General features: G+C 40.0%; 5 protein-coding genes across 7 annotated transcripts; 2 read left to right on the forward strand and 3 right to left on the reverse strand.

Moving 5' to 3' along the window:
- Positions 1–15,818: 15,818 nt before the first annotated feature.
- On the reverse strand, positions 15,819–37,274 carry pax1b (paired box 1b). The gene is made up of 5 exons (XM_028604658.1): positions 37,232–37,274; positions 23,624–24,190; positions 19,533–19,696; positions 17,045–17,530; positions 15,819–15,995 (listed from the first exon to the last, which is right to left on the reverse strand). The coding sequence occupies exons 1-5, from the start codon at positions 37,272–37,274 to the stop codon at positions 15,819–15,821; spliced, it is 1,437 nt and encodes a 478-aa protein (XP_028460459.1).
- Positions 37,275–37,326: 52 nt separating this feature from the next.
- On the forward strand, positions 37,327–39,230 carry nkx2.2b (NK2 homeobox 2b). Its single transcript, XM_028604659.1, has 2 exons — positions 37,327–37,573; positions 38,695–39,230. Exons 1-2 carry the CDS (start codon positions 37,327–37,329, stop codon positions 39,228–39,230), a joined length of 783 nt encoding a protein of 260 aa, XP_028460460.1.
- Positions 39,231–51,676: 12,446 nt separating this feature from the next.
- On the forward strand, positions 51,677–54,440 carry nkx2.4b (NK2 homeobox 4b). Its single transcript, XM_028605847.1, has 2 exons — positions 51,677–52,157; positions 53,779–54,440. The coding sequence occupies exons 1-2, from the start codon at positions 51,677–51,679 to the stop codon at positions 54,438–54,440; spliced, it is 1,143 nt and encodes a 380-aa protein (XP_028461648.1).
- Positions 54,441–55,440: 1,000 nt separating this feature from the next.
- Positions 55,441–105,373, reverse strand: xrn2 (5'-3' exoribonuclease 2). Of its 3 annotated transcripts, XM_028605634.1 has the most exons (32): positions 105,139–105,373; positions 104,392–104,519; positions 102,528–102,639; positions 101,248–101,359; positions 100,678–100,736; positions 100,406–100,495; positions 100,009–100,081; positions 99,556–99,606; positions 99,213–99,370; positions 98,744–98,818; positions 98,427–98,560; positions 97,863–97,920; positions 97,651–97,758; positions 96,006–96,050; positions 95,626–95,757; positions 95,248–95,292; positions 93,880–93,974; positions 91,217–91,352; positions 85,657–85,764; positions 84,326–84,415; positions 84,014–84,086; positions 82,754–82,837; positions 82,053–82,150; positions 79,774–79,853; positions 79,570–79,626; positions 78,110–78,178; positions 76,082–76,210; positions 71,090–71,205; positions 61,133–61,193; positions 58,805–59,015; positions 56,102–56,123; positions 55,762–55,829 (listed from the first exon to the last, which is right to left on the reverse strand). In XM_028605634.1, exons 1-31 carry the CDS (start codon positions 105,211–105,213, stop codon positions 56,118–56,120), a joined length of 2,868 nt encoding a protein of 955 aa, XP_028461435.1. In that variant the 5' UTR covers positions 105,214–105,373; the 3' UTR covers positions 55,762–55,829; positions 56,102–56,117. The 3 variants fall into 3 exon arrangements, with proteins under 3 accessions (XP_028461434.1, XP_028461433.1, XP_028461435.1); XM_028605633.1 differs by lacking the exon at positions 56,102–56,123 and having other exon boundaries at positions 55,441–55,829; positions 58,805–59,003; XM_028605632.1 differs by lacking the exon at positions 56,102–56,123 and having other exon boundaries at positions 55,441–55,829.
- Positions 105,374–122,766: 17,393 nt separating this feature from the next.
- Positions 122,767–127,453, reverse strand: LOC114573560 (bifunctional protein GlmU). Its single transcript, XM_028605826.1, has 3 exons — positions 127,331–127,453; positions 124,198–124,389; positions 122,767–123,332 (listed from the first exon to the last, which is right to left on the reverse strand). The coding sequence occupies exons 1-3, from the start codon at positions 127,331–127,333 to the stop codon at positions 123,081–123,083; spliced, it is 447 nt and encodes a 148-aa protein (XP_028461627.1). The 5' UTR covers positions 127,334–127,453; the 3' UTR covers positions 122,767–123,080.
- Positions 127,454–134,376: the final 6,923 nt, after the last annotated feature.

Raw genomic sequence — 134,376 nt, forward strand, 5'->3', positions numbered from 1 at the left:
TCCGGCTCTTCATGTCACGTGGCTGAGGATGTCAGGAAATCCTCGGTGGGACTATTTCTTTGCGTGGTTGTTAATTTCCCATGAGCGATGGCATGATGGTCTTGGCTATTTCACAATACGGCAGCCCCCTCGACCAAAACACCCGAGGGTCCCTGAGCTCCAGTAACTCATCAGAGCAGATTTATGACCCTGTGTTGTCGGAGAGTTCACGTAACGTGCTGCAACTTCAATTGTTTTAATCGAACATGCAAAAAGATGCTCATTTAGTTCTCCCCCCCCTGTACAGCAAATGTGTTCAAGAAGCTGCTCATAAAAACACACACTGTGCTCATGGTTCACAAATTTAACAACAGACACGAGTGACCTGTGGAAACAGTGTAACTATTCTCTGTGGACTCCGTTTCAGCAGCTGCAGGGTGGGTGGTCCGCCCACATTTCTCCATTACGCAACGACTGCAATGTGTTTGACAAATGAAGACTCAAATTTGCAGATTAATCCATCCCGGTCAGGACCGGTGCCTGCATTTCTGCTGCTCTAGGTGAAACCAAATGTGCCTCCCCTCTAATTGCAACGTAGGCTACAATACACCAACAATAACACACAGCCAGTAAAATCAAAAAACAGCAACAACCCAAAAGCCAATTTATACACATAAATGCAGACAAGAGCAACACACAAAGTGTCAGCAATTATTAAAGTAGGCTGATGCAACACATTCTCACTCCCATCGCTTATTTATTCCAACTTCCGTCAAGCTGCTGAACTCCAATAGTAAATCTTAGCCCGGCAGAGCAGGGGTGCAGTAAATATACCAGCACTTTTTTGCACTTCACACTTTAATTATTACAGTTCATTCTTAGGTTGTTGTGTCGTCTGTGCTGTCACGTGTGTCCTTCTTTTGTGTCTTAGGACACTGTGCTGATCTCAGTTTCATGTTGATTTTATCTTATTGTATTGTATTTGTATTTTATGTTAATCTGATGATTTTTTGTTGTTGCTTATGTTGTGAAGCAACAGATTGTAGCACTATGTCCAAGACAATAAAGTGTATTCTATTCTTAAAATACCGATGCTTGGTCAGGCGTCTTTGGAGTTGTTATTGCCGCTAAAGTCTTCTTTAACGTCCCATCTAAACGCGCTTGGTCGTGAAAGATCGTGGATGGGCTCATAAAAGGTACGGTTCCGTGACACACGGGACAAGAACGGTACAGTTGGGTTTAGGAAAAGTGACACGCGGGACCCCCAGTCTCCTGGGATAAAGTCCTGTGTTGTTTGACCCATCCACCCCTCCCAACCAACCTCCCTACGTGGATTTCGGGCTTTCATACTACTCGCTACCATTGACGTGGCTCTTAATGCTATGTCATCTTCAAGGTCTGCAGCATAATATCTCCAACAGGTTCCAAACCCCTTCGCAGCCCTTCGAGTCATGACAGCACAGCTATTTTCTAAATAATTAAATTTCAACTCTTCTAAATAGCGACTGTAATAATATTGCAATCTTTATATGAACGAAACCTTGTGTGTAAAACACACACACGAAGGCCTACACCCAAGTGAACAGCAATGTGCATATCATCAGCAGGTTCACAACTTAAAACCACTAGGAGGAAGTTAAAAGTAAAAAAATACAAGTACATATTGATAGACTTGCACGAGACCAACTAGAACATTTGGCGAGACCAATGGTCAAGTCTGAGACAAGTCCGAGACAATAAAAAAACCTCTTGACTCAAGACTGGACTCGACAACTACAGCGCTAACTTGTTGATATATTTGTACAATTCTTGCTATCTGATCAAAGCTACATCAGGAAAGCTACAAAAGGAAATTCGTATATTTGTAACATGCAAATGATTCTTTCCAAGTTGTAGCATCATGTTGATGGCAGTCCAACATCACCTAATCGCACTTTTTGGCCTCGTTTTTTTGTCCGAAAATCGTCCGATATGAGACTCGAGGGACATTTAGGGTTACTGCACCACTGCAACACAACTTTTAGCACTTTATAGCTCTTCTGTTGGGACATTTATTCTCAGCCTGGACAGCAGTCAGTGTAAGTATGATTGACTCTTGTTGTACGATCACATTCATGAGACCCAGGTCCAGTGTTTAGTTACTGTCCTGTTGATTTACGAGATCAACGGCGCCATGTTTCTGTGCTTGGCTCACCTTTATAAAACCAGTGACGCGCAACGTCGGATCCGAGTGTCACCGTCCTCATCTGCTGTTGATCAGTCGGACCGGAGGTTTTTGAACTCTCCTCCCTGCGGAGCCTCCAGGGGTCGAGTTCAGCCGCACGCTGGTCGTTAAAAACACAGGTTAAACATGTGTTTACAAAGATATAATGTGGGGGGCAAATCATCACTTACAGACAGGTTTATAAAGACAAATGAACAATGTAAATCCTCAGATCAAGAGGACGATAGAAACTTAATGAAAACAGACCAAAAATGTAGATTTTTTTGAAACTGAGATGACTTTAAAGTGTTGCTGGTGCATGAGTGTGCAGCTATTTAATGACATTTAGGGTTATCTTTAGATTAAATGTGAAGATTTTGAACTTCAAAAACATTTACTGTTCTGGAGTTGATTTTTAGATTACGGTTACAAGTAGCAGATTTTTAAAGGAGTTTTAAATGGAAATACCGTATTTTAATAACATGACATGAGTTATTTTGAGTATTAAACCCTGTGAATCCATAAAAGGATTTCACCATGAGGAGATGTTCTCTAAACAAGCTCTGTTTCCACTTGTTAAAAGGTGATAAAAGGCAGTTTCCTATCAGCAGACATGATGATAGTGTAGAGCAGCGACATACAGTACATTCACGCTCACATTTAATCCGTTTCATTTCTGCTAATGAGTGCCACTGAGCCGCTTTAGTGCAGAGGAGGAATTTTTATTGTTTTTCCAGACTTTAGATCAAGGTGACAATACATTAATGACCAAGCCGAGCCGGAGAAGTTAAAATACAACACGGATTACCTGAGATTTACTGTCCCGTCGTACATCCAAAGGGGACAACTACGGCACGTCAAATCTTCCGTTTCCTCTAAAGCACGTGTTTCAAACTCAAGGCCCGCGGTAGGTTCACAATACATTTAATGTAGTTGTGGGCCAAAGCCAAAAATACAGGAAACTGTTTTTCAAACTGCAATTACTTGCCACTAAGAGCAGAATTTGGCAGATTTGCCGATTATGAGACTCAGAAAACCCCCCAGAAGGAGAGAGTTTTCATGTTCAGGCTGTGAAACAGGTTGCTGAGAGTCTGCTGTGTGGTAGACTGCTTTTAAAAAATGTAATCATTGTTTTGCTTGATTTGCTAAACTAAACTTTTTTGCTGACTTTTGTAGAGCTTTATGTCGACAAAATGCAACAAAAGTCGGAAAAAGTGACAAATTTGTCAAAGATATTTGACTTTTCCCAATAAAAGCATGCCTGGCCCTTGATGTGATAGTCATGTTCCAGGGTGGCCCTTAGTGAAAAGGACACCCCTGCTCTGAAGTATAGGACAAATATTTCCTAACTGTGATAACTGGGGGCAGCTTTTCAAAGTCAAACTCTTTGCGTCTGTTCGTGTCTCAGGACTGTGTGGTCTCGTTATTCTATCCACTGACTGGAAAACACGTCGCATCCACGATGAATTTAACAGATTCATGGCTGAGCTCGCTGCCAAGAAGGCAAGAAAAAGTCAGTTTGAAATGTAATTTGTTCCATTCAGATTCATCTGTCTACACAGCATGACAGAGTTTCTCACAGTTCTGCCATAAATGTGCCAACGTGACTGTCACTCTTTGCTGGGTGCACGTAAAGCTGTTTAAATTGTACATCAGTTTCTCGGTTGAATGTTGTGCTGTTAATGTCATGCTAAATGCTGTCATTTGACAATGCTATTAAATGGTCACTTTACCTTTTTATTCTTACTTACTACCTGTTTACATCTCTCTATCTCTTTCTCTCTGTGTGTGTATATATACATATATTTACAGTATATATATATATATATATGACTTCTCATTACGCATACTACAATGATGTGTATTGATTTGTATGTGCTGATTCATACAGATTCACCTGTCAAAACACTTTGTAAACTATTGGTTTTAAAGGGTGCTATACAAATAAAGTTCAATATTATTATTATTATTATTATATTAATATAATTTAAAAAAGACATGGAAATCTCACTTTTTACAATGTGGGACCTTGAATCACCAGAGTTGAAGGGATTCTGAGATTTTCATCGCCAACGACGATTCAATTGACAATTCAAATTATAACTTAAATGTCTTTAAGGTGAACAAGCCGTAGTTTGAACGGTGCACAACGTTGTACAAAAACAACATTCTTGCACTTTTATACCAGATGTCTTATCTCGATGTAAAACACCCATATGCAACACAAATTAAATGCCCTATATTTTAACTTCTGCACCATTTTATGTGTTAGATTCTTAAATTTTTATTTGCACAATTTTCTCCTTTAAAGAGCATTATTGAAGGAAGCCTGAGATCTTTATCTCCTATGACTGCGTCTCTTTCTAAGTGTTGTGTGCATATGACAATGTATAACTTATGTAATGCTGTTGTTCAAAACAATACACTCTCACACTTTTATACCAGATGTTTTATCTTCATGTGCAACACTCATATGCAACACAAATGAAATGCTTTTCCTTAAACTTCAATTTAACTTGAACGGCTTCGGTATGTTTGCTTAGTTTCGCTATTTGAGTTTCAGATGTTAGCCAGTGTCTGTGCTCCCCAGACTGAAGATGCCTCATGCTGCTGTTTATGAAGATCTCACGTCTGTTTGTCCACTCTGGAAACTGAGGAGTGGAAAGACAAAATCACTCTTTGAGTTCATAACATGACATCAACCCATCCTAATTTACACTTTTTCAATAGCAAGTAGTTGTTGATGTGGTGCTTCAGAGTCCAAACTAATTCTACATTTGGAAGTTCAAAAGTAACTCAATATAATGTGGCTGAAATGCACGAAACATTTCTACTTCTAGTCCACTACTTCTCAGAGCTAAATATTGGACGTTTTTACTCCACTACATTTATTTCAAAGTTTCAGTTACTGCAGATTCAGATTAATACAAAATGTCATTAACTAAGAAATTATTCCGTATTGTACTAATAATAATAATACTGTCTTTTTTTGCACAGTGGTAAACTTTTGGGTGACTGAAAATAGAATAATTATACAAATAGCTTTTGCATAGGTGAAAGGTTACTGGAATCTGCTAATAATCCTCAAACATAAAGGCCGTTTGGATCCCCGTTTGACAAGGTAACAAGAGAAATATTATTTGTCATATTTTTTCTCAGTAACCCAGATTTGTCTCTAACAAACTTCTTCAGCTGCTGTTTTCAACGGCTCTGAAACAGAAAAGCTTCCGAAAACAAACAGCCAATGTTAAACGGTAGCTGAGGGACTTTGTGTACATGAAGATCCTCATAAAGAAGCTGCGTGACATCTGTTTCCTTCCCCTGGTGACCCCTGGGAAGGCACGGCGGGGTCACGGGCACCAGCACGGGGTCACACGGAGGGGAAAACCCCCCTCCCCCAGCAGCCTTTGCCCTCTGTGGTAGGGTTAGTCGGGGCAGTTTGAGCTCCGGTAGCAGAACTAATCTCTGTTCATATTTGGCTCGTTCGAGATGAGCCAGGCCTGCGCAGAATTGGTCACCGGCGATCGCCGCCCAATGCATGCTGGGTAGATTTGTGTCCGAACTTGATTCATTATCAAAATCTGTGTTGCCCGTTCACAAACTTGTCCTTTTTCATGAATATTTACCACCACCATCAATTCCAAGTATTCCTTTTGGCTTGTAATTTTACATTTGCGTTCGCATGAACTGAGTTAGACGCTCCATATTCATGCTCCATCTTGAAATACGTTAGCCGGTAAGGGACATACAGGACGTACTGCTCCACTTTTCTTGTTTTCGCTGTCACACGATAAACTTACAGGTGCTGCTAATTCTGATAATGGGTATCATAGCTTCCCAGCCTTGGCAAGTTTGAAGAAGCAAACATGGAGGACCACACATATTCAAAATCCAAATATCAGGAACAGGAGTCTTTTTCTTCGCCCACAAAAAAAAAGAGTAAGAGACCAGCGTCATCAGAAAAAAGCATGAAGGCTACCGTAGCTGTAATACGTACTTTGAACTGTGTGGCGCGAGAGAGTTGATTGCGTTGTATGATCTCAACGCTAGATGGGAGAAATTCCTACACATTGGAATAATAACTTTAGAGAAAGCATTCAAGACAAAAGACTTTAAAGACTGTTGGCTAATTCTGGCATTTTTAACCCATATATAATCATGTTTTATTAGTTTGCACTGTCCCTTTCTTAAATAAACTGAGTTGAATTGAAGTGTAGACCTGTGAGATGTGCTGAAGGATGGTCAGCAGCGTGATGCCTTCATGTAAAAAGGTCCATCACCACTTTACCTGAGTGAAACCTGAGAGTCTCTCTCAGCCTGAAGAAGCGCCTCCCTCTCTGCTGAAGTATTTTAAAAGCTTTCTATGTTGATCCTCAGGTCAGACGATGTGAGAGTGTCTGTTGATGTGACTAAGCTCAGATCTCCCTTCACATCTGAAGGATTATCAGATCAGCAGCGCAGGTAAAAGATGAGGCGGCAGGCAAAGAGCCACGGCTCAGCGTCTATCGGTTGCTTGCTGCTTTATTATCATTTTTTCAAATACGCCGCACTTTTGCTGCATAAATTGCCGATTTCCGCGCAAAATATGCGGGGCTTGCATGATTTCATAATCCCCGCTTTTTCGTTGCAAAAAAAGTCACATATATCTCAGCAGAAAGTTGAAAAATGTTGCGTTTACTTCATACAAGAGCAGCCATTTTCCCCTGTTGCCATGGGAACATTATGAAGTGACATAATTACGCGACGTCAACATCATCGAAAAGCAGGATGTTGGGGGAATCACTTTTTTTCTCCTTTTCATCAAACCGCAGTTTTTGCAAGTTCGCAATTTCATCAAATAAAATTGCATAAATATCCTGCATATTCCATCGCATTTTTTGAGAAAATTTGCGCATAATCAAGGATTTTTGCCCGCAACAATCACAAAAAAACTTTTTTCTGGAAGGACTGATACATTTTAAGCTATAGTGCGTAGTTTCTGTTGCCCCTATGAGGAATTCTAAGTAATGACAACCAAACTGTCGGCACGTCCACGTGACACAAGCCTTCCGTGATCGCCGTTCTCCTTCTGCTGCACAAATAAAAGTTTCAAACCCAGTGTTGGGAGTAACGGCGTTTAATTATTTTTTCAGTAATGGAGTTATCTAATGAATTACTTTTCTCATCGTTGCAACGCCGTTATCAGCACTGAGAATGTAAAGTGGCGCGTTACTACAGTTTGGTTGAATGAAGCGCGAGGTGGCTTTGGCTAAACTCAAGACAGCGACGAGCCAGGGACATTCAAAGGTAGCGTTCTCGAACTGGAAGTACCGGCACATTGAAATTAAAGGCAAGAATGTTTATGTAACATGCACGTAGTGTTAATTTTGTCACCTATTTTTAATTAAGTCTTAGTCTTAGTCTTGTGCCAAAAAATTTTGTTAGTCAAGTTTTAGTCCACTAAAAGTCTCGTCATTTTAGTCTAGTTTTAGTCAAAAGAGAACTCAAGGTATCTTAGTCAAGTTTTTAGTCGACTAAAAGTCTCGCCATTTTAGTCAAGTTTTAGTCAAAACATTTTAGTCTTTTTTTTAAATAAATTATTTCTGATAACCATTTCAGACAAATAGTTATATAAATAAATTAATGCTATAAAGTTATATAAATATTGAGCCTCTTCCTTATTTCACCAGTAAACGACAAAAACAACCACTGCATGGGGAAAGGATATTTTACAATAAAATAAATGCAGCACGAAACTGGCGAGACGCATTTCAAGTGAACGCAGCATGTGTTGTTTTTCAGACAACGGCAGCTGCAGACTGTCGTACGTCTCGTGTTGGAAATAGAGACAAACCTTTACACCGTTTAGCTGTCAGCAGTTTAACTGGGTTAAATCCAACTGCTAGCTAACAGTAGGCTAACGTTACCTGCTGCCAAGTGCAGTGTTAACTAGCTAACGGTATGCTAACGTTACCTGCTGCCAAGTGTAGTGTTAACTAGCTAACGGTATGCTAACGTTGCCTGCTGCCAAGTGTAGTGTTAACTAGCTAACGGTATGCTAACGTTACCTGCTGCCAAGTGTAGTGTTAACTAGCGCCCCGTGCAGCGATGTTTCGGTTGACTCTAACGTCTGTTTAGGAGCATCAGATAGAAACGCAGGCTATTCGGTCCGGTAGACACCGGTCGTTAGGGCACCTGTCGGGTCTCGGTAACAGCTGAATATTCTATCTCATGATGAAAAAGTAGAGACGATTGTAGACAAAAATGAAGGGAGATTTTATCTTAGTTTTTATTTTATGCAAAACATTTTAGTCTCGTCTTTTTTCGTCAACAATAATGCATGTTAATTTAGTCTTAGTCAACGTTTTGGGACATTGGCGCAGTCTCGTCATCGTCATCGTCTCAGTCATGGAAAAAAAAGTTGTTGACAAACATATTTAGTCTCGTCTTGTCTGACGAAATTAACACTACATGCACGCTATGCCCAGGAAAAAAGACTTCTGCCTCAAGCAATTCAAATCTTATGAAGCTTTGACGTTAAAGATGTTATAGAACGTAATAGCGTTATAGAACATAAAAAATGACGTCACAGTTACTTTGCTGAGTAACTAATTAAATTTACACAGTGGCAACTGAGTTACTAACTCAATTACTTTTTGGGAGAAGTAATTTGTAACTGTAACTAATTACTGTTCAGACCTCTGATGGGGATCTGCAGCGAGCTGCTCCCTATCAGCAGCCGTCATCATCAGCAACAAGACGAAACATTCCCAACAAGCACGAAGACGAGCTGACAGGAGGAGAGTGCCGGCCATCAGGGACACTAAACTATTTCATGGGAATGTTTGAGGTTAAAGATTGCACGTCAGCAACGGGGAAGACAAGTCAAATAGTTAAGATGGCATGCGTGATTGACCGTACAAAAACATGAACCTGTTCCTTCACAGCTTTGTCAGTCCGTCTGTCAGCGCTCGACACAACGAGCTATTCATTATAGATGCTATCAGACGGCAGAAATCAGATCTGTGGGAACTGTCTCTAACCTGACCCTGAGCCTGTTGGGTTCCTGTTTTAACAAACTCATTGTCTTTCATGGGCAGACCACAGCAGTGGCGGAAGAAGTGTTCAGATCCTTTACTTCAGTAAAAGTACTAATCCCACACTGTAAAAATACTCTGTTACTTGAAAATATCACTTAAGTAAAAGTATGTCAGTATCATCAGGAAAATGCACTTAAAGTATTAAAAGTTAAAGTACTCAATGCAGTAAAATTTTAGAAACTGGAAACAATGAAAAAAGGTCTGTGTTTAATGGTCTAATCCAGGGGTCGACATGAAGCCCTAAAAACGTTCCTCAGCCATAATAGAAAAAATGACAAAAATGCAGAACAAGCTAACCTAAATTGATAAGCCAACGCACTCTCCCTTCCATCGCATAAAATACGGACGCTTGGCCAGGTGCCTTTGGTGTTGTTATTGGCGCTAAAAGTCACCTTTAGCGTCAGATCTAAACGTGCTTGATCTGAATATAGTCTCACATTATAACTAACAACAACTTAAAATCAAACACAATCACGAAAAAAAAGAACGTCTCACACTTCAGTAAAAGGTGTTCCCATGTGGAGAAAAAAAAAACCCCACAGAGACAGATGAAGATTCCCTATCTGACAGTTAATCCATCATAATTGACTCCTGATGTTGAGGATTGCAAACACGTTGTTGTTTTGCAGTAATTAGCCGGGGACGTTCACGGTACACTGACAAAGACTGCAGCCGAGCATTCAGATGAAACCAGGCGGTGTCCAGTCACAAACCTGTTCAAGGTGTGACAGTACAAGATCCAACTGTGATTAATATCTACAGACATGACGTCAGTGATCATGAACGATATGTCACACACAGAGGCATACACATCACACACACATCTACTGAAGACTGATTCTGATTGTGAAGAACAGCTAGGCGGAAAGGTGAAAGCATGTCATATTATTACAAAACATCGTTTTAGTTGCTGCCAATACCCGTAAGCACAAGGAAGGTGTTGTGTGGTTAAAAGGCTGTTCTCATGAACCGTTCTACTAGCCTGACAAGCCAGACCCACATCAAGATGTTGGGTCTGGGAACTCACCATTGGCGGGGCTCAATCCGAGGGGCGGGATAAACGGTTGTCTTTCAAATTCCCTCTGCACGCAATAGGATAGCGCTAGCTAAACAACAAGAGCAATAGGGATGGGCGTATCGATCCGGTGGTATCGATATATCGATATACTCACGCTACTCATTTGGCATTGGTTTCCTTAAAAAAGTATCGATATAAAGAAAAAAATAATAATTGGGGGTGTATGCATCACTTTCAGCTGTTTTAGATTACTTACTTAAATTACTATGTGCCGTGACACCCCTGTACTTGGCGGCGTATTGAGCTGGCCGATGTCACGTGACAGGAGACGAGCGAATGAGCGTCAACGTGCGACACAGCCAAGTTCATTTTCTCAGGGAACAACTGTCTTTCTTATGCAGGTTTATAGGATGAGGAAATCCTACTTTATTCTGATCTTTATGACCTCTTGTTTTTGCTTCAGTGAAGTGTTACATGTTTACTTCTACAAAGAGGTTCAAAACATAACATTGTTATGATGTATTAGTTTTTTTTTCTTCCTTTTAGCTTTTTCTACCAAGATTGGTATTTTTTCTTTTTTTGAGAAATAAGAAAAGTGAAAATGTCTATGTTTTTGTTCATATTTAATTTATTTCATTCATATTTATGTTATTTATTTTAATTTTATTATGTATTGACCATAATACATTTTGTATAAATGGTCCGTATTTGTCTTGTGATTTGTCTTAAATGTAATAATATTTTTACTGACAAAAATTGGCAATAAGAAATTAACGGTATCGGTATCGATGAAAATGCAAGAAAAAGTATCGGTATCGTATCGAATCCTAAAAGTGTGGTATCGCCCATCCCTACGGAGCAACGCTAGTTGAGAGATTAAACTTTTGCTGTATCCAGTCGGCAAAACTCCGAACACATCTTTCTTTTTTAAGAAAGACTTTCTTGCCGTTCTTTGTTCTTTTCTCAAAGAAAAGCTGAACTCCAAGTCTTCCAGAGTAGTGGCCAAAGCCGATTCCAAAGACCGCTATTCGCAACCCGGGCTCACGCCAGGTCGTGAAATAGTCACGTTATTTTGATTTATTAATTTGTGTACAGGCCAGGAATTTTTAACGTGTACAGATCACGATTTTCGAACCTGCTCTCATATCACGAACCATGAGACCGGGCTGCTGTTCGCCAGCAGCAGCAGCCATCTTATTTGTTTTCAAGTAGCAGGGAATTCACGCGGAATCGTCACAACTTTGCCGTCATTAAGTTAAGCCCCGCCCATCGACTCTGTACACGATGTGATTGGCCTGACCAGAATTTGGTTTTTCCAGCTCGTAAGTCAACAGAGAGTTGCTAGACTGACCCTGGCTGCAAATTACATTTGCTGCTGCTAGGGTGCGTCTCTAGCCTACCATTCTTACAATTAGCTATGAAAAGTAAAGCGCTGTAATTCGTATGTATTCAATGTCTTTATTTCTGGGGGATTTACATTCACGGGAGAGACAGAAAGAAACATAGTGAGGGCTTTGATGTTGCAGGAAACATTCAGCTATCACACAAACTCCCGGGCAGTTCAGTGCCTGTGTTACATGATTGGCCAAAAGTTGAGTCGGCCTCAACTTTTTGCCGCAGCCTAAACACACTAACCCCATTCAAAATAAACGGAAGGATCGTCGGACGCAGGCTGTCTGAACCGTGCCTAAGAGCGAATGTAAGAATGTAAATGGACTGTATTCATATAGCGCTTTTCTACTCTTAACAACTACTCAAAGCACTTTTACGTAGTACAGAAACTATTCACACACATTCATACACTCTGGCTGAGGCCACTGTACAAGATGCCACCTGCTCATCAGATAAACATTCACACGCATTGCAATGCATGCATCGGGGGGCAACTCTGGGTTCAGTGTCTTGCCCAAGGACACTTCAACATAGATCTGCAGGGCCAGGGATCAAACCACCAACCTTCACCATTGGAAGGGGACCGCTCTACCACTGAGCCACAGCCGCCCCAGATCTAGGATGGATGGATGGGTCATAAAACACAGCGCTTTCAAGACAGGGAGTGGAGTTTGTGTCCTGAGGAAAACACACAAGTTATCTCTTTGAAGGTTTTAACCCAAACCACAATCTTTTCTTCTAACCTTAATTCATCTTTTTGGTGCCTAAACGTAACTGTCAACGCCGCACAACACTCACTTTTTTTGGCTAAACTCAACTGCCGCGGCCCCTGAAAGCACCGTCATCTCACGGTGCTCTGTACCCGGCTTACAGGCACCTTTTGTCGGTTAAACTTAATGTGTCATGTGACTGGCCTAATTTCGCGTATGGGTGTTCATACAGTACGTTCTTGTATAATATCAGATGGACCGGTTTATGAAAAGGCGTTGCACTAGTCTCTGATCCAGCTGTTAAAGGTAGCACAAATCCATGTATCTTCAAATTTGGTGATTTGGAATTTAAATTCTTCTGATGAACTGAAGGCTTTTGTGATTTAATTGTGAGGACTTGTTAGGCTGTAAAAAAGGCTATCACTTATCTAGATAAGCTAAATCATGTTCTTCCTTTTACTTTTATACTACTATATTCTATTTTATTTCCTTTTTTATTGTTTAATTCTATTCTAATTTCAATATTTGATTGTCTCTTTATAAAGGACGAGGCTACAACTGCATTTCATTGTGTAATCCTGTATCATATAATGACAATAATGTGTACATGCATGTGTATATAATTAAGTATGTATGCATGTATGTGTAAGTATGCATATATAAATAAGTGAAGAATTAAATTGTTTGTATATAACTACAGTAGGAAAGGGGGCAGGACCAGAAAAGTGTTTTTTAACTACTTCCTACTCCGTTTTTTACAATAGTTTTTGAAAGATAAGTGAAAGAAAGATAAGTTTTAGTTTTTGTTGGTTTTCTTGCTTGTATTTAAATGTACATGTTGTCATTTATCTTTTATTTTGTTATTGTTTTTAACATGTTCAAAATAAACTTAATCAAGCATGAAGTCCGTCTGTTAACTGTTTGGGTAATATTTGTATTGTTCACCTTCTCTTTCTTTCCCAAAATAATTCTACGGTTAATCTGCTTTGAAAAACAAACTATGCCGTTGTTCCCAAGAATGAATGAATTACACTTTCATTATGACTGATATGAACGACCCGACTTATCCTTTAATGTCCCACAAGTGGCTCCAGAAAGACTCGGTGAGCAACACAGAGCAGATCCCAGAGAAGAGGATCAGGACTTAACTGGCTTCCTAAATGACTCCAACGTTTCCCAAAGAGACCGTTTTAGACAAAGCCCTGATGTTTGCTCTGTCAGCCTCCGATTGTTGGGGCATTAATGGACGGCCCTCTGTTTACTTTGAGCTGATTGCCCACGGATCATCTTACACCTTCTTTGTGTTTACCTGCAGGAAGCTTCTTCTTACCTGCAACAACAGCTAATGAGTCGAAACTAAACCAGAGCTGAACCTTTACAAAATGATATTCAGGTATGGACGCTTACGAAAACTCAATATGACGGGACACCATTTCACGTGTGAAATATAAAACACCAATTTCCAACACACCGACATACCTGAACGACCAACAGCCTGGTCTCACAGAATTCCGTGAAATGATCACAAACTGTTAACAGCGCATTACATTAGAAGTAGGTGGTGGCACCGGATGTGTGAAAATTCCGTGTGGCCACCACGGAAAACAACGCCAATGTAAAGTCAATGAGAAGATGACGTAGCATTAAGAGGTAGCGAGTAGTATGAAAGCCCGAAAATCTGCATAGGGAGGTTGGTTGGGGGTGGGGTGGATGGGACAAACAACACGGGACTTTCACCCAGGAGACCAGGTATTGTGTCCCGTGTGTCACGTTTCCTAAACCCAACTGTCCCGTTCTTCTTTTCCTAAACCCAACTGTCCCGTTCTTCTTTTCCTAAACCCAACTGTCCCGTTCTTCTTTTCCTAAACCCAACTGTCCCGTTCTTCTTTTCCTAAACCCAACTGTCCCGTTCTTCTTTTCCTAAACCCAACTGTCCCGTTCTTCTTTTCCTAAACCCAACTGTCCCGTTCTTCTTTTCCTAAACCCAACTGTCCCGTTCTTCTTTATCTAAACCCAACTGTCCCGTTCTTCTTTTCCTAAACCCAACTGTCCCGTTCTTCTTTTCCTAAACCCAACTGTCCCGTTCTTCTTTTCCTAAACCCAACTGTCCCGTTCTTCTTTTCCTAAACCCAACTGTCCCGTTCTTCTTTATCTAAACCCAACTGTCCCGTTCTTCTTTATCTAAACCCAACTGTCCCGTTCTTCTTTATCTAAACTCAACTGTCCCGTTCTTCTTTATCTAAACCCAACTGTCCTGTTCTTCTTTATCTAAACCCAACTGTCCCGTTCTTCTTTACCTAAACCCAACTATCCCGTTCTTCTTTATCTAAACCCAACTGTCCTGTTCTTCTTTTCCTAAACAAAACTGTCTCGTTCTTCTTTTCCTAAACCCAACTGTCCCGTTCTTCTTTATCTAAACCCAACTGTCCCGTTCTTCTTTATCTAAACCCAACTGTCCCGTTCTTCTTTATCTAAACTCAACTGTCCCGTTCTTCTTTATCTAAACCCAACTGTCCTGTTCTTCTTTATCTAAACCCAACTGTCCCGTTCTTCTTTACCTAAACCCAACTATCCCGTTCTTCTTTATCTAAACCCAACTGTCCTGTTCTTCTTTTCCTAAACAAAACTGTCTCGTTCTTCTTTATCTAACCCCAACTGTCCCGTTCTTCTTTTCCTAAACCCAACCGTCCCGTTGTGGTCCCGCGTGTCATTGAAACGTACAACCTTTTCCCAACTTTTTTAGTCACGTTTTCCTGAAGTTTTTTCCTGCCCTTCATATGCGTTTTTCTAACATTTTTGTCACTTTTTTCAGCGTTCTGTTTTTTTTTTCAAAATGTTATAAAATTAAATAAAACCAAATCCAATGAAAGTTGTGAACTGATTATTTACTTTATTTGTGAAGAGCGTTGTAGGGAAACATCACGTCTAGCCCTTTGGTCTCATATTTAGACGCGTTCAATCGGGACACTTGGTGTCACATTTTGACGCTCTGGGTCAGGACGTACGTTTAACTGACATGTGGCACAAGAACGGGACCGGTAGGTTTAGGAAAAGATGGTGGGTGGGGTTACAAAATGTACGTTTCAGTGACACGTGGAATAAGAACGGGACACGAACTCCGGTATCCTGGGTGAAAGTCCTGTGTTGTTTGACCCATCCACCACCCCAACCAACTTTCTTAAGCAGTGTTTCGGTCATTCATACGACTAGTTACCGCTGTCGGTCTTAAAAATATGTCATCTTACAGCGCTGCGGGGCTGCCACTCTGCCTGGTGCGTTCCATATGGGTTATTAAAGAGTATAAAGGGTGATTTTTGCATCTGTATCTGACACTGAGAGCCACTGACCAAGCATCCGTATTATACGTTTTATTTAACACATCTATCGAAAAATATATTTACAGCTTTACCAAAAATATTTTACGAGATGATACAATTTCAAGAGTCAGAGGAGAGTTTGTCCTTCAGGTCTTCAGCTCCAGCCTGCAGCAGCTTTGCACTCTCTTTTAGTCTTTCACAACACATTGAAACATCTTCTTGTGTTTCCTCGGCGCCGTCACGAGGCTGAAGACAATCTGTGATGTTTGTACAGAGGACTCGGAGGTTTCCTGTCCTCTGCAGAGAAAACAGAAAGAAAATCATTCATCAGGATCGACATTTTCATGTCTGCATTGGTTGATTTGGCCCGCCTATCACCAACATAGGTGATAAGCAGATGGTTCATCCAATCAGCTAACCAGTATTTCCGCCCCTTCCCAAAAGTTCTCCAACGGAAAGTTCCCAGATGGATATGCCGAGCAAATGCGAAGCAATCCATCCATCCAGACAAGGCTAGCAGCAGCAGCGCTGCAGTAGACACGTTTCTGGTGTGCAAAGACGTAGAAAACGCCACGCAGCTGACACGCAGCTGACACGCAACAGAAACGCCACGCTCACGCCACGCTCACGCCACGCAGCCAGTGTGTAACCGGCCTTAGTCTTATTACAGTGTAAATTACGGCTGCTGTTCTGTTGAGTTTTTCTGTCTGTAAACACTGAAATGTAATCCTTTAGATTACTGAAGAAACCTTTAGTTAAAATATTAAAGTTAAAACAGAATAACATTTTAAATATGTGTATGTAGGTGGACTTTCTACACCTGTCATTAACCAGAATTCAGGCTGCAGACACTGTTTATTATATCATCTGCATTTTATACTTGAGCAAAGTAAAACTAGCCCAAGAGCTGTTTCTCCTCTATGCAATTTAGACCATTTTAATCTCAACCCTGTTTCTAAAAACACAAAACATTAGTGGTTGTTGAGCAGAGAAACGCAGCCTTTCAACATAAAATAAACCCGTTTTTATAGCTTATAACACACGAAGGAAGTACTGCGGCTTTTTGGATGAACGTTTCTCAGATTTGTTATTTTCAGACCGACCACAAAGTCAACTTCCCCTACAGTGTTAGAAGACTGAAATACAACTGTGGATATCAACAGAGGGCTGGAAGAAAAATTTGGAATTTGGAGGCGAAGAAATGCCCAGCTTGAGTCCACCATCTGCGTATGTTCTGTGTCAAAAACGTTGTGATTTTGGTTGAGTTCCATCCATAAATCAAGACATCAGGTTTTCATCGTGGAAACAGTCTCACCGTCTCTTTGTAGAAGTTTGAAAGAAGTTGCGGAATGGAAATCTGCGGCGTCCTGTGCTGCTGCAGGATCGCGATGGGCCTGAGTCAGACTGGGAGTTAGACTTGGAGTCAGACTGGGAGTGAGACTGGGAGTGAGACTGGGAGTCAGACTGGGAGTCAGACTGGGAGTCAGACTGGGAGTCAGACTGGGAGTCAAACTGGGAGTGAGACTGGGAGTCAGACTGGGAGTCAGACTGGGAGTGAAATTGGGAGTGAGATTGGGAGTGAAACTGGGAGTGAGACTGGGAGTGAGACTGGGAGTGAAACTGGGAGTGAAACTGGGAGTCAGACTGGGAGTGAGACTGGGAGTGAGACTGGGAGTGAGACTGGGAGTGAGACTGGGAGTGAGACTGGAGGGCTGTGGCTGCCAGTGGTGTCCTGTGCTCATGTAGTTGGCTGCTGGACCTCCGTAGACGCCGTACTGGTTCGGTGGAGAGTACGCACAGGCTGAGACGTAACCATGCAGACTGGGCGAAGACTGAGGGAGGAAGAAAATTAAGAAACACAAGTGAATGGTCTATTGGACTATTTATTGAACAGAACTTCTGATAAACCCAAGGCTGTTCTATTGAACCATTTGTACATATAGCTACAAAACTAAAGCACTGTAATTAGTGTGTATTCCACGTATTTATCGCTGTGAGCACCACTTTGACTGCTGCTGTTTAAGACCGCTCTAGTCCTCATAGGGAGGAGATTGGGGGGGATGTTTTCCTCCTAAGGAGAGCGGAGTTCATGTCCCGGAAGAAGTCAATGTTTCCTCTATGTTGATATTACAGCGGCGGCCCGCCACGGTAAAATTTCTGCCCCCACGGTATCAGAAATAGGGCAGACGCACAACAGGGTTTCTGCTATGTACACCGCGCACCGCCGCTCCTTTACTTGTTTATGAAAAGTCATAAAGTCGTAATTACATGACTCTGCAGAGCCGTGTGCTCTACTGAACTCAAGCGAACTGTCGTGCTCTCTCTCTCTCCCCTTCAGAGTGAGAAACTGGAACAGTGACAGGACGTCATCACTCGCCAAGTCACGGCTACCAAATAAACAACATGGCGAGTAGCTACTGGTCACTCAATCTCAGGCAGAGTGACAAACAGCGACGAAAGCCGCGACATGAAATCTGCAGTCACGCGGGTCCCGTGAAATATGACAGCTACAGTTTATTGTAAAATAGCCTTGTGGACACCGACTTTGATGAATTAACTGTTTACCAGACCCCAGATGAGACAAGAAGCTAACGTTAGCGAACGCTGCGGTCCCTCTCCCGCTGCAGGAGAACGCTGTATTCCTCCGACGGCTGTAGTGACGTTACGGTTTTAAAACCGTCCAGGTTAGTGGGGGTGCATACCGCTCAAAACCAACATGAGAAAAGTAGCTAGTGTTTTGTTGTTAAACTGTGGGTAAAATGAGCGGTGACGTTAAATCACCTTACGGTACCGTCTATTTGCTGGATGGTTTCAAGTTAACGGTCGGTAGCTAACATTAGCAGATAAGCCCCGTACTTTTTGATGTTCAAACCCACCCCCCCTTCCCCCACCGCTGCTGAAAAAAATTCTAGAGGAAACACTGGAAGTTAAAAACTTCATGCACTTTCCAAAACATTTCCACACTTCCAAAATTGTCCAAAAATGTCACTGAATCCAAAAACAGTCCACATTTAAAAAAAATTTCCTCACTTCACAAAAACATGTCTTTAAATCCCAAAACATTCTGCGTTTCAAAAAATATCGACTTGCCAAAATTGTCCAAAACTATTCAGACTAAAAAAAAATGCCTTCACTTTCCATAAATGTCCTTCATTTCCCAAATAATTCCACACTTTTCCAAAACAGTCAAAAAATGTCTTTCCAAAATGCCCTTACTTTCTATAAAATAATCTTCAATAATCATTATTACTTTCAAGCTCCCAAACTCAAATAGTTCTTCACAAACGCAGACACAAGAGCACAAACACTCAGAGTTAAGGCCCTGCTCTGATTGGCTGATTAACAACCGTTAAACCACGTTTTAAAATCAGCAAATCAGAGCTCAAGGTGTATCTACCATAGCCACTATGGGTCAAACTGACAACAAACAGACTTTATTTTACTTATATAAGAAACTTAATTTGTTATTATCATGTATCATCAGTACAGCTGTCTCTCTTTGTAGTTTTTTGTTACTCTTAAACCATCTGGAAAACAGGAAGTGTGCCTCGATGATAGCCAATCAGAGCTCTGGTTACATTAAAGGATGCCAGGATGCCTCATGTGTGCCACAAAATAAAAACAGATTGTAAATAACAGCTGGTGAATCAAGTATTTTCAAGTATGTGTATAAATTCAGCTGTTGTTTTATGCTTTATTGTCGAATCCAATTAAACATTTTCCCACTTCGATAATCTGTTTTTAATTTCTAAGTTCACTGGTGATGGATTCATTTATTTTGCTGTTAGTCCAAAACTGGAAACACAAATGAGAGTTAAAGTCCATTTTATTTACTTGCTGTTGGTATTTGAGTTCCGACTCGTTGCTGGTTTTCTCCACTTCATTGACTCCAGAGGGAAACAGTCTGCTGCCGCTCATACTGCTCGTACTACTGGTCATACTGGTCATACTGGTCCTGTCCTCCATTTTGGCTGAGTGTCCTTCAGATCCACACAGTGCTGGAAAAGATTGAAATGATGACACTGAATTAACACAAATAGTTTCACGTTTTTGGTTGATGTCTGCATTTCAAAGGAATTCAACTGTCTGTCACGTAAAGCCGTAAATACAAATACAAAATCATTAAAATCATGAACTCCAGTGTCATTATGAAACAAAGAAAACAAACACAGAGTCTGGTCTGTACAGTTGTGCTGTTGTAGTTACAGTACAGGCCAAAAGTTTGGACACACCTTCTTATTCAATGCGTTTCCTTTTATTTTCATGACTATTTACATTGTAGATTCTCACTTAAGGCATCAAAACTATGAATGAACACATATGGAATTATGTACTTAACAAAAAAGTGTGAAATAACTGAAAACACGTCTTATATTTTAGATTCTTCAAAGTAGCCACCCTTTGCTTTTTTTATTAATAAGGGAACAAATTCCACTAATTAACCCTGACAAGGCACACCTGTGAAGTGAAAACCATTTCAGGTGACTACCTCATGAAGCTCATTGAGAGAACACCAAGGGTTTGCAGAGTTATCAAAAAAAGCAAAGGGAGGCTACTTTGAGGAATCTAAAATATAAGACATGTTTTCATTCATTCATTTCAACAATGAATGAATGAAAAATAGCGATGTGTGTTAGGGCCTATACGTACTGTTGCAGCCAATGAGCAGCCGACGGGAGCTGGCTGCAGGACGACTCAATCACCATGAACAGTTTTTAATGTTCTATCAGATTACAACTACTCGAGAGTCTGCTCTTGAGACTTTGCTCTAATTTTTGGGACAATTGGGGCAGGATTCGGGATTCCGGCCAACTGCTTGGATTTCACGACTGTCCCGAATTTTTCGGGACGTCTGGTCACCCTAATAAAGATGTTTTGTTGAATGTTATAAACACAATCAATCAATCAATTCCCCAATAATCAAAACTGGCCTTTTATTGACGTTAGCTGTGATGCTAAAGCAGTTTTAGCTTTCCCATGATGCTCTGGAAAGTGTTTGACCAAGCAGAGGAGTTGCTTTCAGGGCCCGCAAAATAAAGTTGCAAAAATACATATTTGACCGACCCACAATCCTGAAATAATTTTTTACAGAATAGTAATGTTTAATAAAAAAGGTTTAATACCAGGGTCTCTCCTAAGTGGAATGCAGCCATCAGTAATGGTTTAATACCAGGACCTCTCCTAAGTGGAATGCAGCCATCATTAATGGTTTAATACCAGGACCTCTCCTAAGTGGAATGCAGCCATCAGTAATGGTTTAATACCAGGGTCTCTCCTAAGTGGAATGCAGCCATCAGTAATGGTTTAATACCAGGGCCTCTCCTAAGTGGAATGCAGCCATCAGTAATGGTTTAATACCAGGGTCTCTCCTAAGTGGAATGCAGCCATCATTAATGGTTTAATACCAGGGTCTCTCCTAAGTGGAATGCAGCCATCAGTAATGGTTTTGAATACACCTGTGCTTTCCCTACTACAACATGTCAACATGTCTGCCGTGAAAAAGGTCTATTCAACTGAACTGGTTGAGATATGTAGAGCATGTTGTTTTGCTACGGCTCTTAAAATGAACGTGAAACAGCCTATTTGGGCATACGTGTCCCCCACAAAGGCCCATTCTGAGCCATGAAAAAATAACGATGTATATATATATTTTTGATTTTTTATTTATTTGGAATGTGTGTGTTAAAACAGAACATTTGAAAAAATTCAAAAATGCCAACAACAATAAAAGCGACAAATGCCAGAAAAGCAAGAAAAACAATCGGAAAAAGCGTCAGAGGTCAAAAAAAGTGACAAAAATGTCAAAAAAGTGTTGGGAAAGTGGGGAGATTAAAGTGACTTTTTTTTCCAACACTGTTGTGGCGAAAAAAAGTTGTCGGAGCACAAAATCATGAATGAAATATATATATATATATATATATATATATATATATATATATATATATATATATATATATATATATATATATATATATATATATATATATATATATATATATATATATATATATATATATATATATATATACATACACACATATATAGGGCAGAATCTTTTTTGGTCTACAAATGCATGTGCACAGAAAATAAATATTTAAAACAAGATCATAAATTATGATATTTATAGCTTAACTGTGTGATTCTTCTCAAAATGTAAAATATGTCCATTATGGTAGCTTTTGTAAAAGATAGGCTACCTTATTCTGTGCAGCATCAACATTTGCACAAGTTTTTAATGGACTTTATAGACTATTTTAACAACCATGATATCATGTTTTATTTGGGAATTTGGGATGATTTCACAACCTGCAATTAAAAACTAACAATTCTTGGATATTTTGTAGTCTAATTTAATATGTTTAAGTTAAAAAAAAAAAAAACTGCTTGTAAATAAATTTATTTTATGGTCGACTATTTGTCTCAAAACTTATAACATTTCTGTGTAATGGAAACATTTTTTTTTTTTTTTTTTTTTAAATCACTTCTGAAGTAGTGTTGGCTTCATGTTCACAAACTAATTTTATGTGGACAAACTTTCATGAAAAACTTAATTTCAAACAATAAGAGAGACCCTAAAGTAAGTATGCAAGTTATCGATTTCTACACTCTAAGAAATAAATCCATAAAAATAACAAGTTAATAATAAGTTCTGGCAGCTCAATCAGGCACGATTCCAGGATTTTTTAAATGGGGTGGCACGGGGGGGGGGGGGGGTGCAATAATCAGTCTTTTTATCATAATACAGCATAGAAAATCTTCTTAGATTAGCCCCGCCCCTGAGCTCATTACCCAGACTTTGCCCCGTAATTAAAAAAACGTGTGTGTTAAAATACAGAACTGAAAAAAATGTCAACAACAGTGGCCGGGTTAGCTCAGTTGGTAGAGCAGGCGCACATATATATATATAGAGCTTTACTCCTCGACGCAGGTTTGACTACCATCTGCGGCCCTTTGCTGCATGTCATTTCCCCTCTCTGTCTGTCTCTCTGTCAGTCTCTCTGTCTGTGTCTCTCTGTCTCTCTGTCTCTCTCTGTCTCTCTCTCTCTCATGTCTTCATCTGTCCTGGGAAAATAAAGGCCTAAAAATGCCCAAAAAAAAAAAATATATATATATATATATATATATATATATATATATAAAAAAGGAATAAAAAAAAAAAAAAAAAAAAACATCGGAAAAAGCGTCAGAGGTCAAAAAAAAGTGTCGGAGCACAAATTATAATGCAATTCCAAATGTAAAAAAGACTAAACTACAACTGTGAATCACATTTTATGGACATTTTCTGTTTTTACGGTCATACAACTGTTAATACACAGAAATAGAGAGTGTACCATGTACCCTAAAGTCTGGGGTTTGAATCGCCTATTTCATTGTTAACATCAATAAAATAATTAGACCTAAGTTATAGAAAAGAAACATGATAGTACGGTGGGAAAAAGGTTAGTAGCCCCCAATATTTAAAAATTTTGAGATTTGAGATTTGAAAATATTAAAGACAACCCACTCCCCAAAAGAGGTCAAAATAACTCAAAACATGTACGGAAAACAAGAACATTTAGGGATTAAAGATCACAACAGGAAGTGAAAAATCCAGATGTGATTTCTTGTGATTTCTTGTCTTTTATGTAGATTTAAACTTTGGAGCTTCTGGCTTCAACAAGGTCTCTTCTCTAGCAGATTTGTTGTTGAGATGTTGATGATTCCTAAAAAGAAAACTATCCTGACACACGTGATGTTTTCTTTTTGAACATTACAGGAGAAAATTCACCAGAATGCAGGAAATGAATTGTTCCACGCCCAAATTTTATTGGCCGACCCCAGCCGTCCCAGCCGTCACCCCCCCAAATGTTGAAACAAAACCTACGCCCTTGAGGTAGCCTATAGCCTATGAGGACTTAAAAACTAAAAAAAGTGTCTCCACCAACCTGCCGGGTCCATGAAGGCTCGGATGCCCAGGATGTTGTGCCAGCTTCGCGGCAGGCCGACGTGCCCGGTCCCGGTGTGGGTCCCTGCGGGCCCGGTGTATGAGTTTGACGGGTACACGTGTCCGTACTGCAGCTGAGCCGGGGCCGGTTTGCCGCTCTCATACGGATGTTTTATATTAGTTTTATTCCTGAGTATCCGGCTGATGGAGCTGACAGACGGCACGTTGTGCTTGTCACACACCCCGTCCGACAGCAGCCGGTCGCGGATCTCCCAGGCGAAGATGCCCGGGTCGCCCTGCTTGTAGTCCCCGATGCTCCGGACCACGACGGGGGTGGTGACCCGCGGCTTGCTGCCGCCGATGGCTCCGGGCAGGATGGAGCCGGTGTCGTTGTAGCGCGCCAGAATCTTGGACACGCAGCCGTGGGAGACGCGCAGCAGGCGGCTAATGTCGCAGGGCCGCATGCCGAGCTGCGCCAGCTCCACGATCCGCAGCCGCACCGGGCCGGGCAGCGGCCGGCCGTTAACAAACATCCCTCCGAGCTGGTTCACCTCCCCGTAGTTCTGCGCTGCGCACACACACACAGGGCGCATACACGGGGATTTTAATATAAAGATTAGGCTCTCTGTCAGTTAGGCTATCTTTGAGGAGAAGGAGGTGAAAGAGGGGAGTAGAGAAGTTTAAGGAAGAAAAGGAGGGAGAGAACCAAATGCTTGCTCTTTGTAGAGCTGTAACAATTCCAAATGTTGCTGTACAATTAATTGTCTCAGAAATAACTGCGATTAGCCTACCAATATAATTGTCTCTTTCTGTGAAATTTAAGAATATTATTTTTAATTATTATTTTTTTTTAAATAAATTAAAGTGATTTGAATGAATCCCAGGATATATATTTTGCTTCACTGTCATGTGACCCAGATAATGCAATAACACAAATACACAGCCTATGGCCTAAACAAAATCTTTATTATCATTATCATATTAAATAATAAATAATAATTGTTGTTGCTATGAATGTGTTGAATCGGGTCAAGTGCCACCAACTAGCATAGCTTTAGCTCAACAGTCCGACCAATAATCCCTTATATTATAACAATCTGGCTTATCTGAACAAAATCAACAATGTTAACTGTAATAGTTGTTACAGGCGTAGCTCTTCGAGAGGAGATTGTTGGGTCTTTGTAAATTATAAAGTGTGGCAGGGCTGCACATTTAATCACAATTTTATCGAAATCGCAATATGGACTATTAGTGCAATATCCAAATCAAAGTATTGCGGTGCTGCAGAGACATTCCAGCCTACAAATGTTATCCTACTGACCAAATCCACCAAAACCCACACTATTGATCATTTTAATTTGAATATGTTTCAATTAAAATGAGAATAACGACACAAAAAAGATCATTCCCTCCAATGCCGTAAATCATATCGCAACCGCAATATCAGTCAAAATAATCGCATTGAGATATTTTCCTCGTATTGTGCAGCCTTAGAGTGTGGTCACTCTATCTGTAAAGTGTCCTGAGGTAACGCGCCTGTTATGATTCCACACTATAAATAAAATTGAATTGAAAAATGGAATTGAATAGAAGAGAGGAGGAAGAAAGAAATAAAGATGAGAGAGAAGAGAGGAGTAAGGAGGCAAGGAAAGCGTAGTGAGATGATGATTGTAGGCCTATATAATGTCTAGTATTAGAAAAGGTACGCTAGCGCAGCCTTCTAATGGTGCAAAAACACAAACTACATGCGTTCCATGAAAAGAAATTGACATTTGCTTTTCAGAAATAGAGGTTTTCTCCAATGTTTTAGTTTGATGAATAAAGGATTTTTTTTAGGAAATGGGCTTCAGCTGTTAGATGAGAGACAGATCAGGGTTTTGTTTAACTTTCATCAAAGAAATGAGCTGCAGTTCTTATATGCATTCAAGAGGTTATGAGTTATAAACAGTGTAGCCTATCGTTTTAATAAAGTAAAAACATCTATACTCTTAGAGCAGTGTTTCTCAAATGCCCTACAGTCAGGACTGTAGGGGGTACGTGAAGTTTTTGTCACTGTTTTAAAAAAAGTTTTTGTCACTATTTTTGACCTCTTCCTTCCTTCCTTCCTTCCTTCCTTCGACTTAGTTTTTGTCGCTTTTTTCAAAAAACAATTCCGCCTTTTTCAAGGTTTTTGTCACTTTTTTTTGTCTTCCTTCTTTCTACTGTTTACAAAGTTTTTGTCGCTGTTTTCCAAGTTTTTGGGACTATTTTCCACCTATTCTTGCCTTACTTCCTTCTTTCTACCGACTTTTTACGTTTTTTTTACAGTTTTTGTTGCCTTTTTTCGTCAGCATTTAAATGTTTTTCAGTGACATGGCTGTTGTTTGGTAAATCTAGCGCTGGTCAGGGGGTATTTGGCTTAAAAACACAATTTAAATGGGGGGTACATTATTGAAAAAAGAACCACTGCCTTAGAGAATAGATAAAGGAACAGCATGTGTAGGTCAAGGATTTTTTTTGTAACTAAACCTCTTTGTTCTGCCCTATAAAGCTATAACAACATTTTAATGAAAACAACATGTAGGCTATATGTTTTCATTTTAAGGAACACTAATTTCTGTAATTATAACCATGCTAAAAAAAAGCATCTGTTGGGTTGATTTGTGACTACAGCAACACGGCTACAAACTACCATTTCACTTTCAGATGAAGGGTTTGATTTAGACGATCATTTGCATTATTGTGTTTTTATGATTTCATATTGAGTAAAACATTGCTACTGTGTTTCCTAACACCATGTAGTCTTGACATTTAACAGCTTTAGAACATGAATGAATCAAATATATCCAATCATCAAGCTTCAAATCTTAAAAAAAACTGTCAATCCAAATAAATGCAGGTTATGGATCTTGAAATCTTGTCCAGACTCCACGTGATCTCTCTTTATTTAGGCATATAAGAAATATAAGCAGAGGGAATTCATTTTTTCCCATTATGAATTTAAATTTCTTGACAAACAACAAACTGCACCCTGAGTCCTGAATCAACTAAAGCGGACACTTCATGTGTTTCCACTTCCGTTTCATTTAATATCTTTCTTATCTTATTTAGAGTGTTAATCATCTGATTGTATTTGTTTTCATACATCTACAGACATCAGATATTCTCAACTTCAATTTTAGCTGCTGAATGTTCCGTGGGAAATAACATTATCTGAATCAAATGCAACTGCATGTACAATTTTCATTTTGTTCTAACTTATTTTCCTGCATTTATGTGACTGTTCATGAATCGTAAAATAAATTAATTCGCAATCAACCATGTCCCCAGATTAAGGAGATTACACTTCATTTCTATATTAAAGCGACACAAATGTCCATAAAATTACATTTCACATAATCTGACTTTATAACAGAAGAATGAACTCACAATCTACCAAGGCTACTGCAGTCTTATTCTCCATGCAGTTGACATTTTGAAAGCATACTTACACGTTAATGAATGCATAAACAAATAAAGTAAAGTTGTAGTAGGGTTTGATAATCTTCTTTTCTCCTGCCGCTTATGTCATAAAGAACTGTAATCTAACAATAAAACTCACATTTCCAAACAATAAAGCACCAAAGCAACTTTACCATAAGAAAACATCTGAAAGGGAGAGTAAACAGATTCTTTTTTTAGCCTGGCATGTATTCACTCTCTCTCCGTTTTGTGTAAGTGTAAATTTTCTTCGCCTCACCCATCAGCTGCCGTCCGAATAGTCTCACTGCTCCACCATCCAACGCTCCAACTGCAGGGATCCTCCTCCTCCTCCTCCTCCTCCTCCTCCTCCTCCTCCTCCTCCTCCTCCTCCTGATGTCATGCCATCGTTTCCTGTTTGCAGGAGGATCATTTTGCGTCAGCACTCAGAAGGCCGAGGGATCCTGAAGGGCTCTTCGGTTCACATGTTCACACTGAACGCGTCATAACAGGCAGAGGAAACCCTCTCCTCATTTGACTTAGAGAACACAACCAATCAAATCAGTGATTCCCAAACAGGGCTAAAGGGTACTTGTCAGTAGGCATGTAACAATTAGTACATCATTGTCTAACCGACTTTTCTTTTTAAACGTAAATGCGGTTTCTTTGTTTAACCGCAATTAATTGCTAACATTAGCCAAGGTCCTAAGTTGTATGACTGTTGATGGTCATTGTTGATATGTTTGGATAAGCCAAATTGTAATTACATAAGTGATTATTGGTCGGACTGTTAACTTAAAGCTAGGCTAGTTGTTGGCACATAACAAAAATGACAAGGGAGGATACAGTTAGAAAAAGATTTTAGTATTTGAGGAGGCGTGGTTTACTTCATAAGCTTTGTATTTGTGTTATTACATTATCTTGGTCCCATGGTATGGAGTTAGATTTGTGTCTTTATTACATGCGAGAAAATAAATTATCTGAGAGAAGAAAAAAATGTTTGAGAGCAAAAGTTATCACACTGATAGCAATTTTATTGTTAATCGCAATTATTTCTGAGACAATTAATTGTACAGAAAAATGTGGAAATGTTACAGCTCTATTTGTCAGGCTGTCTGACCGGCAGGGGAGAAAAAAATTAAAAGGGCACCAGTGCACAGAATGTTTTCTAGCATAAAGGACAGCATATATGGCTCTGCATCACCTCTTCTTAATTTTAGAGGGCACTTCATCACGTTTCCTTTAGGCTTACTGGAAGGACACCCTAGAGCAGTGGTTCCTAGACTTTATGTATTAGATGTTTTATTACAGAAAGTGTATGAAACCCATAACCAAAACATGGCATACATTCTGTCATTGTGATACGTATGGAATTATAATGAACATAAATGATTCCCCTTTGTCCTGGGGACCCCCTGCAACCCCCTCAAGGAACCCCGGACCCCACTTTAGAATACCAAAAGTTAACAAATAGTTAGCTCAAAGTGGCCTCATGCATAAACTGTTAAAATAGTTAGTTAAAATAACAGATTAACTGCTGAAATAGTTAGCTTAAAGTAACGGATAAACAGTTGAAATAGTTAGCTTAAAATAACGGATAAACTGCTAACATAGTTAGCTAAAAGTAACGGTTAAAAAGTTAAAATAGTTATCTAAAAGTGACAAACAATTGAAATAGCTATCCAAAAGAGATGGAAAAACAGTTGAAATAGTTAGCTAAAAGTGACAAATAAACAGTTGAAATAGTTAGCTAAAAGTGACAGATAAACAGTTGAAATAGTAAGGTAAAAGTGACAGATAAACAGTTGAAATAGTTAGCCAATAGAGATGGAAAAACAGTTGAAATAGTTAGCTAAAAGTGAAAGATAAACAGTTGACATAGTTAGCCAAAAAAGATGGAAAAACAGTTGAAAGTTGGCTTTAAGTGACAGATAAACAGTTGAAATAGTTAGCTCAAAGTGACAGATAAACAATTAAAATAGCTAGCCAAAAGTGATGGATAAACAGTTGAAATAGTTAGCTAAAAGTGACGGATAAACAATTGAAATAGTTAGCGTTAAGTGACAGATAAACAGTTGAAATAGTTAGCTCAAAGTGACAAACAGTTAAAACAGCTATCGGAAAGTAATGGATAAACAGTAATATAGCTTAAAGTAGCCTTAAAATTAATGAAAGTGTTGATGAAAGTGTTAATGAAAACATTACTGAAAGTCTTAATGAAAGTCTTAATGAAAGCATAGCCTACAAGTTTATCTGACAGGGATGTGGACACACAACTGAAAAAACTATTGGGAACCACCGGTTAAATGGACCATTCCAATGTAGGCCAGGAGTTGTTTTGGCCAACATTTCTATCAATCATAGCATTGTTGTACTCACCAAGTTATTAATAGTTGATATCTGGGAACACTGTGACGTCAGGGTAAGAAACAAAGCAGTCAGATGATCAGGCAGTTTATCAAAAAACATTATTTGGAGGTGAAACAGCAAGTGAACACAACTGGTGATAATCCCTCAGTGCCCAGGAGCACAGCTTTGGCAAGTAGCCTAACGTTACAGTGGGTCAAAGTAGAAGTGGGCCTATGTTTCTGTTTCATAGATACACTGGGAAAAGTGATGGCCCTATTTTCTTACATTAATGCATTAAGTAGTCTGTATTGATTGTTATTAACGAGTACATGAAGAACAGAACATGATGAAGACGAGTTCAAATGAAACACAAACATAAATACACCACAGATTCTCCCACACTGACTTCTTATTTGAAGGCATCATTTTTGATGCAAGTTTGCCTCCTTTTGGACAATTTTTGCATTACACGTTTCCCCCCTATCAGTGAAGAGAGGATCAGAGAAAGATCAGCTGTAATTTAAACATTTTTTAAATGCGTTGGAATATATTTGTACGTGTTTACAGGTCTGAAAATCACAAATCATTTCCAAGAGAGTTTCCGTGAAAGAAGCAGCTTTGCTACACTTTCGGGAAATTCATTCAAATGAACTGCTCAGTACAGCAAGTCAGACAGGCTGTACAAACATTTATGAAGAATACAGTTTCCAATAATAAATTATTAATGGATAAATATTATTTTGGGGAAAATGGAGCAGTACAACTTTTAAGAAGGGGCGGAGTATGGGTATGCATAATTTAAGTGAAGTGTTTAACAATGAAGCTTTACAATATATGTCAGATATGATTGCATTACATATTCTATAAACAATATTAGTTTGAACTACTTGTACAGATTACATTAACATGACATGTTTTCCCCCAGCAATGAATGTTAAAAGCTCTAGTCACAGAACAAATAGTTAAGTTTGATTTATTGTAATTGTAATTTTGTGGAATATGATGGATCAAGACTTCATTCCCCAGAATGCTTTACTTTTAACCAAGTATTTAAAATTGTTGCCAAACAATGTGAGGTGAACATTTGTTTGAAAGCTTCTTGTCTACATAATTTGATGGTCAACACTGGACATTTTAAGTTTCAGAAGTCCCTTACAACTTCAGATTACAAATGTTTACAGATTTGACGCCTGTAATAACAGCGACATGAAAAATATTAACAGGCCTAAAAGGTCATCTGTACTAGTTCATTTTGAAAAACCAATTCCAACACAAACACCTGGAAACCACAGAGCCGTATGCAAGCCCTGCAGTGCTCCAGTCTGTGGCTCCATCAAGGCTACTTCACATTTCAAAAGGCATCTACATGTAAGTTAACAGACAGACAGTCTTTTATTTTGAAAACCATCTCTTGATGGTATTATGCTACTGATATTTGATATCATCAGTGTTGGGGTCACTTCTCAAGAACATGTAATACACATTATTCACTTAAAAATAAAACATAATGCATTACCTTACTTGTTATTTTCTATGGATAGTAACTCATTACTCTACTCATTACATTACTGTATCGCAACACAGCAAGAGCCTGGCATATAGCTCATGAAGGGCTTAAACACACCAACTCACAAAAACAGTAACAGTAACATTAATGTGTTACATGACTCAGTTATAGCCAAATGTGATTATATTATGGCATTACTTCATAAGCAGTAATGTAAAGTAATCCCCAAACACTGGATATCATATGTGTTTTAAAGCATGCAAGCACACTTTTTTCTTATTACTGATTGTAAATCAAGAAAACAATTCAATTGTGTAATTAATAGAAATATTGGTTCTCTATACTCTAAAACTCTATATTTTGGAACAAAATGTATGCAGGGTTGAGGAGTGACTAGTTAAGTGTAATGAAATTATGTTATTAAATTACAAAATGTATGTAATTGTATTGAGTTGTATTACTGAGGCAAAATGTGTAATTTAAATAATCAAATCAAAAGGAAATTGCTTTGCATTGATAAAGTAATCCAAATTAAGTAATCCAAACCACATTTAATATGGGGAAGCAATTACATTTTCAAAGTAACCTTTCTAACACCAAATGTATGTGAGATTCAACACATTCTTTCTGTTGTGTGATTGTGTGGAATTTCTTTGAATTGCCATGAATTTAATTCCACTTCCTGTCATTCCAGTTCCAATTCCAATTCAACTTCCTGTGGGGCGGAGTCAATTAAATTCAAATTCCAATTCATGAACTGAATGGAGGCCAATTCTGAAATTCTGAATTTTGCACAAGCCTGGTTACCTCCCCTTTCTCTGCTTTGCCCGCCCAGAAATTGGAATTTAGAATTTAGAGTTTCAGGAAAGAGACTTCAGATCCAGTATTAGGGTACCACTAAGGTCTATATAAAAGAGACTTCAGATCCAGTATTAGGGGACCACTAAGGTCTATATAAAAGAGACTTCAGATCCAGTATTAGGGGACCACTAAGGCCTATATAAAAGAGACTTCAGATCCAGTATTAGGGGACCACTAAGGTCTATATAAAAGAGACTTCAGATCCAGTATTAGGGGACCACTAAGGCCTATATAAAAGAGACTTCAGATACAGTATTAGGGGACCACTAAGGTCTATATAAAAGAGACTTCAGATACAGTATTAGGGGACCACTAAGGTCTATATAAAAGAGACTTCAGATCCAGTATTAGGGGACCACTAAGGCCTATATAAAAGAGACTTCAGATCCAGTATTAGGGGACCACTAAGGCCTATATAAAAGAGACTTCAGATCCAGTATTAGGGGACCACTAAGGTCTATATAAAAGAGACTTCAGATACAGTATTAGGGGACCACTAAGGTCTATATAAAAGAGACTTCAGATACAGTATTAGGGGACCACTAAGGTCTATATAAAAGAGACTTCAGATACAGTATTAGGGGACCACTAAGGCCTATATAAAAGAGACTTCAGATACAGTATTAGGGGACCACTAAGGTCTATATAAAAGAGACTTCAGATACAGTATTAGGGGACCACTAAGGTCTATATAAAAGAGACTTCAGATCCAGTATTAGGGGACCACTAAGGTCTATATAAAAGAGACTTCAGATCCAGTATTAGGGGACCACTAAGGTCTATATAAAAGAGACTTCAGATACAGTATTAGGGGACCACTAAGGTCTATATAAAAGAGACTTCAGATACAGTATTAGGGGACCACTAAGGTCTATATAAAAGAGACTTCAGATACAGTATTAGGGGACCACTAAGGTCTATATAAAAGAGACTTCAGATACAGTATTAGGGGACCACTAAGGTCTATATAAAAGAGACTTCAGATACAGTATTAGGGGACCACTAAGGCATATATACAAGCATTCAAAGAGCACCATGTCATGGGACCTTTAAACGTTTGTTGTGTTCTGGTTTCAGAATGACGAAGACAGTTCGAGAGCAATATATAAAACAGGATGCTCTACAGGATGATTGATGACAGGAAGATGTTTTAAATGATATAGAGGCTCAGGCTACATGTTTTACCTGAAAATGTAGCTGAAAGTCTTGCAGTTCCTCAGTCTGACAGCAGGGGGCAGTCTGAGCTCAGGGTTGAACAGAGGGGCAGAGATGTTTACAGTGACAGACCACAACTCCATCTAAAGTTTTAATCTACTGAGCATGCTCAGAAGATTCTATTCCCACCCATTATTTGTTTTTATCTGGTGTCTGAGCTGCTTCTTCTTCATAATACTTGCAGACTGTGAGGAAAAAGGGGATTTTTAAAGGGTTTAAAATGATTTTGGAGGATGAAATTGTGCCCACGGTAGCAATTAAAAATGCTCTTGTGATGTTTTATTTTTTTTATAATTTTGTTTATATGAGGCTATATTTGATTAGTTTCCTTATTTTTATATATTTGTTATGTTTGACCTGCTACTGAATTTCTGATTGAGGATTATTTTATTATTATAGTTTTTACGGGGACTCGATTTTTTATTTCTCAACTCTTCGACTTTTTTTAAATGTGACTAATTTATGGGAAACGTAGCCTAGATTTTTTTATTTTGTACAATTATTTATATATATAATCCCCCAACAGTTTTTTAAATTTAATTAGGCTATATTATTTTGGGGGGATAAATCAACTGTGGGTAAAAACAAAGGTTTTATGTCTATTGATTTCATACATGGCCTATTAAAGTTATTTTTTTTTTTTATGTTTTTATTTTTGGGGGGGATAAATCAACTAGTTGTTGATTGCTGTAAATGGAACTGTGTGTGTGTGTGTGTGTGTGTGTGTGTGTGTGTGTGTGTGTGTGTGTGTGTGTGTGTGTGTGTGTGTGTGTGTGTGTGTGTGTGTGTGTGTGTGTGTGTGTGTGTGTGTGTGTGTGTGTGTGTGTGTGTGGTGTGTGTGTGTGTGTGTGTGTGTGTGTGTGTGTGTGTGTGTGTGTGTGTGTGTGTGTGTGTGTGTGTGGTCATGAATATAGAAGAAGACAGTCTATTGAAGGCAGCAGTCTGAATACCATGACAACTCCCAGCAGCCTCACATGTATTCCAGGCAGTGTGTGTGGGGTGGGGTGTGGGGTGTATGTGTATGTGTGTGTGTGTGTGTGTGGGGTGTGGGGTGTGTGTGTGTGTCAGTCAGGCCATTATAAAGTGTTCAGGGGGAATAAATGGGATAAATGTGAAAGCTGTGCGGTCTTTGTGGCTGTCGGCTCGTCGTGTGTTTGTTTGCAGAGTTCGACCACCCAACTGGAGAGACAGACAGACAGACACACACACACACACACACACACTTTCAATAAAATATAAGACTTGATAAAGGTCCACAGGAGCCGAAACTTTAGTATCTTAACTAAATGGTGATGCTGAGCAAGAGCAGAAGGTGGGACCTTTCTTTTTCAAGTCTGATGTGATATTTTTCAAGGCACCTGCATCTAAGAATTGTTAGATGTGTGAATGTTTTCTTCTTAAAGTTCATAAAAATAAAAGAAATTCTGTAATTCTCAGAGCAGTTTGAGTAGTTCAGTAGCACAAAAAAGACAGAAGAGGGATCAGCACACTAGAATCAAGAAACAATCTGCAATGTTTCAACACAACTTGACTGAAAACAGTTGATTTTTGGTGTGTTTTAAGAAGATGAGGACTCAATAACAGAATACATGTCTTGTAAAAAATGGATTTAGTTTTCGCTAGCAGCGGAGTACAGCACATCTGATGTGTGCAAACCACACAAACTCATAAACATCATCTACAGCTTACAGCTTTACAACAGTTATTGATTCATCATATTTTATTCCAAATATGACCGAATGGAATTCAGCCAATTAATTTATTTATTTCCTTTACTTTTCTACTGTTAACATGTCTTCTAAAAGGCCCATGTTACACTATTGATTAAGTATTCATTAGAGCAAGAGTATACTTTCCTTTACTTTTATTTTATAAATTAAGCTCCTAATGTTTGTTTTTTTCAAGCAGTTCTCATACTGCAAGAATTAAAACAGGCCTAATGTACTGGTGAGAATATCCTAAATGCTCTATACATATTTATTATTTTGTTGGTGTAACATTTGTCAAACTTTACACAAATTGAGTCGAAAAATAAGCAAGTCCACAAGTCCCCTTAAAGGTCCAGTGTGTAGGAATTTCTCCCGTCTAGCATTGAGATCATACATCGCAATCAACTCTCTCGCACCACACAGTTCAAAGTCGGTATTACAGCTACGGTAGCATTCACGCTTCAAAAAGCCGGTCTCTTGCTCTTTTCAATCTCATTTTCCTTTTTCTGGGCGAAGAAGAAGACTCCTGTTGCTGAAATTTGGATTTTGAACATGTGTGGTCCTCCATGTTTCCTTCTTCAAAATTGCCGGGGCCGGGAAGCTACGATACCCATTAGCAGCGTTAGCAGCACTTGGGAGTTCATCATGTGACAGAGAAAAAACGTGAAAGGTGGAGCAGTATGTCCTGTATGTCCCTTACTGGCTAACGTAGTTCAAGATGGAGCATGAATAGTTCATGCAAATGTAACATTTCAAGCCAAAAGGAATACTTGGAATTGATGGTGGTGGTAAATATTCATGAAAAAGGACAAGTTTGTGAACGGGCAACACAGATTTTGATAATCAACAACTAAACACGTTACACACTGGACCTTTAAAACTTTCAAATTCACATTAAGATGAATGAATGATCCTGCTCTGTGTGATAAAGTTTTAACTTTGAAATCAGTGAATGCAATAACAGTAACTGACCTCAGGGTCTTCTATGTGTTTACCTTTAAAAATAAAAAAAGGGTAAAAACGGCCTCCACATTTAAGATGATGACCCCTGAGTGTTTCAGTGTTTGTTGTGAGGATTAACTCGAGCAACAGAGAGAGAGTTTAAATAGCAGTTGATGGACGCGCGCGCACACGCACCCTTGAACAGGGAATGAATTTCGCTACATGTATGTGATAATAAAGTACCTTTACCTTTAGTGTATTTTGATACATTTCCTACACTTACTAAGTCATTCTCTCTCACACACCCACACCCACACACACACACCCCCACACACAGAAGATAAATAATAAGAAGAAAGAAATTGCATTATGTGTGTAATTAAACTTCTTTGACTGCTTTTATTACAAAATGTGTGTAAACTGTATCAATACAGTACAGGCCAAAAGTTTGGACACACCTTCTCATTCAATGCGTTTCCTTTTTATTTTCATGACTATTTACATTGTAGATTCTCACTGAAGACATCAAAACTATGAATGAACACATATGGAATTATGTACTTAACAAAAAAGTGTGAAATAACTGAAAACATGTCTTATATTTTAGATTCTTCAAAGTAGCCACCCTTTGCTTTTTTATTAATAAGGGAGAAAAATCCACTAATTAACCCTGACAAAGCCCACCTGTGAAGGTAAAACCATTTCAGGTGACTACCTCATGAAGCTCATTGAGAGAACACCAAGGGTTTGCAGAGTTATCAAAAAAAGCAAAGGGTGGCTACTTTGAAGAATCTAAAATATAAGACATGTTTTCAGTTATTTCACACTTTTTTGTTAAGTACATAATTCCATATGTGTTCATTCATAGTTTTGATGCCTTCAGTGAGAATCTACAATGTAAATAGTCATGAAAATAAAGGAAACGCATTGAATGAGAAGGTGTGTCCAAACTTTTGGCCTATACTGTACATGTCAATTAATGTTATTATTAGGGCTATTTCTGCTATTTTTCGGCAAATTCTGCATAAACAGGTGTCATCTCACATAAATAGTAACAAAACAACAATAATTTGCTATTCCACTTTACATCTTTAGCATAAATGTGTTTTTTTGAAAGCTTTTTTTCTGGACTTTTAGATCATCTGAGACACCAAATGTAAACAGGAAGCGGAATCAGTGACTCTGGTCTCTTTCTCTCTAATCCTCCATCATTAAACCTTCTCCTCCTCCCAATGCGCTGCCCCCGGCTGGCTTTATTTACACCCTCAACCACTTGACCGCACGCACGCACGCACGCACACACACACACACACACACACACACACACACACACACACACACACACACACACACACACACACACACACACACACACACACACACACACACACACACACACACACACACACACACACACACACACACACACACACACACACACACACACACACACACACACGCCGTGAAAAAGGACGGACGACACACTCTCTTAAAGTCTCCCCCCCCCCCGTATATTTTCCATGCTGTTGAATCAGCTCGTTTCTGCTCCGGGCTCCAGCTCCGTTTAACGGCGTCCATGGACCCGAACCCTGTGCCTGCTCCTCTTTAACGGGCTGCAGAGGCTGAATCATCGCGAGACACGATCCACCCTCCACCCTCCACCCCCCCTCCCCCCACTGCGTAATGTCTTTTGGCACCAACACAAAAACGGGCTTCTCCGTGCGGGACATCCTGGATCTCCCGGAGCCCACAGGGAGATACGGCTCCGGGACCGAGGAGACAGAGGAGGACGACACCGAGGAGGCCTCCGCGGAGATTTCGGGCTCGGAAATCGGGCAGAAATTGGGATTAAGCGGCCGGGGTTTGTGCGGGCGCGACGGTGGAAGCTGCAGCAGGTGGAGACGCGGATCCGGTAACCTTCACTTCTCGTGTGAGGACATTTTTTTTTATAAATATGTGAAAGTTAGTAAATGTATATCAATTTATGCATATGTTTTATAGTTATCTCATTTCTGACTCTTAGCTCTTAAATGTGACTCTGAACTCTTCTGTTCATGCGTAATTATCCAATCAATAGCCTATACTTAGCCTTATTGTAGGCTTTTTAGCTGCTTAAAAATGGATAGGCACGTCTACTTTAAATATTTAGTAAGTCCATTTTCAGACTTGCTTCTAAAATGATAACACGTTACATAAGATTGTCATTTAAATCCTTCTTTCTATCCGGACAGCTCCACACATCTGCGCGTAACATTTACATGGTCTCTTTGTCTCCCTCTTTTACATCTTTCATTATCAGATTCTATTTTTTATTTCATCACTAATTGAATCACTGCCTCGTTATTAATGTTAACTGCTCAGCCATATAGTTCTGATTTGGTTTCTGATGTTTAGTTTTTCTCCTTAGCAATCATTCAGACGCATGTTAAACTTTGATTTTTAATTTTAAATCGTTTTTTTTGTGAATGGAGTTTAACACGGCAGGTGCTGGTTTCCAGAGCAGCTTCAGGACATTTCTGAGAAATATTAAATTATATCAGTGTGAAAAGGAGAAAAAATAAAACCCAAATCTGAACTGGAATGATTTGTCCTAGAAAACAAACGTGTAAACTGTAATTGGTGTATGATGAAACGCTGAGGAATAAGTTCAGTCTTTCTGTTGATTTAAAGAAATAACAATATAGTGTAAAACCTGACAATGAAATATGTAAAAGAGGGAGACAAAGAGACTCTCCGGTTACGCGCGGATGTGTGGAGCTGTCCGGACAGACATGAGGAATTAAATGACGATCTAATGTAATTTGTTATCATTTTATTTTAGTAGTAAAACGGAAGACTTTAACTTTTAACTTACTAAATATTTAAAGTAGGCAGCCATCTTTATCTTTAAGCAGATAAAAAGCCACAATTAGGCTAATTATAGGCTGTTGATTGGGTAATTTACGCACGAGCATGAGTGTCAGATTCACAAGTTTAGAGTGCTTGTGGGAAGTTCTTCTGAGTTCCAGACTGTTTCAGGGTAATCAGATTACTTGTGCTGTCTCCATGCAGTACGCGAGATTTCCATGGAGTCCCGTTCCGATCCTAAATCCCCCAAGCTCTCCACGGACGAGTCCCCGGACGCGGAGCGGGAAGCGGCGGGCGGCGCGGCGCAGAAGAGCCGCGGCAGGAAGCGGCGGGTGCTCTTCTCCAAGGCGCAGACCTTCGAGCTGGAGCGCCGCTTTCGGCAGCAGCGCTACCTGTCCGCCCCGGAGAGAGAGCACCTGGCCGGGTTGATCCGCCTCACCCCGAACCAGGTGAAGATCTGGTTCCAGAACCACCGCTACAAGTTGAAGCGCGCGGAGCACAGTTTGGAGGCGCTGCAAGGGCTGCTGCTGCCGCCGCCGGCGCGCCGCGTCGCCATCCCGCTCTTGGTGCGCGAGGGGAAGCCCTGTGAGCCAATCACAGCGCAGGACCTGGAGGTGACGCTCAGGTCCGGCCTGGGCCTGCCTCTGTGCGCCTACTCCACGCTGCTGCAGCCCGCATACGGCCCTGAGAGGCCCGGGCTGCCGCAGCAGCTGGCGCACATCTATCACTGGAGCTGGTAAAACACCAAGAAGTCCACATAATAAGCTCGAGTTTGGCCTGACAATAATTGCTTAAATTCGCCGCATAATGTCATTTAAACAATAAATGGCTATTGTTAGAAAAGTGACAAAATTCCATCTTTTATGAATGGAGTTCGGTTCATGTCAGGATTTGTTTCCCCGGGAAAAAAGAAGGGTTTTCCAGAAATTCTGAGTGTCTTAAAACAGGGCACAATAAAACATGAGAACGTTTCAATTTTAAAGTTAAGCATTTTTAAAACGTAAGCACCCTGGGGTGTTGCAGGAGCCGCATATGTACCAACTGGAGTTGGCGAAACGTTTAGGGAATCCGTTCCTCAAATACTCAGAAGTCCACATAATAAACTAGGGTTCGGCCTGATCATAATTGCTCAAATTCGCAAAATAACCTCCCTTAAACGATAAATGCCATTTGTTCGAAAAGTGACAAAATTCCATCTTTTCTTTTTTGGAATGACGTTTGGTTTAAGTCAGGATTTGTTTTCCCCGGAAGAAAATAGTCTTTTGCAGAAATGATGATGCTGTCTTGAAACAAGAAAGAATAAAATATAAGAACATTTTAAGTTGAAGCCTTTTTTAAAAAGTAAGCCTTTAACACACCGGGCTGCCGCTTGCAGCAGCTGGCACACATGTAGCCTACCAGTGGAGCTGGTGGAACTGGAAGGGATGGACTCAGTTCCTAAAACACTAAAAAGTGCTCATTATAATCTCGGGTTCGGCCTTAAATCATTACTTAAAGTCGCAAAATAGGCTGTTTTAAACGAGAAATGGCCATTGTTCTAAAAGTGACACAATTCTATAACTTTTGAATGGAGTTTGGTGTTTTGGTGTTGAGTGTTTTGTTTCCCAGAAAGGACAACTGTCTTAAAACAGAATGAATCATGAGAGCATTTCAAGCAGTTAAAGGGGCGCTATGCAGTTTGGGCCATTTCTTCGCTGTTTTCTCTCTTTTTGCTGGAAGGTTTCTCTATAGAGCCCCCCCCCCTCTACAGCTTCAGAATAGATATTTGGCAGCTCCTATTTACTATGTCTGACTCCTCTCTCGGTCAGTCTGCCGTTTCCTGTTTCTCTGTTCCTCCGACAATGCTTTCCTAACCTTCTGCTTCTTTTTTGCCGTCTCAGCCATGACGATGGTGTGAAAAAAAACAGACAGTATATATATAAACTGGACCAACAGACCCCGTGTCTCTGGACGGAGACCAGTGAAGGATATTAGAAGTCACTTTTCCGGCGTGCAGCCTCCAACTGAGCTTGACGACGTAGATGTGACGTGAGCAACGTGTCAGAGTGTGAAGTCTTCTGGTAGCTGTGCCGAGGTGGTTTTTCTGCTCACAGGCGCTAGGGGGGAGCGAGACGACCACTATTCAACCTGAAAAAAAAGTCATATAACCATTCCAATGACTCCCAAGCTGTTCAGTTATTATAAATTAAGCTACAAAAACGACATAGTTCCCCTTTAAAGCATTTTTTTGAAACTAAAGACTCTCTTTCTGGTGGTTTCTGATTCAAATGAGCTGTTTTTAGGGCACTGTAATGGAGAATCTTACCCTGCTCACAGATAACAAACGTCCAAAACTAAACCCCTTCATAATAATAATAATAAAAAAAAGACTGAAGTGGAAGTGATCATAAAACAGATCAAACCAAACGTTTTTTGGGGGCTTTGGGAGTTTGTTTTGTTATTTCCGTTGTGTTTTTCTGCAAAAAGTGTCACTTTTATCACGAGAAAATGTTTCTGTGTGTTTTTATTTATAACGTTGACCGGTGAGTTGTTTGTATTAAACTGGATATTTATGATTGTGAATAAAAATTGGAGGTGTAAAAGTGGTTTTTATTCCAGCCGGTGTTGAGTCTGATCAGGTTGTGGCGTTTCATAATGTTGGTCTTCACACAGATATCGTTTCTTTTAAATCCATATCATGCACAATATTTATTTTATTATTACATATTCCAAGATATAAACTAATGTTTCAATAATCAAACTATAACAACAGGCTTGGATTAGATTAAACAATGCTGTAGTCATAATGTAGAAATCACTTTAAAGTCAAAACTCTTAATTCGTTGGTTGATATTTTGGACAGCTTGGCTCTTAAATGCCAAACTGAAATGTTATTTCCCTATAATATTTCTGTATTATTCCTGCACAAAAAGGTGCATCTCTGTTGTCTAAAAGTCTCTACATTGAGCACTTCTGTGTCTCTTTAATATATCTGTTTCCCGTAGAAAGTTACTGCTGGATTTGGACCGTCAAATAACAGATTTTTATATTTCACTATGATAGAAATATGAATGGGTCAACATTACAGGTCTGATGAAGAGATCTTAAGTCATTAGAAGTAATATTTTAGCAATAAATTCATGTTATACCATAGCTTAATTCTTAACAGTCCTATTCTGAAAACTATGCCAAAAGTGAATGGAGTTTGGTACATTTTCCACATATGTTTTCCCCAGAAAAACACGTTTCTAGGAACTAAAGATGTCTTTATTTTTCTCCACTGAATCGAGCACCATCATCTGCAGCATTGAGGGCTGATGGTTCCCAACCTGGGGATCAGGGCCCAGTAAAAGGTCCCACATCAATCTGAGGTGGTTACAAGATGATTAAAGAAAAAGACAACTTTTTCTTTTATTTGTAGCATTTTATTTATAAAATATTGGATATTTTCACCCTACAGAGTCTCTAAAATTCCTTAAAATGCCGTAAGCTAGACGTTCAGTTGTTTTTCTTGAACTTTAGAGTCAAGGCTGGATCACTTTCTGGGAAAAGTGGACAAGAAAAAGCCCAAAGTTCGGATTGATTTGTTTGGGATTATGAGAATTTGTGTCAATGAAACGGCCCATTCGCGTGACGTCCTGTTGAGTTCTTATGTCCCTGACGCACCAACCTGATAATCGGCTGTCGGACAGTCTGGCGAGCTCGGTGACTCGAGTCGGTTTGGTGTGTTCCGTGCTATCCGATTGGTGGAGTGCTAGCCGGAACTAATGAGTGGGATGAGTGACGGACGCCTCTCAAAATCAGACAAAAATCTTCGAAACTGACCTTTGTCGATCTGAAATGAAGACCGATTCAGCAACTGCACGGCCGATTTCTCTCTTCAAATGTTTTCAGAAACACATTTTCGGTGAACTATTTTAGTACAATATGAGATCGTATTCTGAACGAGCCGCCATTACTATCGGCTGGAGAAGCCAGACCCACGCGTCGTGTGTGTGTGCGTCTGTCTGTCTGTCTGTCTGTCTGTATATGTGTGTGTGTATGTGTCTCTGTGTGTGTGTATGTGTCTCTGTGTGTGTGTATGTGTCTCTGTGTGTGTGTGGTCTCTGTATTGAAAGGATTGTAAAGTGTCACCTGCCGCTTTAAGAGAAGACCCAGGATGAAGAACAGAGGAAGTTTAAAGGATGAGTCTGCTGTTGTTTCAGCTCATTTAACACTCAACCCATTCATCTTAATGTCACCTAGTCCCAGATCAACACCCCCCGCCCCCCCCACCACCCCCACCATCAGATGAATGGCTCTACTAACAAGTACTGGTTGTGTATAATATGAGGAAACTAAACCATGTTTTTAAAGATGAACGTCTTCACTATTAATCAACGGGAAAGTCATGAATGTCAGTGTTCTGAACGAAGCGTTGGAACTATCGGCTACAGCTCTTCTAAAAACACTTCATTTACAAAAAGAAAACAGCCAAGATAAAGATACAAAAATGTGTAACCTAGCTGCAGAGTTTCTGCACAACTAGAGCACGTTCCCCAGCATTTAGATGAAGAGTATTTTACATGTTCGCCTCTGTTCTATCAGTTTGATTCAATGGCATTGTAAATTATTAATGTAGTATATAAATTTCATATGTCATTAAGACAATTGTGTCTCTTTTTATATATTTGTGTTTAAGGAAACCAACATTATTATCCCATGTCTCATACTTTAGTGTAAACACATCCATCTATATACACACACACTACAGTATTTGTTATTTAAAGTCAGCCAGCAGGCGGCAGCAGAAGCTTGGTCAAACCATGCTTTTACACACACACACACACACACACACACACACACACACACACACACACACACACACACACACACACACACACACACACACACACACACACACATCCACACACACACACACACACACACACACACACACACACACACACCACACACACACACACACACACACACACACACACACACACACACAGGTGGATCCTCATTAGCGGATCCCATTAGCATATCCCCCCTTGTTTCTACCCCTAATGGGTACATTGGAGTACTTCAGGGAGAAATGTAAAAAATATCAGTCATGATTAATTCCTAAAATATAATACACTTTAATAACAAATTAATTTAGTGATTAATTGGAGTGTTTTTTCAGTTACATTGTTGTTGTTTAGTGGGTAAATCCAGAACGTGTTGGGCCTCTTTCTAAAGCTAGGCTGATCCAGGTCTACTTGTATGAAAACATATATTTCAAAGGGGGTACATTATTTTAAAAAAATTTGAGAATTACTGCACCAAATGTGGATTAATCCGCCGATGAAAATAGTCCCCAACAAATGCACTTTTTTCCTCCTGTTTGTTGGAGGAAAAACTCAAAATAACTACAAGGCCCAGCTTTTAGGAAACTACTGAGCCCGTTTTAAAAAGGAAACTGTATAGATACTAATACTAATAAATATGATTTAGGGGAAATCCATTTTCAGACACATTGGAATCTGCTGAACAAAGAACAGCCTGGTTATTAATGAAACACTGGATGTTGAGTACATGTAAGCCTGTTTTGTGTGTCTCTCTTTGTTTGAGTTGTAGATGAAATTGTACTTTTTTTTTAGGGTTACTTTTTTTAGGTTTAGTTCACTACTTTAATGGAATTTGAGTCTTTTATTCAATTTGATAGCATTTTTTTTTTTTTTTTAATTGTTAAAAAATGCGCAGAAACAAATCGACAAAGACGTCGGTAAAAGTGACAAAAAAAATTGAAAAAAGTGACAGAAATATCGGGGAAAGTCACAAAAGTGTCCGGAGCTTAGCACCGCCCAAGACGATTGTGATTGGTTTAAAGAAATGCAAACAACCCTGAGAGTTATTTTTTTCTCCTATCCCAGAATGCATCTGTGAAGGAGCCAGAGCCAGACCTAAACTTATGCTGCGTTCCAGACACAATGTTTAGCCCATAAGTTATGACTTCAAGTCACGACTCGGTAGCTTTCCAGGCAAATTCACCGCAAACCCTGCTAGCTAGCGTTAGATAGCGGCTACCTACCGTTGACGTTAGCTAGTGCTAGCTGATACTAGCGATTTCTAGTCGGCGGCATATTTTGGGCTTAATTTAATAAACATAGTCTGTAATAGTACACAATCGTATGTGTATTGATTTTGATTACAATTTGTGGAATTAGTTTACGTTGCCTATTTATGCATATTTATTTCTATTTCTCAACGTTAATCACAGGCATCTGTACAGCATCAACAGGGGTCGCCATTATTGTAATTGTGTGTGTGTGTGTGTGTGACGTCAAAAACTGTAACTGTACAACGATGTGGTACGAGTTCACAGAGAGTAAGTTACGGCTTGAGCGCCGTTCCAGGGCGCTTTCAAAGGGGGAAGATTGTGAAAACACGAGTTACAGTTTGCCTGGAACGCAGCATAAGGATGTCCAAATATAACAGCTTCCCACAAATTCAATCTGAGTTGGTAACAAGATTAATATTCTTCATTATAAAGTGACTGGGATGAAAACTGGAATCACTGAAGGGGATGAACTTAAAGTGATGGTTTGGAGTAATTTCACCCTAGGGTCCTTTGCACCATGACCTCGAGCCAAACACCCCCCGAGAAGCTTTTTTCACCAGGGTCTAGCATTGGGAGAGTTAGCGTAGCAGCGTTATCAGCTGAATAACTTATTAGCACAGGGGCTAATGGACCCACGTTTGTATCTCGTAAATGACCCAACTAATAATGCCCGAAATGATACCAAACTTCTACACTAGTACAAATAGGTTATGTACTCTTAAAACGATGGATTGGAAAGTATGTAAGTACACCAGAAGTTTATGAACACTTGCCTGCTGGCTTCTGCTCTCTGTTGCTTCTGCTGCTTCTACCTGCAGTTAGACGAGTGCTTAGGGCCGTCTACAAATTACTACACCGAAAAGAGATACAACAAAAATATTTATTAATTTAATGATTAAATAAGGTAATGTCTCCAAACTTACCTCAATTATTACTTGTCTCCTGCTAGTTATACTACAGCACTTACTTTAAAAAAAAAAAAGTTAAATTCAAAAATATTTTTGTTGCATCTCTTTTCGGTGTTGTAATTTGTAGACATATATATACATATATATATATATATATATATATATATATATATATATATATATATATATATACATATATATATATATATATACATATATATATACACATATATATATACATATATATATACATATATACATACATATACATACATACATACATACATATATATATACACATATATATATATACATATATATACATATACATACATATATATATATACATATACATATATATACATATACATACATATATATATATATATATATATATATATACATATATACATATATATATATATAAGTGTTATTTTAAATCACACAGTAACAGCTTCAACTGATTTGACCCTTTCATGATTTACAAGAACAAAAGTCATTTTTAATAAAATAAAAGTTGTATAATAAAGTATTTGAGCTCTGCGACAGATCATCTTGAAAACAAAGACTTAAGTTTTATTCTGAAATAAAAAAATAAGAAAGGAGAAAGAGGGTAAAATAAAGATTGAGAAAACGGCGATCAAACGCTTGGAATCCAGTTTCAGGTGGATTATTTGTGTTTACACGGGAAGGTTTTAAATAAAGTTTAATTAGGAAATCTGAAATATTTCAATAAAATCCTAAAATCCAGCTCAGTGAACGAACAGCTGTTGAAACACTTTGAAGGATTTTAATGAAGCCTCTTTTTTTATTATTAATATTAAAGCATCTTATTCAGAAAGATTGTTAAAGGTGCAGTAGGTAAGCCTTTCTGTCATATCTGCTGAAACTGACCCTATGTTACAGTAGAACTACATGAAGCAGGTCATTTAAAATAAATCCAGCTCCTCTGGCTCCACCTGGAGTGGGATTTTCAAAAACACTCCCTGTTCAGATGCACCAATCAGGGCCAGGGGGGGGAAGTAAGTCCTGGATCTTCACAATCCTACCTACAGCACCTTTAACTGTAGGAGAAGAAGGTCGACTCACCTTCAGAGACTGAAGACTTTCAACTTGATATGGTCCAGATGAGGAGCTTCAGACAGATTTAACCCTTGTGTTGTCTTCGGGTTACATTTGACCCGTTTTCTAAATTTCTTTTTTTAGAAATATGGGTTTCTTTTTAACTACCTCATTAAGTTATCCAAAAATAACACAGATGGTTACAACGCGTTTCGCAATTACAACAAGAGATGCGATCTCTAAATTTTTAGCATTTGAAAAAGAAATTGAAATGTTTTCGAAACAGTATAAACTCACTGAACGTTCATATAAATTAGGTTTATTGACCATGGATTCCAAAAAGAAGTTTTAAACTAAGCATAAGTTGGTGTGAGTGTTTTTTATACATGGTAGTCTAGTGAAAACAAGTGTTCAACGGCAAAAAAGTGCCAAAAACATTGAAAAAAAGTGTCAAAAAAACAGACAAAAACGTCAGAAAAAGTGTTGATTTTCAGTTCTGACCCGGGAGGACCTGCGTGCATGGACCAATGGAAGACAACACAAGGGTGAAATCAGCGGGCGGAGCCTTTTAAAGGGCAAAAAAGACTTCTTTCTTCTTATTTTCAGAGGTTTTTTTTCTGATTTGTTTAAATGTCGAATATGTTCACACGGAGGTCCAGGTTCTCGGGTGTTTTGGTCTGCAAGGATCTGTGGCTTTAAAGTTTGTTTTAGTAAACCTGGGAACAGAAGAGAAGATCAGTTAAGAGTTTAAATAAACTGAATATACAACAGGAATAAAGTCAAAAACTACGGTGGCCGACAGGGGCAAACGCACTGCAACTTAAAGGTCCTATGACATGCTGATTTTAGACTTTTATATAGGCCTTAGTGGTCTCCTAATACTGTATCTGAAGTCTCTTTTATATAGACCTTAGTGGTCCCCTAATACTGTATCTGAAGTCTCTTTTATATAGACCTTAGTGGTCCCCTAATACTGTATCTGAAGTCTCTTTTATATAGACCTTAGTGGTCCTCTAATACTGTATCTGAAGTATCTTTTATATAGACCTTATAATAATAAAAATAATAATAATAATAATAATAATACATTTTATTTATAGGCGCCTTTCTAAACACTCAAGGTCACCTTACAAAATCAGCAATAAAACACTCAAAACATTAAACAAGCAATCAGAGAAACAAGCAATAAAATAACATGATAATACTATTAATAAAATAATTAAAGAGAGTAAGCCGGTCTGAAAAGATGAGTTTTTAGGTGAGATTTGAAAGTGGTTATGGATGTGGAGTGTTGAATATAGTGGGGCAGAGAGTTCCAGAGGTGGGGGGGCTGAATGACTGAAAGCTCTAGACCCCATGGTGACCAGACGAGCAGGTGGGAGGATGAGCTGGATGGAGGAAGATGACCTGAGAGAACTGGTAGGTGTCTTAATATGGAGAAGCTCGTGAGATACTGAGGGGCAAGATTATTGATAGCTTTAAATGTAAGGAGGAGGATCTTGTAAATGATGCGGTACTTCATGGGGAGCCAATGAAGTTGCTGCAGGACAGGTGTTATGTGACTGATGGAGGGGGTTCTGGTAATGATGCGGGCAGCAGAGTTTTGGACTAGTTGTAGTTTATGGATGGATTTGTCAGGTAAACCATAGAGGAGAGAGTTGCAATAATCTAGTCGGGGTGTGACCAGGGTGTGAACCAGAATTTCAGCACTGTTGGGGGAGAGAGACGGGCGCAGGCGAGAGATGTTACGTAAATGGAAATATGCTGACCGAGTGATGTTATTGATATGGGACTGCAATGACAGAGTGCCATCTAGGATGACACCCAGACTCTTAACTAGGGGGGAGGGGGACACCGATGAATTGTCGATGGAGATAGAGAAGTCATTTATAAGGAGGAGTTCAGTTTTGTCACTGTTGAGCTTGAGAAAGTTTAGGCAGAACCAGGATCTGATTTCCTGAAGACAATTTGATAGAGAGGTGGGAGGGAGGGATGTGGTCCCCTCGGGGTCCTCTCCCATAAAATATATAGAAAGCGTCAAACACTTCATTTTCTGCATTCTGGTGAATTTTTATGCAGCACTTTATGGTGCTAACGTCTTTATTTATGGTATTGTTCTCCTGCAATGTTCAAAACTTTCTGCACATTCAAAACATCATCACGTGTTTGACGGGCGTAACTTTGAGTTCGTCATTGGGGGAGGGGGGGTCTATGGAGGTCCAGGGACATGACTGCATGGATTGAAGAAAAAAAAACGCAAAAACATAAAATAATTATCTTAAAACAAACTTGAAAAACAGCAAAAGGCGATTCAAAACATTGAGAAAACTTTCCAAAAACAAAAAATAGACAAAAACTCAGAAGAAAACAGCAAAAAACATTGAAAAGGAACAGATACTTCGTAAAAAGCCCAGTTTTGATTATAAGACAGCATCCTTTCTGCGTCCTTCACAAACTAACTTTTCCACTTCATCTCTCATGTTGCTGGTTATGTATCGTTTCTGTCGCCCCCCCCCATGAGGAATTCTAAGTAATGACAGCAACGCTGTCTGGTGCGTCCCATACATGATACAAGCCTTCCGTGATCACGTACCACGTGACGGACGTTCATTTATTGTGCGTTCATGGACATCGGAAAAACGTTTTTCCGAGTGAAAACGTCACCATTCACGTCATTTCCTGTGGGAGTCAGAGGTGGGAAACTCGGGCTGGATTTTGCTAACAGAGTACCCCAGTTGGTGACGCGTTGAAGTTTGATGGAGGCGACTTTGGTTCACTGAACATATTTCAATGATAATAAACTGTTTATTGTGGACAAATGCCTCTGCCAAGAAACATACACAGACATAACATGTTTGAAATTATTCATAAATAGGCCCATGTATAAAAAACAACACATTATCCGTCTTTTCCCGTTGGTTGTCCTGCAGATAACACAAGCAAACACCTGGTGATGTGCTGTTTGGATGCTCGCATAAGAAAACAGAGAATCTTCTGTTATTGTGGCCTCCATGTTTTCACACACCTGATGCTCTCGGCTACGGCCAACCGTTGGTGGCAGTCATGCAAAAAGTTGTTATGCCAAACGGCAATATAACAGAAGAAGAAGAACACGCATCCCGACCATGTGAACGCTGCCAGTCGGAAAAACAACGTAACCAGGGGGGCGGTGCCGGTTATTCTGAGGTGGCATGAACGCAGCATCATATCAGAGTTATGCACTACAGCTTTGACGCTGTTCGATTATTTCTGTGTGCCTTTAACTGTAGCGCGCACTGAGACCGTGTCTAATAGGGATTTTACACTTTAAATACATTTGATTGATTGATTGATTGATTAATAACCTTTGGTTCTCCTTTCACACAGTGGAGCCTGTCGTTTTATTTTACTCCATTTCCCCCCTGTACAGTTAAAGGTCTGCTGTTGATGAACTTTGAGTTATTTTAAGTATTTAATTTCACTCTTCAAAGAGAGTCACATTTGTTGAATCTTTTTTTTTTTATAAGATTCTTTTTAGGGCATTTCAGCCTTTAATGGAAAAGACAGACTGATATGAAAGAGGAGAGAACAGGACTCGAACCCTTGACCTTCTGCGTCGAGGCATTAACCTCTATGTACGTGCGCCTGCTCTACCAACTGAGCCAACCCGGCCACTGCATTTTATTTTTTAACCCTCTCAGCAGTCAGCAACTCTGCGTCTCTCAGAAAGAGTTTTCTTTTCTTTACTAATTCTGAGGATAAGTCGTTTAAAACATTTTAATCATCTTGCCATTTCTTCATTTCTTTCTTTTTTTTGATGTCACACAAATTAGTGTTTAATAATTTCCAAAATATATTTAAGACTATTTATTTAGTCTGTACTAATTTCTGGATGGAAAACAAAAGGCTTCTTCACATAGTTCCTTCATTATTTTAGGATAGTTTGTTATGAAAATTACTGGCTACAGATTTATTTTCCATATGAATGTCTGTCTGATTCTAACAAAAGTTTAATAACAGTTTTAAACATTCGTAACATTTCGATTAAAAAAAAAGTCAAATGTGATTTAAAAAGAGTTTAACCTCAAAACTTTTTTTTTTTTAATTATGATTTACTGATTTAGAGAACATTTTGGGACGGTGCTAGATGTCTGTTGGCCACAGAGGCATAAATATTATATATTCAAACACGTTACATTATTAAGAGTAGGCTAAAATCCATTAAAAAAAAATACAGAAAAAAGGAGATGAGAGCAACCAACCTCCAAATTCAGTCTTTGTTTTCGTTGCTGCATTTCGACTTTTTTCTGCAGATATATATTTTTTTTACATGAATTATTGATTTAATGACTTTAACAGTCGGTCCTCCTCAGAATGACTCCGATCCAGTTGTGCGTAATTGGAAATGCAACCGAGACAAAACGCCCACGCGCAAATACACAACAACTACAGGTGTCGGTGTTACAGCCTAAAGTGACGTCAGAGGGAAAAGTCCAAGTTAAACGTCGTGGACAGCCAGTTCCAAACCATAACCTGCGTTTCTAAACAATGAAGGTTCCCAAAATATAGGCCTAAATAAATACTAATTTGAGGAAAAGTTTAATAGCTGCTAATATTAATCTAATATAAATAACAATCATCAGCTTACAGTTAGTGACATTAGGAGATGATCAGTGAAGTGATGCAGCTCGTATAAGACCAGTTTAGTGATCGTATTTACAGTTATTTACTCATATTAAATGGGATAATACGTTGTTGTAACGTCAGTGTTCTAACAAAGTAAATCCCCGGAGAGGGATGCTCTCGTGTGGCTTCAAAAAAAATGTGTGCCTCCACGTTTTTGTTTTGGGTCAAACCTCGCAAACCAAAAAAACAGCAGCAGCAGCAGCAGAAGTAAGCAGGTCCAAACCATTTTCTCCACTTACCTCTGAAATGTCAATTGCCATTGTTGGCGGCTGTGTCCGCGTCGCTCCGCCCATCTCCTCCCGTCTCTCCCTGTGCGATGGGAGTCGGAGTCCGGCGGGATAAGGGCAACTCGTCTCCTCCTGCCTGCAGCCGAACTTCTTCCCAGGGAGACAGAAGACCCAAAAAAAAAGCCGGAGGGAGGGAGGGGGGACGCAGGCAGGCAGACCCGACCACATCCAGCCAGAGCACGGGGTGTCCACTCCGCAACATGTCCTTCAGCCCAAAGCACTCCACCCCCTTCTCAGTCACCGACATTTTGAGCCCCATGGAGGACAGCTACCGGAGGTTTGGAGGCGTGGATCCCGCTGCGGGGAGTCTCGGCTCCCACCTGGGCTCCTACCGGCAGCAGCAAGTCTCCCATCAGCCCGGTACGCAGCATCATCAGCACCCGGCGCAGCAGCAGCATCAGCCGCCTCATCTCCATCACCACCATCATCACCATCACCACCTGTCCTCCTCTTCATCCTCATCCTCCTCCTCTTCCTCAGCCGCAGCAGCAGCCATGGGACCCGCCGGGCCCTACCACCATGTGCCCCACCACGGGGTCCCGCAGTTCTCCGGGGCCGTAGGAGGGTTCTGTAACGGCGGCATCGGGAACGTGGGAGAGCTGCCGTCCTACCAGGACACGGTGAGGGGCGGAGGGGCGGCGGCAGCGTGGTACAGCAACCCCGAGCCCAGATACCCGACAAGTAAGAGGAGCGTGGTTTAAAAGTATTTTATATTTTTTTTTTTTAATCTGAGAAGTTTTAGAAAGTAGGGAAAAAATGTGACGGACTCACTTTTACGCACGATGGAATTTTTGTTGTTGCAAAAAAGTGTCTGACCAGAGACCTTTTACTGTTCATTTTATGGCAAATAAATTCCTACTTTCATCTCCCTCTAGTTGGACGTCAAACTGCATGGCCTTCTCAGAATTCACTTTTTAAACACTTAGTTTAAAGTGTATTAATTACGCGTGTGCGTAAAAGCACACGCGTAATTAATCGTAAAAGCAGGATGGAACGAAAATGTGCAAAAATGTGTAGGTCATGGCACTGAAATTTCTACGATTATCTCCCTCCGTTAGAACTTAAACTGGTTCTCAGTACGAGAAGAGTCAATTAAAAGTTCTTTTTTTTTTTTTATCTGAAAAATGTGACCTGGATACTCTGGCCTGCAGCTTTTTCGCACGATGGAAAAAGGTTCCAAAATGTGTCTGAACTAAAGAGAACTCCGTGAGATTAATGTGACCCTTTACTATTTATTTTATGGCATCTAAAGATTCTACTTTTCCATCTATTTAGACTTCAATCTGGCCTTTCCCATAATACACTTCAGTCACTTTAAAACACTAAGCGTCAAAGTTAATAGTAATTTATTAGTTACGCGTGTGCTTTTATGCACGATGGAAAGATGTCGCAAAATGTCTGAACTAAAGAGAACTCCGTGAGATTACGGTTCCATTTCACTGTTTATTTTATGGCACCGAAACGTCTTCTCATATCTCCCTGATAGGACATTAGACTGGCCTTGTCAGTCAGAGAAGCTTTAATTATATTTTTATAAATCTGAGAGGTTTAAAGAAAGAAAAAAAAAAAAGGGGGGGAACTGTGACCTGGATACTGGCCTGCTGCTTTTACGCACGATGGAAAAGAAATGTTCCATGAACTAAAGAGAAGTCAGTGAGATTAAAGTGTAATTTTACGGTTTATTTTATGGCACCGAAATGTCTACTTTTATCTCCCCATACTACGATTCAAACTGGCCTTCTCAGAATTCAGTTAAGTCACGTTAAAACTTACTTTTTTTTTTATTAAAGTTGATCGACTTAATTAAATAAAATTTTTAATCATCATATGACTACAAAGTGTTCATGGTGCTCCATCGTAACTTTAAATGTTTTAAATCGTTAAATATAGTCTATAGAACGATTACTTTTAACTACCTTAATTAGAACTTCAAACTGGCCTTTAAATCATTTTCATAGTTTGTTATTTAAAGTTTGTGGGTTTAATAATGTAAATATCATTTGTAATCCTTATATAACGACCGCAACGTGTTTATGGCCAAATTTGACTCGTTAAATTCATAGGTTTTGTTTTGATATTGGGATAAAATCCTAAATGGATTCGAAGCTTTTACAGTAAAACGCAAAACGCTTACTTTTTTCTACTTCGGGTTATTTCAGTCTCATATTTAATAGAAAAAAATGCTGATAGATTTAAAAATGAGATTAAAGAGATTTTTTCTTGGATTAAATGTCGACACTTAACTTCAGCAGTGAGCGGTTGTATTTTTATTCTCAAAAACGTTGATTATTTGTTCGCTAAGTTTCCAGATTCATGGGCCCCCCCGGCGGGATGAACATGTCCGGGATGGTGGGCAGCTTGGCCGGGATGGACTCCGGCGCCAAGTCCATGGTGACGCTGCACGCGGCTCCGCGGAGGAAGCGCCGGGTGCTCTTCTCGCAGGCGCAGGTGTACGAGCTGGAGCGGCGCTTCAAGCAGCAGAAGTACCTGTCCGCCCCGGAGAGAGAGCACCTGGCCGGGCTGATCCACCTCACCCCGAACCAGGTCAAGATTTGGTTCCAGAACCACCGATACAAGCTGAAGCGGCAGGCCAAGGACAAGGCCGGGCACGCGCAGCAGCAGGAGGGGGGAAGCGGCGCTGGGAGCGGCGGAGGTCTGTGCTCAACGAGCCACCGCGCCTCCTCCGTGTCCCCGGTTCTCTCCAAGAACGGTAAGGGCTGCCGGAACGACTCCAGCGGCTCCAACCAGACCGGAAACCGACAGAGCAGCGCGGGGGAGGCCATGACGGCGACCCCGCAGCAGCAGGTGAACCAGCTGTCGTCCACGGAGGAGCTGGAGGATTTGTCCCCAAGTCCACCGATGGGACTGCATGGTCAGATTAACATGACGCAGGCGGACGCGGCGCTAATAGAGTACACAAACAGCATGATCGGCTCCAATTTACTGTACGGGAGAACTTGGTAGGGATACCGGGAGGACAGACGGGGGCGGGCCTGTGGGGAGGCATTCTCGGATGGAATTTTGAAAGAACCGGCTGGAGGACAAAAACGAGCACCAGACGTTTTTCCTTCTTCTTTCCGTGCGTAAAGTTCTGGTTCCTTTACGCACACAGGGACTCAAAGAACACAAGAGTGTTTTGAGCAACCAGGCGCAAAAATAAACTGTATATTAGAGCTTTGAGCCTGGTCTGAATGTTAATGTATTTTCTCACTCTTCTTTAAAATGTTTTTTTTTTATTTTTTTTTGTAAGTGACAGATGTGACTGCTGCTGCGTTTAAACCATCAAATCTGATTTGAGGGGAATTCAGGATGGAGGCATGCGCACTGTGCTTCCCATTCATTTCCAGACAAATTAAATTATTGCGGGTTTATATATGAAGTTAATACAAAGTGAAGCAATAGAGGCCGGTTTGAAAAAAAAAAAATTAAGAAATTATAATTCCACGCGGGTTCGGGATTTAACAAATGGAGAAATATTTTGGATTGAAAGTAAATCAGCAAATCTTCATTGTCACAATTTGTTTCCAGTATTGAATAAATTACATTTTCATTTTGGACATTTTAATGCTTTTTGTGGAGCCTGAAGCCAAAAAAAAAAAAAAAAAAAAAAAAAGGTGTTTTTAAAATGTATTTGGAGCACCAACACAATTACAGTTTGTAGTCAGAGTAAATGGTATAAAGACTGGATTTGGCTATTTAAACTGTGCTATTTTTGGCCCCTTTGACACTTAAATGTACCAGAATATTCATCAGAAAATGCTTCAGATCATATGCAGTTTAATCTAAAATATCCCTTTTCATTTTGTCATAACATTTTGATTCTATTGGGAGTTTTATAAGAAAAATAGGGAAGGGTTTTTTCGCTTCTTTTAAATTTAAGTACATTTTAAGTGCAAAAAAATAAATAAAAAAGCCTTTCCTTTATAGATCATATAATTCCTGTCAGACAAATATAACCCAAACATTACGGTTATTGTTTTATTACACGTTTGTTACCTCTCTTTTAAACACATGAACCACTTCTGGAGATATTTGTCTCAAAAAATAAACACAGCGGGACACTTTGTCCTCAACTTACTTGTATTTGACAAGTTTTACAGGCCGTTTGTCTTAAAAATCACAAGTTACATATTACGATTTTTTTGTGTGTAAGTAGAATAAAAAGGAAAAAATAAAAATAAAAACACAATTTCATTGTTGAAGAAGACAATACACTGAAAAAAAGGACATGTCCCTCCTAAAAAAATAGTCAGGCCCACACCCTGAAAGTCCCAAAGTCAAACTTTGAGTTTAGTTCCAGTTGTATCTTCTGGATGGAGGAGGCGCCGGGTAACCTCTGCCCGAGCTGTAGGCCTGAAACACAACCACATCACAACGTTACAACAACGTAACCGACTAAAGACACATTCTGAATTACACCACTGCTGCAAAAGTTGCCAATATAATCTAAATTAAAACAGCCACGTTTGAGCAGTGTAATTAAAATCAATTCATTTTTATCTGCAACAGTGATTTTGAAATTATGTTTGTCCTCTTCTTAGCTGGAAAAGTCACATTTTGCTTCACAAATATATAAAAAAAAAATAAAAACATATCATTCAAAGCCATAAAACCAAAAAACAAACCTTGAATTCACTGACTTTAATTCTGCTTTCATGGTGACAAGGGGGAAAAAAATGGTGACATTTAGTATTTCATTTGTGCTTTGATTAAAACTTTTCATGCAATGTGGCGGCGGAGTTTCACAAACCGTCGTGTTTTAAAAACATAACGATCCTTTAAAAGGAATTAACACGTTGGTCAAAATTAGCAAACGTAAATGTATCTTTTTCAAATGGTTTGATTTTTGGCCACAACGTCATCAAAAGGGTCAGTTTACACGGATTACACTCCTCCAGTGCAGAAATCATCCGTTTTAAAAAGCCAGGAGAGACGGTGCTGTTACATCGTCCTCCCGTCCACCATGAATCGGTCGTCCTTCAGGGTCAACATTGAAAACAATTTCAATGTTCAAAAAAACATTTTACAATGTTTTTTGACACTTCACACACGTTTTTGACACTTTTCTCAACGCTTGTGTAAATTCATGGTCATTGAACCTAATTTAAATGACATTCTACTTAATTTTTGAGTAAAAAAAAAGAAAGCAGAAATTCTGAATTGTTTTGACTAATAGATGAGATCAGAAGATGTTGAGTGAATCAAAACTTTAGTCAGGATATACGGTTTGGATTTTTGTTATTTTTCCAAATGCTATAAAATTGAATAAAACACCCAAAATTCAATGAAAGTAATTATTAATTGTACCTGCGAAGAATGTTATATGGGTTCCATACAACGTACATCATGCATCCATGTTATTTTTGGGTAATTTGGTTGTTAAAAAACCCATATTTCTGATATAAAGAACTTTGGAAACGGGACAACCCCAACCTAAAAAACCTGGACAGAAAAACCCTCCGCAACTATTTGCAAGGATGGATGTGTAAACAAGTCATATTTAATGTATGAACTGGCCCTTTAATGCTGCCATGGCACTGCTTGAACTCCAATAGACTGGGTTTTAGCCGAATAAACCAAATAAAACTTAAAAAAAAAAAAAGGTTTTTAATTTGAGATTTTAAACCCTGAACTTCCTCTAAAGTCTCGTCAGTTATTTTCAAAGTTTGAACCAAAGCAGAGAAGTTGGGGGAGAAACCGACAACCTCCACAACCTCTTCAAAAGAAGAACGGAGGACGTAGCCGTTGACCAATCAGAGCATAGTCTGCATGTGTGTTTAACGTCTTTCAGCGAGTTCTGGGTCTCATGAAGGTCTGATTAAAATATCTTCATCAGTTAGTAGATTTTTGGATTGGATTCTTTGCTGATTTTACTGTAAACCGAATATTCTTTAGACTGTCAGTCGGACAAAACAATTTCTTTACAATTTCCTGACACTTTCATATAGACTAAATATTTAACGAATCCTCGAAATATTAACCGATGCATCACTTGTATCGTTCAAAAGATAAATAAAACGATAGGAAAAACAATATTCGGCTTAAATCTAGCGCTTCTTAAACCATCAGCAACATTTAACCTACTAATCTTCCAAAGAATAAATCACGATTCAAAAAATGTAAAACACAGGATTAAAAATTAAGATTGCGAAAAAAAAAAAATTCCCACTAACCGATCACAACAATCACCTCAAAAAGGAGTTACATTCATTTCACAACAAGTTGAGTGAACTGGCATCACCATCCAATCACATTAGTTTTTGCTCTGTCCAAAACGGGACGGCTGCCAAACTTCCCCTTTACACACCTTTTATTAAAACGTAACTCTCGCCAAAATGCAACCTAGGGTCTTTTTGTGAATGTACCAGAGTACAATTTTCGTTTTAAAAGCATAACTGGGCTGGAAGCGGCACTTTTAAGATTTTAGCGTATTCTCGTTTTGGGTCAAATGGCCTTTTGAATGGGAGTGGTAGGGGCACTACTAGGATCACGTCAAAAAACAACATTTTTCAAACACTAAGAAGGCTCAACACAACATGAAATATCACCAGGGGCTCTAGCTACACATGAACTCCAGCATTGAGAACACTGTGTACAGAGTTTACTAAAAATAAGTGTTTTGAACAACTCACTTTAGCAGTTGGTTTTTCCGCTAGCCGCCATCAAAAGTAGTCAATCTCCGATTGCGACGTAACAGGGAGGTGAGTAAAGATGGAAAGCCCCTAAAGCTTAGTTCCATAGAAATGCACAGATAATTTGTTGTTTTGTCACTAGTGAAAAACAATATTGACCTTGTAGTTTAACAAGGAGCCTCATATAAGAATGACATTTCCTCCTATGGAGTCCGTTCATTCGCATTCAGAGATAGACTCTTTTTGACTCTGAACACAACCATGTTCTCAATGCTGAGTTCATGTGTAGAGCCCCTGGTGATACTTGGAGCAACGTCTCATGTTGTGTCGAGCCTTCTTAGTGGTTTAAAAATGTTGAATTTGATGTGATCATAGTAGTGCTCCTAGCACTCCCATTCAAAAGGCCATTTGACCCAAAACGAGAATACGGTCAATCTTAAAAGTGGCGTTTCCATCCTAATTATACTTTTAAATGAAAGTTTGACTGAAAGGTGAAATGAAATGGAATGAAAGGTACATTCACAAAAAGACCCTAGGTTGCATTTTGGCGAGAGTTACGCTTTAATAAGCGGACAGGACAATAAAAGTCGTCTTACTCAACGCATCGAGTTTAATCGCGGCGTGTTGAAGATGAAACTCCGCCCCCCCCCCGCTCATCAGCATGGACGAGCTGTTGGTTTGATTTCAAGTTGTTACCTGATGCTGTGGCCCCCGGGTGTCCCTGCGACCGCGCCAGTCGTCTTGGCGGTCGTGGTAGCGCTGCTGGTAGGAGCCCCCCGCCGGCGCCCCTCCCTGCCCGCGGCTCATGTTCTGCTGGTAGGCCGACTGCTGCGACTGCGCGGCCCGATCCCAACCGTGACCCCGGCTGGCCCCGTACTGCTGCTGCTGCTGCTGCTGCTGCTGCTGCCTGGAGACAGCCACACATCAAACGTGTTTAAGAGACTTTCACCAAGGATTCAATCAATACAAATATTTCAGGTTTTCTGTTGGAAGAGGATATAAAAAGACCTTGGAAGAAGAAGTACCTGAAATTTAAAATTTAACACCTTTGGTTGAAAAACACCAAATAAAAAAATACTATTATGGCACATTTTTCAGGTAGTCTCAGAAATACGTTCCCTTTTAATTGATTTCTCACGACTTTGTGCTTTACTTAAAAAAAAGTGACACAATGGACACTTGTATCCAACGAGGATTAAAAGAGCAAGGGGTGCATCGATCAAAACCAGAGACCGTCTTTTGGCTCATGACTCGTCCAGATTGCAGTTCAAAATCAAAAAGCTCTACTTGCTTTATTGGCAGGGCTGAGTATCATCCAACAGGAGTTTCGGTATCAAAATTAGACTTTCTTCAATATCTTCCTTTGAGTAAAATAAACAGGTTGTTCCATGTAATAAAAGCAGACCTATACCTTCAGTTATTTAATCACGATTCATGACAAACTATTTTGATAATCAATTCACCGGTTCAGTGATTTTTCAAGCAAGAGCAGAGCTTCGATTAATATTTTGTTGTGGCTTCTCCGAGGTGTTCATTCTCCCACTTTCACAGTTTTATATTATTAAAAACTGAATCTCTTTGGGTTTTTGGACTGTTAGTCGAACAAGAAGATTTTCCTTTATTTTCTGACATCATGTGCAAATTCATTAATAAAAACAGTTATGAGTTGCATCTCATAAAAAGAAATGTTATTTAAAAAAATAAAATAGAGTTTAAACTGATAAAAGTTATGATTTAGATCAGGAAGTGTTTGACCATAGAGTAGAGAAGATCAACTTTTCCTAATTGATTCTTTAACATTTGTCTTTAACTCAGCATGTTTCATGTTCAGCATGCTTATTTTTTTTCCTTAAAAAAAAAAAAAAAAAAAAAGAGACAAAAACAAGTCTGATTGTACCACTGAAGAAGTTTACATCTATTTGTGTTACAGGGATGAAATGATCGACCTTGTGCTCCAAAAAAAAATGAGGCGACCTTTAACTCTGCTTTAAAAGTGACCTCGCTAAAATCCCCCTCGACTGGCGTTTACCGAGGGATCGAGCTCTCGAAGAGATAAAACAGCCTCTCCTACTCAGATGACTTAGCAAAGATGCACATGAAAGAACAGAGCATGAAATAAACCATATTCACATATGGCTCGGATCGTCCTCATCCCTGAAATGAGGCGAGTCTCATTGCTTCCGTGGGACCGAGAGTAAAGTCGGCACGCCACGGCCCTCCAAACTCCCGGCCGGACAATGTGTCCATGCAACAGTGATATTAAAAGTCTCTTCTTAGTAACAGTGAAGAGAGAAGAAGCTAAGAGCAACAGCCCCATCCCTCATTACTGAACCATGTCACACTCTGGCCAGCACCAGACTTAACTTAGATAATCCCCTCTTCTCCAAGTTCCTCCTGCATTTCATTTGGTCCGGTCCTGAGTAGTTAAAGAAACTGTTTTCAGTCGCCGCTAATAACTACTGACCCGAGGTGACACTGAGCCACAATGGGCCTGAAAAGTTGAACTAGAGAACCTGATTGGGACTTTGGAGAGGGTCTGGAGCCGGAATCAATAGCTGGACTGAGCGGGCAGCGACGTCGGCAGCACAGGGAACGACTCAGCCTCCAATAGCATTAGTGATGCCTCATTAAGTTGCACAAACCTCCTCAAGAGAAATTTGTTTTAGAGCGTCAGGGAAAAATCTTAATTCAGCAGCAGCAAAGCCCCCCACCCCCCACCCCCCCGCCGATGGAAGGAAGGCAGAGCGCTGTTGTAGAAAGGCTGGAAATCTGCTACAAAAACCCCAAACCAAGGCTTTGACATGATTTTCAATGCACTATTATTGTTAAAAGGAAACACATTTAATGACAAGGATGTGGAAACCTTGCAATAAATATATAAAAAAAAAATAAAAGAGGCAAAATGTCTTTCACAAGAATGAGGAAGACGTACATGCCAGCACGCTAACCATGAACTTTACTTCCAACGACGAGAAGAAAACGCAGATTTACAACAACAAAAAGCAGACAAACCGGCCAACTCACCTTGGATACTGGGGCTGATGGTAAGAGGGAGGCGCTCCCAGCAAACTGTTCTGCCTGGAATCTGCGGAGAACAAAAGACGACATGTTGAGAAGTGGTTCCGCTGAGCTAGGCTTGAAGTTTGGGAAGAAAGAGAGGAGAAGGAAGGGGACAGACGACAGTTTATCCTAAATTTGAGCTTTAAATACACTATTAAAAGCAGCAGCAGCGGTACGGAGCAGTTTGTTTATATTACCCCCGCCAAGGAGGTTATGTTCTCGGCTTAGATTGTTTGTCATAAATAAAAATAAAACTACTGGCTATACAATTTGTCACTTTCGTTAACATTGCGAGGGCATGGTGTTGTTGGAGGTCTGCGCTCTCCGAGTGCCCTTCTAGTTCTTTTATGTTTTACCTAAAAGTTTAACATGTGATTCACTTTAAATACTAAACGGGATCAGAAAAAAAATAAAAGGGAAAAACCCTTCACATTTACATTATCCGAGTTGACTTTAGAGTTAAAATGCGACGAAACCTGAAAAAAAATCCTGTAGTTTAATTGTTAAGAAGCCAAAACTTGAAAGATTTGACATTAAACATGGAAACTAATTAACCCAATTGAAATCAGCTTTAATCTTTAATCTAAAATAAAAAAATAAAACCAAGAGAGAGAAAATACCAAATATTTAATTTCTGTCATTGACACAGAACAAAATCAGTTGTCATGACAAAATTAAGCTTTTTCAAACGCCGACTCACGGCCGGCTCTGGAGAGGAGCGGTGGAGGAGGAGGAGGAGGAGGGAGGCGAGGGAAAGCAGCGGCGCCACATTTGCATTTTTTGTTCAGAAAATGAAATAAGCATTCAGCCGGTAGCATTGTGGACACCTCAAGTACCCTGGTTCCATCGCTGCAAGCCCTTCACAAAGACACACTTAAAAAAAAGAAAAAAAAAAGAAAAAAAAAATAGGACCTAACGGCTTCTTCCAGATTCACTGTTGCCAAGGCGATGACCAGCTGCGAGCCACGGACTTGTTTGTTTATAGGGGGCAGGCCTGCTGAGTGGCTCAGCTCAGGGTGGGTGAAGGGTGCCATGAAAAGGACCCAGAGGCCCAGATTCACAAACCTGGGAAGAAGTCGGTCTAAAAATTTGGACAAATACGAGTTCACAGAAGTCGAGTCTGACTATTTAGGATTGAATTATAAAGCGAGTGTAGATATTAGAGCTGGAGCAGGATGCGTTGTTTAGAAGTTAGATAAACATCTCGACGGAAGCTCACCGTCAAAGCCTTAGGTCCCATCAGGGACCAAGATGATTTTGAGAGAATGTTTGTTTATCAAACACATCACAATAACTTTACATATTTACAACTAGAGGATGCGACTAATTATTAATTTCAATATTGATGAATTGGTTTAGAGCTGAAACAATCAATTAGGGCTTTTACTTGACATTCAGAAGATTAATATTAGGGCTGCAACAACGAATCGATAAAATTCGATTACTAAAAAAGTTGGCAACGAATTTATCGATTCATTGTGTATTAGGCAACCTAAACCTAACCGCGGAGATAAAAAAAAAAATTGAGTTGAGCGCAGAAGCGCGGAGTGAAAGAAAAGAAAAAAAGAGCAGAGCGGGGGTAGAGGAAATACGGAGAGAGACCGGAGAGACCCGTAACGTTGTTCTGAAACACTCGGCGGAGGCAGAGAAATCAGTACGACCCAAGTCATCCAAGGTGTGGGAGCATTTCACACTAAATAAATCAAAAACGGGTTAATTGCAAGATAAGCAAAAGCGACACGGCATCATAGACAGTATATAATGGACCAATAGACCCCGTTGCTCTGGACGGAGACCAGTGAAGGATATTAGAAGCACTTTTCCGGTGATGGCCAGCTTTACTGCGCAGCCTCCAACTGAGAGAATGTGACGTGAGCAACGTGTCTGAAAGTTGGAAGTCTTCTGGTAGCTGTGCCGAGAGAAATCTCAATCATTCCCAATCTTACAGATACGGAGAGTGTAGGTGTATGTAAGGAGATAACATGGGCACAGGCTAATTATTGATCACTAACATGCTAGTTAACATTAGTAATTAAACCTAAACATCTCATGTAAGTCAAAACTGCCTGCGAGCTTCTCCTGTACTATACGGTAATTCCTCTACTATGCGACAGTAAGTCTCGTGGTTATGACACAATCGTTAGCCTATTTTTACAAAAACGTCTGCTACGGAGCTATAACGTGAGGTACAAGGTAATGGAGCCTTTTATACATTGTCGTGTTTCTTTGGAACTAAACAACGGACAAATAGAGTCTTTAAACGCTTCAGATGTAAAGTTATTCGCAGTCACGTGATGTAAAAAAAAAAAAAATGGCGGTCAGCGGAATGCTAACAGGAGGTGATGGCCAGTTAGCAACAAAATGGCGCCATGATGGCTCGAGTTCTGAAGCGAAGCTTACCCCCTCGCACGGCATGGCACGTGCGCACCACGGTGATGAGTCAGCACCTAAAACGTAAACCTGTTGGAGTCCTTGATGAGGAGGAAGGGAGTTCAACAGCAGGGTAAAGTCACTACACTATCCTACTTCTGTTCCGGTCTGAAGTGAGGAACGTACCGTCCCTCCAGTAGCTCTTCTGGTGCTGCTGTTTACTCGTTATCCAGCTGACTAGCATGACAAGCTAGCGTTAGCTCGGTAATAACAGTAATAAAGCAGGGGTGGTACAGTTTGCAAGACTAAAGACACGGTTTTATTCACTCGCCTTTTTTGGCCCATTCATTTTTCAATCTGTTATGTATATATTATGTGCTTTGTCCCATATCAGTTATTGTTGACAAATATATTAGTGTGTGGTGTATAAACAAACTTAACTTGCACTTACTTCAATGATGGTAATAATTTAATGAATAAGTGTGTGTGTGTGTGTGTGTGTGTGTGTGTGTGTGTGTGTGTGTGTGTGTGTGTGTGTCTGTATCTGCTATTTGGGGTACTTACCTTTACACAACTATTAACTAAAACAATAAGTATGTATGTATTGAGTTGATGTAAATTAATGCTTTTTTTTTATTCGATTCATCGATTAATCAAAAAGATAATCGACAGATTAATCGATTAAAATAATGTTAGTTGCAGCCCTAATTAATATAGCAGTAAACATGTGCGTTGGGTTGTGATCTGAGCTCCTCTGTGCTGTGTTTTACGTGTGCATGCGAGTGCCTCGTGCATTGGTATCCGTGACAAAGCGTTCTGTGTTTGACGAGCTGGGAGCGGCCAGTGAGAGCCGCGTGGAGGCAATCCCAGACCACTTGGTTTTCTGAATCGAGTACAGCCCCTTTCAGCAAATATTGCAAAAAAGGTTCTCTCGTTATAGCTTCTTAAATGTGAATATTTGCAAATGTAGTGCAAATTTTAAAATGAATTTCGGAACCTGAAAAGTTGTTTCCCAGCTAAAACCACAAAAAAAAGAAGTAGGTTTTCATTGACCTGAGGTGCGAACCGTGGCGACATTAGGGTCATATTCTACAGGTTGAATAGAAAGGATGGAGAATGCAACAATGAGTATATTTTCCACTATTATTCCGAATAGGACAATATTCCCAATTTGATACACGTCAGTTAAACGGCACATTCTCGTTGGATATTCCAAATAAGGCCTTTTTCCTAATTAAGACATGTGGGATATTCTGGTATTATTCAGGTGTTAGAGGCATTCTTTGGACATGTATACAGCGCTTTCCGAATACGTGTCTCAATCTGGGTTTTTAACGCAGTTTACGGCCTCTTGCCTGTTCACGGCTTAAGATCAGTGTGCGTTGCTATAGTTGTTGTACACAAACCAACCAGCCAATAGTTTGCAGGGCTGCAGACCCGATAAGGAGAAACACAGCTACTTTTAAACATGATCAAAGACTTGGATATCAACAGGTTTTTGGATATGCGCACACATCGCTATGCCAACTTTTTCAAGAAGCTGGTTGAAGGAATCAAAGAGGGACGCTGTGTTAACATGGACCAACAAGTCCGCCGCCGCTGGAAAACTTTGAAAAAGAAATCTAATTTTGCATGGCTACATATAAACGGGAATATTCACTTTCATTAGCCATGTAAACAGCTTAGTCAGAATATCGTCTTTTTCAGAATAAGGGCAAAAAACTGAATATTATGTGCATGTAAACGTATTCAGTGAAGATTTCAAGTGAAAAAAAAAAAAAAAAGTGTGTAGTGTTCTCATGAATAGTTGGTTCATTCTTGTTTTTGGATGACATCTGTAATAACTGAACAAAAGCTAGCAGGTATCTTGCTACTACTGTTGACTTCCACTTTCCATTGCAACACCCTTAAATTACAATGTTCCACTCATAATTGGTGGAAAAAAGGGCTTGTTCGCTAGATAGCAAAGCTCAACTCTTTTGGCAAGTTGCGGATAGTATGTGGTACCAACTCAAGACATCCTGCACAAACCTGCCATTTTTAAATAGCTGACCTACAGTCAATAGCAACTGCAATTTCTTTATTCACTCAACACAGATTTAAAAAAAATTTATTAAATAAAAGGCAGCCTGCAAAACTACGCCATACCCTACGTATACTAGCTGTACAATCGAAGTGTAGATGTTCCTCTCTTTGGTTGCCGATAAAAGGATTTAATGAGTGTCGTCAGAATAAGAAAAGTTTACTGCCACACTAAGTTAAGGCTGATTTATACTTCTGAGTAAAATCTACGCCATTGCAACGTACGTGACGACACAAACCTACACCGGACCCTACGCCGTAGCCTGACGTGCACCTCTCAAAAAATGTAACTACACGTCGTGGCGACGCACGTCGCTCGGCTGTGGCGTGGTAGCGTTGCACCCACAAAAACAGCTGTTTAGCATAGAAAAAGGAGGATGAATAGGTTGAGTACAGAATGTAAAAATATACAGCATATAGTATGTATAGTCCAGGAAGAAGGTCAGTGCAAAGTGTGGTGACTAGTGTTGGCGGGGGGTGGGGGGTTGAGAGTCCTTGACAGTGGTGGTCCGGGGCCTTGTTGGTGAGAATAGGTGTTCAAGATGTCAAAGCAGTTTCACACCGCGTTGCTATGACGATCAGCCAAGATTACCGCCTACCCTGAGGGAGTATTATCTACAGTGGAGAACGCAAAGAGAAAAAGAACTGGTACAAAAAAAATAAATAAAAGGAGTCGATCAGAGGAGTGATGCAGTGGAAACACGCCATTAATGTAGTGCTAATTAGCTAACGTCAGCATGCTGACAAACTACACTAAGATGGTGAACATGGTAAACTTCAGCATGTTAGCATTTAGCTCAAAGGACAGCCTCACAGAGCTGCTGGCATGACTCGTTTTTCTCTTATAGCCCTCGCCGACATACTGCGTATTTGAAGTCAACCCTTTAAAAGCTAAAAAAAAACAGCTGATTTGTCATTTGTACCGACATTCAAAATCTGTAAATTCTTAAATAAATTTGTTTGCTCCATAAACACAAAGTTTCCAACATAACGTGCTTTTGAAAGAACAGCCTAAACAGCTAGAAGCATCGTGGGACATATGAACAGTGAAACTTGTTTTGAGATTGACAACACTTGACAATCAAAGACAAACTCTGGGCTACATTAGTATCCTACTGTACATTATTAACCTTTATTTAATAGAAATGTCATGAAAAAAAGAATGATATAAAATGTCACAGTAGGTTTACCGATCTTTTGTGAGAAAGGAACCTCGATCATGTTGGACAATCTGATAATTGATAGTTATTAAAGGCTAACTATTAAAGTAATAGAGAGTAAATGGCAAATGGACACTAATGGCAAACAGTTAAGCATTTTGTAACTCCTAAAAAAAAAAATCATTAAAATGAAAGAAAATACTTAAATAATGACCTGATCACTGAAAGGGAAGTCATGCAGGAGATATTCCACCAGTTTTCTGCTGCAAAAAGTAGTGAAAAAAAAAAAAAAAAAAAAAAAAAAAAAAAAAGGTACAATTACCAGCCAGCAGGCAGACTGCTGGCGGCGCATTATCATTTTGTCTTTGTCATTCAGTTTTCATGTTTGATTATCTCCTCCACCAACAAACTTTAAGTGGACCACCCAGTTGGGCTCCAATTATAACTCCACAACACTCTGGTCTTCTTTTCCTCATCGCCTGCAATGACTCAAAAGAGAGAATTACAAGTGGACACCTGTCAATCTCCTTAATTAACAATGATCTGAAAGTGTATAGACCTCCAGTCTGCGCCGGACAAAAGCCAACAAAGGATTACGCTTTAAATCCTTAAAACACGCTGTGGCCACTGTATTAATGCAGGGATTACAATCACGCTAAACAACTAAACGTCTCTCTCCGCCTCTTTTCAATTAGCTCAGCGACTATTTGACTCAGCTCCCGTCCAGCCGGCTCAGATCTGACAACAGAAGCAGGACAGTAACTTTTCGGACTCCCAACAATTCATCTGCCACGGTTGCTTCACAAGCCGAGAATACATTTTAGAACAGATTAAAACCTCTGAGGGAACCGCAGCTGAGGGAGCTTGGATTAAATTCAGAAGAAGATTTTTCTGGTATCACCATATATTATAAAAAAAATCGTACGAAACTGGACTTCCAGTACAAAATAAGCCAAACTTAAAAAAAGGCACTAAAGTTAAGTAACATCGCAGCTGTACAAGACGTCGGTTTAAAGTTTTATTTTTCCAATCAAAGAATAAGCCAAAACAACGAATAATGTGACAAGGAATTTGGTTATCAAAAAAGTATAAAATAGTTAAGTAAATCATTTGATGTGCAAAGCATTCAACATTGTTCCACTCTTACGATTTAAACCCAACAAAATTCATACCAAGTTTAGACGCTTATATTTTAAGCACTGGCACGACAGGCCTCTCAGGCCCTAAATTTGGTGGCCAAAGTACATTTTTGGTGGCCCAAATGTAAACCAAAAAGACAATTCTACCCAACTTAACACAGCCTTCCTTAACTGTAACACTTCCTTAAATGAAAAAGAGAACAGAATGAAAGTATATAATTATTTAAAGTAAGTAAGTAAAAGTAGGTCAACATATGTATTCTCTCAGTCTCTTAATTCAGTGTGTTTCAATACATACATCTGAACTCATTTGATAGCTTTTAATTACAATATCCTTGGCGTCATAAATATTGAGTTATTGTCAAGTCCTTGAATACCTTCTAGCCTCCGACAGTAAAAGTTTCTGATGAACCGTTTTGAGGCTGCAGATATTATATCCATGTGGCAGTATCAACACCAAGCAACATTCTGACCTGTGTGAATGTTTTTAAAAGACACATTCCCAAGTTGTGTGAAAACTCAGAATACAAACCCTGTTACCACCAAGGCTACATGTATCTGGTGACTATTGTTGTTGAAGTTGGTCTACCCGCCAGTGTGAGCAGCCATTATGTGCAGTTGTTATTCTCAAGTGGCTGGGGAGTTTGGAGGCTTATCAGCCACTGTGGCAGCTGGATGAATGCGTTACTTTGCTGCCCTGGTTAAAATTTGGTGTCACTGCGTGTCAAAGACAATTATGGCCACCAGCAGAGACTCCCCGGTTGGTTGTTAAACACCAGCTGGTCTGGCTGCAGCGCACAAAGCCTTGCGGCATGTTTCAGAGGCAGCGTGTTGATACATCACCACAGGAGGTAGCAACACCGTCAAAGGGGGAAGTTAACTTTGGTTTCAACCCTCTTCAGAGCGCATCACACACCCAATCAAACAGGATCCTCCCGGATGCTTTTATCAGAGGGGGCCACTGTGTCCAGCGGAGCCACTCGACAGTCTCATTACTGGCCCAGGTCTCCCACAACGCTAATCAGGAACCAACCCCCCAACCACACACAAAAAAAAAAAATCACAAAAGCCCAGAGCAGCAAAGCCTGCAGTGATTACTGGCCAGGCAGAGGATTGGCCCTGAGAAAGCGTTATCTGGACAAAAGCTAGGCTCCGGCCTCCTGCTGCAGAATAAGGCCTACTTGTCCGGATAATCACATTCCTAGGGATGCCAATATTTTAGTTGGTCAAGTCCAGATTTTACCATCAATGTTAAACCGAATTCAGAAAGTTACCTGAGTCACTTGTGTTGTTGGAAAAAGTTGAGTAACTCTGGCTGTTGATAGCTTAAAATCTTATTTTAGACTGAAGCTGAACATGTGACCGTCATCGCCATAGAAAAAAAGTCACAGATTTACAACATTAAACGGACAAAAATCAGAAGAAATTAAATCCGACATCAGCCCTACCTTCGACAACACCAATGCCTTGGCCATTCACAACAGAATGTAAGCTCCAGGTGCTTGATTTAACCAACCGGATTGTCAACGATGATGATCAAAAATCCCCAGGATCGGGCTGGGAATCAGAGACGAGCCATGCTGAACATTTACAAAGATTCCTATTTGTTAAAGTAATCATTTCGCAAACAATGATGGGAAAAATATAGAGATTAAAAAAAAAATAAAAATAAAAAAAGAATATCCTGAATGGCTAATTGGCAAGTTTAACATTAAGAACGAGCGGCAGAGGCCAGGGGAGGTGCTACCGCAAACCGGAGGAGCCAAAAAAAAAAAAAAAAAAAAACAACATTTGCATCAAGTGCCACCAGAATAGCTGCGACTCCCCCGCACGCCATCAGTGGGCAGATGAGATTATTCATCTACTTGCAAATTGGCACATCAAAGTCAAACTGGAGAAGCGCTGGCAGAGGGCTGCGGGGCCAAGGCCGAGCACACACCGTGATTAGAAGCCGGGGGAGAGATTCTGCATCCATATGTGACAACGTTCAACCAATCCCTCACGTGATGAACAAAAGGCAGCTTTTTTTAAAATCATATACGCCGATATTATTTGGGTTTCAAAGAGTGGCAGTTTGGCAGCTGTGTATACAAAGTGATGTATACGTTTGTCCTTATTGCGTTTTAGGCGTTTAGACGATGTCGTTGGTTATAAAGAAGCAGGTTCTGTGTATTGGCTCGAGGACACTTTGGAAGGTCACAAAACAGCCGATGAGAGGAGAGAAAGGGGGATGCTTGAGTGCTCGTATACTAGTGGAGCAGTTTGCTGGAGCTTATATTCAATAGTTTTCCTGCTTGATATAGTTGATGAAAACTTGTTCGGAAGCAGAAAGCTGCATTTTATCCGATATGAACATGACTAAAGATGTGCCAACGTTGTACCAGATCAGAGTCCTTTAGAGTATGATACGTACTATATTTTAGTTTTTGTTGTATGTGCTTTATCAATTATGGGTCAAAAGAAAAAACTACTGAAAGACTGGACAGGAACTGACTGAAAGCACCACATCACAATACCCTCTCTGATTTATCACTCTAAGCAGTAATACTTTCACAGCTTCAAAGTGACCTCCCTTTCCATGACAGGTAGAACATTTTAAAGAGGCAGAAATTGTGAAAAGGAAATGTTATAGCTGCTTTTAAATGGGACTGGTATAATAATTATAGTTGTAATAAAAATAATAAAGAACATCACACTGTATGGTTCGGTACAAGGCTACAGGTACGAATCCAACAAGTCGCACAACTTCAGAGTTCGTTCACAATCTTGGAAGCAGAAGTTTGACAAGGTCTACCACGCTTTTTCCAAAACTTTTACCTAATAAGTTTTTTATCATATCTAATAAACTCTCGTTCACGGAGAAGTCCCGTTCTTAAACCTCGTGAGAGGTAGCCCATCTTGTTGCCGTAAAACAGTGGTTAAAACACTGAGTGAGAGTTCGAGAGAGAAATGCTGGGAAGAGTTTGTTTGTGGTGGGAAAGTGTAGCTTAATGTTATCTAAAAGATTTTCAAAGTCATGCGTAAATATTTAGCCGATAGACAACGTGTAAGAGGCCACACAAGATTTTCGAACCAATAAAATGAATCCCATGTTAATCTGTGGTTCAAATACAGCAGAGTGTGAATTCAAAGTGTGAGTGCGTGTGTGTATGTGTGTGCGTGCGTCTTACGTTGGAAAGGTTGGTGGCCGCCCCTATGTGAAGAACGGTAGTTTCCTTGTTGGTAGTTGCTCGGCGGTGGGGCGTTGCTGTACTGTCCACCGTGCTGGTTTCTGTTCAGACTGTGGCTGAAGGAACAGAGAGAAGAAGTTGTGCTGTAACAATCAAACTCGCAGCAACAAAAGATTTTTCACGTTTTTATCATCTTTATACACATTCATGTTTATAGTAGTCAGTGTTTGCACTTCTGGTCAGGGCAGAAAATACTCTAAATCGGTTTGAATTTTCCTGTTGAAGCTTCTTTTATGCTTCAACGGGTGGACGGTTTAAACTGTGTGTTCAAGCTGAAAACTTGTATTGTGAGGATCGCGAGGTAAAGAGTAGTAATACTAATTAGAGGTCGACCGATTCATCGGTTTTGCCGATTAATCGGCACCGATAGTTGATTGGTGGAACTATCGTTATCGGCAAAAATCCATGCCGATAGTTTTTTCTGGTTGCGTCCGTTGCTGGAGCGGCTGAGAAGCGCATGCTGTCATTCATTACCCAGTACACAGAGCTGAGAAGGCTCTGCTGGCATCACTCATTACAATAGCTCCTCTAGAGGCAAAACAAAAACAATCACTGATGCCTTGTGTTGTTTATTTTTGACACGTGTTACTGCGCGCTGCACCGAGAGCACATGCTGTGCGGAGAAGGCTGACATCAGATGCGCGTTTAAAGCATCGACAGCAAAAAGGTTTGTTATATCATAAAGTTATTCATTTGTTGAATAGATGCTGCATTAGTAGAGAAAGAACAGCACAACAGTAGGTTTGTTTGTTTTTGAGGCTGAGATGACGCTAAACATTAGCAGTAGGCTAACTAACCTCAAGCGGTTAAAACACTGACAAAAATGAACGCAAGTCCGACCCAAATCGTCCACGATCCGTCTAGTGGCTGCCGCTGGAGAATTGAGATGTGAAGAATCGACAGCGCATTCATTTTAAAATCCTCAGCGGAGGAGCATCAACAACTGCCCGAAAGCACGGTACTAGCGTCGAGATAGAGAGAGACTGGAGAGAGAGAGCGTTATATGGTGGAGAGACATAGAGAGAGACTGAAGAGAGAGAGAGTTATATGGTGGAGAGACATAGAGAGAGACTGGAGAGAGAGAGCGTTATATGGTGGAGAGACATAGAGAGAGACTGAAGAGAGCGAGCGTTATATGGTGGAGAGACAGAGAGAGACTGAAGTGAGGGAGCGTTATATGGTGGAGAGACAGAGAGCGACTGGAGAGAGAGCGTTATATGGTGGAGAGATATAGAGAGACTGAAGAGAGGGAGCGCCGGCGCTAGAACAAAGCCGTGAATCAGAGATATAAAACGTGTTTTCGCTGATCCATCTCTAGAAATGCGACTGTAGCAAACATGTCACTATCACTAACGTTATCCACATTTATATTTACACGCAACAAATGATATATTCAGCTTCAAAAAAGTCTAAAAGTCGGAAGTTAGAATGAATGCATTGTGCAAAGAGTGGTTGCTATGGAGACGATACACAGTGTTGAGTTCCGTTGCTCTGATTGGTTGGAGGTCTATCCAATGAATGCAGATGCATTTGTTTTTCTGGTTCTGTTGGAACACGCCCCATAATCACAGCACAATGGATCGGTTTCAGACTCACATTCTGACCCTCTTAATACATCCATGATTCGGACTAGAATCTGAGTAGGACCACATCAGGCTAGGTCTAAACCATTCTACAGAGAAGAATGGCGTCACTGTTTTGAGATTTGGCATACATTTGGGCCTTTTTTGAAGAAATGTAAATAGTTTGTCCTTTATATGAATTATAATGCTCATTATGTTTATTTTTGCACTGGATGACTCCAAATATGTAGGAGAACTGTTTTAGACAACACACATGCTTGTGTAGCATTGCTGTGGGTGTAATATCAATAAATATGACATTATTATTTTGATTATTGGCAAAAGTGTCTGGACTTTTTTTGAAAAAATGTATGTATTTTGTCAACTGTTTTATCCAGTATCAATTCTAAATACCATCTGTCGATTAATCGGTTATCGGCAAATACGGCCCAACCCAACTATTGGTATCGGTAAAATCCACTATCTGTCGACCTCTAATACTAATACATTCAAGTTACACAGTAATCTACCAGGAATGAGCGCTTTCATGTATCCAAGTGGTCACAGCAGCGCCCTGCCAGATGACGTCCCTTAAAAAGTTGAGCCTGGTTCACCATCAAGGTGACGTCCCACATGCATAGAGACTTTATTTTTTATTGTCAGGGGTCAGCAGGTCAAGGGCCACGCAACTGGCAACACACCCCGAGACCTAAATGCCAAATAGGGAGAAGATTTCTGACAAACTTGTAATTTTTTCAACCTGGAACCTATTTACCTATGTATTTGTGTCTAAGTGACTGTTGGGAACAACAATCTTTGACATTGGTCCATTATTAAGAGAGATCGCTGCAGTCAGAAGCGGCGAAACAAGGTACAATGTAAGTTAATAGTAATTGTCCAGCTTGTATTTACCCTCACAAAAGTGCCCGTTTTGCCGTTGACAGACTGACATTAATATTCTAAGTGTCTGACAACATTATGAAAAGGATCCCTTCAGAGATAGACCTTTAAAACCTCTTAAAAAGCTCTTTCGGTTTAACCAGAAACGGCTCTGAGGTCACTAGTACTAAACCCACCAGACTCCATTTTAAAAAGCAATACTTTAAGCGTGTATAGAGCCAACATATTTTCACATGTAAATCAGTAAACTATGTGTTTATTTCAACCAAAGCTAGAGTTTTGATGGTTGGAAAAGTGGAAAGATAACCGAAAACGGCTTTTCACAGTTTTATTTTGTTTCTGTGGACTTTGAATGAAGTGTATTTTACGATGCTAAAATTACTTGGAGTACATGGAGTCTAGTGGGTTTAGCGAACGCAATTTTCCAGAAGTTTTTATCTTACTCTTTAACAGAAAGATCGACGTCCTTAGAAATCCTTTCCATAATGTTGTAGCTTGTTTCTCCGCTGCCGACCGCAGCGATCTCTCTTAATACTGGACCAAGGTCGGACTGGATATTTGTTGAACTAATGACATTGTGATTTTTTAGATTGTTTAAGGATACTGACAGCCAGGAACAAATAAACTGGTGCAGATCTTACAATATGATATTGTTAATATTCTTCTTAAACTACTATGAAATTTCAAATTCAAAGTTATTGTTGTTTGTATTAATCATAAACACAGTCCTGCAGATTTATACGACTTGACAAAAGGATGGCTGTTTGATTTCCAGCTCTACATGTCCACATGTCATTGTGTCCTTGTGCAAGACACTGAATCCCAAATTGCTCCTGATGCTCAGGCCAGCAGCTGATAAAAGCACTTCATAAATAGGCAGTCCATTTACCATTTAGTTTAAGAGACTTAATTACAAATATATACAAAAGATAACTGCAAAACTTGGGTTTCTTCAGTAGCTGTTTCCAGACAGAAGTCTCCATCATATCCAAGGTGTAAAAAGCTGGCTTCTTGCCTCAGACTGGACTTAACACTCATCCCTCAGTCAATCATTTGAAATAAAATAAAAAAATAAAAAAAATCCTTTTCTTAACAGGTTCTTTCTCCAGTTTTTTCTGCTCACCATCCTCTGAGCACCTGCCTGTTTGGCCCCATCAAGGCACATAACTGCCTGAATTACTGAATTAACGACTTAGTTTTGCAGGGGGAAAAAATAAAAAATAAATTGGAATACATTCTGTTTCTTCAAATCCCTGCATAATTAATTCCCAAACACGCCACAGTCAGACCGAGCCAGATGTTCAATTATTCGCATTTCCTTAATGATAATATCAATGTGTGGAGGAGAGAGCTTAGATCATAATCAAGGATGGCTGGTTAATGGGGAGCGTTCGGAGGGTGGGGGTGCAAACATTTCAACACATTTTCCATTTTAAAATACTGTACTCTTCTCCCAGATATGAATACTGAGTTGTTTAACACTATCAAATATCATCATACCCTGCAGGCTGTTTTAGAAGCAGGTGTGTGTTTGTGAAAGCCATTTTCTACAGCTTAATAAACTACTGCGTTTATTTTCTGTGTTCAAGATGTCCCCCCCCCGCCGACACCACCGGGCTGTGCAACTGAGCGAATTTTGATCGCGTTTTTGGCTCCTCAGGATAACAAAAACAACGTAATCGAGAAAAACAATAATTTTGCATATTATGTTTTGCAAGAAAAGCTGCAGACACCCCAACCAGACGGCCGACCCTCAGCAGAAAAGGCAGTGTGACTGATCAGTCTCCCCGAGTTGGTCAAAAAGTTCCTCAGAACACACCGAAGAGATGAGACGTAATACGTCTCCATAGCAGCAGGCGGTGCTAATCTGTACTGTCGCCCAAAAATGAACACTTATTTCTTATTCCTCCGGAAATTCAAAAGCCAGACTGTCATGGCGGCTCATTCAGAATATGATCTCCTATTGTACTAAAATTGTTCACCGAAATGTGTTTCTGAAAACATTTTAATAGAGAAATAGGCCGTGCAGTTGCTGAATCTGTCTTCATTTCAGATCAACAAAGGTCAGTTTAAAAGATATGTCCGATTTGGAGAGACCCTAGTCACGCTCATCCCGCTCCCCGTTTCCGGGTTAGAGCTCTATCAAATCAGATGGGTCATTTGAGTCCGACTGCCGGCAGTGCCCGCCCCGCCGATTATACATGTCAAATTTGCCAAAATTAAGGCCGATGGCCCCTTGGACTGACGACGGCACGGAACACACCGAACAGACTCGAGTCACCGACCTCGCCAGACTGTCCGACGGCCGATTATCGGCTCGCTGTGTCAGAGCCTTTAACTCTTATTTTGATTTGTCTTCTGAATGACATGTGCACTTTTACTCCTCCCAAAAGGCTGAACTCACTCAGCTAACATTCAAGAGTGTGTGTGTGTGTGCTCCCGCAATGTTTTAATGGCTGTAGAAACTTACCCCAGAGCACGGAAGCCGGACTGGTCCAGGTGAGCCTGCTGCCTGTGTTGGTTGAAGCCTAGCTGGGGCCTCCATGGTTCCCTGTTCCCCTTCTCCCAGTCCCCTGGCTTCAGGACCTTATTGGGCATCCTAAAACCAAAACAGAGTTAAGATGCACAGAGAAAGATTTTTTTATGTGAAAATGCTTTAAATCACAGAGAGAAGAGCCTCGTCAACTCTAACTGAAATCCTGCAGACTCTTGTTTGGCTAAAGCGGATGTTTCTCAATTTACCGATAAATGTCAATTCATGGAAACAGAAAATTCATTCAAATTATGATGAATAATGAATATGAAATTATTATCCCACCAACGTGTTGGTGTACTTTTATCTGCCCCCCAGCCCGGTAATTTTAAACAAAAGACCATTTTAGGTAAAAATACACAATAGGCATTTTGAAGACATCACTGTGGGCTCTTCTAACTTGTTATTCAGACCAGAGGTCTTCAACCGGGGGTCCGGGACCCCTAGAGGGTCCTCAGAATTATTGCACGGGGGCCGCCAAATTATTTATTTTTTTATTAAAAAAATAAAAATGTCTTCACAGGAATCCAGCATATTATTAGCAAATATAAATCAACCTATTTGTGAAAAAAGCTCACTGATAGGCTTACCATCCACAGATACAGTTCATCCTAAGGAGTCACTGTGCCACATATATATTTAACATTAAAACATGATTTATAAAAACAATTATTTTAATAGCTTAGCATTCTAAAAAAAAAAAAAAATGTATGTATGTATAAATGCTATAGGCCGCCCTACACGTTATTGTACAGGCCAAAAGTTTGGACACACCTTCTCATTCAATGAGTTTCTTTATTTTCATGACTATTTACATTGTAGATTCTCACTGAAGGCATCAAAACTATGAATGAACACATATGGAATTATGTACTTAACAAATAAGTGTGAAATAACTGAAAACATGTCTTACATTTTAGATTCCTCAAAGTATAGCCACCCTTTGCTTTTTTTGATAACTCTGCAAACCCTTGGTGTTCTCTCAATGAGCTTCATGAGGTAGTCACCTGAAATGGTTTTACCTTCACAGGTGTGCTTTGTCAGGGTTCATTAGTGGAATTATTTCCCTTATTAATAAAAAAGCAAAGGGTGGCTACTTTGAAGAATCTAAAATATAAGACATGTTTTCAGTTATTTCACACTTTTTTGTTAAGTACATAATTCCATATGTGTTTATTCATAGTTCTGATGCCTTCAGTGATAATCTACAATGTAAATATTCATGAAAATAAAAAGGAAACGCATTGAATGAGAAAGTGTCCAAACTTTTGGCCTGTACTGTAGTTTAATATGCAACTTAATTTTATACAATATGTAATAGGGGGTCCCTGCTCCGTCTCGCTTTCAGTTAAGGGGTCCTAGGCTAAAAAAAGACCCCTGATTTAGACATCTACATGGAATAAACAATTATCAAATAACAACTGATGGACTAGTAACTAATAAAAACAAATTTATAATAGTGACAATACCATTAGATGAAAATTGTCCAAAAGGAAGTGATGCAAAAAAACCTTCAAACTGAAATTCACAACTGCCTCTTAGAACAGTAGGTGAATAAAAATGGACACTACCTTTTCACTGTCCCTTGTATAAAAGCTAACAATCAGTTAAGTAGTTAAGAGTAGCAGCGGTAGGAGTGTACTGCAGGAACTTTACTGACAGTTTTGCATGAAGAAAAGAATACCCAATGAAGTTCTGTGACTGTTTGGCGATATATTATTCTATACTCTAGTATTGTCAACAAATCCCATAAAAAGACCCAAAACCAACAATTAATGTATCCAACAAATGGATTTGCTCCCGTTTGTTTGATAAAATGGACATTACTGAGACTTTTAAATATCTCCAGCCTTTAATAACGACGGGTGCAAAATGAAAACCTCTTTCCACACCTGAAAAGAAATTGGCTTTAATATTTGGATGAAGCATTTCGGAGATAAAGTTTAACAAAGAAAAATCCCTCACTTGGCTCCAGAAAGGAGGACCGCCTTGAACACAAAGCCATCTGCAAAGTGGGGATCCTTGAACTTCACGCTGGAAAGCAGAAGAAAATCATTTTCAACCGGAGGACAAAAAGAGCTCCATGAGCTCACATTTCTAAAAGGAAGAATCTTCCCTTTCAACACAGATCAGGAGTTTGTGATGTTCGACGTAGTGGATCATTCTCGTGATGAGGTGTTGTCTTTCTCAGCCTGCCTCTTCTACTTCACCTCGTCATTTTCCACGTTCCTAAATGTCTTTTCTCTCTCAGAGAAAGGCTGCACACTTGTATATATGTCTAGCTGTGTGCCAATTGGTGATGGGATCTATGATTGAACCAACTTACTATCAAAACTTAAATGTTAGTTGTTTTTTTTATTATTATTTCAGCCGTTTTTTCTCTGGTTGAAGCGTCTCAAATGTAAAGATTTGCTGTTTTTTTTCCTTTTAATAATCAAAATATCTTTCAGTGTCAGACTTCTGGTGGGACAAAACAAGACATTCGAAGACATCATCTTGACCTTAAACATTTACACGATTAATTGAAAAATAAAGAACAGATAAATCTATAATTACTCGTTGCACTGCCAATTATAAGCTTAAAAAATAAAGGATTTGCTGTGTGGCTACTGTGTTCCTTTTTATCGTGTCCACCTCCTGTCATATTTCACATCAGCTTTATACTAACACTATACTTTATACATCAAGCACTCGTTATTCCAGTCAGACGACCGCATGCAGAGTTGGCGTTCAAGTAGGAGAAATAGCAGCACAACTGTAAGCATAATGTACACTGCCAGTCAAAAGTTTGGAGTCACTTAGAAATGTCCATTCCACTCCATTACAGACAGAATACCAACTGAGATCAGCTGCATTATTTATGTGCTTACATAATTGCAAAAGGGTTCTCGACTGTCGTAGAAAGAAGTGGCTGATCTTTAATGCAATATCTACATCATCCATTGTCAGGAACCATTCTTCCAATGTTCCAAAGGCATATTCTGTTTACTAATCTGATATCATTTTAAAAAGGCTAACTGAGAAAACATTGGAGAACCATTTTGCAATTATGTAAGCACATACTATAATCTGAAAACTGCTGCCCTGGTTTATAAAAACAATGTAACTGATCTCAGCTGGTATTCGGTCTGTAATGGAGTGGAATGAAAATTTCCAAGTGACCCCAAACTTTTGACCGGTAGTGTATGTATAAATACAACAGGATCCAGCCTGTCAAGCTGCAACAGTATCAGTACATGAACCCCAAACTGAAATGACCGCTATCCGTTTAAACATTTAGATCAATTTACAATATCTGAGAAGTGTGTTCAAATGTTGATCATTTCAACCTGGAACAAATGTACTACAAATAAGACACATTGTTCCACTCTTAAGACTTTTAACTGTCACAAACAGAAATAATGTGGATGATAGACGGTCCTTACCCGATTGCAATGTTCTGTGAAATGTCACGCAGCATTGGGATGGGTGAAGTGACTGGCCTGAGGAATAAATCAGAAAACAAGTAAATAAACAAGTCGGTGTCGTCACACTTGAACCGGATCACCTTCAGCGTGTAAAGGTTTGTCAAAAAAACATAACATGAGACGAAATGTACGAAAGTGAGAATAAAGCAGTCTTTTCCTTACTTATCTGGTAAAATAGGGTTGTCATCAAGATTTAATGTACCTAGGATTCCATGGCACAGCTCTGCGGGGATCTCAGTGTCCTAACGGAGGGAAAAGTGGAGTTTGTTTCAAGTAATAAATGGTGATTTGATTTACTGACTAGCAGAATATACAGCCACTTTTGCTTCAACACTAAACTACTACTCATCCTCACACTTCATTAGATAATGTGCATCATAGAGAATTACTTCAAGGTGATTTTGTCCTGCTAACAAGAACATACTTGTCATGACATTCACTGATCACATTTAGGTTCCCCAGAGGATGAACTCTTTCAGACAATGTGTCAGCTTTGCACAGAAGATTTCAATAATCAAAACGTGTCTACGCTCGAGCCACGCATGTCACGCAGGCAGTGTAAGCCGGCCTAAGAGCGTGTATTTTCTGTGTAATCTTGACCCAACATGTGCTCTTAGGCTTTGGATCCATTTTATGTGCGTATCTACAGATTGAGGCGGTCGCAAAAACTTGTTTGTGATAGTTTTAGTTTCTGCGTTTCCACTCAGGTTTTTATGCGCACATTGAAAAAGCTCATAAAACCAGCTGGATGGATGGAAACACACCAACTGTGTAATTTTACCCCAGGTTTGTGGAAGACTTGTATTGCACGTATTTTGTGGGGGGTTTAGGGGTCCACCCTCAAGAAAATAGGTTTTAAATAAATTTAAAAAAAATGCAATTTTTCATCAAATCATTTTGGAACATTATTATTACGACCTGTTCATTATTAAGATTAGAATTTGAACCATTGGGTCCGATAACATTTGCAGTGTTGTCACTAGGTTTGTGGAAGCAATTGCACATCGTGTTTGGACCATAATTATTACCATATCTGTCTAAAATGTTGGAAAAGCTAGAGCATATTATATAGAAATAACCCTCAAAAAGCTTAACGACAAAAAAAAACAACTACAATCATTAGATTTGAGAAAAGTAATTTAGTTGGTTTTGATGCTCACATTGATTTTACATTCAACCATTCTTAGGTTGATGCTCATAACTGCGTGGGTGCTGTGCCTAAAACGTCGTAGGAAAAACCCTGCAAAATGTTTTATCCCATTCCTGCTCCTCAGAGTAAACTTTTTACATTTTGATGACCCTATAAGGTATATCTGGTGCCTCCATCAGGACAAACTTCACAGCTTTAGCTCTACTTTTAGTAAAACTCTAAAATAGATAAGTCATCAGTATCTTGTTTTAAGAAAGAAACCACTTGATAATGCTTATGAATTTAAAAACGCTGGATCTGTTTTTACATATGTGCATTGATCTGTCTGTCTCGTCTAGTTTGGGCCAGATGTGAGGAGTCCTGGGTAAAGTTTGCAGTTTTACACGCTGCTGTATTGTTTTGCGTCACTGTTCAGAAATGCTCATTAAGAGGCATTCACCCATTGAGTAAACATTAGGCTGAACAACAATTTGCTTTGGTTTACAAATGCATTAATCAACGAGACCAAATCCGACGACACCTGCTCAGCTGCACAAACACATCTGCAGCAGAACGAAGTAAAGCAGATCTTTAACACAGAACCACAGAAAGAGACTATTATTATTATTACTACTACTACTACAGACACGTGTTAAGATGACAGGGCAGCTGAGACGGGAGGCTGTCAGCTGCACGATGCATTACACCACTTAAAATATTCAATATTTATGAGAAACTATTGCCGAAACTTCGTACAAAAAGTAAAAGCACCAAAATATACTTGGAGTACCAAAATTAAAAGTACTCCCATGTTGTTGAAATAAATTTATTGATGCATTAATGTTTATTTCACAGTAGAGCGAAAAAGAAAAGTGAGATATAGCGAGTTCCCTCATAGCGTTTTAAAATGTTCTTGTGGCAGCGATCGAGGCAGTGATGTTTCCTGTTTGGGACTCTCACACTACCTCAAGTCATAGCTCAAAACACTGACAAGTCTGTTCTTCGGTTACACGATTGGCCACCGCAGCGTGACGTGGGGTTGCGTTCCTCCAAAAGTTGAGTCGGTCTCAACTTTTCGCCACAGGCCCGCTGGGTTTTTTGGAGCGTCGCCCCTGCACCACCTTTCGCCTAAACGGACTACCTCCATTCAAAATGAATGGAAAGCGTTTTTGCCTGACCGTCGGGATGGCCAACGCAGGCTGTCTGATCGCTGCCTTAAAGTGCATCGACTGAGGCTTAAAAAAAATAAAAAATAAAAAATAAAAAATAAAATAAAATAAATTTCCTAAGTTTGATTTGAATGTATTGTTACCTCGTGAGATTCTGTTCGGTAGAGTTCGTGGATGAAGTCGAAGAGCGGGTGAGACTTCCCGAGAAACATCACGTCGCTGCCCAGGCTGTTTCTTCTCACTGAAAAAGAGAACAGACAGCGGCTGTCTTCAGGGAGGGGAAAAACAGCCATTACTGGGCAGACTGATAATATCAAATTGTTCTAGAGGTTTATTACTGTGTAAATATTTGATTTATTACTATTATAACCAATTCTATTCTTTTCTATTTAATAGAAATACATAATGTATATTTTTTCTACTTAATGTGTATCTGTTATTCTTTCTTTTGGGCTGCTGTAGCACAGGAATTTCCCCAGTGTGGGATTAATAAAGTCTTTTAATTTTTTTATTTCTTTTTATTTATTAAATGGTTATTAGAGGTCTTGAGTTTGTCCCAACAAAACTTTAAACATTCATCTGAAATGTGTCACCGTACAGTTGCCCCATAATTAAATAAAATGTAAATGGTTGTGGTTTTTCTATTATTAAAAGTTATAAACATGTTATAAGTCCTGGAGCACAAGATTCTTTAGTTTACGAGAGAGGGCAGACCTAGTATAATCATAAATATGAAAGCTACGTCTGTCAAACACCAATCACCTTTGAAAACACATTTGTTACGGATGATTAAGTTAGTTACAAAACAGAAAGCCAGAGTTTTTACACGGATGGTTTTACTCACCTTCCTCGGGCGTGAGGTCTGCGTAAACGTCTGTGAGAGCCGCCCTCAGCCGACGTTCATCCACAAAAGGCAACAAGGCCACGCCTTCAAAAATGAAGCACATACAAGGGAATTTAACAGCTTGTCATACTGATCTCATGAAGTGGCGTATGAAGGACACGCCAATTCGTATGCCATTATTGGCGTGTTATCAAGACGCATACTCGCTTTTTAGCGTGTTTATCAACTCAGTTTGACCTTACGATTGCGTTTGAAGTTACACCATAGTGGAGTAGTATCAGGGTTCATACGCATTTTAACCATGACTTTTTGGCAATTTCCATGACTATGTGTTCCTGAAAATGTCAGTCGCCATTATACAATAAGAATACAAATCTGTGTTAAAGTTTACCCTCAGAGGAACTATAAAATCAACGACAATTTATGTGGTTTATAGCGGGATTCATAATATCGCTCCCCGAAATTCCATGACTTTTCCAAAACTTTCTGGGTCTTTCTATGTTTCCAAAGCCTTTCCAGGCCTGGAATTAGCATTTTTCAAATTCCATAACTTTTCAAAAACGTATGAACCCTGTAGTATGAAAGGGTGAAAATCTGCATAGGGAGGTTGGTCGGGGTGGTGGATGGGTCAAACACAGGACTTTCACCCAGGAAACCAGGGATCGTTTCCCGCGTGTCACATTTCCTAAAGTCAACCATCGCTTTCTTCTTTTCCTAAACCCAACCCCGTTCTTTTTTCCCAAAGCCAACCCGTTCGCAGTGATGCCAATTCCTCGAGCCGTCTTTCCTGCTCCGTCTCTGTGTCGCCCTGACACTGTTGCCCCTGGCAACCGATGGCTTAGGATCCCAAAATGGTGTGCGAGCTCAGACACCTCCGAAATTGGCACGTGACAGCAAGCTACAATGTATGTCCTCATTGTCAGTACGGCGTAGACACACGCGAATAGCTCAAAATGCAACGTGCTGTATACGGCAGACATACACGCGCCGTAGACGTACACGTGGATAGCTCAAAATGCGTACAGATAACACGCCACATGAATTTAGCAAAGTGGCGTGTATGTTTACGCGAAGTCATGATGTCATGTCGGGCTTGTAGTGTTTGTTATATGCTCCACCCACTTGAGTGACATGACTGCACACGAGGAATTAATCATGTGTCCCTTGTAGAATCCCAACAGGTGTTTATTCACAATAAACTAGAATGGAACTAGACGGTTAGAAATGAAAGCTGAGTTTTTGAGTGGGAAAGTGACTCACCCTGCCAGGCGTATTTCTTGCCGTTGAGATCGATGGCAAAGTCGTCGGGGTAGAAGTCAATGATGGGAGAATCCTGTGTCAAAAGCAGTGTTTAAAATAAAAGGTGAAGAGACTTGAAAAACTACAACTTGTAAAAAGATGAGGCCGAGGCTGAGAGAAAACCATTCTGTTGCAAGAAAGTCAGCATTTAACAAAGAAAATATTTTGTTATCTGTATTAGCCAAACGTATCTTGACTAAATTTTAAAGACCTCTAAAATTGTCACAACAATGTCCGGCTCTCTCTGCACATCCTTCCAGACTCAACACTTACAGGACTGCTCATGAGGCTCCTCCATGTTGGGGGCAGGAAGTTGCCGCTGGCGGCAGGAAACACACCCATCAGCTGCTCCAGTGGCTTGAACTGCACAACAACCACACACAAGTAATTTACACACTCGTACTCACTCAGCAGTTCAACAGTCTGGTCTCGTTTTTATTGAACATCATTGTAATGAGGATTACTCATGTCCAGGACAGGGAGAGAGATGTCAATTCACCCCGATTTATTATCGGCCAATATTTAACTTCTTATTGCGATCCAGGACATGATATCAACGTGTATTTGTGTGCCAATGTGAGGTGATAGTTATGACTTCTCAGTTCAAGCACTGTACTTTTCTTTAAAGTATTTTATCCTGCATTCACATTTTTTATTTCCTAAGACAAAAGTTAAAGCTGGGAAAGGCAGGTTTTTGTGGTGCCATTGGGCAACATTTCCACAATAATCTGTCAGGATATTGTAATTAAAGTCATCAGATAGAAAACACACAGAGAGACAGAGAGAGAGACAGAGAGAGAGAGACAGAGAGAGAGACAGAGAGAGAGAGAGAGAAAATGCACCTCTCTGGGGATACTGAAAGCCTGATTTAATGGTGGAAAATCCTGCTGAAAAAGTTGCAATTCCACCATTGGCAACAACTGCCTACACTGCAAAGCAACCCAAAATAAAAGGAAGCTTGACTTCTCAAAGAGTCGAAAAGAGTGTCTGACAATAAAAGGCAATAAAGTGTCAACATCAGGAGATGGAGAGAAAATGTTGCTAATAGTTAAGCCTTCTGCTAACCGTAGCTCACAGCTGCAGCTAATTGAAGTTCCTGTATTGTAGCGAGTTAGAGCCTCAAATCACAGTAGGTCACCTCAAATGGGCTTTACAAAGACAACCGGTTATATAACAGCATCGGGATAACCGTGACAATGGGGCTGATTGAAATGAATGACTAACACTCGTACAGGTTACTGTGTGAAGACAGGTGCTGACGACAGAGAGGGGAGAGCTGCAGGAGGAGGGAAGTGTTGTACAATCCTGTCATTTATTTTACCTTTCCCTGAAAACTGCCAACCCCAGCTTTAAAAAAAAAAAAAAAAAAAAAAAAAAAAAAAAGGTATGTACAAGCAGATGTTTTAGTGGATCTTTAGAATAACGCCTCCACGATGGCACCAGTCAAAAATGACTTCACTTTGTAATGAGTTTACTAGCATTTGATTGTAATTCAACTAAAAAACTCTTCTTTGTAAGATTGTGATCTGGAGGTGGAGAGGAGACAAAAGAACAGAGACACAAAAAAGAAGAAGTAGAGAAGTAAGGGTTTAGTGCATTCTTACCGGTTTGGTGTCCTTCTCAAAGTCGGTGAACATGCCTTTGATGTCTTTGAAGTCGGAGGCGAACGGCGCGTAGTGGAACGGGAAGTACCACTTCCAGGAGGCACAGCCCTGCACATCAACAATCACAGACTTTAATATCACTTCACACATCAGAAGAAATCCCAAACAGGCCGGGAGCTGCACAGCCTGTGCATTAAGCATTTAACCAAGGCTGCAACTTACAATTAATTTTCACAAATGATTTATCTGTGGATAATTTTTTTATTGTTTTAGTCTATTAGATGAATGTCAGAAAATCGGAAAACATTATCCATTATAATTCTCCATAGCTGTCCTCAAATTGTTTTGTCCACACTATTTTATAAAACAGAAAAGGAGAAGCTGACCCAGAAAATGTTTGGCCTTTTTGTTTGATTAAAGACTTAATAAGTGATGATTTAATCATCGGTACACTAAATTCTGTTTGATCTAATGTCGGCTCTACAGCCAACAGTTAGAAGCTGGTTCTGATTAGTTGCTTTTCGCTTTGTGTTGCAGAACATTTTAAGTGACTTGGAAGTATTTTCCTGAAAAAAAAAAAAGCTTTTCTTTGCCCTTTTTCCCCCACAAATGTCCCCCTGCAGCCCAAAGCTTTAAATCCAATCTGATCAGCAGACATGGCTACGCTGACATTTAAAAACCTGAAACTTGATCAGACGGAGTGCATTTCAAACTGTTATACTGCCTTTCAAACTTTGATGTTGATGTCATGGGGGGTCTACAGTGGATCTGAAACCGATCCAGTCCTTGGAAAAATAGACTGTACCGTGAACCCTTGAGCGTCTGGGGGACAAAATATTCCCCAACACCTGCTGAGAGGCTCTTGCATCTCAAAAACCATTCTCCTCCTCAGCTCTGCGTTTTTTTTTTCAAATGTTTATGTGAGAGCAAAGAAGAAGAGGAGCGCTAGAAATCTAAACCCTGCAGATCCAGCATTCGGGACCACTTATCCTTCCTGAATAAACACGCATCGCACTGAACAACGACCTTCACTTCCCACAATCCACCTCTGAGAAAAACGAGACCCTCTCTGATAAATCCACCAATCCTCACAGCTCAGCCAATCTCGCCACTCTATTATTAAAGATGGTCATTCAAATGATAATATGGGACTTTACCATGATAAAAGCTGGAGGAGGCTCCAATCTCCACGCTCAAAATAATGGCACAGATCATTTATGGTAATGTGACGACATGTTTTGTGCCGAGGAGAAATTCATTTGTGACCTTGGCCCGGCGAGGTCAAAGACCACAAACCGAAACAATACAAATAAAAAAAATAAAAATTACATTTACCGTCGTGTTTCATAACATCTGACAAGGAGAAAAGCTCAGCATGTTATCAAAGGAAATCAACGAGTGCAATGAAAAGCTGTAGTCTCCCGTGGAGGATTTAATCCTATTGAGTCTTTGAATTTAAAAAACACTTCTGTTGCCCACTTTAGGGCTGCAACTAAAACAATACTTTTATCATCAATTATTTTTGAGATTTATTAAGTCTATAAACGGGAAGGTGACGGCCAACCAAGTGTCCAAAACCCAGAGATGTTAACTTTATGTCAATTACAACGGTAGCCAAAAAATGTCTTTGTTTTTCACATCAGTAATTCAGGGTATCATGCTCAATTGTTGCACTGCTTGGCTGAGTAGCCCATCAGTTAAAAATAAAACTGAGCCATTTGATCAAATTAAACGATTATAGGACTACCTGTAGCACACTACTTTCAAGGAAGCTCACAATAATAGCATGCTCAGACTGGCCAGTAATATTTCAAATGACTCCGCACATGTTTTGCACAGAGAATATCAGCTTCTGCCTTCAAACCGATGCTTTAGAGTTCATGCTTTCAAATCACATCAGACTTAAAAACTCTTTCATACATCAGTCTATCCTATTGTTAAACCAGCTACATTAAATCCAGTGCAATATTTATTCAGGGTTACAAGTCTCCAAGACCTTGTCTGTGTGTATGTTCATGTCATTTTCTGTTATATATGTATGCTTGGTTTCCTTACTTGGGTGTTTATGTCATTTGTGATAATGTTTCATGGATGTCCTTTGGTCTTATTCATCGTATGTATGTCTTTTTTTTTTTTTTTTTTTTAAATATGAGCTACCCAGGATGCAAAAAGAATTTCAGCCCTGGCTGACAATAAAAGTTGTATCATATATCATATATAAAAACAGGAACATTATCATCACGTGAGAAACTTCAAACAGCCAATTTGACATGAAACAATCAATTGGTATTAAATAGTTGAGGATTAATTCTCAATCCATCTAATTAACTAACCATTTCAGCTCTAGTCTCAATGATTTAAATTAAAATTATAGTTAAACAAATCCAGTGCTAAAAAAAAAAAAAAAAAAAATGAAATGAGTTGTTGAAAGTTTTATACATGAAGCGTTTTGTCAGATGTAACAGTGAAACACAACTAATGCTGAATATTATTCTGATTATTTTATATATGGATCTACCGACGCATATCAAAACATTTCATTGTTGGCTTCAATCGTACACGATCCCTCATTGCTAAAAACATGGAAAAATATTTTTGTGTTTCACACAGGTTGGCTAGAACTTTTAAAAGGACCATCACTTCTGCTTAAATTGAAACCAAGCCTTTACAAACCAAATATAACCAAAATGCATGATTAATAAGTCATATCTAAGCTGTCGATTAAAGTAGAGGTGTGGTGATCTGCTGATTCTATTGGATTTCCATCCAAGTCTAGATTCAATTTGTTTTAAACTAAAATTAGAAAAAAAGGTTTAAGTAAATCAGAATAAAAACGTTATCCCATACACACGTCTCCGATTGAGTGCTGGGAACCTAAATTTACTTTTACTCCACAAGAAAGGAAAAGGTCTGAAAGAAATCATCCTAAAAGGTGTTGCTAATATTTAGTTTAAACACCTCTCACTATACTCTAATACAATCAACAGTAGCAAAAATGACCATAAAGTTAAAGCAATGCCTCTCTAGAAAAAAAAAAAACTAACTAAAACTAAACTAACTTTATAACCTTGATGGAGGCCGATTTTATTTACAGGCCTGTTGTGTTAGACAGCATTAGCTGCAATTCAGTGGACCCAATACATAACAAAAGACCAATTAGCCAACCACAAACAATAAAGCTACCGTATGTAAGAAGGAACCACAGCCGGGACATAACGACACAGACACAAAGTCTGAACTCGAGATTTTAAGAATCAATGTTTGATAATGTTCCAAAATAAAATTAGGATTAAATCAGGAAAGTTGACTCTTCTGCTGCTCAGGCCTATTGTTTAGAAAACTCTTCTCATTTGGGGTTAAACTTAAAATATTTAGTGTTTTGGATAAACCCCGCTCGGATCATTTGGCGAGGTGTACGTGACCGTAACTCGGTAAAGGGGGGGCGACAGAACCGTGAATGTGTTGCAGCAGAGAGCAGACACGTCCCCGTCCGCGGAGGGCACGCTAATGAATTCATCCAGAACGGCCCCCTGAGAGGGGCTTTGGATTGGCGAACATGTGGAGTCAACACCGAGCGTGCATATAGACAGCTCACAATCAGCACGAACAAATCCCCCCCCGGCTCAGGCCGAGACGCCCCCCGGCTCTTCTGAAGAGGGCCCACAGCTGATAATTTCATTTCGAGATAAAGATCAATATTTTACAACAATAAAAATGATTTAGAGTATAAATCACACCGCAAACAAAGTAGAGATAGTGATATCTCTGCGGTGTGGAGGGTTATTTGTTGAGACACTCGACAGTAAGGAGTTCTTGACTTTCAACAACAACAAAAAACCTGTCGCTCGGTTTAAAAACACTGGTCGTCCTTTCGGTGTCTTTATAATTTTAGACAGAATGAGTCAGTTTGATCAAGATGATCAACTGTAAACTGAATATGGTTAAATACTTAAAGCGCTCATATTATGCTCATTTTCATGTTCATTATTGTATTTAGAGGTTATATCAGAACAGGTTTACATGGTTTAATTTTCAAAAATCATGTTTTTGTTGTACTGCACATTGCTGCAGCTCCTCTTTTCACCCTGTGTGTTGAGCTCTCTGTTTTAGCTACAGAGTGAGACATCTCACTTCTGTTCCATCTTTGTTGAGAGTCACACATGCTCAGTAGCTAGGTAAGGACTACTAGTAGGGCTGGGAAAAAAAAAAAAAAAAAAAAAAAAAAAAAATCGATTTGATTTTTTTAGATTTTCTTTAATCCAAATACAGTATAAATATTTTGGATGTTTAACAATCTTTGTTGCACACTGCACAGTGACTTTTCACTTAGAGAAAGGGTTTGCCTTTGCAATTTTGTTTATGTTGATGCACTTTAATTAAATACAATAAATATATATTTTTAAAATATATTTACAGTTCGCAGTTATTTTGTTTTAAATGGAAGGGGGTAATCGAAAATCGAGTTTTTATAAAAAAATAATCAGATTTTTTGATTAGGACTACTAGCCAGTCAGAGGCAGAGTATGAGGGCATGCCCCGACAGTACCTAAGTAAGGACTACTAGCCAGTCAGAAGCAGAGTATGAGGGCGTGCAATAGAGCTGTTTGGAGCAGTTGGTGAACAGTGTTTTCTGTTGGAGATGGTAAGTCCCTTTGGGGGGGGGACTTTGGGCTTTTTCACTTTGTAAACCTATAACGTGCACAACAAAAGATATATAACACAATAAAAGGGAAAAAGCATAATATGAGCACTTTAAGAATACGACCAAATCTCTGAACACAGATCTATTTTGTGGTTGAGTTCCTCAAACTAACAAATCACTTTATTACTTTCTTTTTGAGAAGAAGGTCACAGAGACAACTTTAAACAGTTTCTAACAGACATATAGCAGCTGGATAAGTTATATTTTCTAATTAGTTGAAATACATTTAGTGGTTCTGGAAATACTGAGAGGAAAATTCCATTTTGGTTAATTATTTTGCCCGTCTTTTCTTTTATTGCACACTTTTCATGTTTGTTTTACAATCCTCTCCAGTTCCTTCCCTCCAATTCTAATCTAAACAGCACAGAAAATGCAAAGGATTCATGTCGTGGGTTAAGGAAGAAAACTTGATTTGTAAAGTAGCAAAGCTTCTGTGTAACGTGACAATGTTTTTTTAAAATAAGTAGTAATTTTCATGGGGAGAGCGGGGGGTCCAACAAAAGGTCCCTGGCTGGAACCAAACCCGTGATTTTATGGTTATCTGGTAGCTGTGCTATATGCACTGTTCTAGATGGTATGTCATCTTTGTTCAAGTAGTTAGAGTAAAGTATATCTGCGTTCTAGGATGTCTTCCAACTTGGATTTTATCTTTGTGTACCCTGAACACTAGAATCTCCAGCACACACTCCACAACACAAGGTGTTTCATGTAACATAATGATGATTTAACCATTAATAGAGCTAGGATAGATTAGCATATGTCACCAGAAACATTGGGATACTTAAAAGAAAAAAAGCCATTTTAAAGTATGTACCACTGGTGAACATGTTAATGAAGCCAGAGTGATTTCAGTGTTACCTGGTAATAGTAGCGCAGCACCCAGCAGAGACCCTCCACGTACGACTTTACCACCTTCTTCCTGAAGTCTTCATCCTCCACGTCCACGTCAAACTTGGTCTTGTAGTATCTCTGCTTCCAGCCGTCCTCCCACAACCTGCAGCGCACATGGACACAAATATTTAGAGAGATATATAAATATATTTATAATGCTTTAATAATCCAAACTATTCAGAAGATGGAACTTGTTTTCTTCACAGAACGCTGGAATAAAAAGGCATTTAAGCTTAGCCGTGGCTTTAATATTAGTTTTTCCAACACTTTTACGGTTTGTGACCTTGAAATGTAAATGTATTCCACTGTTGAACAATCACATTTGTGGAGTAAATGTATGTACCTAAACGATCCATTTGCTTATCAAAATGCTGCTCTGTTCATCTATAGGCTGAAAAGAAAACTGCATTAACTTTCTCCCTGCTGCTGGAATAGTTTAATGGCTTTGACTTCTTGGTAGATTTGGGGCGGCGATGCAGTTCTGCACACATAATCAAGGCCGTCCAGCATCTGTCTGGTCCGCAGGGAGCGCCGACTCCTGAGAGGAAAGCCTCCATGAATACCAATTTAGCCCGATGGATTTAGCAGCTTTGACGAGTGTGTCACAGAGGAATTTATTCGAATATTCCTGCTTTCCATATTAATCATGTGCAGAGGGAAGTGGGAGCTGTTCAGCAGAGGTGTGTGCGTGTGTGTGTGTGAGAGAGAGAGAGAGAAAGAAGAGTTTAACAGCTTGTGCTGCAGCACTGTGGCAATAATGAGTGAATCTCTCCGTTTGTTAGCGCCATCTTCGCTGGTCTGTAAAGATTTATTTTAAAGCCATTTTAGTTACTACATGCACACAAGGGTTGAACGTTGATCTGGATCGATATATCAATTCAATGATCAACGATCAATATCATCGATGCAAAGTGAAAACATTAATACAGATCTTTAAGATGCACCTTTATTCTGAAATTCCCACCTTATATTTACTTTTTATTAAATAGAAAAGTTTGGTTTTCATTTAAGTTTAGTTGCCTTTTGTGAGTTGATATTAGTTCAAGGATTGTGTTAAACGGGTAAATGGGCATGATATTGTCTCATATTAATCACTTAAATCTTATGGCAGAGTTTGTCATGAGAAATGATGGGATCGTTGTCAATAGAAATAATATCGTATTGTGATAAAACTTGTGATCTTAAAGTGTCAAAATTGATTATTTTTGGCTAAAATAGCAAGGTTGGTATTTGTTTTTCACAGTGTTCAAAGTACAAAACACTAATTTTCCACAAAACATCCCGACAACTTTAAGAAATTTCTTATCATTCAACCCATTTCCAATATAAATTACTATTAGTAGCTCTTACATGAAACAGAAGAGTTCGAATATTAGTACAATACCTCTTTTTATCTCAAACAACAAATACTCTCTGTAGATGCTTCAAAATAAGCAATAACCACATGGTGACTTATTGATTCAATTCAAGATTCAATAGTTTAACGCCATGCAACCAAGTTGCTAGGAATTTGGGACCTAAAATCACATTTATAGACTGATCTAAAAATGTTATGGTCAACTTAAAAAAAAAAAAAAAAAAAAGAAAAAAGAAATCACAGTATTGTACGGTTGATGACATAGATTTAGGTTTATGTTAAAGGTGTTCTATGTGATGGAATGCATTTTTTAGGCTACAACATTTTTTGTCACATACAGCAAACATCTCCTCACTATCTGCTAGCTGCCTGTCCCCTGAACACACTGTAAAAAACATCTCCTCACTATCTGCTAGCTGCCTGTCCCCTGAACACACTGTAAAAAACATCTCCTCACTATCTGCTAGCTGCCTGTCCCTGAACACACTGTAAAAACATCTCCTCACTATCTGCTAGCTGCCTGTCCCCTGAACACACTGTAAAAAACATCTCCTCACTATCTGCTAGCTGCCTGTCCCCTGAACACACTGTGAAAAAACGCAGTCTCTGTAGACAGCCCGGGCTCCACAAACGGGAACAAAAACAAACTGCGCCAATCTGAGCAACCAAACAGTGTTCCAGCCAATAACTGACAAGAAGGAGCTAGATGAGTCATGAACGCCCATTGTGGAAGTAGCCTACGTGCTAACGCTGCCAGCGGATAGCGAGGAGATGTTTGCTGAATGTGACGGAAAATGTTGTAGCCTAAAAAACGTGTCACATCACTTAGAGCACCTTTAAATAAAAACTGATAATTAAATGACATGACACATTTATGGTCGTGCTCTTAAGAACGGGGAACAATCTATCTCTGCGGCTTGTTGCATTGTGGGTAATGTAGGCGGTAGGTTTTGACAAGGAGGAAGAAGAATGTGTGGTGTAAAAGAAAAAATAGACAATATCTCTGGTTCTGCTGCATTAAGTACTGTTTTTTTTTGTGTTTATAAATAGTGCAAAGTAACTCAGGCCCTTATGTGGACAAACTTCCACAACACATGACTACATGAGACTTTGGAGGTGATAAAAAAGGCCAATCTTGTAATCATCACCGAGAAGCAGATGTAAATGTTACTTCCACAGACGGCCGCTTTTATTCACTGTAAATCTCAACACAAGATGTGTCCACGCTGCCACGCCGACTCCCCACCCCTCCACTAAGACCCCTCAGGTTTACCTGACGTTGTCTTCAGGCTCCGGCTCGCTGTCACTGTCCTCAGCTTTCCTCTTCATCGCCCGGTTGTCTGCGCTGCCGCTGGCCCCTGCTGACGGCTGGGCAAGAAAAATAAAAACAAACAGGAAACAAAGTACAACATGAAAACTCCGTTTTTAAATCAGTGCAACAACAAACTTCAAAAGCCATCTTACAAATTTAAAATATGTTCAAAAACTAATTTGATTTTGAGTAAATAAACCACGAGTTGTAGCAACCTACACTAGACAGAAAAGATCAGTCGGTCTGTATGCAACCTTCGCGTATCAAGAACGTTCACCCGATATACTTCACACTTGGCGCGTGTACTGATGGGAACACAAGGATGTCACGTGTCGAAGTTTATGGGATTTTGACACGGGACACATTCAATATAAATAAACTTTAAAAAAAAAAAGCAAACAATGTTCTGTGTAGCAGTGGGCTTCAGGGCTTTGGGATCCTACAGAGAAGCAGAGCATGTCATCCGCACCGGGCTTTTACAGAACTATTGCATTATGTGCTGTAACGACAGACATTTCAATCTAAAATTTATACCATACAGATAAAAGAAAAATATGTATGTATGAGTTTTCAGGATGGGTTGTATTTGACAGTGATGTTTATATGAGGATTATAAAACCTTTTTACTGAAAAGATGATTTCTCTACACTGCTGTCTGTCAGTGATTTATGTTTGAAGGAAGATGATAGAAAGAAAAAAAAAATAATCACAACTATAACTATTTAGCCTTCCATTTTCTGAAGCCTTTGTGCTCATTGTATTCATGTGGTAAAAACCCTATTGAGAACCTTTGGAGCAACCTCAAGCAAAAGATCTATGGGGGTGGGAGGCAGTTTGCATCAAAAAAGCAGCTCTGGGAGGCTATTCTGACATCCTGCAAAGAAATTCAAGCAGGAACTCTCCATCAACTCGCAAGTTCATGGATGCAAGAATTGTGAAGGTGATATCAAAGTTTTAACATTTAACTTGCCCTGTTAAGATGGGTTTGATTGAAATAGCTTTTGATTTCAGTAAATATGACCTAATGCTGCAAATTCAGCAAATGACCATTTTCAGTTCTTTACAACCTATACAATGCTTTGAAACTCTGTTGTGCATAATAATTTGGATAATTTAATAATTTTTTATTTTTAAATATAAAAAAATAAATAAATACTGTTTTCATTGGGTGGTTTGTTCAATGAAATTCGACTTATACACTAACGGTTGGTGACTTGAAAATTATACTAACTGTCATTTGCATCGACTATTTAGGAAAACCAGTGAAAAAAAAAATTTGCATAATAATTTGGAACACTGTACACGTACACACACACGTATGTATCTTACATTGCCACCATTCTTCATCGTGGCCTTCAGGAACTGAGCAGCATCCTGGAGAAAAAAATAAAAATTCATGTCCTCTCCAACACATCAATTCAAAATACTTTTGTAACATCTAAGTTTTATTGTCAGAATTCTAGGCATGATGTCTATATTATATTTCATAAGACTATTATTCTCATCAGCAACTCAGGATGACCTATACGTTTTGTGTACATTGCAAACGGATACTAATCTCTATAATCACGTAAGTAAAATACAATACTACTATAATAAAATACTTTAAATACTTTTGTTTTAAGAACCTGGAATTTGTCAGAATCATGTTCCAGATTTCCAGAGCTGCACAGTAACTCCATGTCTTATATAAACAACCTGTCGTACCTTGTTGTGCTGCATCCTCATGTCGTAGGCCTGGTGCCGTGCGTTCTGGACGGCCTCGGGTCGGTCTCTTCTCCCCAGGGCCTGAGGGGCAAACTGGCCCGTGGTCATGTAGGCGGGACCCCGCTGCTCTGCCTGCGAGAACATGGAGGTAAAAAATAAAAAACTAAAATAAAAAACTGTCATCCCTGTGAAAAAGTCAGTATATGAGCGATGAATATCCGATACACTGCAGCCGCTTAATCCTGTTTAGATACACAATCGCTTAAGAATTCCTCAAGTCTTGTTCATACAGTTTTTTTAGGTAATAGTAGCAGTTTCCATGAATGCCTGTCCAGACTTGTATAATGTATATAGTGAAGACTTTAAAGCAATTCACTCACCTTCATCCTCTTTCGTTTCTCTTTCATTCTTCTCTTAAAGCCTTCCTAAAAGAAAGAACATGTGAATCAATCACAGAAAGCAATTCATTAAGGCTGGAATAGAAATCATTACTACTGTGGTACACTGGACTGTCGTGTGATCCAAACAGCAGTTTCTGTCTCGGAGGGCTGGGGATCATTTAAACCTCAGTTTTGGAACCAAAACCGGCACAATACTTTTTGCATTATTTTATATTGAGAAATATATCAACCAAAAAAGGTTATTGTTGTCTTAAACAACCCTATTCTATTGTGCCGGTTTTGGTACCAAAAACTACTTTTCCCATGTCTTTGACAAATATAAAGCAAAAATTCTTGTCTAGACACAAGAAGTCCTGCAAGAACTTAAAATAGTTGAATAGTTGGCAAAACTTTGATTTAATTTAGAAACTCTTAGAATAACAATAAAAAAGGTACTTTAATTTAAATCACTTTGTGCTGCAGACACATTTCATCCCCTATCAAAAAAGGCTTAACACAACTTTATACTCTTAAAAAGGTCCTGTGACATGGTGCTCTTTGGATGCTTTTATATAGACTAGGGCTGCAACAATGAATCGATAAAATCAATAAAATCAATAAAATTTGATTACTAAAAAAGTTGGCAACGAATTTAATTATTGATTTGTTGTGTTGCAACTATTAGGCCACCTAGTCGCGGAGATAAAAAAAAAAAAAAAAAAGAGCAGAGCGGGGGTAGAGGAAATACGGAGAGAGACCGGAGAGACCCGTAACGTTGTTCTGAAACACTCGGCGGAGGCAGAGAAATCAGTACGACCCAAGTCATCCAAGGTGTGGGAGCATTTCAACCTAAAATCAAAAACGTGTTAATTGCAAGATAAGCAAAAGCAACACGGCATGGCACGGGCGCACCACGGTGATGAGTCAGCACCTAAAACGTAAACCTGTTGGAGTCCTTGATGAGGAGGAAGGGAGTTCAACAGCAGGGTAAAGTCACTACACTATCCTCCTTCTGTTCCGGTCTGAAGTGAGGAACGTACCGTCCCTCCAGTAGCTCTTCTGGTGCTGCTGTTTACTCGTTATCCAGCTGGCTAGCATGACAAGCTAGCGTTAGCTCGGTAATAACCGTAATAAAGCAGGGGGGGTATACTTTGCAAGACTAAAGACACGGTTTTATTCACTCGCCTTTTTTGGCCCATTAATTTTTCAATCTGTTATGTATATATTATGTTCTTTGTCTCATATCAGTTATTGTTGACAATAGGGGGGGGCAAGATGGAGGGTGGGGGTGTGGCCTTGACCAACTGCCACTGCTCATTTGAAAGCCATGATGTCTCTCTCTCATGGGTGGGCAAAGCAGAGAAAGGGGAGGTAACCTTTCCCCTTATGACCTCATAAGGAGAAGATTCCCGATCGGCCCATCTGAGCTTTCATTTTCTCAAAGGCAGAGCAGGATACCCAGGGCTCGGTTTACACCTATCACCATTTCTAGCCACTGGGGGACCATAGGCAGGCTGGGAGAACGCATATTAATGTTAAAAAACCTCAAAAGGGAAATTTTCATGCCATGGGACCTTTAACTTATAAGTCTATAAAATTAGCTAAAAAGGCTAATTATCTCTGTGTGAAGTTGCAGAAAGCTTACGTCGTCCTCTTTGCGTTTCTTGAAGATGTTGTCCTCAGCCACGCCCACCGCCTGCATGATCAGCTCCACCCTCTCCAGGTTGACGTAGCCATTCTCTGTTAGGTAGCCCTGAAGACAAACACCGACGGGGTTAGGTCAAAGTACCAGGGTCTGCTTTAAAGATAAATAATCCAGGAAGACACTGAACGGCACAAACATGTGCCGATACTCACTCCAGTTTTGTGCACAACGTCTTTGTAGATGTTGACCAGTCGATCTATCGCTCCCTCTCTGTAAGGAAAAAAATGCCATGAATAATTAAAGTTGTTAAGAATAAATTTAAATGAGAATCAGGATAGGACACTGAACCAACACCAAACTCCGATTTATCTTTAACAGCAGGAGAATATTTGGCTGCCCTCTCAGCCACTTTGGCAGCTAACCAACACACATTTGGAGCTCTATTTTATCCTCCTACAAATAAAAAAAGAAAAATATTGAAACAGATCAATAGAAGTCTGAGCTTCCGCCAGTTTTAATACTGATCAGTGTTGGAGGATAAAAGTTAAGCGTTGGCAGGATGACCACCACTATGAGAAGCTTAAAGAAAGCAGAAATATCAAAAAAATTATTGAGTTTGAAGGAAGCATCACAAAATCCTTTAAGTGTGTAAGTAAATGTATTATCACTCATTACTTTTTAAAGAGTTTTTAAAAAGGACCAACGGATACAACTGCTAACAACCGCTCTTATATTCAAACCAGCGTTCAGCATAAAAACGGCGTGTTGAAGCCCACCTGATCTCTAAGGACGGCAGGTGCGGCAGGAAGTCATTTCCCACAAAGAAGCACATGAATACCCAGTCGTCTACGCTCCTCTCGAAGTCAAAAGGAAACGGCAGGCTGGCCATGGTCAGCTCTCTGGCCAGGTACTGGAAACACGGAGGGAGGGAGGCAAGAATAAGTTAACCGCTAGGTGCTTTTATTTCTCAAGGCAAAAGATGGAAATTAACAAACATTGCAGTGCACCCTTCGGCAATTAAGTCACTTTTCAAAACAAAGGAAGCATGATAAACATGAAAAGATGTATTCCCCAAAGAAGATAAATATCGTACCTCGCGCAGCACACACAGTCTGATAAATATGAATTCCTGTTCAGAGACTGGCATCGTGTCCGCAAACTCATCGTGCTGAAAGGGAAGAAAACAGATCAATTCTCAAAGATATAATTTTAACACTAACATACAAATCATTGTCGCATAAACCACATTAAAATATACGTCAGACAGGAAGGTAAAAAGATGACAAGTTCACAAGATTAATTTTCCATTTATGTTGTGATCACTAAAATGTCCATATTGCTTCACAGCACTGGTTGACTTTTGCTGATTAAAACGAATCAATCAATCAGTAATCAATCACTACAAAATGTGTCCAGCCTAATGCAAAAAGAAAATATCTCACTGCTCTACTGTTTCTTTGTAGCTCCGGTACAGTGTAAAATATTCCATAGATATGGTATTCAAGTAAAAGTTCTGTTAGCATAACAACACTTCCTACTTCAGAAGTCCAAGCTGAGCTCACCTCTCCCTGTTTCTCTCTGGGCGCCCCCTGGCAATCTTTGATTTCGTGACCAATCTGTCCGCACAGCGCACACGGGCGGGGTTTGTTGGGTTTAAACTCCTCTCGGATGATGGTGAAGTTCGGCTCGTGGGTGGCCAGGCCCAGCATGATCAGGTCAGCTAATCAGTTGCCACACAAAGAAAAATATGTTATTTTAGGATGACAGAGTTGTTTACATCTTTCAAAGTAGTAGCAAACAAATAGGCATTACTTTTGGCTCATAACATTTAATTGTCTCATATTTTATTGAAGTTATTCATAATTTCTTTAAAAAACATTTCCAGACTGAAAGGTAAAGGCTTACCATCAGCTCCACACAGGCAGTGGTGTGTGTTGGGGTCGTGGTTGGGCTGAGCTGTCAAAGTGAATCACAAACATGGAGTTATTAATGAGTTCTACCGTTTGTGCACAGGTTTGGACATATTTTTGACCCTTAGATCAGAGTGTCAACATGACATTCAACAACACTTTCATCGTACTGTGTGTATCGGTGTGTAAATTCTGCCAGGTGAAAATAATGTGCGATATTCATTACGGTCTCATGTTCTGAGCTTTATAGGTTTTTGTGCATTTTAGATGCACTTTGTATTTGCTACTATCTTTTAGGTTATTTTATGTGCTGTAGTTGTTGTAAAGGTATGACTGTGGTAGGTGTTGTTTATTGTTTGTACCCTGCAACAGTATATGTGGTGTAATGAAATCCTTTGTATCACAATAGCATCAATTATTAAAGTGTATCAGTTCAAGGGAGCTGTACCTCTCTGTCTCCTGATGTAGTCCATAATCTTGTGTTCGCCTTCCCCGGGAACACTAGCATCAGACAGAAGGACCTGGATATAAAAAATAAAATAAAGTAACTGAAGGTTAGTGACCGAACACTGTCCATGACAACATACAACCAGGCAACATATTAACTGCCAAGAGCTGAAAGGTTAACATGGTTATTATGTTTAAGCTATCTGTAGCTAAGACCTGAACACAGGGTGAAAAGAGGAGCTGCAGCAATGTGCAGTACAACAAAAATATGGTGTTTTGTTGAAAATTAAACCATGTAAACCTATTCTGGTACAACAATTTAAATACAATTATGAACCTGAAAATGAGCATAACATGGGCACTTTAAAAGCCTGTGCAGCAAAGTTACACACACACACCGTGACATTTTTCCATCCTGGATCATTGCTGAGTCGGTCTGCGACGTAGTAGCGAAGACACTGTGCCAGGTTGTCCATGAACTCTGTTCCCTGGAGACAAAAGCAGTCACATCATGTAATTCTGCTTTTGCAAGTAAAACATAAAGGATATAAAAGTATCTTACACTTGGGGAAAACCAAACATGCAGTCAAAGTCAAAATACGTAAAAACTACTGATAAAAGATACTAAATAGCCAGGAGAAAAGACTGTAAAAAGACTTAACCCACTTACTGGAGTGATACAGTTGCTGTCAAACCTCTCTTTAATCTCCTCAGGTGGAAGATAACCTCCTGTAGAGGAAATATGACACATGAAGGGTTAACATAAAAAGACAGATAGTCACATAAATACACAGTGAAACATCTACCACAACTCAACAAGTATTAAATTTACTCAAGCAGAGTGAGTTCTGATTAATTCTGCTATTTTTAAGCCAGTGAATTTTTAAAAAGACTGGCCTAGGATTAAGGGAATGTTTCCCTTGTAAATTCTTCAGATAAATTAAACAACTGTGAAAGGGTGTAATATCACTGCACAAAGAGGCTCAAAAAGGGACAGATGAGTAAAGTGAAAAAGTAGCATAGCAGGTGTGTTTTATAGCCTGGAACTTTCTGTACAAGTTTGCCTAAAAGCCCTTAAAGAACACAATAAATGAGTCCCAGTATTTTCTGTGCTGGAGCTTAGAGAAAATATTGTCCTGCCAGGAGGAAAATGACACATAATGCTGCAATGCTCCGTACCACCTGAGGTATAGGTCAACATAAATTCTCCGTAGGAAAAAAAAACATCACACACACACACCTCTCTGAATGACCTCCTCCCTCATGCGAGCCTTCTCCTCTGTCAACTCCACTCCTTCTTTGGAGGCACGAAAGCGCCGAGAGCGCTGCTGGTTCATTTTGGCCCGCGGAGCCTGGTGGAGTTAAATCGGGTGTTAGTCCTACTGCACCGCAGCTGATTTCAGGTCAGTCATCAAAGCTGTTTCAATGTCTATATTAACCCAAATAACATTGGATCATTTTGAATGTGATAGATAAAAAGGAAACAACTATCCAGAAGGCGAACAAGCAATCAGCTTTAGTGAATTTCCAAAGGGCACATACAACATAAAGTAAGACAGCCAGTTGAGGCATACTCAACGTAATCACTCAAAATAGGTTACTTAAGCCATTGTGTGTTATCTGGAAATGTACTTCGAGGTCTCAGACCATGCTACACCATAGAGGCCACCCCGAAGGGTCCGTGCACCATCCTCCCCAATATAGTCCAAGAAGTGGTCCCAGATTTCGGAAAAGCACGTCTCTGAGCCAGAAGCATCGCAATTTTTTTTTAGCGTTATCGCAGTTTGTTTTCATAGTTGCAATTAATTGCCAACATTAGCTAAGGTCCTTAGTTATAGGATTGTCCAAATTTGTAAAAATAAGTGATTGTTGGTCAGACTGTTAAGCAAAATCTATGCTAGCTGCAGCGGTCACTTGTTGTTATAGCAACTTCAAACATCCTGGGCTGTAACTGCCTCAAATTTGTTTTTTTATCCTGGGCGCCCTAACCCTAGCTCACCTGGTAGAGCCCGGGCCCATATACAGAGGCTCAGTCCTCGACGCAGCGGCCGCGGGTTTAGCCCTTGGCTGCATGTCATTCTCTCTCACCTTTCATGTCTAAGCTGTCGTGTCACAAATAAAGGCCCAAAATGCCATAAAAATAATCTTTTATAATAAAAAAAAAAAAAAAGCATCCTGGGATACATTCAAAACTTTAATTTGTTTGAAAAAAGTAAAATATAAATACATATTTTTAAAATTTGACTTATGGAGACAATTATATTGTTAATCGCAATTATTTCTGAGACAATTATTTGCACAGCAACATCTGGAATTGTTACAGCTCTACCTTTAGTCAAAGTGAGTAGTGCCCTACCAGCCATGTTTGACCGTATGAAAAACAGTAGCTGACTGATGTGACCGATCAACTCTAATAAATGCTTGATTCTCTGGCAAATGTTTCAACAGGCTTTGTTTTGGTTTTGTTGTGGAGCCAAATCTCTCTCTGGCGGCAGGTTTCCGTCACTGAAAGTTACTTACCACTCCATCGATGGCCATGTAGAGAACTCTCCTGGGTCGAACAATGTTGAACAGACGGTCGATGTACTCGAAAATGGCGACCATCATCTCATCCTCATTTTTTGGAGCGGCTCTGTGGACAGCAGAGGTCAGAATGAGAAGCATGCTATGTGTGTTTCATAAAAAAAAAAAAAAAAAATGCTGTTTATATTTCCCGTTTGGTATGCGCAGATATCCTCTCTGTGAAACAATCCCACAGACCAACACTCAGATTTGCAGCTTTTACCATCTCAGCAACTATGTCTACCTATTATTGTTTGATTTGTGTTCATCAAAGTCCCATTATTTCTCTAAATGTTTTGAATTCAATGTCTAGAGCTGCAACTTCCTTGCACTTAATCTGTTGATTATTTTTCAGATTAATTTATTGTGTCAGATGTCGGAAAACAGTGAAAATTTGTATCACAATTCCCAGAGCCCACAATTACATCTTCGGTTTGCTTGCATTGTCTGACCAATAGTCCAAAACCCCAAAAACATCTAATTCACAAAAAAGGAGAGAGAAAAAAAAAAAAAAAAAAAAAACACCAAATCGCCACATCGGATAACCTAATGTAAATCTAACACCAGAATACATCATTGTGATCTTTCAGGGACAAATGTTTATCAAAACAGGTACCTATTTAAGTTTTTAAATCAGCTGGCAATATTTATGTATACGTATTCTTAAAAAAAAAAAAAAAAAAAAAAAAAAAAAAAAGTCAATCTCACAAGGATGATTTGTTCAACTTTTTCTATCATACCTAAAAGAAAAAAGCAGCCAAACCAAACCTTGACTTTATAGAAACATACAAATTGGCACTAAAACAGTGGTGTGGTCTATGAGATATGCAGGTATACACAGCATACCCACTAAGAAATCTCCAGGATTTCCATATACCCACTTAAAAATGTGCAATGATACGCAACAACATAGTTCTGTGACAGACCTTTCACTTCAGATATTTGTATTCACAAATACAGGGTCGAGTAACGGCACAGCAAACTAAACTAACACTGCAGAACACGCAGAGAGACTTTTCTCATCTTTCATCAACCCGCTCCTCACTGAGCGTAGTGACCGGGCCCAAATACCCCGCCTACACCAATGCCAGTATCCTCCCTTCACTGCACATTTAACACAAATATAAGTAGCCTATTTTATTATGCCCTTGTACTTTGGGGTCAACTTTTGGGATCCAGGTTAGGTCCCTGATGTCAAAGCCCCCTTACTGCTTTATATTCCATTATATTTAATATATTTTGAATGTCATCTGTGTTTTCTCATAGGATAAATAAAATGGTATTCCCACCATTAATGCATAAAAGTGTATCAGAAGTTTTTGAGAGAGAGAGAGAAAGAGAGAGAGCTGGGGCGATATAGAGAAAATCAGATATCACGATATTCTTCACCAAATACCTCGCTATCGATATTGCGTTGATATTCTAGGGTTGACAATTGGTACTTTAACAAAATATACTCACACTTAGATTTTAGATAAATAATCATCAGTAATGTGGATATAATGTCTAAGTAGGGAAAAGGCAAATAATAGAACAGCTACAACAGTCTGGTAAGTTCAGAAAAGTACATTACTTTACTGTAATGCAGCCTTTAAAACCAGGAAAAGACAACACTTAAGCCATATCACGATATGACGATACCCAAAAACTAAGACGATATCTAGTTTCATATCACGATATCGATATAGCACTATATATGTAGGTGTGTGGTACAGTAAACCCACCACAATACATTAGACTACACCACTGCACTAAAATAAATTGCAAACAAAGTGTAATGTGTAAAACAAAGTGTCCAAAGTGCGCAGAGAGGAGTTCCTACTTGTCTTCTGGATGTGTACAAGGGTGAATGATCCCGTTCATGTCCAAGTACAAGTTGTCGAATTCCACCTCGTTTGGGTTTGGCTTGGTCGTATCGACAGGAATACGGACTCCATTGCATTCTTTCCCCTGTGAAGATAAAACGGGACACCCAAACAATTCACTTTGTTTTAGAACAACAAAAAAATCGTTTTTTCCTTAAACATTTTTTTTCAAACATCTGTCAAACTCACTACACACACTTGAATTAAAACTGCGCAATTTTGTTAACAATCTTAGCTGGTTTCAACTGCTCTGCCAACCGTATTCCTGCAAGAGCGTCTCCCAAAAAGCAAAGCGTTTTTGGAGCGGTTCCTGCCGCCAGAAGTTCCGCGCGGTTAACTCAGCAGAGCGGAATCACTACACGTTTACGTGAGCGGCAACCGCTTCATACGCACCGTGATCAAAACCGCCTTTACATTACACTCGTTGAAATGACTAGGGACGGCGAGTTATCACCCGGCGACGTGAACGTCCATTTAAGACCCCATACGTACTTCGTGTCGTTGGTGACAAACCTAAACTTTCTAAACACAAAAACAAACACCTAGCTACGACGCGGCATAACGGCTGAGAAGACACATACCCGGCTGTAATCACTAAATAAGATGTATTTATGAAAACATCACTCCTTCAAATCTTCCCTCTAACGTTAACGCGACATGTAAACGTTCTCGGTTGCTAGCTAACATGCTATCTATCCACTTACCTTTTCCTCCACACAATGCACAATGATTGACGCATATTTTCGGCTAAGCCAACGGAAAAACGCCGGGACTCCCATCTCCGGTAAATATTCGCTTCTCTGTCAGCTTGTAAAAAAACAATGTGAACTCGTAACGGAACAGTTAAAACAGATGAATTAAAACACAAGAGTTGTTGTGGATGAGTGGCCTACATGCAGTTGGCCATCACCATGGCCATTATGTACAGTTTCCGGTTCATATCGGCTTTTTCCGGAGCATTACGGAGAGCAACATGTGCCCACAGCGACCCCAACGACCATAAACGGTACTGCAGTGGTCCAGAGTGCAGAAGAATCTGGAATAAGGTTTCAGATCCTTTACTTAAGTGAAAGTACTCGGTTGCAGTACAGGAAAAAAGTATAGGTAAAGTACTCAGAGAACAACATATTTAGATAAGACTATAGATTCTGAAAAGTGGAAACAGTGATGGATGAATAGAAATCATGTTGATGTTAAATCTCCTCTGCAGCTCAGGCTTATAGACTGTTAGTATTAATAATAATGATAAACAGTCTGTGCTCAGGCTGGGCAAAACTTCTCATTTTGAAGAACAAGCAGGACTCCCAGTACACTGTATCAAATGTTTGCAAAAACCCCAAAACATGTAAACAATTTGCTACTTCAGTTTTCAGTGAAAATGTAGCCCTATTGTAGGCCTGTATTTTAAATCAGAATTTGATTTATTTGTATATTAACTATTTACTACATTTCAGCATTTACATAGCTCCGTCTATTCATGTATATTGTGCTATGATTGATCAGCATCACTATCTAGTCCACACTTTACACAAAATGTACATTGACTCTTTACTTCATCTCAGCATTCTATTATTCATACAGTGTGTTGTGTTATTTCTGATTCTACCTCACTACCTAGACAAATATAGTATATTGACTCTTTACTATATTCTGCATTTAGACTGTTCATATTCACCATGTTAATACTGACCCACATCACTAACTAGATTACATCTTGCATTATCTGTATATTGACTTCACTCTCAGCACTCATATAGACTATCTATTTATATATACTGCATTATAACCACAATTTAATTTGCACAAACTGTATTCTGACTCTTTACTACATCTCAGCAATGTTATAGATTGTGTATTCATGTATATCATGTTATTACCTTTCCACTTTCGCATTTTCCATCGACGTAATTACACCTCACTTTGCGCCGGCTTTGAACTGCCTACTTAATCTGTATATTTGTACCCTATGTATATTTTGTTTTCTTGTACAATGTTGAATGTGAAACTATATGTTGTCTTTTACGCTTACACTTTTCTTGGCCAGGTCGCTGTTGCAAATGAGAACCTGTTCTCAACGGCCTCCCTGGTTAAATAAAAAATAAAAAAAATTGCACTGGTCAATATTGAGTTTTTGCGCTATTTTGCTTCCATAACATAAGGGTTTTAACAGAGGTGTTTTCCATATACAGTATCTTTCAGAGCCTGATTTATAAATTTGATTCTGTTTGAGCCTTGCAGGCTCATTTACAACTGCAATTGTGTTGTGGTTGAATCTCCATCATCCAGTCTGATGTTACATAATGTTCCTTTAATGGGGACTCTCTGAACAGATGCCCTCTCGCTTCCCAACCCTGCAACACCACATTTAAGGTGAATTAGATTTTTTTTTCTCTCCCTCCTATTCTCTCTGGTTCATGCAAGGGGGGGGGGATGGAGGGAGAGAGGGCCATTAGCCTCCTCTCTTCAGGCAGGGTGGGTCTGACATCAACACTGCAGTATTATTACTGCAAATAGCTGCTGATGGAAAACACTTGGCCTGCTCCGACGGGCCATTTCCATAAACATTTACGCTAGAGTTGCAGGTAATAGGACGAAGCCATCATTTCAGTGTTTCTGAATCTGATGCAAATTGAGAAAAACCTCTCTCAGACTGAGGTGTTAAGCTCAGGAATGTGACATGAAAACACATTTTGACAGCTGCAGACGATGCATTTACTGAATTCATGTAAAAAAAAAAAAGTATACACGCGGACTCTGTGCCTTGGCCCGCTGCAGACTCATTTCCATAAAGTCCTTGTTGATTAAAAAGTTGCAAATTGAATTCTCCCAAAACAAACATCGCCCTCAAGTTGCAGTTTTAGGATTCCAGGAGTTCCAACAGGATTAAACCAAATCGAATGCTGCAGGTTTTCTCAGTTTAGTGGTTGGTCTGTATGTGAGCTGATTTCTCTGGTATTCCCTGACTTGATTTCCTCCAACATGAAGATGACTTAAAGAGAGAGAGCGCCCTCACCTGGTAGATCATCACTATTATAAGCTGAATGATCTCCACTCCAGCCTCCATGTGTGTGTGTGTGTGTTTGGCTTTGGCATTTGTCCAACACGTCTCCATTTCTTATGTGTGTTTTTCCAGCTGTTTCACTGGCTAACATAAACTGCAAAAGTATGTGAATATTCTGTAAATATCCATCTCATGTAGGCCTATAGACTACTATAATCAATCATTTAATTAACATATTGACTTGTACAGTCCATACAAAGTTAAAGTTAAATCTCAGGAGTTAAATTAATAACATTTACAATTGCATTATTATAATGACTCCATTCAGAACTGAGAAATAATAGCGTAAAAGCAGCACACGAGGCCTCTGCTTGTTCACACACACACAAACACACACACACACACACACACACACACACACACACACACACACAGAGGCATTGAATCTGAACCAAAACAAGTTTCTGAGGATGAATTTGGCACAAAGATGCCGTTGCAGCTCTCGCTTAAGTATTCAAACAACATTTAATCCCATTTAATCTGCGATCCAGGAGTTGATTTGCGTTAATGCTCACACACCAGGAGCTTCAGCACTTTTACACACCAGATATGAATCATCTGATTATTAAGAAGTTTAATAAAAGAGCTCGTCGAGGGAGAAAAAAAAAAATCTCTTTTTCCGTCCAATTCAAACTGCAGTGTAGTTTCATGCTAACAAAGCTGCCGGCTAACCACGTTAGCGCTCCTTCCCCCTCGCGCCTTTGATTAGCTGCTGATCCCTTTAGCCTGCACATGAAAAGCTCAGCAGGACTTCACATAATATAATGCAGCAATTTGTGTCTCCGGGGTTGTGATGTGTCCTCGGGCGGCCCGCAGAATGTCTTCACATCTGAGCCTCTTTGAGTCCGTTTCTGCCCATTGTGCTGCAGGAAGAAAGAGTTTTTCATCCCTCCTTTAAAACGACTTACATTTTACTTATAATTTCTTCCTAGGGGACAGTGTGATTGGTGCCATTTTGTTTTTGTTTGTTTGGGTGGAAAAACTTGACTACCATCTTATAGGAACCAGACTTTTTTGCATCTCCTTGTAGTCTTTACACATCTCTCTATTGTCTGGGGTCTCTTTGCAGTTGTTGTGTGTGTCTTTGTAGTCGTTTTTTGTAGTAATGGTTTTGTGTAGTCCTGTAACAATTATTACACAATTGTCTAATTGTAAATCTTTGTTTTTACATAATCCCGGTTTCTTTGTTTAACCGTAATTAATTGCTAACATTAGCTAAGGTCTTAAGGCCCAGTTGTTGATTTTGTTTACATATGCCAATTTTGTAAGCGACTATTGGTTGGACTATATATTTTTATTATTACTTCAATAAGTTGTTGGCACTTGTTCTTATACATGTTCATAGCAACAGAAATTACAAGGGGGGGGGAGGTACAGTTAGAAAAAAATGTTTTATGATAATAAAGAGGCGTGGTTTATTTCATATATTATGTATTTGTGTTATTACATTATCTGGGTCACATAACAGGTAAATAACCAAAATATGTATCCTGGGATTCATTCAAAACTATCATTTGCTTTTTAAAATTATAAATACATAAATATTTTTTTTAAATTTGACTGAAAGAGACAATTATGTTGTTAATCACAATTATTTCTGAGACAATTAATTGTACAGCAACATTTGGAATTGTTACAGCTCTAGTTTTGCGTCTCTTTGTGATTATTTTGAAGTGGTTTTGTGTCTCTTTAGGGTTACTTTGTAGCCTGGAAATCCAGACCCAAATCCGAAAGATTAAGGGTCTGGCACTGAGTAATGAAAATGGCCCAACTTGAGGGGCGGCACCAAGCATGCATTTGAAGATCTCACTGCACGCAATTGGCTAACACTACGACCAATCACAACAATACACGTGGTGACGTATCCAGAACCCCATACGCTTATGGTGCGTTCTTTTTGTCCACCAAAGTCGATTTAGGAGTCGTTTTCCGGAGTTACGAACCGGAAGTTGCAAAAAGAACACCACTGAGGTCGTATATATACGACTCGTCAAGTCGGCTGAACTCAGAGGACCCGGAGTTCACTTTCAAAGATGGCTACGTCGTGCATCACACGTAGTAAACATTGTGGTTTTCTACAATTTTAAGCACTTTTGTCTTTGTTGTAACCAAATGAAGAAGTCGTACACATAGCACTGTACACTGCTACCTATAGACATGTCTCTACAGTCTTATTAGGAGTTAAACATAGTGCTGTATACTGCTACCTATAGGCATGTCTCTACAGTCTTATTAGGAGTTAAATACCGCCTTATTAGTTATTTTGTAGCTTGTGCAGCTGAAATTGGCTGGAGACGCTCGGTTGCTATGTGACAACAATGGCTTTAAGTCGAGTCTTGAGCAGAAAGCAGAGCAGTAGCCTAACGTTAACATTAATCAAGACGGAATTTTCATGTATCAAACTGTGAAATATATTTGTGTAATATGTCAATAACTGGGTGAATAGAATCCTAAATGTTACTAAAAATGTTACAAAAATCCATCTTTTCTCCGACTCGTAGTATTGTGTGACAAAAAGAACGCAACAACCCGCGGTTATTCGTTTTTCAACATGGATGTGACGTCACACTCGAGCTACTAGTCGCGATTACAAGACAAAAAGAGCTAACTGGTAGATTAAACTCTTAGCTACCAGAGGAGCTAACTGGTAGATTAAACTCTTAGCTACCAGAGGAGCTAACTGGTAGATTAAACTCTTAGCTACCAGCAGAGCTAACTGGTAGATTAAACTCTTAGCTACCAGCAGAGCTAACTGGTAGATTAAACTCTTAGCTACCAGAGGAGCTAACTGGTAGATTAAACTCTTAGCTACCAGAGGAGCTAACTGTTAGATTAAATTCTTAGCTACCAGTGGAGCTAACTGGTAGGTTAAACTCTTAGCTACCAGAGGAGCTAACTGGTAGATTAAACTCTTAGCTACCAGAGGAGCTAACTGGTAGGTTAAACTCTTAGCTACCAGAGGAGCTAACTGGTAGATTAAACTCTTAGCTACCAGCGGAGCTAACTGGTAGATTAAACTCTTGCCGTATCTGGTCGGCAAAACAGCAAAAACTTTCTTCTTGCAAAGGAACGTTTCAAGCGTCTTCTTCTGGTCCTCTTTCAGATAAAAAGCCAAGTCTAACTCCTTCATTGTAGCAGCCAAAGCTGTTTCAAACCACTGCTGTTCATCCGTAGCCATCTTGCAATGTTTACTAATGACTTGGACGTCGGAACGTTGTCGTCATCTGTTTAGCTCGCCTCTGGCCCTTCTATATCAGATACACCTATGTGATTGGTGCAGCTCGGCTACGAGGGCATAGTTAATGAGCATCATTACTGAATGCCAGAGGGACTCGCTGAGCAAATTCAAATTGTGCTCTTGCGAGAACTCTGGATTTCCAGGGTAGTTGTTTTGTATCTCTTTGCAGTAATGTTTAGGTGGTTTGGGTCTCTTCGTAGTCATTTTATGTTCCTAAGTTTCATCCTCTGTACAAAAGTTCGTGACAATCAATCCAATAGTTGTCGAGAGATTTCAGCAAGTCCTAAACACCTCTCAATCAAACACCACCTTTCCTGTTTTGTAATTTTCCAGCTCATTTCCTTTCCTTTCATTTATTTTTTAGTCATGTGTGTGTTTGTTTACTCGCGTTTTAAACTGAGTAAAAACATCCTTGATCTCCATTATGGACGCCGCAGGTTATGTTGACGGAGCAGCCGCCGCCACAGTCCCAAACCCAAACAGTAATAGGATCAGTGGTGAGTGTGCTAATTGAAAAGGCAACGCCGCTCGGATGATGTGAAACACTCTTGGCAGAGGTAAAGCGCTTTAATTGAGCTAAATTTGTCTCAATGAAGGCGCTCACTTAAAAGCGAGAGCCGGGCCTGGCAGCGGGCCAGGTGAGACGCAGCGGCGAGGGGTCCTTATACCTGCACATTAGAGAAGAAGGCATTTTAATAACAACACACACATACTCCCCCCTCCTCCTCCTCCCCTGTTAGCATCTCACTGGAGTGGGACTCAATTATTGTTAATGGAAGTTCACCGCACATTTTCAAATGGGAGCTCTCGTCTGCTGCAGATCTGTAACGCTGAGTCTCAGTTACACAAACATTTCTCAAATGGTCAAATGCAGGAATAATCTTACTGGTGAAGTTAAACATTAGTCAGACAACCCAGAACAAAAATGTCCCGCTGTTGTTTTCTCTGTTGCAAAGTTTACAGACACATCTGGCAACTTATGCCTACCAGACACTAGAAGACTGGACAGTTTGGAAAAGACTAAAGTCTGGCACCATCTCATCTCACATCTAGGGCCCTATTTTAACGATCGAAGCGCACGGCATGAAGCGCATGGCACAGGCGCGTTTAGGGCGTGTTCAAATCGACTTTAGCTAGTTTGACGGCAAAAAGGGTCTGTGCGCCGGGCATATGGTTCTAAAGGGTTGTACTTAGTGTCTTCATTAATTCGTAGGTATGTTTTGGGCGTAACATGCGATAAACCATTCAGAGGGTCATCTCCCATTCCCTTTAAAAGCCAGGCGCGTTTGGACCTTGGCGCATTGCTATTATGATGGCGGATTAGCACCGTAATATTTTTATTTTTAATCTTTTGCATGTTTGTGTGCTACTGCGCTTCCCTGTGTGTGTCTAACAAGCATAGTGTGTTTAACAAGCATAGTGTGCGCGCTGTGCATAAGCCTAGGCACATTTTACTAATGCTAGTGCTGTTAAAATAACAATGAAATGCTGCATTATTGACTTAAGACCAGGTTTTTGTTGGTCAATTGTAGATAAGATAGCAATACGCCAAGAATGCACCTGAATGCACCTCCCTGTAAGACCAGCACGCCCATGGGCGCAGGTGCATTTGCTATTTAAACGACGCCGGCGCTGGATGGGAAATTGATAACTGCGTCGGTCTTAAACTAGCAAAGACTCAGGCTTTGCGCTGCGCTGCTGTGGGTGCAAGATAGGGCCCGAAATGTTAAAGACTGTAATAATATGTAAAAACTGAGATCTTGCAGGGTCACACACATTGCAAGACTACAACTAGATTCATTTTGAAAGATTTAACCAAGCTAGCTAGCTACCGCTAGCATTAGCTGGTAACTTGAGGGAAAGTTTGCAGATTTTCTGTTCTTCCGTCCATGCAGATGAATGTCTCCAGTACCTGGAGGGCCGCATTTACCCGCCGGTAAAACTTCCCGTTGGATAACGCGCTTCAGAAGGATCTCAATCTCATCCCCACCTACCCCAGGTAAACATCCCAGGGAAGGTGGACCTCGGCAGTACGTTTGCTTTTTTGAAACGTAAACTTTTTTGAAACGTAAAGGAAAAACTTCTCCTTTTTTAGCGGGACTGTTGTCATGTATACTTAGCCTTAGTTTCTTAGTTGTGAGACAAAAACGCTCTCTGTCCCCTCTAGAGTTCTAGCTCCTGTAGCAGAACTAATCTCCGTCCATATTTAGACGTCTGACAACACATATCACATGACCATTCACACCCACTGGGCATGTGTGTGCCGGTGTAAACAGGAAGCAGGTTGTCTGACGTTACTCTGCGGTTGAAAATCATGGATGTAAAAGTTACAAAATACAGAAAATACTTTGGAGAAAGAACAACAACGGTGAAAAGTAAGAGCAGGGATTTATTAGCTTAGACCGACGACGAGGTGGAACTATTACTGAAAGGTCTGTAAGCCTACCTAACTGATAAGACTGACTGACGTGTGTCGTCGTTTCCAAAGGTCTCCGTCTAGACTAAAAGCAGCCCCGGAGTTTTCAAACCAAAACGGGGGCAGCAGTGTTTCCAAATGTCTCAGTTTTAGAGGCTTGGAAACACTGGAGTAGTGTGGACGTGAGGCTCTAACATAGCAAAAGATATTCATTTTTAAACCAAAACGTAGCAATGTAGCCTCAGCATCATTGTTAGAATGTCAGTACATTTACTTACGTACTAATTTGAGGTACTTTACCTGAGTATTTCCATCTTCTGCTACCTCATACTTCGACTCCACAAGGCCTACGTCTCAGAGACAAATATTGTACTTTTTCCCACTACATTTATTTGAGAACTTTGATTACTTTGCAGATTCCGGGTTTTACAAAGAAACATAGGTGGAAAAAGTACTCAGATCTTGTACTTAAAGGGATATTTTGCCGATTATAATCCAGCTCTGTGTCATCTTTGTGTGGGCAGTGGGTTTAAATGAACAGATTTTGGCTTCCCTCCGTGGAACCAGTGCACGGACCTAGGAGCAGCCGACTGACAATACATCCATGGGACAAAACCTTTTGTGTTTGGAGCCTCTGAGAGTCTTTTCATACTTTAGACTATGATTTATTCTCATAAATGAAGAATTGAATATTTTTCATGACCTCAAGCCAAGAATGTTTAACATCTTTTGGTTTCACCAGAACTCGTTTAATGCCTTTGTCCTTGGCAACAGGTCGTTAGGCTCCGATGTCTTTTTTCATTGCTCAAAATAGACTGCAGACTGGATTACATGATGAACAGTGATTCAAAAGACATCCCATCGATGATACTTCCCCCAAACAACAGAGCAGCTCAGGCCTTGGAAAACATAATGCAGTTAAACAGGAGAGGGCACTTGAAGTAAGAGCTCTCATTAAATGCATCACATGGTTAGTTTTTATTTGTTTATACTCGTGTTTGGCAGCTTTTTAGCTCACTGAAAACATTGTTCTTTCTCCAGATGTATAGAAACAGATATCATAATGCACAATGTGTGTGTGTGTGTGTGTGTGCCCTGCTGTAGAAGAAATTACAACAGACGTTCGTGAAGATTAATCGAATGTTTGGTGTAACATTTGGTTTAACATTTTTGATTCCTCTTTTTATTATTATATTGGCTGTTTTTGTATAAGATAAATGCTGATGGTAGAAGGTGCAATATCTAGATGCTGCTACTGAGGTGTATCAGAAATTTCAGTTTACAGCAAAGTACTGATATTATTTTATTGGAATTATTTTTATTATTATAACTTTAGCTTTTGTGATAAATGTTCTGTGTTTGACTGTTCAATGTTCGACGCTTATCAAAAGAAAAACACTTATTGCTGGCAGTTCATATCTACTGTATGTTCTCATCCCTGCATAAGAACATAGAGCAGTTTTGATGGTGTCTCATGTTATAATGCTCCATGACATGTTTTATCTGTTACACAGGGAATATTGAACCTTAGCTGAACTTTTAAAAACAAATCGCAAATCGAATCGTAATCGCAATATCTTACAGGAATAAATAAATAAAATCGCAATTAAATTTAACCCCCCAAATCGTTCAGCCCTAATTTCCACCATTCTTCTCTAAAAACGTTGCCGTCATAATTTCCAGTGAACGGAGGAGGTCACTGAAAATTAGGCCCTATGTTCCCACAGCTCTATGTTCCCACATTTCTAGGACATTTTCAAAATTAGGTCTTGTGTTCCTACATGTCCCTTCAATTTAAGCCCTATCCTCCCACAAGATTTTTTAGGGTTAGGGGGATAAAATCCGATACAAATTTATGAAATATGGAAATGTGGGAACATAGGGCCTAATTTTGGAACAAAATCTTAGAAATGTGGGTGCTGTGGGAACATAGGGCCTAATTTTTAGTGAAAGAAAAATTCTTAGAAATGTGTGAACATAGGCACGCTCCCGTACGGAGGATGAATCCTGCATGACGGCACTGCCTTCATCAGGGTGAACTCTAAATGTTTGCACCAGCGGTGGTAAAGATCTAAGGGTAGCACAGATGTCTCCTCAGGTAAGTGCTCTTTGTCATACTCAAAGTTTACACCTGCACATACAAGGTCTTTCTTCACTGTGTTGTGCCGTGAATTTGTAGTGTTTATTTTCTCCAACTGTTCTATTAATTCTCTGGGATCTAAGGGCATTTTCTCGATTTTAACATATCTTCTACATTCACCTTTTAAGGGTATTTGCATATCACTGATCCCCATGTGTTTCATATCAAAATGGTCAGAACAAACCCAAATCTGTCCAAGAGCAATTTGTAAAGGCCCTAAAGCTGAAAAGTTGAAGTTGGCTTTTTGAAATTCTTCAAATCTCTGCTGAAAAATACACCTACACTAATTAGTTTACCAAATTCTTTTTAGAAAATGGACAACGAACACGCAAGTCCACCAATCATACACAAAGAGACAGATGATGAGTATCACAAGCCATCTTGTCTCCTAGTGATGGACGATCAACCGATAAAAGGGCGCCGAAGCAAAGATTCTGCCAATTCCGGCAATATTTAAAACACATTTCTGTGCTGTATAATTGCTTCAATATTAATAGAGAATTAAAAAAGTTGTTTTGATGCACTTGTGCGTCTGTCGTCCTCAAAGGCTTGATTGAAATGCAGCTCCTATAAACAGACATGACAGTGATCTGAAGAACACAAACTACATGTTAAATTTTTGATATTACAGAGCGCTCCTTCTGCACTCCTGTTCCTCTCAGGGACTCCTTGCCTCATGCTGCCCCCTGGTGGTTAACAGCTGCAGTAGCCACATCTGCCCCCCACCCGAGGCTCTGAGGCCCCTCTGGATGGGTCCTAAAAGGTCACAAGTGCAAATCCTGGGCTGTATGAGAGGGATTTGATGTTGTTGAATTGCTTTGTGGCACCATCACTATAAATGTAAAGATGGGTTGTAATTGTTGTATTTAAAGGGTCTCAGTCATCCAGGTCATAGTTATTCAAGGAAGGTTAGAAAAATCAAGGGTTTAAGGCAGGGTTGTAGTCAAGACCACTTAAACTGAGACCAAGTCGTCACCAAAACCAGGGTGTATCAGAGTCAAGACCAAGACCTGGGCAAAATGGAAAATGCTAACCATAGGCACTCCTCACATTGATTTGAAAGATCCAAATTCCCATAAAGAAACCCACAGAAAACAAATTAGGATTCTTCTTCATTCACCTCTTTTATTGCCTCAAGTATATCCTGAGAAATGCCTTGATAAAATAATCAAAAGGCAGTTGTGGTCTTGACCGGACTTGAAATAAAATCCGGTTTCCCCTTAAGGCGCTGACACACCAACTCGATAATCGGCTGTCGGACAGTCTGGCGAGGTCGGTGACTCGAGTCGGTTCGGTGTGTTCCGTGCCGTCGTCCGTCGGAGGGGCCGTCGGCCTTCATTTTGGCCGACCTCACTTGCTGGGTCGGAGGGCGGGCAGTCGGACTCAATGACCAATCTGATTGGTGGAGCGCTAACCCGGAAATGGCAAATGGGATGAGTGACGGACGCCTCTCAAAATCGGACGAAAATCTTTTAAACTGACCTTTGTCGATCTGAAATGAAGACAGATTCAAAAACTGCACGGCCTATTTCTCGCTTAAAGTGTTTTCAGAAACACAAATCAGTGAACTATTTTCTTAAAATATACGAGATCGTATTTCGAACAAGCCGCCATTGCTATCGGCTGGAGAAGCCCGACCCACGTGACGCGTTCGTCATCTGTCATTGTTTTGGGCAACAATACAGATTAGCGTCGCCTGCTGTTATGGAGACTTATTACTACTCACGCAAGAACGTACGCTAATGTCGGCGTTGCTTCGGTGTGTTCCGAGGCACTTTTTGGACCTTGGGGAGCCGACTGATCAGTCCGACTGCCTTTTCTGCCGACGGTCGGCCGTCGGGTTGGTGTGTCAGGACCTTTATTCAAGACGGTACAACACTGGCTAAAGGCGCTCAAAGCCGTTTCGTCTCTTATCCAAGAGACTTTTTCAGTTCTGACTAAACGGTGGGGAAACCCAGCTTTTTAACCTCTGTTGGGTCGTAACTGCTGCTTGAACAAATTAGTTATGGGGGTGTTTTTCATTCTCTAAATATCGTGTATCTCCACAACACAGGAACAGCTTTATTATAGCCTGATACATTATGATTTTAAGACATTTTATAAAGAATTTAACAGCGTCTTTTTTTATTGCCTCCTTTTTTAACTTTCTTTCTGCATTTCTTTTATTCTTGTATTCTTACTTTTTCTGTTAATTGTTTTTTTCCTTTCTTCTTTACTTGTCACCTTACTTTCTTTTACATGTTCAACTGATCGGAAAACGTGCAAAGCTCGGCCAACCGGGGAACTAAACCGTACTCCTCTTCATCATGAGTACCTTTTGACTGTAGAACATTTGTTAATGAGTATTGCTTCAACTGTTGTACTGACACTTTTACTTTGGTTAAGGATTCATGTCCTAACTCTGAAGAGAAACTTTCTCTAATGGATGCGTTTGTGTTTACAGCCATTTTGATTCAGTCTTTTCATTCATTCTCTCTGTGTGTCTCAATGCAAGGCAGGAGCTAATGAGGATCCTTAATAAACAAAACCAAAACTGTTGGTGTAGAAAAACTCACTAAACTTGTGACAACTTCCATCTGCAGTGACAGCGGCAGCTCGGATGTTTTTGATGTGTGTTTTTCGTCCGGCCCTCCGCCTCATGCTGCGACCATTCAAGCAGAGTAGCGTGTCATTAGCATGGGAGCTCTTTGGCTGCCACATGAAAAGCTGGCTGATCAGGCGCCGGCGGTGGCAGCTCCCCAGGGGGGCAGCTGCTTACAACTCTGCAAAGACATGCACAGGCCACAGCTTCTCTTGTTCCCCCCCCTCCCAAACAGGAGGCCGTTTAGCAGCCGACTTACAAATGACCTGGGTTGGCTTTGTTTGATGTGAGGCGGAGAGGGGGCGGCTCACCAACAGCAGAGTCCCTCCGCCGCTCACACGGCTCATTACTCACACAGATCATACGGACAAAAGGCGGCAGGGAGGAGAAGTCACTAATGAGGAAAAGAGCAGATACTAAACGGAGTAATCAGGAGCCTCCTTACCAGCTTTTCTGCTGCTTGTGTGTCACTCAGAGACAAAGGGAAGAGATTAACCTGAGCAGAGCAGGAAGACAGACACCACAGCTTGCTCGACCTGTAAGGGCCAGGTAATGCCAGGAAACACTAGTGCCTGGGCTAGTTTAATAAATTTATAGATACATTCAAAGGGTGAAAAGCTGGCTGACGTGATACTTGTTTGATTAGGATTCCTTTTCAGACATTCATAGTGTTGTACTTGGTTGTTCAAATAAAAAGTGACAGAAATAGTTGTGTAAAGCAGTGATTACCAACCAGGGGTTACTTCTGCAGTTGCCAGGGGGCTGCGTGGAAAGATCGTAGAGTAGAAATTATGATTTGATTGGAAGAATATCTCCATATTAACATGAAGTCATTTGTAACACCTGAACACTACATCTGCAGTTATGTAAGAGTGTGTGAAAAAGTTAGCAAGCGAGCACAGACATTTAACTAAAAGTAATGACTAAAAAGTTTGAATGATTAGCTAAAAGTAATGGAGAAATGGTTAAAATAGCCTAGTTTAGCGTTTGAAATAGTTAGCCAACGTTTGAAATAGTTAGCCAACGGTTGAAATAGTTATCGTAGTTGGCCAACGGTTGAAATAGTTAGCTATCAACTATTTCAACTGTTGGCTAACGGTTGAAATAGCTTACGGTTAAAGTAGTTAGCCAATGGTTAAAATAGTTAGCTAATGGTTAAAATATTTAGCCAACGGTTGAAATAGTTAGCTAACGGTTGAAATAGTTAGCTAATGGTTGAAATAGTTAGCTAAGGGTTGAAATAGTTAGCCAACGGTTAAAATCGTTAGCTAACGGTTGAAATAGTTAGCCAACGGTTGAAATAGTTAACCGACGTTTGAAATAGTTAGCCAACGGTTAAAATTGTTAGCTAACGGTTGAAATAACGGTTGAAATAGTTAGCCAACGGTTGAAATAACGGTTGAAATAATGGTTGAAATAACGGTTGAAATAGTTAGCTAACAGTTTAAATAGTTAGCCAATGGTTGAAATAGTTAGCTAAAAGTAATTGCTTAATGTAACGTTATTGGATATATGGTTGAAACTTTCAGCTTCACTCCAAGTAGTAGTAGTCTAAAAGGCTTGTAGTAGTACGACTCCTAACCAAACCAACCTAAATATTGACAGTACAATTGAAAAACAAATTACAATATCCACTTTTATATAATAAATATTGTTAGGCTACATACATTGTGAATTGATGAAGGGGTGCGTTCATCTGACAGTGGTGGGGGTATCAGACAAAAAAGGTTGGAAACCACTGGTGTAAAGAGTGACGGGTGAGAGCGAGAAGTTCAAACCAGCTTTACTTTCTCACCTTTGCACACAGCTGACCAATCACAGCATTGAGTGGGCGAGAATGTCAGCTTGTCGGTTTTGGAAAGTGCGGGCATGAAAGTCAAGTCTTTGTTGAGCAAGGGTACAGTAAAATCAAATTGGTGCATCACAGAAGGCGAAAATTGCCAGCATTGCTGTGAAACAATAGACAATTAACTTATTGTTCGACGTTTCAAACGAGGCTATCTTCTTTTCTTCTGTTGACATGGAGCAAGTGTGCGTAAGCACAGGGAAAATCAAGCCTGCCTGTTAAGGTTTTATCATCTCTGTCACATGAAGACGCCATTTAAAGAAGGAGAAAAATAATTGAGAATGATCTTTCGATCAAAAGCTATATATTTCAAATCGAGAACATACGCTTTCGGCTGCGGCATCGCCTCCCAATTTGTCAGCCAACGAGAACTGAGCTGCTTTAGTTGGATGCGTAAAACTGCCTCCCAGGGGGCACTGGGGCAGACCACCAACGCTTTTCGGCCACCATGCTGCTTCCACACAAGCAAAACAAAAGCACAAAGCTGCAGTGGCGACGCTTTGTAGCTCGGCTTTAATGTGGCTGCAGGCCGGCTGCCCCACTGACACGCACAAACACGGCAAAGACCTGCAAAGTGTTGTTGTCCTGGAGGAGAGGTTTTCATCCCGACCGGGACCGTATGGGTGATTTGGGCATTACTTTATTAATTGATAACAAATCACACACTTTAAACTCCTGCTTACGAACTTGCAGACTCTCTGCAGATACATATTCCATCACAGTTAACATTTAGAAAGCTTTATTCTTTTATTTTTATTATTACTATTTTAAAGTTGTCTTATCAACACGTTTTTATGCACACATTTGTGCACAAAACAACCCTGAGTGGACACTTGAGTGGATAAGCGGAAAAGACCCCGCCAAATATTAAAGTCCAATTATTGGGGTCTACAGCTGGAAATTAGCCGTAGAGGCTAAAGCTGCTCCTTTTACTGTACAGTTAATTAAAGGGGGCTGTCCACGACATTATAAACTAATAAACTAAACTAAACTAAATGTTTTAACACTTCGCTGAAGTGGAAGAGTTGATGTGTCGACAAAAACAAAGTGTAACAGACCTAGAGAATAACGTAGAGTGTGACTTAAACGCGATGAGGAGACTGTAACCTATCTCACATTAACACCTGAAACAAACATCACAGCACAGGAGATGAACTGTTTTCCAGACAGCAAGTCAACGGGACTCTAGTCGATATCCAAGACGTTCCACCGGATTGGTCTCTATAAACGGAGGACCAGAAAGAAAACCAGAAATACTGCACATTCTTTGTCACACTTAAAGTGTTAAGTCAGTCTCTCAATAGTTGGACTTTCCTTCCCGGTCTGTGGCTCTCAGCCTCAAAAGCCCATTGATTATTTCTTCTAAAACAGCGGGTGACTCTAGTTTTTAATCAACAGTAGGAAACAGTACTATTTTCAGTAGCGGATTAATCCACATTTGGTGCTCTATAGTGGGTATATGTGGCAGCAGGACTGTGTGTGTGTGATAGTCATAATAAACTACAGTGTGTGTGTTCATGGTAATGAAGGAAGATGTCACCCAGACTGGAATCAGTCAGCCTGAGGTCCAATTAAACTCTACAAACTGGATTCCATCAAAAGGCTGCTCCACTCTCCACTCCCCTCTCCCCTCTCCCCTCTCCCCTCCCTCCGAACTGCCTGCCCGCCACGCGGCAAACGGAGCCCTTCCTTTCTTCGCGGCAGCGGCCATGACCGAGCCGAGGTCATGGCTAATCCTCAGAGGGTTCTCGCTTTGTTTTGTCCCAACCGGGGGGGGGTCAGAGGCTCTGAAAGGCCGCGGCTCAGTTTAACATCTATCAGCAGAAAGCTGCGACCCCCGCAGAGCCGCTCCTATTGGCTGCTGGGGCTCGAGACAAGCTGCACCCCCTGAAAATGTTCTTACAGCTGGTCAGACGCTGTACCATTTTATTCATCTTGGATGTTAACTCAAACTACACGTTTTAATCAAGTCTTTCTGCACAGCCAAAACATGCAACATCTACATGTGCTGCCTTTGTCCGTTGGCAGTTTGATGCAATGTTCAACAATGTTGACAAAGAGAGAGCGAGAGAGAGAGAGAGAGAGAGGGAGAGAGAGGAACCATTACTTTGTGCAGTTCTACTAAAAATGTAAAGCTAGACGAGATGCAGACCAAGTCTGCAACTAACTTAGTTAATTGATTAGTTGTTTGGGCTATAAAATGTCTGGATATTGTGAAAAATGTGGATCAGTGTTTCCCAAAAGCCCTAGATGATGTCTTCAAATGTCTTGTTTTGTCCACAACTCAAAAGATATTCAGTTTACTGTCACAGAGGAGAGAAGAGACTAGAACATATTCACATTTAACAAGCTGGAATCAGCATAAAAAATTACTCAAACTGATGAATTGATTATCAAAACAGTTAGCGATTAATTTCAGTTGACAACTAATCGATTCATCTTTGCAGCTCTATACAGACAATATGTTCTGTTCTGCTAAACGTATAATATACAACTTTCTAATATTAAAACAGGCTGGCCACGGTTAGAGGATCCAACTGCAGACCGGTGATTAAAATCCAACATATTTCACAGGAAGAAGCGGCTGAAAGGAGTTCCATTAGCAGGTTTCACCAAAAACTTTGCACGTTGCGTATTCTGGACAGTTGTGCAGAAGCCAATGATAAATTCACGCTGTTTCTGATGAACTTCATTTATATTTAAATAAACTCATTTGCTTGAAAACATTGCTCTTGGATTTTGATTATAATACTTCTGCACTATTACGGAAGTAAGATTTGAAATGAATTGCAGTGAAGTACTTGTAAACAGTTTGGTCTGTTCTGTTATCTGTTTGTAATCTGTAACGCAGGTCTCATGAAGTTACAGTGGATACTCTTTACATGTTGTTTAACCCTTTTGTTTTTAGCAGTTTTTTTATATCAGAAATATTGGTTTTGTTCAACCAAATTGCCCAAAAATAACTTGGATGCATGGATGTACGTTGTATGGATACAACGTTCTTCGCAGGTAAAATTAATGATTACTTCCATTGAATTTTGAGTGTTTTATTGAATTTTATAGCATTTGAAAAAAAAACATTAAACATAAACCAGTCTGTGATTATCCACTCAACTTCCTCTGATCTGAACTATTAGTTAAAATAATTGATAATTTCAGCTTTTTCTAACTCAACAATTAGGTAAAATAACATAAAATAAAAAAGCATTGAAATAAGCAAGACATTTTTTTTTATTTTGACCCTATAGTAACTAACATATTGTTCATGCATTAAATCATGCATGAATTGAGTTACCAATGGGTAATGTAATATTTTTCATAATAAAAGGCCGCAGCTGTATCTAGTAAACCTGTTTTTATTCCTTCAGCTTTCAGATTTTCGCGGTTGAACCACGAGCTCGGGGTAGCCCGTCTGTTCGTCCATGTCTCTGGTGAAGTGCAGGCCGACCGCCTCGCCGATGACCACCTCTGCCGTGGTGAACACCTCCAGGTCTCCCATCACGTGACCCCCGACCGTCTTGCCCTCGGCGTCCGACAGGCAGATGTGGACGTGGGCGTCCCGGTTCAGAGTGCCCACCAGGGAGACGATCTCGAACCGCCCGCTGAGCTGGATCACCTGAGGGGAGGGGAAAGCATGAAGCATGGAGGATTACTCTGTAATAAAAAACTGGTTTATTTATAGTTATTTCACTTTATTTATAGCCTATCAATACAACTGGCAGGTGGCAAGCTTGGAATCACAACAAAAGGGTGAAATCATAGAATTAATGTCTAAAACTGTCTCAAATAAAGGCCTCTTTACAATCTGAAAATAGTAATCAGAAAGTCCAGAGGTTTTAGACATTATTGACTTCATACAGTTGCACTTCTTGGCCGGTATATTGGACCTGTGGTTATAGATTTGATGATCCTGCGATCTGGAACCCCTCGAAATATGATTGGCCCCTCCCTGCATTTTGACAGCTACTCTGTCATAAAAACAACTGGAGAATGCGTCCAAGCTGATACAGTATATGGGTCTGATAACATTTGAATAAATTGGAATCAGACGTCACCTAACAGGATGGGAATGTCGGCTGCTGGAATCGGCTGGAAACTGTCCGACTTGACAGCGGCTTTTCATCACCGCCCCCGGCCCTCGTCCACTTTATAGGTGAGGCGCAGTTCATCTCGAACGAGCCTATTGTTTCCATGGTGACTATCCAAAATTCTGATCCCATGGCACCAGCACTGGATGCACTTGTTTGTTTTTTAAAGTGGCAGACTGAAAAAAACTAATAATGTGAAACTAATAATGAATGTCATGTTTCATTTTAGCAGAATTAGGCTACATTATGTTGTTCTATTCTATCAAATATGCCCTATATTTCTAAGCAGATTTTCTATGCTGTACTCTGATAAAATATATAATATAAAAATGACAGATAAAGTCTGCCGCCTCCAGACGGTAAATCTTGGGCCTTCGTGCTGCCTTCAGGTACCTCATTTGTATTTGCTGCCGTTGCGTTGGCAAGCCGGAGCGTTGCCTTGGTGACGCTGCCCACGCAGGTGATGATGAACGGCGCTCGGAGGCGCCTCTCCTCCACGAACGCCTGCAGAGATCCCAGCAGCTCCTGACCCGGGCCGAACCGGACCGCGTGGACCTGCAGAGACGAGCCGCCCGCTGCTGAACTCTGGGAGAAAAAACATTTGAAATTCATTGTTCATTTGTCTTTTTATGTAATCTCTTTATTTTTTTTATATTTTCCCCCTGTTGCCATTTACTGTATTCTATTTTAGTTTTTACCTTTAACATGTTTTTTTTTCTTTTGTAAAATAAAATAACCCTCCTGCTGTCAAATTTGACCCATTTTCAAAAGGTTTCTAAATAAAAAATAAAAATTTTTTTTATAAAAGAACGTTGAAACGAGTGACAGAAATGTTGTGAAAAAGCTTCAAAAACGTGGAGAAAAAACAAAAACTTCTAATAAAGTGAAAAAGAAATCGACAAAGACAATCGAAAAAAGTGACAAAAATCTTGGAAAAAAGCTTGATAAACGACAGGAAAAGTAACAAATGTCGAAAAAAACAACCAAAGCTATAGTGACGACCAAAAAAAATAATATTTTTTTTAAATTTAGAGCCAGAAAAATTTAAAGTTGCATGGTCGACAGGAAGACAACACAAGGGTTAAGTAAGGTTTTGAATGCTTGTACTTGTAACAGAGTATTTTCACAGTGTGGTAGTAACATACCCACAGAACTATGACCATCACATCTTTCAAATCCTTCTCCAAATCCATAAAACATTATGATTATTGACTAATAAACAAATACGCTGCCACTAAGAGGGCACAGCCCTAGTGTTTATGTGTTGTTGATGCGTCCTAATGTGTGTCTATGCACTTTCACCTGTGTCTACTGTGTATGATACTTGTGTTGTGTTTTTCTCATGCCATCAACTGGCCAGTTGTCCTGATCTGGAATAGTGGTTGTGTCATTTTACTTGTCTATGCCTTTATGTCTTTCTAGTTGTATGTGTATTTGTTGTATTGCTGTAGCATATTTTATTATTTTAAGCCATCAACCTGCTATAGGGACTACAGATGAAAACCAGCCTGTATGGCTAAATCTGGCACACTTACATGTTGGACTCTGTACTCGTGTTGATTAATGTGCGTCGTCCCTTTTAAATAAAGAAATCTGAAATCTAGTAGTTCTACTAAAGTAAAGGATCTAAATATTTCAATACAACGTGTGTGTGTGTGTGTGTGTGTGTGTGTGTGTTTGTGTTCCATACAGAGGTTTAACAGGATCACTGTGTTAAACCAAACACCAGCGTAACCTCTGACCCCTGCAGGGGGGGGGGGGGGGGGGGAGGGGGGGGGGGGGGGGGAGGGTGGGAGGGGGAGGGGGGGGGGGGGGAAAGGGAGGGGAGATGACATGACCCAAACATCACACTGATCTGCAGGTTTACAAAGAGCTTCAACAGGCAGAGCAAACTTCACATCGCTTCACATTTCATCACTAACACGGTGACGAGTCAATGTGTCGACTCACAGTCCTCTTCAGCTTTAATTATCACCATATTTGATCATTTAAAAGTCATATTTAAGTTTTTGTTAAAGCAGTTTTCTACTGAAATCTGCTTGAAATGCCTATAAATCAACTATAAAACAGATTTCTAGTATGTTCGAAGACACACTGATTCTTATAGAAGAAGAACAGACACATACAGTAGAAATGAGAAAACCTATAGGAGGGGACAGAAGACTAGGCCGGGAACTTGTAGGACTTTAGGCTACGTTCACACCGCAAGTATTAATGCTTAATTCAAATTTTTTGCTCAGATCCGATTGGCTGTTCACATGACCTTTGTGGTTTCGAACTGACCCGCATGCGCAAAACACCAATACCAATGACATCAGACGCAGCACGCTGATGCACTAAAGTTAGGGAGGTCATGGAGGAAGTCAGCATTCTCACTTTAATTTCAAAATGTTTGTGTAATGCCAGCTGTAATATTAATGAGCAGGTGCTGAGGAGGAGAAGAATGAAGAGAAAGAGAGCCAAATTGGCTATTTTGGCATTTTGCGGGGTTATGGCTGCAAATTCACTACAGAGGTCTGTGTGGATGCAGAGACGAAGCCAGGAGTGGTGGGACTGCGTTGTGAATAGCTTCACGGAGACACAGTTTATTCAAAACTTTCTGTCCCTTACCGTTACGGTTACTCAAATCCGCCTTGGTTGTTCAGGACCACATAAGCAAGTGGTCTAATGCTACGTTTACACGTGGCCGGCTATTTTCATAAACGGACATTTCAACCTCTCCGTTTTCAGAAAAGTCTTCGTTTATATGTACCCGTGTATATATATGCCGTCAATGCCTTCAAGAGCACGCCAGACCTGTAGGTGGCGGTGTAACGAGAAGCTCAAGCCCACGTTAGCCAATCAGAATCCCGACAATAGCAACAACCACAACCAATTACGTCCTCTCTCAGTTTTCCAAAATCTCCACTTTGGCCGGAGTTTTTAAAAAGAATCGTTTTCTGTGATAAAAACTGGGTTTTCGTGTAAACGAGAGGCCAAACCGTCGTGTAAACGGGGCCTAATTCTGATTTGAAAAAATCTGATCTTGGCAAGATTTGCGCGTTCACACTACTACTGAAGAAGTCTGACCTGGTCACTTGACCCCAAAAACATCTGATTTGGGCCCCTTTTGCCTGCAGTCTGAACGTAGCTTTATCTGCAGCAGTGCAGCTGGAGAACTCATGAGACCATTGACAGTAATTTAGCTTTAGAGTTTAGTTTAGAGTGCTATAGCTCAGGGTAAGTCTAAAAAGATCTAAAAACAGCCAGGAGTGTTTCCTCTGCTGCAGTTTGCTTTAATCCTAACAACACATGGCTTCTTCTTCATCTCAGAGAGCATGAGGCTTAACTCCAGCAGAGAGAGCTGCACAGAGTGAGTGAAAACTTGCAGGTTTTTATTTTTTATTTTTCTTAATGTCTGGATGTCACAGGGAAACAATCCTGCCTGAGTGCCTTTCAACACGTTGGAAATCTGACATGAGTTTTCTGTTCATCTGCTTGTTCAGCAGTTCGGATGTTAGAAAAGTTTAAAAAGTAAAAAACTCACCATTGTGCACGAGTCTGAGGCTCCTCGAGGACTAAACTCTGAGCCCAAACACTTGAGTTAAACATTAACTGGCAGACATGCAACGGTGGAACTGAGCATGCTCAGTGAGAACTAACTTCCTGCAGAGATCTTCCAGAGATTGTTTTTCTGGTCTTGTACTGCCATCTGCTGGTACTTGTAGAGCTAACTGGAGTACAAGATGGGACACTTAAATTACCTGTGTTACCAATGTGGGGTCCGGGAACCCCCAGAGGTCCTTGATGGGGTTCCTGGGGGTCCCCAGCAAAAAGGGAAATTATTTATTTTCACTAGTAACTCCATCACAAAGTAACACAATCACAGAACATATGACTATTTTGGCCATGGGTTAATACTCTCTCATTAAAAAAAGCAACAATCCTGTCTCACAGGGGACCGTGGGACAAAATCTTATCCAATGTGGGTCTACTTTGTGTCAGTTTAGGGGTCTCTCATGTAAAAGTTTGGGAACCACTGTCCTATGCCGCCTTGGTTATGCCTTAAATTCAGTGGTGTAGTCTAATGTAATGTAGTGGGTATACTGTAGGCTACTGTATACAAATATTGGCCAGAATCTGCCTTTTTTGGGGGGGCATATCATAGTGGGGGTCTGGGTGTCCTCCCCCAGGGAAGTTTTGAGCATCAACGACTTCATTTACTCCGTTCGGATACACTTTTTTGCACCAATTTACGGTGGAAATCCCTTTATTTAGCCTATGTGAAGAAGAAAAACACAGATGAAAATTCAAAATATATCAAAATTATAATGGAAAGTATGTTGTTGCAAGTGGGTATATGGAAATCCTGGAGCTTTCTTAGTAGGTACAATGCGTTTACCTGCGTATTACATAGACTACACCTCTGCTTATATCTTATAATCTTATATCTTATATTATAGAGGGATAAAATGCAAAATGAGAGAGGAGAGAAAATCGCAAAGAAATGGTTTCAAATATGTAGAAAAATGTTTTATCAAATCAAATCAAATCTAACTTTATTTCTATAGCACATTTCATATAAGTTAATATAACACAATGTGCTTCGTACAAAAGCGACATAAATAAAACACTTATACAGAGTTATACAGAGTAAAATATACACGCACGCACGCACACACGCACACACAAACACACACACAAATAAAAGATCAACATTGAACAGCAACAAATTAGTCATAAACTTTTATAAAAAGAAAGGTTTTTATCCCTTTTTTAAAAGTGGTCGGTGTGGAGGCCTCTCTCAGTTCCACTTCCAAATCTTTGGGGCATAGACCCAAAAAGCAGCCTCCCCTGCTCTGGAGTTTCAGCGAGGGATGGTTGAAAGACCACTGCCTGTGGATCTGAGGAGTCTTGCTGGTTCATATATAATGAGCATATCTCTAATATACTGAGGTGCAAGGCCATTGAGAGCTTTATATACCAGGAGCAGAATCTTAAAATCGATTCTAGCCTTTATTGGGAGCCAGTGTAAAAGGTGTAATATGTTCAAACTTCTTTGTTCCAGTCAGAACGTGTGCGGCCTCATTTTGAATAAATTGTAATCGCTGCACAGTAAAAAGATTTTTTAATTTTTTTAATTTTTGTTAATAGATTTGAACCAATTTGCTGCGTTGTACAAAAATATATAAAATCCTCGCTGATTAAATCCTTAAACAGAACTGTTTTCTTTTTACTGACGTGACGGCATTTGGCTGATGGTTTCCTTCTTTCTGTACTGCAATGCTCTCTGTTTTTAATAAAGTCACATGCATGAGTGTTGGAGTAACAGGGAGGGGTGTTAACCACCTTAATTGCATTCATTAATTACACACAAAACACACAGGAGTTGTTTATAAAGGCTGTTTCTGATGTTTTTTCTGACATATTTACATTTGAATGTTTCTGTCAAACTAATTAATAAAAAAAAAAAAAAAAAAATATATATATATATATATATATATATATATATATATATATATATATATAAGAGGCATCATATTTGTTTGTTTCATTATATATACGTATGAAATTACCTTACATACTAACTTGAAGATTAACACTGATATTAATCTTTATGGAGCACAGACTTCACCACTGATGTTTATTTGTTTGATTATTGCTCTGTTTATTTCGATTCATATTGGCTGTTACCAGGGCAACTGCTATTCTTCCTGTGGTCCATAAAATAAAGAAAGAAAAAACGATGACTTCATCACAAAATAGATAATACATTCTTTTATTTCTTTTTCTTTTTTTTTTAGTTATGGAGCCTCTGACTCCACTTCTGGGAATAAAATATATTAAAATACAAGTATCAATGCAATGAATATGTAGTCATATCATAAAACAACCAATCAATGTTATGTTGGAATAATTGAACATGTAACCTTGAAGGAGCCACACGCTCTGTGATGAACGTCTCTGTTTGTAACTCCAGATGGCGCTGTGGTTTGGAGAATGGATCCAGTCTCGTAACAGACTGGCATCACTCAGTGTATTTACCTTCACAAAGGTGCTTGTTTTGCCACTGACAGACTCAGATTAATATTCTAAGTGTCTGACACTGAACCTTGAACTTGAAACTTTATTAGAAGAAATAAGCAGAAATATCTCTTCATCACCAAGATCCTCATTTAGACGTTTTAGCACTGATCATATGTCAGTTGTCTGACTGTTCAATGCAAAAAGGTATAAAGGCTTTAGGCCGCCCTACACGTTATTGTAGGCCCAGTTCATTATGCAACGTTAATTTATTCAATATATGTAGTAGAGCGTCCCTGCTCCATCTCTTTTTCAGTTAAGGGGGCCCTTGCTTAAAAAATGTTGGTGACCCCTGGTCTAAAATATCATTCATGCTGTTGCATTAAGATTACTTTTCAGTCCAAAGCATGAAAAGCAGCCTCAGGCCAAAAGTAAAGAGTGAAGAGTGACCTCAAATGTGAGAGACGCACAGAACACGCTTCACTTTCCAAACAATCCAACATGCGTTATTATGGAACCCGCGCAACTTTGAGGCAAGACCCGCCCTTCAATAGCATTCACACTCTACTATTGGCCAGGCGTCCATGCTTACGCAAGGTAACGTAACCCGATTTGTTCAGGTCCTATATCCCCTGACCAATCGGCTATCCTAACCTTATCCACTCGAGGTCAATGCCTAACCCCAACCCATCGAGCTGCTTTGTGTGGGCGGGACCTAGAAGTTACGTGGGATCCATAATAACGATTTATACGTGTGTTTTATTCTAATTTTTATTTTATTACCCTGTGGCTAATGCGCTATGTACAGCACTTCGGTCAGCGCGAGCTGTTTTTAAATGTGCTATAGAAATAAACTTTACTTACCTTCTTACTTACTTACTTACTTACTTACTTACGCGTCCAACGTACACTACGCGTAGCGAGGAGGTCAGAGGTCACAGCTCGAGAGGCTCGTAATCCTAAATGTCTCCAATCAGACATATTCAACAAAAAGAACATGCACTGAAAAGATTCCCCCCCCACGCTGCAGTTTAAAGACAAAGATGCGATCCAAACGCCTTTACCGTGAATATTTAGCTCTTGCTTTCATTCTGACACCAAAAGTTGCCGTGATTTTTTAAATTAAACAGGTGAACCGTGTATTTTTTCCAAGATGCAAGAATGCAAATCACGCAGCCACACGGATAAATCCCAGACCTGCTGATGTGTTTTTCTCTATGTATTAATGAGCTGATTAAATCAGGGTTGTGGCGGTGTGGTGGGGGCTCCTGGGAGCCAGCGAGGCCACGCTCCGGCGATCAGTTCAAGTACAGGCGCTCGCATGTATTCCCCCTGCGAAGGCCCTGATTTCTATCAGGTTACAGCGTCCATGACAACAGCTTCCAGCAACAGGGCTTACCGAGCAGGAACAGGAGCGAGGTTGAAAAGCTGCGTCGTCGGTTTACTTACCGTCTTCTTTTCCTGCCGCTTTAAACTGCTGCTTTTGTTTTCCTCAATAATCCACAGAGAAACACCAGTTTGGGTCCGACCAATCACCGTCATAACTGGGCTGCATGGATGTTTTTAACTGGTTGAACAGCTTTACTTGACGTTCTACTTGTTGATAACATTGTTGTGCTTGTATTCACGTTTTTATTAATGTTTTGTAAGGTGTCCTTGGGTGTCTTGAAAGGCGCCAACAAATAAAATGTATTATTATTTTTAATAAATAAAGAATGAAGAGATCAACCTACCGTTTGCATCAATTCAGAAATGAACAATGACATTGCAATGGCATTGTTTTAGTGAAGCTTCCCTTTAACAAGGCATTTAATCAGTATTTTTGGCGTGTGTGTGTGTGTGTGTGTGTGTGTGTGTGTGTGTGTGTGAACTAATTAAGAACAGAAATTACCCCAAACTGTGTCTGTGTCTCCTGCTGAAGGATGGGGGGGGGGGGTAAACAGGGCAACAATAGCAGACTGTCAGTGCCAACGCTGCCATGCATGACAGATGTATGTGGACACACCAGACAAAGGCACGGCTGTCAGAGCGTGTGTGTGTGTGTGTGTTTTTGGGGGGGGTCAGCTTGTGTACGATGCAGAAGAAGAAGAAGCTGAAGAAGTGGAGGAGCGCTGCTGGCGGCTCAGGCATCGTTCCACGGCACCAGCAGCTCCCAGCAGCCCCTGCTGCCTCAGCCATGACCATCACTCCAGAGCTGTCAAACTCCCAGCAGCCCCTGCTGCAGCCCCCTTTCGGTCCAGACTGCTAATGGAGGGACCACTCTTCGACTCTGTTCATTATGACGTCATCTGCATAACGAGGACTGTGATTTGTGACGCTGACATCACCAGTCCTGTGTACCAATGACGAGAGGTCGTGAGATGCTGTTGAAAGTTCTGGAGGAAAGATAGACTACGAGTCTTCATTTCCTCCCACTGTACTGAAGCGAAGCCATACATCTTGTTTTGGAGAGATGTGTCATGTGTCATGTTTTGGAGCCGTAGTCTACGCAATTGTGATCAGGCGGTGGAGCCGCGGTATCAAAGCATACACGTGCCCGTCTAATCGCGAGTTGATTGAAGCTGTCAATCATGATGTTTCAGATTGTTTTTATATAGCATTAAATAACAAATAAAAACCACACTCATCAGAAAAAATGAACACTTCGACAAACATCAGGGTGATCACAACTACCCAAAATGACAGAAACCAATCTTTGAGAAAAATGTATTTGACGTGTACTTTGATATATTTTTTTTTTTTTACTTATCCATCCATCCATCCATCCATCCATCTTCGTCCGCTTATCCGGTATCGGGTCGCGGGGGGAGCAGCTCCAGCAGGGGACCCCAAACTTCCCTTTCCCGAGCCACAGTTGGAGAGGCCATGTTGGAGATATAATCCCTCCACCTAGTCCTGGGTCTTCCCCGAGGCCTCCTCCCAGCTGGACGTGCCTGGAACACCTCCCTAGGGAGGCGCCCAGGGGGCATCCTTACCAGATGCCCGAACCACCTCAACTGGCTCCTTTCGACGCGAAGGAGCAGCGGCTCTACTCCGAGCTCCTCACGGATGACTGAGCTTCTCACCCTATCTCTAAGGGAGACGCCAGCCACCCTCCTGAGGAAACCCATTTCGGCCGCTTGTACCCTGGATCTCGTTCTTTCGGTCATGACCCAGCCTTCATGACCATAGGTGAGGGTAGGAACGACAACTGACCGGTAGATCGAGAGCTTTGCCTTCTGGCTCAGCTCTCTTTTTGTCACAACGGTGCGATAAATTGAATGTAATACCGCACCCGCCGCGCCGATTCTCCGACCAATCTCCCGCACCATTGTCCCCTCACTCGCAAACAAAACCCCAAGGTACTTGAACTCCTTCACTTGGGGTAAGGACTCATTCCCTACCTGGAGAAGGCACTCCATCGGTTTCCTGCTGAGAACCATGGCCTCAGATTTAGAGGTGCTGATCCTCATCCCAAACGCTTCACACTCGGCTGCAAACCGATCCAGTGAGTGCTGAAGGTCACAGGCTGATGATGCCATCAGGACCACATCATCTGCAAAGAGCAGCGATGAGATCCTTTTTTTACTTAGTGTCACGTAATTTTTTAAGACGGACACATCAGGAGAAAATCAACTTTGTTTCCGTTTGAGGTCTGTTTCCGTCTATTCATCTACCCCTGGCATGAAGTCTGTTAAATGTCCTCAAGTGATGTCACTCGAGTCAGCGTCAGTTAAAGACTACGAGTTTCAAAATGAAAACAAACCTGGACGGGTGGAGTTAGAAGGGAGCGAGCCCTCTGTAGCTCGCTGCTCATCTCTGCTCCAGGATACATTAGCCGCTAACTAGCATAACACACCCGAGTCTCAGACTGAACCAAACCTCTCCTCACAACGCGTAGCTCCTATGGAGCCATTTTGATGCTAACAAGCCATCACCTCCCATTAGAATTCCATTGACTCCCATTCATTTTGACGTCACTTTGACAGAGAATAACTTTACATCTGAAGCGTTTAAAGACTCTATTTGTCCGTTGTTTATTTCTAAAGAAACACGACAATGTATAAAAGGCTCCATTACCTTGTACCTCACGTTATGGCTCCGTAGCAGACGCTTTTATAACAATAGGCTAACGATTGGGTCATAACCACAAGACTTACTGTCACACAGTAGAGGAATTACCGTATAGTACAGGAGAAGCTCACAGGCAGTTTGGACTTACATTAGCTGTTTAGGTTTAATTACTAATGTTAACTAACATGTTAGTGATCAGTAATTAGCCTGTGCCTATGTTATCTCCTTACATATACCTACGCTCTCCGTCTCTGTAAGATTGGGAATGATTGAGATTTCTCTCGGCACAGCTACCAGAAGACTTCACACTTTCAGACAGGTTGCTCACGTCACATCTACTTCGTCTCTCTCAGTTGGAGGCTGCTCAGTAACGCTCAGCGCTCACCGGAAAAGTGCTTCTAATATCCTTCACTGGGGTCCTGAGTGTATTCTCCAAAGGGAGAAGTGATTGCGAACACATATTATGAGCGATTCTTTCGCCCCGTGGACACCAAAATAAATATTGGAGCCATTTTT

Source organism: Perca flavescens, chromosome 18 (assembly GCF_004354835.1).
Source record: "Perca flavescens isolate YP-PL-M2 chromosome 18, PFLA_1.0, whole genome shotgun sequence".
Taxonomy (NCBI): domain Eukaryota; kingdom Metazoa; phylum Chordata; class Actinopteri; order Perciformes; family Percidae; genus Perca; species Perca flavescens.

Excerpts from the sequence above, each read along its gene's own strand:
- pax1b (XM_028604658.1), bottom strand. The coding sequence starts at position 37,274 with ATGATTCAGCCTCTGCAGCCCGTTAAAGAGGAGCAGGCACAGG. Across the intron at positions 19,697-23,623 it reads AGCCTTCATGGACCCGGCAG|CACTGTGTGGATCTGAAGGA; the intron begins GTTGGTGGAGAC and ends AATCTTTTCCAG. Across the intron at positions 15,996-17,044 it reads ACGCCGCAGATTTCCATTCC|AGGACAGGAAACCTCCGAGT; the intron begins GCAACTTCTTTC and ends TTTTCTCTGCAG.
- nkx2.2b (XM_028604659.1), top strand. The coding sequence starts at position 37,327 with ATGTCTTTTGGCACCAACACAAAAACGGGCTTCTCCGTGCGGGACATC. Across the intron at positions 37,574-38,694 it reads CGGTAACCTTCACTTCTCGT|TACGCGAGATTTCCATGGAG; the intron begins GTGAGGACATTT and ends GTCTCCATGCAG.
- nkx2.4b (XM_028605847.1), top strand. The coding sequence starts at position 51,677 with ATGTCCTTCAGCCCAAAGCACTCCACCCCCTTCTCAGTCACCGACATT. Across the intron at positions 52,158-53,778 it reads CGAGCCCAGATACCCGACAA|TTTCCAGATTCATGGGCCCC; the intron begins GTAAGAGGAGCG and ends TTGTTCGCTAAG.
- xrn2 (XM_028605632.1), bottom strand. The coding sequence starts at position 105,213 with ATGGGAGTCCCGGCGTTTTTCCGTTGGCTTAGCCGAAAATATGCGTCA. Across the intron at positions 100,737-101,247 it reads GGAGGAGGTCATTCAGAGAG|GAGGTTATCTTCCACCTGAG; the intron begins GTGTGTGTGTGT and ends TTTCCTCTACAG. Across the intron at positions 85,765-91,216 it reads TGCTGCGCTACTATTACCAG|GGCTGTGCCTCCTGGAAGTG; the intron begins GTAACACTGAAA and ends GTTGATGTGCAG.
- LOC114573560 (XM_028605826.1), bottom strand. Across the intron at positions 123,333-124,197 it reads CGGCAGCAAATACAAATGAG|GTGATCCAGCTCAGCGGGCG; the intron begins GTACCTGAAGGC and ends CCCTCCCCTCAG.